Source organism: Ranitomeya imitator, chromosome 1 (genome assembly GCF_032444005.1).
Source record: "Ranitomeya imitator isolate aRanImi1 chromosome 1, aRanImi1.pri, whole genome shotgun sequence".
Lineage (NCBI taxonomy): Eukaryota > Metazoa > Chordata > Amphibia > Anura > Dendrobatidae > Ranitomeya > Ranitomeya imitator.
Window position 1 is genome coordinate 779,915,899 of NC_091282.1, and position 144,179 is coordinate 780,060,077.

Sequence of the window (144,179 nt, forward strand, 5' to 3'; positions counted from 1 at the left end):
GTTGCCATGGCTACAGGTCCATAATCCAGTATTGGATTGGAAATCTATGTCTGTGTCCAGCTGGGGTTGTCAGGGGGTACATGGTGATGTTCCATTTTTGTCTATTTCGTCATCCACCCCTTCTGAAGTCCCAGAGTTTTTGTCGGATTACCGGGATGTATTTGATGAGCCCAAATCCAGTGCCCTACCTCCTCATAGGGATTGCGATTGTGCTATCAATTTGATTCCTGGTAGTAAGTTTCCTAAGGGCCGACTGTTCAATTTATCTGTGCCGGAGCACGCCGCTATGCGGAGTTATGTAAAGGAATCCTTGGGTCATATTCGCCCGTCATCACCATTGGGAGCAGGGTTCTTTTTTGTGGCCAAGAAGGATGGTTCTTTGAGACCTTGTATTGATTACCGCCTTCTTAATAAGATCACAGTCAAATTTCAGTACCCTTTGCCGCTGCTGTCGGATTTATTTGCTCGGATTAAGGGGGCTAGTTGGTTCACCAAGATAGATCTTCGAGGGGCGTATAATCTTGTGCGTATTAAACAGGGCGATGAATGGAAAACAGCATTTAATACGCCCGAGGGCCATTTTGAGTACCTGGTTATGCCATTCGGGCTTTCCAATGCTCCATCAGTATTTCAGTCCTTTATGCATGACATCTTCCGAGAGTACCTGGATAAATTCCTGATTGTATACTTGGATGATATTTTGGTCTTCTCCGATGATTGGGAGTCTCACGTGAAGCAGGTCAGAATGGTGTTACAGGTCCTTCGTGCGAATTCCTTGTTTGTGAAGGGGTCAAAGTGTCTCTTTGGAGTTCAGAAGGTTTCATTTTTGGGTTTCATTTTTTCCCCTTCTACTATCGAGATGGGCCCTGTTAAAGTCCAGGCCATTTATGATTGGACTCAGCCGACATCTGTGAAGAGTCTGCAAAAGTTCCTGGGCTTTGCTAATTTTTATCGTCGCTTCATCTGCAATTTTTCTAGTGTTGCTAAACCGTTGACTGATTTAACCAAGAAGGGTGCTGATGTAGTCAATTGGTCTTCTGCGGCTGAGAAAGCTTTTCAGGAGTTGAAGCGTCGTTCTTCTTCTGCCCCTGTGTTGTGCCAGCCAGATGTTTCGCTTCCGTTTCAGGTCGAGGTTGATGCTTCTGAGATTGGAGCAGGGGCTGTTTTGTCGCAAAGAAGTTCTGATGGCTCGGTGATGAAACCATGTGCCTTCTTTTCTAGAAAGTTTTTGCCTGCTGAGCGCAATTATGATGTTGGCAATCGAGAGTTGTTGGCCATGAAGTGGGCATTCGAGGAGTGGCGTCATTGGCTTGAAGGAGCCAAGCATCGCGTGGTGGTCTTGACGGATCACAAGAATTTGACTTATCTCGAGTCTGCCAAACGGTTGAATCCTAGACAGGCTCGTTGGTCGCTATTTTTCTCCCGTTTTGATTTTGTGGTTTCGTACCTTCCAGGCTCTAAGAATGTGAAGGCTGATGCCCTGTCAAGGAGTTTTGTGCCCGACTCTCCGGGTGTTCCTGAGCCGGCGGGTATTCTCAAAGAGGGGGTAATTTTGTCTGCCATCTCCCCTGATTTGCGGCGGGTGCTGCAAAAATTTCAGGCTGATAGACCTGACCGTTGCCCAGCGGAGAAACTGTTTGTCCCTGATAAATGGACTAGTAGAGTTATCTCTGAGGTTCATTGTTCGGTGTTGGCTGGTCATCCTGGAATCTTTGGTACCAGAGATTTGGTGGCTAGATCCTTTTGGTGGCCGTCTTTGTTGTGGGATGTGCGTTCTTTTGTGCAGTCCTGTGGGACTTGTGCTCGGGCTAAGCCCTGCTGTTCTCGTGCCAGTGGGTTGCTTTTGCCCTTGCTGGTCCCGAAGAGGCCCTGGACGCATATCTCTATGGATTTTATTTCGGATCTCCCTGTCTCTCAAAAGATGTCTGTCATTTGGGTGGTTTGTGATCGCTTCTCTAAGATGGTCCATTTTGGTACCCTTGTCTAAATTGCCTTCCTCCTCTGATTTGGTGCCATTGTTTTTCCAGCATGTGGTTCGTTTACATGGCATTCCGGAGAACATCGTTTCGGACAGAGGTTCCCAGTTTGTTTCGAGGTTTTGGCGAGCCTTTTGTGCTAGGATGGGCATTGATTTGTCTTTTTCCTCGGCTTTCCATCCTCAGACAAATGGCCAAACCGAACAAACTAATCAGACTCATCAGCAGATTTGGACTCATGTGGTGGACAATTTGACGTTGTCCCAGGAGAAGGCTCAACGTTTCGCTAACCGCCGGCGCTGTGTGGGTCCCCGACTTCGTGTTGGGGATTTGGTTTGGTTGTCGTCTCGTTATGTTCCTATGAAGGTTTCCTCTCCTAAGTTTAAGCCTCGTTTCATTGGTCCGTATAAGATTTCGGAGGTTCTCAATCCTGTGTCGTTTCGTTTGACCCTTCCAGCTTCTTTTGCCATCCATAATGTATTCCATAGGTCATTGTTGCAGAGATACGTGGCGCCTGTGTTTCCATCCGTTGATCCTCCTGCCCCGGTGTTGGTTGAGGGGGGAGTTGGAGTATGTGGTGGAGAAGATTTTGGATTCTCGTATTTCGAGACGGAAACTCCAGTACCTGGTCAAGTGGAAGGGTTATGGTCAGGAAGATAATTCCTGGCTCTTTGCCTCCGATGTTCATGCTGCCGATCTGGTTCATGCCTTTCATTTGGCTCGTCCTGGTCGGCCTGGGGGCTCTGGTGAGGGTTCGGTGACCCCTCCTCAAGGGGGGGGTACTGTTGTGAATTCTGTTGTCAAGCTCCCTCCTGTGGTCGTGAATGGTACTTCGGCTGGTTCTGTCCATGGGCTTCCTCTGGTGGTTGTGACTGGAGCTGCGGCTTCTGAGTTTCCTTCCACAGGTGACGAGGTTAATTTGTTAGCTGGCTGCTCTATTTAACTCCACTTGGATCATTGCTCCATGCCACCTGTCAATGTTCCAGTATTGGTCTAGTTCTCTCCTGGATCGTTCTTGTGACCTGTCTTCCCAGCAGAAGCTAAGTTCCTGCTTGTTTTTCTCTGGTTTGCTATTTTTCTGTCCAGCTTGCTATTTTGAATTTTGTCTTGCTTGCTGGAAGCTCTGGGACGCAGAAGGAGCGCCTCCGCACCGTGAGTCGGTGCAGAGGGTCTTTTTGCGCCCTCTGCGTGGTCTTTTTGTAGGTTTTTGTGCTGACCGCAAAGCTACCTTTCCTATCCTCAGTCTGTTCAGTAAGTCGGGCCTCACTTTGCTAAATCTATTTCATCTCTGTGTTTGTAATTTTCATCTTTACTCACAGTCATTATATGTGGGGGGCTGTCTTTTCCTTTCGGGAATTTCTCTGAGGCAAGGTAGGCTTTATTTTTCTATCTCTAGGGCTAGCTAATTTCTTAGGCTGTGTCGAGTTGCATAGGGAGCGTTAGGAGCAATCCACGGCTATTTCTAGTGTGTGTGATAGGATTAGGGATTGCGGTCAGCAGAGTTCCCACGTCTCAGAGCTCGTCCTATATTATTAGTAACTATCAGGTCATTCCGTTGCTCTTAACCACCAGGTCCATTATTGTCCTTACCACCAGGTCATAACACATAAGGTCCTCACAACTGTTGTAGATGTTATGTCTCTCTCTCTGTCCCCAGATGGATAGGACAAACCCGTATGACTGGTGGCTTGAGGCTGTTTGTAGGGACTCTAGCACGCCCCGGCCTCTGAGGGGTGTCACCGTGCCTCCTGGGTGTAGATGCGGACAGGTAACTTGCAATTAGCTGTCCTGCCGGTCTCTAAAGTAAATGCATGTAGAAAAGCCGCGGAGACACCATCATGTGTTTTTCAACGCAGGCAATAAATAGCTAGGTCTTTCACCGGGAAGGAACAACCACGGGAAGGGCAGCATCCATAAAGGAAAACCACCTATGCCAAAACATGGTATCCATCCACAGACAGCTGTTTCGGGGTATTTGCCCCTCATCAGCGTGGAGTAGGAGAAACACGTGATGGTGTCTCCGCGGCTTTTCTACATGCATTTGCATATTTCCCATAAGGGATTGGGCAGTGTTCTGGATCACTGTGTTGAGAAACACGTGATGGTGTCTCCGCGGTGTTGGATGTTTTGATCTCCCCGAGGTCATTCATCCTTCTGTTTGTAGTCTTTTCACTAGGCACTGCCCCTAATAACCAGTTTCCTATTCCACACTGATGAGGGGCAAATGCCCCCGAAACAGCTGTCTGTGGATGGATACCATGTTTTGGCATAGGTGGTTTTCCTTTATTGGATGTTTTCCTTTATTGGATGCTGCCCTTCCCTTGGTTGTTCCTTCCCGGGGAAAGGCCTGGCTATTCACTGCCTGCGTTGAGAAACACGTGATGGTGTCTCCGCAGCTTCTCTACATGCATTTGCATATTTGGGGGCAGTGTTCTGGATCACTGCGTTGAGAAACACGTGATGGTGTCTCCGCAGCTCCTCTATAGGTCTCTGAAATAAGGCATAGAGGTCCTTACTCCCTCGGTGTTCCGGCTACCAGGATGTTGCGCCTCAGAAGGAGACAGCTTGAGCAGGGCTGTTCCCCTTCCGGTATCCTTTCCTTTGCTACGACTTCTTTCACGCTCACTGCAATACAGTTCTGCCTTTCAATGTCTCTTTCTGGGAGCTGCAGCTCTCGGGGCATGCAGCTCCTTTAACCCTCCATCCTCCTCAGACTCTGGTCTGGAACTAACTAACTCTCCCTACCAGGGGTGGATTATACTGGGGTCAATCTGGGCCGTAGCCCAGGTCCCAGTGGTGTGGGGGGCCCTGGGCTACCACTCAGATTGCCTGCCGCTATCAGGGCATTACTGCCCTGACTGGTGTTTGGGCCCGGTTGGCAGAGGGGGCCGCATCAGGCCCAGTCTCATCTGCCCACCGGGCCCCTACCGGCGCTGTGGCAGTTAAACGCTATTGATGTGCGGGCGCGCGACAGGTGAGAACTTTTTTTTAATTTTTATTGCAAACAGCAATCCGGGGGCCCGGGCCAGTATGCTGGACACACTGGGGGCAATATGCTGTGCGCCCCCCCCCCCCCGCTTGCCAGGAAATACTCACCGACACCCAGCTCCAGCGATGTCTCCTCTCAGCACCGGCAGCAGGCCCTGTGTGAGCAGTCACGTGGTCCCGCTCATTACAGTGAGGCATATGTGCATATTCCTCACTGTAATGAGCGGGACCACGTGACTGCTCACACAGCACAGGCTGCAGCCACTGAGAGGAGACATCGCTGGAGCTGGGTGTCAGTGAGTATTTCCTGGCAAGCGGGTGGGCGCACAGGGGATGGGAGGTGGGAGGGGACGCGCAAACTTCATTTTTAAGGGAAAAAAAAAAAAAAAAGCGTTTTCATTCCTTCTTTCCAGCAAACGCTGCTGGGAAGAAGGTATGAATTCCGGCTTCAGCACCACACGCGGGCGGTACGTGCACACGGAGGAGAGTGCACACTGTTCTCCGTGTGCACGTGTGCGGGACGCTTTGCGGACCGTGCTGCCGGAGAAAAACGGACATGTCTCCGTGTTTTCAACACGGACACACGGTCCGTGAAAACATGGAGACATATGCATAGACCCATTCATTTGAATGGGTCTACGTGTGTCAGTGTCTCCGGTACGTGAGAAAACTGTCAGTACACGGAGCGGAGACACTGACGTGTGAAAGAGGCCTTATGCAGTGCATTTTAGCTCTCACCCGAGTCTATTAACCCAAACCACCAACACCAGCGATCCCTAGGTTAGGCTAGATTCACATTGCTTTAGGGCAGTCCGTTTAGCGCATAGCATAGCGCAACGGACTGCGCTAACGCAATGTCCCAAAAGGGATCGCGTTTGCCGATCCCGCTAGCGCAGATGCCCGATCTGCGCTAGTGAAGAACGGACCGCGAACGCTGTAAGCAGCGTTCGAGGTCCGTCACTCAAATGACGGCATATCGCTAGCGCATGCCCAATGTGGGCGTGCGATAGCGATGCGTTCGCCATTACAAGCAATGGCGGCGTTAATGGACTACGTTACACCGTGTTATGCCAGTGTAACGGGTTCACATAACGCAATGCCTTACTGGTAATGAGTCCCATCACTATAACTCCTAGAAGTGGCCGGACATGCACAGCTCTCTCTATTCATTTCTATTAAAGCTCAGAATATTCTGGGACTGCACTAGGCAAGGTTTAGTGCTCCTATAGAAATTAATAGAGAGCTGCAGATCTGCCTCCAGGGATGGAACCTGCATCTGTCGGACATTTATAGCATATCCGATGGATGCAGGAATCATGAAGACTAGACAAGAAGCATTATTGATATGCAAGTTGTTATAATAGAGAATCTGAAGATCCATGTAATCTATATATATAATTGTCTAAGAGGTACTTCCGTCTGACTGTCTGTCTTTCTGTCTGCAACTTCCGTAACGGAAATCCTGAGGCGCTGATTGGTCTCGCCAGCTGCCTGTCATGGCTGCCGCGACCAATCAGCGTTGGGCACAGTCCGATTAGTCCCTCCCTACTCCCCTGCAGTCAGTGCCGGACGCCCACATACTCCCCTCCAGTCACCGCTCACACAGGGTTAATGCCAGCGGTAATGGACCGCACTATGCCGCGGGTAACGCACTCCGTTACCGCTGCTATTAACCCTGTGTGTCCCCAACTTTTTACTATTGATGCTGCCTATGCAGCATCAATTGTAAAAAGATGTAATGTTAAAAATAATAAAAAAAACAAAAAACCTGCTATTCTCACCTTCCGTAGTCCGCCGAGCCTTGCGCGGCCTCCGCCATCTTCCGTTCCCAGAGATGCATTGCGAAATTACCCAGAAGACTTAGCGGTCTCACGAATAGACTTAGCGGTCTCTAGAATACCCGATGCGTTAGAATCGGGCCACCATCTAGTCTACTATATAATTGTCTAAGGGTCACTTCCGTCTGTATGTCTGTCTTTCTGTCTTTCCTTCTGTCTGTCTGTCACGGATATTCATTGGTCGCGGTCTCTGTCTGTCATGGAAATCCAAGTCGCTGATTGGTCGTGGCAAAACGCCCACGACCATTGCCACGACCAATTAGCGACGGCCATATTCTGGCAGCGAAATGGCCACTGCTTTAGTGCCCTGCAATCAGCGCTGAGCGCTCACACAGGGTTAATGCCAGTGTTATCGGACCGCGATGTTACGCACTCCGTTACTGCAGCTATTAACCCTGTGTGACCAACTTTTTACAATTGATACTGCATATGCAGCATCAATAGTAAAAAAGATCTAATGTTACAAATAATAATAATAAAAAAAAAAAGGTTATTCTCACCTTCCGACGTGGCGCGCTGTCCTCGGCAGTGCAAGCGGCAGGTTCCGGTGCTAAGTATGCCATGCGAGAAGGACCTGCCATGACGTCACGGTCATGTGACCGCAACGTCATCACAGGTCCTGCGCTCATACTAACCCTGGGACCGGAAACTGCCGCGTGCAGCGCACACAGGCGCCAGGACTACAAGGGGCCTTCGGAAGGTGAGTATATGTTTATTTTTTAGTTTAAGTCTTTTTTAACCACACATATAGTGCCCACATTGCTATATACTATGTGGGCTCTGTTACATACATACATAGTCTCTGTGCTATAGACTATGTAGCTGGGCAATATACAACGTGACAATATACAATGTAACTGGCCAATATAATACGTGCTCTGTGTTATATACTACTTCGACTGTGCAATATACTACGTGGCTCTGTTATATACTATGTGGCTGTGCAATATACTACGTAGCTATGCAATATACTACGTGCCTCTACAATATACTACGTGGCTATGCTATATACTACATGGCTCTGCTATATACTACGTGGCTGACCAATATACTACATACCTGTGCAATACACTACGTGGCTGTGTTATATACTACATAGCTCTGCTATATACTACTACGCTGTGTTACATACTACGTAGCTCTCTTATATACTACGTAGCTATGTTATATACTACATTGGTTGTGTTATATACTACGTCACTGTGCAATATAGTACGCAGCCTGAGCTATATACTACCTACATATTCTAGAATACCCGATACGTTAGAATCGGGCCACCATCTAGTAGCAGTAATAAATGTAAATACTGTAGCAATAATCTCCATAACAGCAGTTCTGTTTTCTCACCACCAGGTGTCGCTGTGATACAAAGAACTAATAGGTCTCGGGAACCTTGTTTCTCTCTTCTCGTTTCTGCTCGGGAGATATTTGGGCTTCACTGACCCTTCAGTAGTATAAGGTGAGTGCCTTCCTGCTGTTTGTATGTCCTTGTATTAGGAGCCCTTGATTCAGACGTATTGGATCAGAAGAAAATGCTGGGAACCTAAGAGATTCACAATGTTTAAAGAGAAATGAAATGTGTGACCAGTGAAATAAAGGGTAGCATACGTCTCCTGTAGAAAGTATTCCCTGACTGCAGGTTAATATTCAACATGCATTGTTATGTATCGCAAGCCGATGAAAACCCAGGTGTCAGCATTGCAATAGGAGTTATCATTTATGGCTATGTGCACACGTACATTGGTCCACTGCGGATTTTTCCGCAGCGGATTTGATAAATCTTTATAACGACTCCAGAGCACATATTTAAACAAAGAAAAAAAGAGCAATTTTACACTAAATAGTAGAAAAAAGCCACAACGCCTACACAAGAGGCAACCCACTCCATATTAACACTATAAACAGGAGAACCAGGAGTATAATAGGTATATAAATTTATTACAAATACAGGGTATAAATATACATACAGTAAGTGACGTAAGATGATAGTATATAAGCAGAGAACACAATATAAAGTGCAAGAAAGGATGGAAACCAGTATCCACCCAGTGTGCGGGAGCACAAAAAAAAAAAAAAAATCCAAAACAGTCTACAACAGACTGAAAATACACAGCGCTGCAGGAAGCCAGTAGTACATATAATAAAGTGACAAATCGTCACTAATAGTGAAATATTGGGGCTTACCGCAGATAAGAAGGGCTACACCGCACACGGACCGGAACCAGGATAAAAAGACCCCCGACCTACGTTTCGCTTATTCCATATAACCGCTTTATCAAGGGGATAGTGAAGGTTGCCGAGAAGGACCTTAAAAAGGGCCGTCCTAGGACATGTGATGTATCACATGCTAGGAATCAGCCAATAGCAAGCGGCATATACGGCGCATGTGCAGATCGGGCCACAGGTCCTACACCAGAGAGCGGCGTCCTGCATCATACCGTGCGAGCGGGGAAAACCCCCGGTCACACGTAGGAGGCAGTAAGGACGCCGCCCGGGAGCAGGAGTCGGCAGACCGCGTCCGCACATGCGCACTACCGCCAATGCAGTGAGGACATAAAAGTACCAAATCCCAGTAGAAGAAAGGCCAATGGGGAGGAGTCTGGACATATGACCGCGGTAATACATAGATCAAGAGGGGCAAAACGCCACGACATACAACAATAAATAAATAACCAGCAGTCAGTATAATAATTACAAAAGTCCATAATAAGTCACATGGAAAGAGAAGTAATAACATTTTATATATATATATATATATATATATATATATATATATATATATATATATAATTAAGATACGCCGCATCTTCCATGATGACAATAGAGCTGATATTAAATAGCTTCTTATGGACCTAACGCCGGATCCTCCACATGGCGGAAAAGAGAGGGAGGCACATCTCAGCAAAGCAGGAATAGACAAAATAACGACTGTGAAGAAAAAAACCAAAATTAGGACATACAAGTGAAAAAATAACACAACGCTAAAAACAATAAAACCAGGAACCGGCCAATGGAAACCAGTGCCCCATGGATGGGGGAAAGTAGAAATATATTCTTCTGTCGAAAAGACAGAGGAGGGATGCAAGAAAATGGGCGAACCGAGATACAGACAAAAAAAAACCCCCCAAAAATAAATTTATTAAAGAAATGAGGCAAAACTGAGCGACTCGTTCAGGCTGTGCGGCGCAACCATATTCAACCTGACAATCCAGCTTGCTTCATGCTGCGCCAACATCTTTTTGTAATTACCCCCTTGTGCACCCAAATGGACACGGTCGATGCCCCTGATCCGCAGCGACCCCGCGTCGCAGTCATGGTGCAATTTAAAGTGACGGGGTATCGTCTCTAGATCAGAGGCATCAGAGCTGCCCGGATGTCACGCACATGCTCCCTAGTACGTATACGGAGCTCCCTTGACGTTAGACCCACATAAATCAAAGAGCAGCCACACGTAGCGTAATATATAACATTCGCATACCTCCCAACCGTCCCGGATCCAGCGGGACTGTCCTGATTTTGACAGTCAGCCCCGCGATCCCGGGCGGGACATTAATTGTCCCGCACTGGTTGGGAGGTATGTGAATCACCCGGTCGGTCAGCTGAGAGCTCCCTGCACCCGGCCAGCACAGCAGCACATAATGGCTGCTCTGTGCACAGGACCTGTGATGAGGTCACAGGATGGGAGGAGTCAGGGGTCACATGATCGGATTCGGGAGGAGGACCTCCGTGGCGTTAAACTAGAAGAAGAGGGGACGGGAAGAAAAACATTAGACTCGAACAAAGACGACCCAGGAAAACATACTCAGAAGGGAGGTAAGAACATTTCTAAAACAATCCACAGTGAGGAGATTGGAACAAAACAAAATCCTCTAAACTGCATGCTCGCAAACGCCAGAAGCCTGACAAACAAGATGGAAGAACTAGAAGCAGAAATATCTACAGGTAACTTTGACATAGTGGGAATAACCGAGACATGGTTAGATGAAAGCTATGACTGGGCAGTTAACTTACAGGGTTACAGTCTGTTTAGAAAGGATCGTAAAAATCGGAGAGGAGGAGGGGTTTGTCTCTATGTAAAGTCTTGTCTAAAGTCCACTTTAAGGGAGGATATTAGCGAAGGGAATGAGGATGTCGAGTCCATATGGGTTGAAATTCATGGAGGGAAAAATGGTAACAAAATTCTCATTGGGGTCTGTTACAAACCCCCAAATATAACAGAAAGCATGGAAAGTCTACTTCTAAAGCAGATAGATGAAGCTGCAACCCATAATGAGGTCCTGGTTATGGGGGACTTTAACTACCCGGATATTAACTGGGAAACAGAAACCTGTGAAACCCATAAAGGCAACAGGTTTCTGCTAATAACCAAGAAAAATTATCTTTCACAATTGGTGCAGAATCCAACCAGAGGAGCAGCACTTTTAGACCTAATACTATCTAATAGACCTGACAGAATAACAAATCTGCAGGTGGTTGGGCATTTAGGAAATAGCGACCACAATATTGTGCAGTTTCACCTGACTTTCACTAGGGGGACTTGTCAGGGAGTCACAAAAACATTGAACTTTAGGAAGGCAAAGTTTGAACAGCTTAGAGATGCCCTTAATCTGGTAGACTGGGACAATATCCTCAGAAATGAGAATACAGATAATAAATGGGAAATGTTTAAGAACATCCTAAATAGGCAGTGTAAGCGGTTTATACCTTGTGGGAATAAAAGGACTAGAAATAGGAAAAACCCAATGTGGCTAAACAAAGAAGTAAGACAGGCAATTAACAGTAAAAAGAAAGCATTTGCACTACTAAAGCAGGATGGCACCATTGAAGCTCTAAAAAACTATAGGGAGAAAAATACTTTATCTAAAAAACTAATTAAAGCTGCCAAAAAGGAAACAGAGAAGCACATTGCTAAGGAGAGTAAAACTAATCCCAAACTGTTCTTCAACTATATCAATAGTAAAAGAATAAAAACTGAAAATGTAGGCCCCTTAAAAAATAGTGAGGAAAGAATGGTTGTAGATGACGAGGAAAAAGCTAACATATTAAACACCTTCTTCTCCACGGTATTCACGGTGGAAAATGAAATGCTAGGTGAAATCCCAAGAAACAATGAAAACCCTATATTAAGGGTCACCAATCTAACCCAAGAAGAGGTGCGAAACCGGATAAATAAGATTAAAATAGATAAATCTCCGGGTCCAGATGGCATACACCCACGAGTACTAAGAGAACTAAGTAATGTAATAGATAAACCATTATTTCTTATTTTTAGTGACTCTATAGCGACAGGGTCTGTTCCGCAGGACTGGCGCATAGCAAATGTGGTGCCAATATTCAAAAAGGGCTCTAAAAGTGAACCTGGAAATTATAGGCCAGTAAGTCTAACCTCTATTGTTGGTAAAATATTTGAAGGGTTTCTGAGGGATGTTATTCTGGATTATCTCAATGAGAATAACTGTTTAACTCCATATCAGCATGGGTTTATGAGAAATCGCTCCTGTCAAACCAATCTAATCAGTTTTTATGAAGAGGTAAGCTATAGGCTGGACCACGGTGAGTCATTGGACGTGGTATATCTCGATTTTTCCAAAGCGTTTGATACCGTGCCGCACAAGAGGTTGGTACACAAAATGAGAATGCTTGGTCTGGGGGAAAATGTGTGTAAATGGGTTAGTAACTGGCTTAGTGATAGAAAGCAGAGGGTGGTTATAAATGGTATAGTCTCTAACTGGGTCGCTGTGACCAGTGGGGTACCGCAGGGGTCAGTATTGGGACCTGTTCTCTTCAACATATTCATTAATGATCTGGTAGAAGGTTTACACAGTAAAATATCGATATTTGCAGATGATACAAAACTATGTAAAGCAGTTAATACAAGAGAAGATAGTATTCTGCTACAGATGGATCTGGATAAGTTGGAAACTTGGGCTGAAAGGTGGCAGATGAGGTTTAACAATGATAAATGTAAGGTTATACACATGGGAAGAGGGAATCAATATCACCATTACACACTGAACGGGAAACCACTGGGTAAATCTGACAGGGAGAAGGACTTGGGGATCCTAGTTAATGATAAACTTACCTGGAGCAGCCAGTGCCAGGCAGCAGCTGCCAAGGCAAACAGGATCATGGGGTGCATTAAAAGAGGTCTGGATACACATGATGAGAGCATTATACTGCCTCTGTACAAATCCCTAGTTAGACCGCACATGGAGTACTGTGTCCAGTTTTGGGCACCGGTGCTCAGGAAGGATATAATGGAACTAGAGAGAGTACAAAGGAGGGCAACAAAATTAATAAAGGGGATGGGAGAACTACAATACCCAGATAGATTAGCGAAATTAGGATTATTTAGTCTAGAAAAAAGACGACTGAGGGGCGATCTAATAACCATGTATAAGTATATAAGGGGACAATACAAATATCTCGCTGAGGATCTGTTTATACCAAGGAAGGTGACGGGCACAAGGGGGCATTCTTTGCGTCTGGAGGAGAGAAGGTTTTTCCACCAACATAGAAGAGGATTCTTTACTGTTAGGGCAGTGAGAATCTGGAATTGCTTGCCTGAGGAGGTGGTGATGGCGAACTCAGTCGAGGGGTTCAAGAGAGGCCTGGATGTCTTCCTGGAGCAGAACAATATTGTATCATACAATTATTAGGTTCTGTAGAAGGACGTAGATCTGGGTATTTATTATGATGGAATATAGGCTGAACTGGATGGACAAATGTCTTTTTTCGGCCTTACTAACTATGTTACTATGTTACTTTGTTACAGGACTTTGCTGGTTGCCTTTGCGCCGGAGGAGGGTAAGGCAGCGTATGTGTGAGGTCAGGAGGTGTTTACAGGGTGGATGTAGCAGAGCCGTGTGTGTACGAGGTGTATGGAGCTGAGCCGTGTGTGTAAGGGGTGTACGGAGCCGTGTGCATGAGGTGTACGGAGCGCAGCCGCGTGTGTACGAGGTGTACGGAGCCGTGTGCATGAGGTGTACGGAGCGCAGCCGCGTGTGTACGAGGTGTACGGAGCCGTGTGTACGAGGTGTACGGAGCCATGTGCAAGAGGTGTACGGAGCGCAGCCGCGTGTGTACGAGGTGTACAGAGCCGTGTGCATGAGGTGTACGGAGCCGTGTGCATGAGGTGTACGGAGCGCAGCCGCGTGTGTACGAGGTGTACGGAGCCGTGTGCATGAGGTGTACGGAGCGCAGCCGCGTGTGTACGAGGTGTACGGAGCTGTGTGCATGAGGTGTACGGAGCGCAGCCGCGTGTGTACGAGGTGTACGGAGCAGAGCAGCATGTGAAAGGTGTACGGAGCGGAGCCGTGTGTGTAAGGGGTGTACAGAGCAGAGCCGCGTGTGTACGAGGTGTACGGAGCACAGCCGCGTGTGTACAAGGTGTACGGAGCGGAGCAGCATGTGAAAGGTGTACGGAGCGGAGTCGTGTGTAAGAGGTGTATGGAGCACAGCCGCGTGTGTTACGAGGTGTGCGGAGCGGAGCAGCGTGTGAAAGGTGTACGGAGCGGAGTCGTGTGTAAGAGGTGTACGGAGCCATGTGTACGAGGTGTACGGAGCACAGCCGCATGTGTACAAGGTGTACGGAGCGGAGCAGCATGTGAAAGGTGTACGGAGCGGAGTCGTGTGTACGAGGTGTACGGAGCACAACCGCGTGTGTATGAGGTGTACGGAGCGGAGTCGTGTAAGAGGTGTTCGGATGAGAGCAGAGTGTGAAAGGTGTATGGAGTGGAGCCACGTGTGTACGAGGTGTACAGAGCAGAGCCACGTGTGTACGAGGTGTGCGGAGCAGAGCCATGTGTGTGCAAGGTATACGGAGCGGAGCAGTGTGTGCAATGTGTATAGAGCGGAGCCGTGTGTGTACGAGGTGTACGGAGTAGTGCCGTGTGTGTACGAGATATATGGAGAGGAGCCGTATGTGTATGAGGTGTACGCAGCGGAGCCGTGTGTGTGCAAGGTATACGGAGCGGAGTAGCTTCTGCAATGTGTATGGAGCGGAGCGGTGTGTGTATGAGGTGTACGTAGTGCCGTGTGTACGAGATGTATGGAGCGGAGCCGTGTGTGTATGAGGTGTATGGCGCGGAGCTGAATGTGTACGAGGTGAACGGAATGGAGCCGTGTGTGTTTGAGATGTATGGAGTGGAGCCGTGTGTATGGAGCGGAGCCGTGTATGCAAAGTGTACGGAGCACAGCCGCGTGTGTAGGAGTAGCTATGTGTGGTCATTATACGGTACGAAGTATCATGTGCGGCCAATATACAGTATGGAGCATCATGTGCGGCTGTTATACAGTATTGAGCATCATGTGGGGTCATTATACAGTATGGAGCATCATGTGTGGCCATTATACAGTATTGAGCATCATGTGGGGCCATTATACAGTATGGAGCATCATGTGGGGCCATTATACAGTATGGAGCATCATGTGTGGCCGTTATACAGTATGTAGCATCATGTGTGGCCGTTATACAGTATGGAGCATCATGTGTGGCTATTATACAGTATGGAGCATCATGTGTGGCCGTTATACAGTATATAGCATCATGTGTGGCCGTTATACAGTATGGAGCATCATGTGTGGCTATTATACAGTATGGAGCATCATGTGCGGCCGTTATACAGTATGTAGCATCATGTGTGGCCGTTATACAGTATGTAGCATCATGTGTGGCTGTTATACAGTATGGAGCATCATGTGGGGCCGTTATACAGTATTGAGCATCATGTGGGGTCGTTATACAGTATTGAGCATCATGTGCGGCAATTATACAGTATGGAGCATTATGTGTGGCCGTTATACAGTATGGAGCATCATGTGGGGCCGTTATACAGTATTGAGCATCATGTGGGGTCGTTATACAGTATGGAGCATCATGTGCGGCCATTATACAGTATGGAGCACTGTGTGGCCGTTATACAGTATTGAGCATCATGTGTGGCCATTATACAGTATTGAGCATCATGTGTGGCCGTTATACAGTATGGAGCACTGTGTGGCCATTATACAGTATTGAGCATCATGTGTGGCCATTATACAGTATGGGACATCATGTGTGGCCATTAAACAGTGTGGAGCACTGTGTGGCCATATTTTTGTTTATAATTATTGTTTATGAACAGTGTGATCAGCAGTGCTAAATGGGTGTGGTTGAGACGTGGATATGGGTGTGACTAGTGAATGGGTGTGGTCAGAGGCGTGGCCTAAAATTTGCCGCTAACTTTGTCCCTCTTTCCCAGCTTCAAAAGTTGGGAGGTATGCATTCGTGGTGCTGCACGATATGTGGTGTCTATTGGAGAACGTCCTATTTCCATCAGACGACGTGAAAGGAGACTGTCCGTACAATATTGGCACAAGCCACACAGTGGCCGCACTGGAAACATCCCAGGGTTGGTCCTCTAGTGCCAAAAGGGCTACTAACGGGAGGAACGTAGTGACTCCGGATAAGCATATTTTTCAGGTTAGGGGACCTCCTTGCTGTCATAGAGGGATAGTCGCCCAAGGCGGGACCCAGGGATGGCTCAGTACCCAAAATGGGCCAATGCCGGGCCAGAATGTCTCTCATATTGCACCATTCATGATTATAAGTTGTTATGAAACGTATTTTTGAGTCCTCCGGCCCGGCCTTGGTGCGATTACCTATGGTGTAGAGAAGGTCCCTACGATGCGTCCTCCTAGCTCTATCATAGCCACGCCTGATGCACCTTCGGCTATAGCCGCGTGCCTCAAAACGTGCCTTAAGAGCAGCGGCCTGGGTTTGAAACCTATCTTCAGTGGAGCAGATCCGTCTCATCCTAAGGAACTGCCCGACCGGGACAGCCCTTAGGCTATGTGCACACGTACAGGTTTTTTCGCGTTTTTTCACGCTAAAAACGCTATAAAAACTCATTAAAAATGCATACATTATGCATTCTATCCATTCTGCATGTTTTGTGCACATGGATGCGTTTTTTTTCCGCGAAAAAAACGCATCGCGGTAAAAAAATGAGCATGTTCATTATTTTTGCGGATTTTCAGCGTTTTTCCCGCAGTTCTATGCATTTGGGAAAAACGCACCAAAAACGCGTCAAAAACGCATCAAAATCGCGGTAAAAACGCATGCGGATTTCTGGCAGAAATGTCCGGTTTTTGTCAGGAAAATTTCTGCAAGAAATCCTGACGTGTGCACATAGCCTTACTGTAGCTGGATTGTGTGCTGAGTCGGCATGAAGCAACGCGTTAACGGCAGTCGGCTTTCTAAATACATCAGTCTGTACCCTACGGGAAGTATCGTTCTCCAGACTGATATCAAGAAAATCGACCCGCCGAGTATCATACTGATAAGTAAGAAAGATATTAAACGGGTTGTCATTCAGCCGACTCATAAAATCCTCGAGCTGTCGCACCATGCCCCCCCATAGAAATAGAATATCATCTATGTATCTAAGCCAGCACAGCACATGGTCGGCGGCCTGAGTCCCCCCCGTCGCCAAACAAAGATCTCTCCCAGTGACCCAGAAAGAGATTGGCGTACGAGGGCGCACAGGCCGCACCCATGGCTGTGCCACGCTTCTGGAGATAATAAGAATCCTTAAATACAAAGAAGTTGTGTGTGAGGACAAAGCGCAACAGCTCGAGGATAAAATGACACATAGCGCCGCCCAGGTCGAAGGTCCCCAGGAAGAGACGTGTTTCCATCCTTTCTTGCACTTTATATTGTGTTCTCTGCTTATATACTATCATCTTACGTCACTTACTGACTGTATATTTATACCCTGTATTTGTAATAAATTTATATACCTATTATACTCCTGGTTCTCCTGTTTATAGGATTTGATAAATCTGCAGGGCAAAAACGCTGCGTTTTTGCTGCAGATTTATCGCGGATTTACCGCGTTTTTTCTGCGGATTTCACTGCGGTTTTATAACTGCGCTTTTCTATAGGAGCAGGTGTAAAACCGCTGCGGAATCCGCAGAAAGAAGTGACATGCTGCGGAATGTAAACCGCTGCGTTTCCGCGCGTTTTTTTTCGCAGCATGTGCACAGCGTTTTTTGTTTCCCATAGGTTTACATTGTACTGTAAACTCATGGGAAACTGCTGCGGACCCGCAGCGTTTTCCGCATCGTGTGCACATAACCCTATATGTGGTGAAGTGCTGCACCCTGGTTGCTGCTTCCGAATAGCTGCGTGGTGTTTCTTACTGCAGCAGGTGCATGAAATTTGGCAAGCTCTATCAACATGAATGGAAAAAGTCAAATGTTTTTAATAAATTTTCTTTATGTGAACATACGCTAAGTCCATGTTCCCACGTGATCAGTAGCGTAGCTACTGGGGTGGGGGCAGAGAGGGCCATCGCCCTGGGCCCCGTCACCCCGGGAGTCACTGCCACTTCTTTGATAAGGCAAAACACAGCGCAGGAGGAGAGCAGTATAATGCCTGCTCCTGTCTGATAGAGACTGTGCATGCTGGCTAGCACAGTGGACAGTTGCAGAGTCTTCCTGAATTGTACCATGCTGTCTGACCTGATGATGGAGCTTTTCGTTGGCTGCAGTTTTCTTCCCACTGTGGAAGCTCGGATGGGCTCAAAGCAGGCACGCTGGGTCCTAATGTCCACCTTGCATTTCTCCCACACACTTCCTGGTCCTGCCTCACTGCCTGCAAACTTCATCGGTAAGTGGAGAAAAAAATTATTAGATTGATAGAAATGTCATGGTCACTGTGGGGTGAATGTGAGAGGATGAAAAAGAAAAAATAATCTCCAGCATGGATCTTCTAAAAAGTCAATTTATTGGAAACACTTTAAAATGCAAACATTTGCAAAAAAGAGATGGGGGTCCCAGGTGGTCAACACTGACGCGTTTCGACCATCAGGTCTTAGTCATGGCATGAAAATGGAACCACATTGTATGGTATTTTTTGCGGGACAAGTTGTACTTTTGAACAACATCATTGGTTTTAGCATGTCGTGTACTAGAAAACGGGAAAAAAATTCCAAGTGCGGTGAAATTGCAAAAAAAGTGCAATCCCACACTTGTTTTTTGTTTGGCTTTTTTGCTAGGTTCACTAAATGCTAAAACTGACCTGACATTATGATTCTCCAGGTCAGTACGAGTTCATAGACACCTAACATGACTAGGTTATTTTTTACCTAAGTGGTGAAAAAAAATTCCAAACTTTGCTAAAAAAAAATAAAAAAAAATTGTGCCATTTTCCGATACCCGTAGCGTCTCCATTTTTCATGATCTGGGGTCGGTTGAGGGCTTATTTTTTGCGTGCCGAGATGACGTTTTTAATGATAGCATTTTGGTGCAGATACGTTCTTTTGATCGCCCGTTATTGCATTTTAATGCAATGTCGCGGCGACCAAAAAAACGTAATTCTGGCGTTTCGCATTTTTTTCTCGCTACGCCGTTTAGTGATCAGGTTAATGCTTTTTTTTAATTGATAGATCGGGCGATTCTGAGAGCGGCGATACCAAATATGTGTAGATTTGATTTTTTTTTTAATTCATTTATTTTGATTGGGGCGAAAAGGGGGTGATTTAAACTTTTATATTTTTTTTTATTTTTTTCACATTTTTTTTACTTTTGCCATGCTTCGGGAGGCTAGAAGCAGGCATAGCACGATCGGCTCTGCTACATAGCAGCGATCATCAGATCGGCCGGAAATGGTAGTTAAATGCCGCTGTCTGCGATTGACAGCGGCATTTAACTAGTTAATAGGTGCGGGCAGATCGCGATTCTGCCCTCGCCTATTACGGGCACATGTCAGCTGTTCAAAACAGCTGACATGTCCCGGCTTTGATGCGGGCTCACCGCGGAGCCCTGCATCAAAGCAGGGGATCTGACCTCGGACGTACTATCCCGTCCGAGGTCAGAAAGGGGTTAAAGCATCACTCCAGCTTTTTTTTTTTTATTTCACCGTTGGAGTGAAGACCTCTACCGACTGTCTGATACTCACCTTCTGGCGTTTTCATCTGTTTTCACCACCGCACCGCTTAGGTCCGTCTCCTGCAGTTTATGACCTGTCCGAAGCTCCCAGGCTCGAGTTCATATGAGGACAACCAGCAGAGGGCGCCTCTTATGAACTCGAGCCTGGGAGCTTTCTAGGAAAGTTCCCACGATCTAGGGACAACCAGCAGAGGGCGCCTCACCGCAAATGAAGGTAAATATAGGTCATTGACCTACTTTACCTTCATTCTCCGGGGTTTTGCAGGCAGGAGTAGCGCTGCATTACCAGAACTCCTGGCTGCAAAATATTTTAACCCCTTCAGATGGATTTTCATCGTTGGACGTTACAGATCTTCGGAAAGTAAGGATATTGTTGTTTTATTATTTTGACTTTGTTACAGATCGAGGGTCTTCAGTGAGTGGATTGAGCGTAGAATACATTTTTACAACAACCTTTGTGATTTTTTCATTAAAATAATTTTTAATAATGTGTGTGTGTTTTTTTAACCCTTTACTACAATTGGATTAATAATGGATAGGTGTCATAATTGACGCCTCTCCATTATTAATTTGGCTTAATGTCACCTTACAATAGCAAGGTGGCTTTAACCCTTCATTACCCCATATCCCACCGCTACACAGGAATGGGAAGAGAGTGGCCAAGTGCCAGAATAGGCGCATCTTCCAGATGTGCCTTTTCTGGGGTGGCTGGGGGCAGGTGTTTTTAGCCGGGGGGGGGCAGGTGTTTTTAGCCGGGGGGGGGGGGGGGGGGGCAATAACCATGGACCCTCTCCAGGCTATTAATATCTGCCCTCAGTCACTGGCTTTACTACTCTGGCGGAGAAAATTGTGCGGGAGCCCACGCCAATTTTTTCCGCCATTTAACCCTTTAATTTAATAGAACGGCCAAATTTTGCATATACACGCTACTAACATTAGTAGTGTGGGATATGCAAAAAAAAATGGTGATATGAGATGGTTTACTGTATGTAAACCATGTCTCATATCATGTCAGGTTTAGGAAGGAGATGGCAAAAGCCGGCAATTGAATTACCGGCTTTCTGCTATATCGCGCTGGATGAAATATTAATATATACATATATGTGTCTCACTGACATTATATATATATATATACCTATTCTATGTGTACACATTTATTCTACCTATTCTACTGTAAGCTGTCAGTGTGATTTTACTGTACACCGCACTGAATTACCGGCTTTTCTCTCTAACACCGCTGCGTATTCCTCGCAAGTCACACTGCTGGTCCGTGTGTAATCCGTATTTTTGGGGCTTCCATAGACTTTCATTGACGTTTTATTTGCGCAATACGGTGACAAACGCAGCATGCTGCGATTTTGTACAGCCGTAGAAAGCCGTATAATACTGATCAGTAAAATACGGCAGATAGGAGCAGGGGCATAGAGAATAATTGTGCCGTTTGTTTTGCGAGTTTTACGGACGTAGTTTCTGCGCTCTTACGTCCGCAAAACTCGCAAGTGTGACGCCGGCCTAATAGGGACACATACGGCAGCAGCGGCTCAGTATTGGGGTATCAGGTGCAGTAATAGGGACACATACGGCAGCAGCGGCTCAGTATTGGGGTATCAGGTGCAGTAATAGGGACACATACAGCAGCAGCGGCTCAGTATTGGGGTATCAGCAGAATGATTAGTTTGTGCAGGTTGGGAATAGATATGGACGGTGCAGGAAATGTGAGACGTATGGCCAGATGGGAAAAGTAAACGACTCCATAAGGCTACGTTCACACTAGTGTTATGCTAGTTTGCGTCGGGTTTGCGTCGGGCGACGCAGCGGCGACGCATGCGTCATGCGCCCCTATATTTAACATGGGGGACGCATGCGTTTTTGTTTGTTGCGTTGTGCGACGCATGCGTCTTTTTTGCTGCAAGCTTCGGACCAAGAAAACGCAACAAGTTGCATTTTTCTTGCGTCCAAATTTCGGCAAAAAACGACGCATGCGTCGCAAAACGCAGCGTTTTTGCGTGTGTTTTGGTGCGTTTTTATTTGCATTGTGTGTTGCGTCGCCGACGCAGCGGCGCACAACGCAAATGTGAACGTAGCCTAAGAAAGACCATCAGCTGTGAGTCACCATCTAAAACTGTCCAGTGATCTCTTATATGGTCTGCAGGACTGGTATCCACCACTATATGGTCGCCATATAGTAATATCAGTGTGTGTTTTTGTACATAGATTTATTTTCAATCACAGTGTGGTCATCTTCTGAGTTTCCCCTATACTCACAATTAGGGTGCGCCACTGTATCTAGTCAGGGCTACCTGACTAAGGGCCCACTCAGATTTTTTACGCCCCCCCCCCCCCCAAAGCTGAAACCCTAGCTACGCCTCTGCACGTGATGCCTATTCTGTTATGGATTTGCAGCAGGATTCGCAACTATGCATTAAAATCTTCCAAAATGCAGATGCAAAAGCTTCAGCAAATCTGTAACGTGAACAAGACCAACAGGTAAAGGCACACTTCCCTGATGTACAGTACCGGCCTAGTAGGTGTGAAAGATAATAATAATAAATAATGTTTATTTTTATATAGCACTAACATATTCCGCAGCGCTTTACAGTTTGCACACATTATCATCGTTGTCCCTGTTGGGGCTCACAATCTAAATTCCCTATCAGTATGTCTTTGAAATGTGGGAGGAAACCCACGCAACACGGAGAGAACATACAAACTCTTTGCAGATGTTGTCCTTGGTGGGGTTTGAACCCAGGACTCCAGCGCTGCAAGGCTGCTGTGCTAACCACTGCGCCACCGTGCTGCAATCCAATGTACACGTTGCAGATATTCTCCGTGCATATATTGACCTGCAGTGTGGGTGTAAATCTGCAGTTTGTCAATTCTTTGTTAATTTTCTTTGCAGATTGCTCCTTTGCGCAATTTATAGGGTGCAATAAAAGTGGCTTGAAATAAATGCTTACTTTGTTGCAAATCCTACAAGCCTCATTCACATATGAAGAGTTGTTTTTGTTTTTTTTTGCATACATGTAAAATAGATTTATTTTGATCAGCTTTTTTTTCCCATTGTCATCCTCCTTTTTTGTCAGTGTTCAGTTTTGTAATCACAGTTAAATATTGTAGAAAGAAAAAAATTCAAATATATATGTATGTATATATATCAGTATAAACATTAGCTCGCACAAAACAATCACTGATACTGCTCTGTGGATAGAAACATAAAGTTACGGGTTTCAGAGAATGGCAGCACAAATGAAATTAATCATTATTTTATATTTCTGTTTTATTTTCTCTCGCTTCAGTTCTTAAATTAAGAAATATCCAAGTTTGGTATTGTGATAATCGGACTGACCTGGAGAATTGCATTTCCAGGTAACTTTTACCACATTTTTTGCCCTTTTTCTGTATATTATTTGATAAAATGTATGATGTCATTCAAACTTACAATTCACCCTGAAAAAAAAAAAAAACTTCACATGGATTAGCTGGAATATTAAAAATCGATGACCCTTAGAAAGAAAGGAGGAACAAAACAGAAGCGCAAAAATGAAAAAGGGCCACAACGGAAAGGAGATAATTCATCCAGTGTTAGGTCATGTTCTGACATACCATAAATGTTTTAGTTTTTTTTTTTCAGCAAAAAATCTGCTATATTTAACAATTCAAGCAAAGTGGATTTAATGAAAATTCACCTCACTGCGCCTTTAAACACATGGTGCATTTTCCCCTATAGAGTTCTAAAATGAATGCGTGCAAGATGGTCAGTGTGTTTTAAGCATAGAATTTCCGCTTTTCTGTACTACAAAAAAAGCAATAAAAAATCCAATAAATATTATTGAGCGTTTTGGTGTAAACATCTGCAGAAAACATCAGCGAAAAAAAAAGAAGCCTTTCAGTACTGGAAATATGGCCTTCAAGTATCCACACCTATAACTATTTAACCAGTTAGTTAAAAATTGATACTGAGTGTATAAAATGTGGAGAACAGGCTCTAGCTGTATTATCCGGCACTGTTATGGATGTGTCCTCAGCCCCTGAGGTAGGTGACATTCGGAGAGGGCTGCGGTGGGGATCTCCTCTAGGGTTCACACTGCTGAGATCAGTCCGGGATTAATGCTTCTTCTGTGTGTAATTGTATAAGAAAGATATCCTTTTTAGCTATCAGCACACAACAGGTTTTTCAAGCTGGTGAAATTGAGGGAGTATTACAGGAAACTCAGGTGTTTTGTTCCCTTCAGTGTCTTAATCACTTTAATCCATAATAATTGCATTTGCTGCACCATATTATTAATGTGTTGCCGGTCACTATTACTGGCACCATATCCTTGTACGTGCGAGCAGCATTTTTGCACATTTGATGCATTTCCAATAATCATGGCCTATTATTTGCCCACAGAACACTCCGATCTGGATGTGATAACCCCGATGATCGTTTGCTTCTTTCCTTGGCAGGTGCCTGGCATGGTTTGTCTACAGTCGCTCAGGTCTCTCTTCCCAGCCGCTGTCCGTGGTTTAATACGTCAAAATCGAATACATGTCCGGAACACGTCAGGGATGTCTGCAGGTAACCAATGAATGGTGTCATATCTTATCTTCAGCTCCCCCCCACAATAATTTGGCCGGGGAAATCTGCACTCCAGTGACCTAATAATCTGATCAAACTCATTACGGGTGAGTTCACATGTCACGGTTAAAGGGAACTTCTCACCACACCACTTATTTATTTTATATACGTAAGTAGTGTTCTGGTTCTGTAGGCACATAGAAATCCGATGTGCAAGTCCTGAGAAATCTAACGTAGACAGGCTAGAAGTGCACTGGGTGTGTCAATGCACCTGAAATAGCAGTCTGGCAGGTCGCCAGTGCACTTCATGCCTGATTTGCATATGGCTTCTGAACGGAGTTTCTGATGGGGGATCAGGTGCCCTTTGATATGAGGTCTTGCTGTGATTTTGCACGAGTTGAAGCACAATACCAAATGTGTTACTCCCAAAGAACAGATGCGTCAGACAGTTAAATGTTATCCCGATCCTTCTCTCCCCACAACATCTGTCATTGGGGGAGTCACATTAGGTGACTGCACTATCTGTATTGCCTCCAGGGATACATCTTGTGATAATGGCTTTTTACACAGTGCATAAACCACGAGAGCGGCGAGTCCAAAATCCAGGTATCATCACAGTAAATAATTACAAGAAACAGACACAAGACCAAAGTGCGAGGTATAGATAGTCAGCCGCCTCTATCGCTGTATATCATGTATATGCATAATACACCACATGGTGTATATGGCAGCTCCTCCATCGCCCTATTTGTGTATATCATGTATGTACAATATGTGACACTATGGATGGAAACGCTTCCATGATATTTACTGAAATCTGTTACATTATTTTGGCCCTCTTGGTAATTCATAGTGTATAGGTGAAGGCACAGAAAGTTTGCTAACCATTGGTTTCCCAACATATCCATACGTTTTTCTAACCGGTTGTCAATGGTTGCACGGATTTGTTGGCAAAATCCACTCATAAGTGCAAAATTGCATGGGCATTAGTCAGCTTTATTTTTGCACTGTGATTTGCTGCTGTTAAACCTCATTAGAGGCCACGATTTCATCTATTATCTGTTATTAATACCCATTATAGAGTTTGTGGATATTTCCCTAGTGGATTTCCACAGCAGATTTGCCATATGTAAACCTAAGTCTTATTTTTTTCTAATCCTCATATTGGCATTAAAATGGCACGTGAGGGCGCCCCGGTACATCTACACTGGACTGAATCACAATCGGGTTTCAAGGTTTTGTGTGCAGGAAATTTGTTGCATATTATGGTAGCAGTGATATTAAAGGGAACCTGTCAGGTGATATCCAAACGTCAGGCTGCATGAATCAGACATGATTCTGATATGGGCTCAGTCCACTTTATACCTGTATAACAGGTTTAATTAAAATTTTGGGGGCTGACAGACGCCCTTCATGTTTTTATATTTTTCTTTTTACTTTACATTGATATAAATGCAGTGATCCACATTTACCACTAGATGGTGCTGCAGGTGTGATGACAATTGAGTCATTCTGCTCTTTTGCTTTCTCTTGAAGTTATTACTTTGCAAAGTGAACACTGTTGGTCTCATTTCCTAGTAATACTCGCCAGTTCAATACTGGATGTGCTACGTAAGGCACATGCACATCTAAATGCAGTTTGCCGAAATCCCTGCTCCTGCCCCAGCAGTCTGTGTGAATAAATACTAAGGCGGATCCACGAGGGAAAACATTTGCACCTTTTCTGTGTGTTTGTGTTATGTGTTTTCAAAGGGGAGAGAGGAGATGACCCCTGGCAGACATTTCTAACTGTGGCTTATTTTCTGAAGACCAAGAGGATCGGGTGTTAAACTCGCACTGCTCCACCCTGGGAACACTGACTAATGATGTTTAGGGGAAGAGTCTGGACACCCCATTCACATTAGACAGCCCTCTGATCCAGCCAAGTTTAGGCTAATGTGTATGGGGGTCTTCATGGTGCGGCCATATACTGCGGCGAACCTTGCAGTCGCAGTTTCATCCATCCGCTAATGTCCAAAACAGGTCAGGCCTCATTCTGACATTTTATATTAATTTTGTATTCTTATGTACAATAAATTTGCATCCACCATTCAGAAAAATATTATGATTCGAAGATCCAGTTCAGATATCAAGAAATACAGACCCACACTTCCTCCATGCTTGATTGTGTGGTTATTGTGAATGTTTCAGGGTATAACCAGGCCAACGTTGTGATTCTGCACAAGTCTCTAGCCGAAGATTTTGAGAAGTTTTGCAAAGCCAATAGTGGCCCTCTCCCTCTGTTATACCGCAGCGACCCCGGAGAGTGGAAATGTCCTCCCCTGAGCCATGACGCCGATATACGGTATGGAGTCTCATGGCTCATTCATACAATAAAAGTTCCATGTGGCATTAAAGGGATGGTACACATGCAAGCTATCTCATCCATAGCTTCTGTATGTTCCAGGACGGACTGCCTTCTTTATCGGAGATATGAACATGGCGTCTACAGAGAGAGCCTCACCAGCCTGGAGAGTTACACCGAGCAGATGAAGGATATGGTGACTTTCTACCTGGGTTGCAGCTTTTCCTTTGAAAGCACAGTGCAGAAACTGGGGGTCCCTGTGAGGAATGTGGAGCAGGAACGGAACGTCAGCATGTACAAGGTAGGGGGATGGGTTCAATATTTGGCAACTTAATGGCTTCCCCCTGCACGAGGCCTCCTGGTGTCTTAGGGCTCATAAGAGTCATCGCATCAGCACACAGATCTATATGGCTCAGTGGTGCCACTCACACATCACTCTTTTAATATGTGCCAGATCCGAGAAAAACTTAGTGCTTCTCCCATTCTGCTTTGTTTTTGTTTTTTTATAGATTGGAGTCTGCCATTTGTGAGAAAAAATTATGTTGGCTAATTTCTCTTCATGCAGCTTCTTTTTTTGTTTGGGGGGGTGGTGGTTGCAGAATCGGACACAGTTGTGTGCATAGGTTCTGATATTGGAAAAAGACTGAAAAACAACCTCACTCCGAAGGAAGATAGGAGACCATTTTCTTACATTTGACTAAGAACTAATTTGCGGTCCTAATTCTGATTTTAGGATTATAAGAGCTAGTTTTCTATCAGCCGTATTGATGTTATGACCACATTTCATATTTATGGTTGACCATCAGGAATCTCTTATTGGATTGCGTTCACACATTCTGGGTGCTTCTGTATTTTACAGATTTTCAGACCCAGTTGTTTCCGCAACTGCAAATCTATAAAATATCTAACCTTCCTTTTTTTGTGGTTTTACATATTGTTTTTTTACCGTAGTCACATCCAAAGCTGCATTGACAGCTCTGTTGATTGTTTTCAGTGGACAGATCGCATTTTACGGTATTTTATGTATCATGTGACCTATTAGCTTATCGCTAATTGTATCTCTGCGATCTGAGCTCCCATGATGCATTGCACACTAGTAAAAGCAAATCAGCGGATCTGAATTATAGGCGAGTACATCATGCTGTTTAGAAATTAATGCAATTTTTAATGTGAGGCGCCACTGCATGTAGCAGAATGAGTCCTCATGTCTTCTCCCTATTAAGCTGTTCTTTTCCCCTGCAGACAGCGGTCCCTTGTCATGGAATCGGACAGTTTTCCTGTAACCTTGTTGTGACCATGAGACCTATTCCGCAAGACAAGCTAGAGGCTGCAGTGATTGCTACGCACCCCATGAAGAAATACCACGGAGCCCCGGTGCACATCGGCTCCCCAGGTCAGTAGTGCCCAATTTGACGTCCTGCTCTTAGCCCTTATATTATGTGATGCTGCTTTCTGTTCTCTCTGGCAGTGCCACCATTTTTTACTTGAGCTGCTCACACGTGCTACCGCTGCTTCATGTGGTCAAGGGGCCATTCCTGTGATCCCTGTGTTGAGACCTTCATCAGATAATTATCATGTATCCTGTGGGGAGATGTGTGGCTTCGCACAAGGAGTGATTGCACCTTGGACATATTCGGCATATGAATAAATGTCCAATAGAAGTGGGTCCCACTGCTAGTATGCAAATTTGTCTCCAGAACAGGGCCTCCGTGCAAACTGTCAGGATGGAGAGGAGGCGACCCATGCACTTTTCTTTGGCTCCCTCCAATAATTTTTTCTTGACGCTTTGCAAATGAGAGCACTCCTCATTACTGACAGGGTTTTTGGTCTTTTCTGGAGATGGATGAAGGTCCTATCCACCCTATGAATATGCCATGAGTGTGAAAGACCGAACAAGACCTTTAAGGTAGGATTATCACCTAATGCAGCATCATTGGGGGTCTGACTGATAGTACCCCAATCTATTGCTTCTCCAGCTCTTGATTCCCACCAGACACAGGATCACAGTCGTGTGGAGCTGCTGTGGCTGTTTTTTGTCAGTATTCTCCATTTGTTGCCCACAGTTATGCAGCTCAGATAATGGGGGACCAGGGTCTGCCTCTCTGGTGAACATTTAGAACTCCTCCAATCTAAGCTTCAGGCTTAGAATACCCCTTACATTTCTTTAACCTATTAATTTTCTGTACACCTCAGTAATGATCTGGATTATGTATTATTTTACTATAAATGTCCATTTATAGTATGTCTCTTTCCGCATGGTGCAGATTATCTTGGGATTAAAGATCTTCAGAAAACTGATTATGGAGATGCGGTGTGGATGCATCCCGGCGATGTCCCGGTGTTCTGGGCGTGCGGTGTCACGGGCGTTGAAGCTGTCGCTAGTTGCAGTAAGTATCGACAAAGTGTGAATCAGCCATGTCCAATTAACTGATGTATTAATCAAATTCTCCACCAGGGAAAAGTGGGGTCTTATGTTGAATTAACGGATGGAAATGAAGTGGCATAAGTTATGATGGTCAATTTACCATATTTCTTCTGCCATGTTCCTCAACGCAGTCAGCCTGACATGTTTTATGAGGCAGATGATCGTCCTTGGCTCCTTCCTCTATTACAGATTGCAGATGACTCTCATGCCTCATTTAAATGTGTGGACAAGAATTAATATGTTGTCCTGTTCTTGCAGGATCCCCCTTGGCGTTCACCCACTCTCCAGGATGCATGTTTATTACCGATGTTAAAAATGAAGACACTCCAGACCCTTGTGCCACTCAGGAGCCCTTAGTTGTGCAAATCTCCTCTGATCCTTTACATTACAGCCTGGTCTCAAAGCAAACCGCTGAAAAAATCAGGTTGCTGGAAGAAATTGTTGGCATAGATCCAGGTAATTATATGTAATAAATGGATATGGGATCATCCACAAGATAAAAATGCACTTACACACATCTGGTGGCCTAGCTCAGATTTTTGGAATGGTGACAATGTCAATATCTTGCAGGTAACCGAGGGATTAAGAATCTGCTCATTAAGGATGAACTTCTCAAGTCCTGCCTCTCCCTATCTCATGCCAAATCCATCCTCATAACCACTGGATTCCCCACTCACTATCAGAAAGTCCCTCCTGAGGAAACAGACGGTCCTCCTGGGGCCCTGGCTATGGCAACCATATTGCAAGCCCTTGGAAAGAAGGTTGTGATTGTTACAGATGGGCACGCCATCGACATGAATAAGAAAATCGTGGCTGATGCTATAGAACAAGGTGTATTTAATGTATATTATTCTGCATATTATCTTTAAAGGGTTTCTTCAATTACTGCATGTAGAGAAGCTGCTATAACGCAGGAGTGTAAGGTAATCACTTTTCTATATACACTGCATCAAAGATTTTGCTTCTCAGTAGCTCCACCTTCCTCGGTCCATGCTGCCGGATGCTCGTATCTATACAGTAGGAGGTAGAGCGTCCTGGCCAGTGTCATAGGCCTGTAGGAGTAATCGCTGTAAGATCACATCATTTTTTGCAGTGCTGGCTCCTGCACTGGACATCAGGGCTCACTGTTTCCTAGTCTATAGATATAGGTAGCCTGCAGCATAGACTGAGGTCTGCACTGCTATTTAAAAGCAAAACCTTTTATGCAATGTATTTTGATCAAATATGTTTTTTGCACTTACCATAAAATCCCTTTCTCTTTGAATAAATTGTTGGATGCAGGATCATGGGTATTCACTCTGCCACTAGGTAGAAGAAAGGTGTTGGTTCTGCCTGGTGATTATGCCATCTCGTCAGAATCCAGACAGCTCAGCTTAGTGCTAAAAGCATTATGAAAGGCAACCCCAAAAAAACAGTAAAAATACTACAACAAAAACACAAGGAACCAACATGGCCTGAATTCATAGAAGAAATGCACATCATACACAGGCAAGGATAACTTGTCCCTGTGCAGGAAAATCTGGAATAGAGTGGGAGCTGTGTACCCACAATGTATTCAACGAGAAAGGGATTTTTACGGCAAGTCTAACAATCCACAGCATTGGGGGACCCTGGAATGTTCCAGAGCAGTTCCAATGGGTGGGAAAAAAGCACAATCGCTGGCCATTTGGACTGCCGAGCAGACAGCGACCTACAGTATGCAGTACCTTGTGCCCTAAGCTTGCATAAGTCGAAGCCCATGAGACCCTGACTGCTTTTGCGGAGTTAAGTGTAACCCAAAGGGCAGAGATTTGGCTTTGTCCTTGAAGGTTTTTACGATAGCCAACCCGATGCACTCAGATATGGATCACGAAAAGTGAATCAAAACCCTGGAAAGCTTGTATAATTGAAAGATTGGATCTGGTCAGGGTATTAGAGCCTAACAGTGAAGAGAGTCTCTCAGAAATGAACTGGAGATGACAAAAAGGAGGAGAGGATGATGTCCTCATTGATGTGAAAGCAGAGACCTCCTTTGGAGTGAAGCACAATCCAAACTTGTCCTGATGGAGAACAAGGAGGGAACCCTGCAGGAAATAGCAGCAAGCTCAGACACCTGGCATACAGAGGTTATAGCCATCGGAAAATGCCACCTTCCATGAAAAGGGTCTTGGTAAATGCTATGAAGAGGCTCAGAGAGACTTCAATAAGGGAGAAGTCCCAAGGTTCCACCTGATGCCTATAAGGAGGACACAATGTGCCAGCTGAGACTAGTCATAACCTGTTTGAAGGGGGGCAAAGTGTTATACTCGCCCAGTCGACGTTTTCTTTCAGCACAGGGTCACACTTTAGGTGGTCTTTTAAGAATTGTGTGGACGTCAGCACTCCAATGCAGCAGCAGTTATTGGGGAAAGGTGGCCAGTGTCAAATAGCATCCTCAGGGAGCTATACTACTGTGAAGTGCATGGTGTGTCCTCTCTGGGATGATGGCATAAGATGGTGGACATCAGCACCATATGGAGAAACACAGGAAAATAAAAACAAAATAAAAATGTGCAGAAGACCTGATACTGGTTGGGCCTACCTCCTGTTGACACTAGGCTAAAAATGAGCTCTCTTAATATCTGAGGAGAGGGCATAACCAACCAGGAGAAGCCAACAATTATACCGAGGGTCGAGTCTCCTATTGTCAGAGTGCTAACCCACTGTCCGGTGTCCCCCCAATCCTACTGACAAGACATTATTTTTGCACGCACCCCTGGATAACTTTTCTATGCATGCTGATTGCAGGTTCCCTTTAAGATACTGTATCTGTTGCTGTGATTTCTATGGTCAGTACTCACCACTGATGGGACATTTTCTGATCCTTTCCATTGATGTGCCTCTGTAGATAAAAGCTCAAGCACACATCATGGATCTAAGGCTGGTTTCACATTTGCGTTTTTTGCCGCTGCGTTTGTAAATGCATATAAACGCATGCGTCGTGTTTTCCTATATTTAACATTAAAAACGCATGCGTTTTTTTTGTACGCGTTTGGTCGCGTTTGACGACGTATGCATCTTTTCGATGCTTGCGTCTTGGCGCGGAAATGCAACATGTAGTAATTTCTAGAGGCGTTTTTTTGCCGCAAAAAAACACATGCGTTCGATTGCGTCAAAAAAACGTATTGCTGTCTATGTAAACGCATGTGTTTTTAAGTACATGCGTTTGGTTGCGTTTTTGAACGCATGCGTTTGAATAGAGAAAAACAAGTCTAGACACTGATAAGCCACCCCCCACTATCAAGGTGATAAAGGGATCCAAACCCTAAAGGTACCGTCACACTAAGCGACGCTGCAGCGATACCGACAACGATGTCGATCGCTGCAGCGTCGCTGTTTGGTTGCTGGAGAGCTGTCACACAGACAGCTCTCCAGCGACCAACGATCCTAAAGTCCCCGGGTAACCAGGGTAAACATCGGGTTACTAAACGCATGGCCGCGCTTAGTAACCCGATGTTTACCCTGGTTACCGTTGTAAATGTAAAAAAACAAACACTACAAACTTACATTCCCGGTGTCTGGTTAGGTCCCTCGCCTTCAGCTTCCAGCACTGACTGAGCGCCGGCCGTAAAGTACAGCGGTGATGTCACCGCTGTGCTTTGCTTTACGGCTGGCGCTCACCAGTCAGTGCGGGAAGCTGACGGCGGAGGACCTGACCAGACACCGGGAATGTAAGTATGTAGTGTTTGTTTTTTTACATTTACAACGGTAACCAGGGTAAACATCGGGTTACTAAGCGCGGCCCTGCGCTTAGTAACCCGATGTTTACCCTGGTTACCAGTGACGACATCGCTGAATCGGCGTCACACATGCCGATTCAGCAATGTCAGCGGGAGATCCAGCGACAAAATAAAGTGCTGGACTTTCCCCAGCGACCAACGATCTCCCAGCAGGGGCCTGATCGTTGGTCCTTGCCACACAGAAAGATTTAGTTAACGATATCGTTGCTACGTCACAAAAAGCAACGATATCACCATCAAGGTGATAAAGGGATCCTAACCCTAACCCTAGCCCTAACCCTAATGGGAAAATGGAAATAAATACATTTTTTTAATTTTTCCCTAACTAAGGAGTTGATGAAGGGGGTTTGATTTCTATTTATAAGGGGTTTTTCTAGTGGATTTTTATGATTGGCAGCTGTCACACACTGAAAGACGCTTTTTATTCCAAAAAATAGTTTTTGCGTCTCCACATTTTGAGAGCTACAATTTTTCCATATTTTGGTCCACAGAGTCATGTGAGGTCTTGTTTTTTGCGGGACGAGTTGACATTTTTACTGGTAACATTTTCGGGCACGTGACATTTTTGATTGCTTTTTATTCCGATTTTTGTGAAGCAGAATGAACAAAAACCAGCTTGTGAAATTTCTCATCATGCGTACCAAAAGCGCAAACGCAGGAAAAAAACACATGTAAACGCGTACAAACGCGGCGTTTTTTTAAACGCATGCGGCAACGCATGTGTCTAAAAGACGCAGCGTTGGTATGCGTTTACATGTGTTTTTTTCACCACTTGCGGATGCGTTTTAAACGCTGCGGATTTAAACGCAAATATGAAACCAGCCTAAGTAGTATGAGAAAGTTGGTCTGCATTTCATGAGAGTTTGATCAGGGTTTCTTCATTTTTATCTGATGAAAATAGAGAATAAAAAATAAAAAATGTTTCTCCACCTCTCCTATCTATCAGTCTGAACAGACCCATAGATTCTCATTGCTGGGTTTGATTCGACACTCAGATCAACATCGGACTTGTCTCGGTGATTTTGCACTGACCACTTGTTCTGTAAAACATTGCGGCCATGTGAACTTTCCCAAAGACGATCCCAGGGACGAGTGCGATCTGTAAAAAACATGGCTAGCTCTTGTACTTGAAAAAGTGACATGTGAAATCAAATGTCATGAGGCACCCGCTCTGGCCTAAACACTTCGACCCGATACAAGGGCATATGGCAGGTGGATATCTAAGAGGAAAATTACATATTAATTTATCAATGACTTTGTATTCACCAGGAGTCCTGAAGACGTCCGTGCCAGTGTTATCTTACAAGGGGGAAACTCCAGAATGTGCCTTGAAATTTCTGTGTGAGAATGGAGACGCCACTGCACCCAGGTGAGAGAAGGATCAGCAGCGGCCGATGGAAAAGTGTCTTGATGAGCGCCGATTCTCCTCTTATATTGTCACATGGTGGACTCCCCAGCACCACCATACAGGTTCTGTAGGGCAAAACATGACCATAGACAATGAACCATCGAGTCTGTGATTTATATATCTATATGTAATTATTTATTTATTTTTTTGTTAAAGGAAAATCAATCTCCATCTCTTATGTCTATGACCATCTATTCCCAGCATGCTATTTTATTGCTTGCACATAAAGCAAAGGATAAAGCTTTCCCTCATTTTGCATGTCTGCAGTGACGTAGCTATAAGGATTCATCCGGACATGTTGCACAGTATTCTCATAGATTAATTAATTCGTGTTCTGTGTCCTCCCATACTTTTTGCACTTGAGCTCTTTGTTTTCTTTATCGCCTCTCATTGGGGGACACAGGAACCATGGGTGTATGCTGCTGCCACTAGGAGGCTGACACTATGCAAATAACAAAATTAGCTCCTCCTCTGCAGTGTACACCCCACCGACTGGCATTAAACTCTTCAGTTTAGCTTAGTGTCAGTAGGAGGTGGACACGGGTCTTTTATTAGACCCTTATCTACCTCAATGTGCGTCGTTTCTTTTCAGGTTTTTTCCGGAGGGATACAGGGTGAGCAGTCACACCTGTATTCCCACAATGCGGACTATGAGTACGGCGTGTACTGCCACCCCGTATCCTCATAGATCCCTCTCCAGGACCAAGATCCTAGCACAGAAGCGTGCTCAGAAGTCCGGTCCTGGCTCCGTCCCCCACCCACTCGCCTACCAGAGCCTGTCGGTTGGAGGAGACGAGGACGTCCATCACAGCTCCGTGGACGTCTCATTCCCCTCAGGTTAGTAACGGCGTGGGATGTTTAGGTGAGTATTTCCCCTCCATTCCCCCGGGATCTTTTCTCCAGATGTCCCCCTGTCCTCCCTCATGGCGTTTATTTTAGAGGGATCCCAGGGACAGCCATAAGCTCTTCTTCCTTAGCGGCCGCAGTTCTCTCCCTGCAGCCGCACAGCCCCTTACAGAGTCACAGCCTAGCAGGCTGCCGCGCCGCTTCCCCCTGCGGTCTCTCTGCTCGGGGGCCACAATGCGTCCTGTGTCTGCACGGCGTCCTTGGCAGGATGCCGTGCCACTTACTTTCTGCGGCGCTCCGACGCCGCGATTCTCCGGCGGCGCTCCGGCGCCGCGATTCTCCGGCGGCGCTCCGATGCCGCGATTTTCCGGCGGCGCTCCAGCGCCGCGATTCTCCGGCGCCGCGAATTTCCGGCGGCGCCGGCCTCTAATTTAGGTCCCGGCTTCTGTCGGGGCCTACTTCTGGCGCCGCGACCCCGCCAGTTCCGTTTTCCCGGACAGCCTGGGCAGGCTGCCGCTCTTCTCAGCCCCTGCGGCGCACTGCTCCGGCGCCGCGGTTCCCTTCTCCGGCGGCGCCGGTCTCTAATTTAGGTCCCGGCTTAGGCCGGGGCCTACTTCCGGTTTCTCGGCTCCTCACTTCCGGTTCTGCGGGCGGGCTTTTTTCCCGCCCGACATACTGCGCCCTGCCCACCGGCGCCTCTGCGTCTGGCTCCACCCCCTTCCTCGTGGGTCTCTCGGCCGGTGTGCACCGCTTCTCACAGCAGCAGCCGCCCTCGCAGTGCCTCACGCAGCGCGCCACGCTCCTTCACTCGCATCTTCTGTGGCTCAGCATCGCAGAATCAGCACCTCAGGGAAGTTCTCCGCCGAGGACAAGTGGGACATCTTCCAGGACCGGGTCCGTGAGTAGCTGCACTGCAGACTGACACCCCCCTCTGCCCACTGTCCCCTAACCCACTGGCATCTTCAGGGTCCCTAAAAATGTCTACCTCTAAAGGGGGCCGCTCTCGTCCCCCTACCTCTTCATCTTCTGCCTTAGTCACGTACTTTGCATGTTCGTCCTGTAACAGCAAACTTCCCTCAGGTCAGTCCTCCCCGCTGTGTCAGTCCTGCAGCAACCCGATTGTTCCCACCGCCCAGGATCCCCCGGCTGTTCCGCCCGAGAGTGATCCCCCCATCCCAGGCTGGGCCGCCTCTCTGTCACAATCGGTGGCCGATTTAACACGGGTATCTCAAACCCTAGTGTCCGCGCTGGATCGGTTACCCCTGCAGACCCCTGCAGTGGCCAGCGGGTCGCAGGAACCGCCGCCCGAGCCCTCCTTGATAAGCCACAAAAGGTCCAGACAGGAACGTCGGTCTGAGTCCTCTTCGCGCTCCATCTCGCCGCTCGGCCCTCCCCCGCGGTTGGTGTCCCACCGATCCTCCTCCCCTGAGTCAGGCGAGGCATTATCTGATGCGCCTTCGGAGGATACTTCGGAGCTGGATCCTAACCAAATCGCCACCATGAGTGAGACAGTCCAGAACCTCATTGGGGCAATAAACCAAACATGTGGCATCAAGGATCCCTCTACGGAACCCGCAGATCAGGCGGTTTCGTTCAGACGGGCCAAACCGCCTTCAAAATTTTTCGCTCCTCATCCTGAATTCGAGGAAATCGTGTCCAGAGTGAGGGAGAACCCCACTAGGCATTTTCAGAGGGGAAAACGCCTGGGTGTGTTATATCCTTTTCCTCCAGAACTTACCGCCAATTGGACGGCATCTCCCTCGGTGGACCCCCCTGTTTCCTGGCTGTCCACCAACACGTTGCTTCCTCTGTCCGGCGGAGAATCTCTGAAGGATTCTAATGATAGAGTTATAGAATCCTTCGCGAAATCTGCTTTTGAAGCGGCTTCAGCGGCTCTATGTCCAGCTTTTGCGTCCACTTGGGCTTCAAAATCCATCTCAAAATGGGCCAAGGATCTTCGGCGGGGTATCCTGGATGGGGCGCCTCCCGCGCAATTAGCGGAACTTGCCAACCAGATTTCCCATGCTGGTGAATACCTGGTTTCCGCCTCCCTGGATACCGCGTCTTGTGCGGCTCAAGCTTCCAGCAATGCCGTTGCCATCCGCCGGACCGTTTGGCTCAAGGCCTGGCAGGCGGACTTGTCCTCCAAAAAGTCCCTCACTAGTCTGCCCTTCCAGGGCTCTCGCCTCTTTGGTTCCCAGCTGGACCAAATAATTAAGGACGCCACCGGGGGTACAAGTTCTCTTCTCCCCCAGGCTAAGCCTCGTCGCCCTCCTCCTAGATGACAGTTTCGTTCTTTTCGGCCTTTTCGTCGCTTCGCTGCGTCAAACTCCTTTTCCCAGCAGCAACAGAGGCCACAGGCACGTCAAGAGAAGAAGGCGGTGTCCTTTAGGCCCACTCCGTCCTGGCGTCCTCGTTTCTCCCAGGGTAGATCCTCCAGGCCCAGGACTGGAAGATCCACCTCGGCATGACTCTCGGCAAGACTCCAGCCCAACTCCCAGATTGGGCGGCCGTCTTCTCCTTTTCAGGGACATCTGGATTTCCGCAGTAGAGGACGCATGGGTCAGGGAAGTTGTATCCTCGGGATACAAAATAGAGTTCGCTTCCCGACCTCGGGATCGTTTCTTCCAATCCCGTCCTCCAAGAGACCCCGCTCTAGTTCCGGGCTTCTTCTCAGCCATCGCTTCTCTGCTCAAATCCGGGGTAATCGTTCCCGTCCCAGAAAAAGAACGCTTCACGGGTTTCTACTCGAATCTTTTTGTGGTACCGAAAAAAGACGGCAAAGTTCGCCCCATTCTGGACCTCAAATTGCTGAACAGGAGAGTTCGCCTGAGACACTTCAGGATGGAATCCCTTCGTTCAGTAATTGCTTCCATGGAGGCTCAGGAGTTTCTATGCTCAATAGATATCCAGGACGCCTACCTCCATGTCCCGATATTTCCCGGACATCACCGTTTCCTGCGCTTTGCAGTGCAACGAGATCATTTTCAGTTCGTCGCCCTGCCGTTCGGTCTCGCAACCGCGCCAAGAGTGTTCACGAAAATCATGGCGGCGCTGATGGCCATCTTGAGAGTCAGAGGCCTGGTCCTATTTCCATATCTCGACGACATCCTCATCATCCGTCCTTCGCTCAGGCCCACGAAAGCCTGTCCATTGTTCTCGACACCTTAGCCCGTTTCGGGTGGCTGGTAAACCGGAAGAAGTCCTGCCTTATTCCTTCTCAGCGCATCATCTTTCTGGGCATGCTTTTCGATACTCGTCAGAGCAGAGTCTTCCTTCCCACAGACAAGAGATCTCCTCTCTGTCTGGACATACGCTTGCTCCAGGGTCCTCGACCTCCCTCCGTTCGGCCATGAAGGTTCTGGAGAGGATGGTAGCTACATTGGAAGCGATTCCATTCGCCCAATTCCATTCGCGACCCCTTCAGCAAGCCATTCTGTCTCAGTGGGACAGGTCGGTCTTCTCCCTGGATCGACCGATCAAACTCTCCTTTCGGGTCAGGCGGTCTCTCAACTGGTGGCTGACGTCACCTCTCATCTCCCAGGGCAGGTCCTTCCTTCCAGTTCACTGGCAGGTGGTGACAACGGACGCCAGCCTGCTCGGCTGGGGTGCGGTTTTTCGCCACCTGGCGGTCCAGGGCCGCTGGTCGCTGCAGGAGTCATCTCTGCCGATCAACGTCCTCGAAATTCGGGCCATCTTCCTGTCCCTCCGCCACTGGGAAAGGATTCTCAGGGGCCTTCCAGTCCGGATCCAGACGGACAACGCCACGGCTGTGGCATATGTCAACCATCGGAGCTCCTTGGCCCTTGCCGAGGTATCCAAGATCCTCCTTTGGGCAGAGGCAACGGTTCCGGTGATATCCGCGGTGCATATCCCCGGCGTGGAAAACTGGGCCGCCGACTTCCTCAGCCGCGAGGGCCTCGCGGCAGGGGAATGGTCCTTACATCCGGAGGTCTTCCATCAGATTTGTCTTCGATGGGGAACTCCGGATGTGGATCTCACGGCGTCCCGAGTCAACAGGAAGGTTCCGCAGTTCGTCTCCAGGTCCCGCGATCCTCTCGCAGTGGGCGTCGATGCTCTGGCCATTCCTTGGTCACAGTTCGAGCTGCCCTACCTGTTCCCACCCCTTCCATTACTTCCCAAACTGTTGAAGAAGATCAAAGCGGAAGGGGTGCCGGTCATCCTGATCGCCCCGGATTGGCCCAGGAGAGCTTGGTTCGCGGAGCTCGTCAACCTTCTCGCGGACGCTCCCTGGCGCCTTCCAGACAGGCCCGATCTGCTGTCCCAGGGTCCGATCTGCCACCCGAATTCTCGGTCGCTCAGTTTAACGGCGTGGCTGTTGAGACCGCGGTTCTGAGAGCGTCTGGCCTTTCGGACCGGGTGATTCACACCATGATTCAGGCTCGGAAGCCTTCGTCTTCCAGGATCTACTACCGCACCTGGAAGGCCTACTTCCGGTGGTGCGAGTCCAACCGCCTTCCGCCTATGGTTTTTTCCCTGCCTTCTCTTTTGGCCTTCCTTCAGGCAGGACTGGATTCGGGCCTGGCTCTTAGTTCTCTGAAGGGTCAGGTCTCTGCGCTTTCCATCCTCTTTCAGAAGACCTTGGCCTCTCGGCCACAGGTTAAGACCTTCTTTCAGGGGGTAGCCCACGCCGTCCCGCCGTACAGGGCCCCTGTGGAGGCATGGGACCTAAACCTGGTACTGGACGTTCTGAAGGTTTCTCCCTTTGAACCTCTTAGGGAGATTCCTCTATCAGTTTTATCATGGAAGGTAGCCTTTCTTGTGGCCATCACGTCCATTCGCCGCGTTTCCGAGCTGGCGGCCCTGTCTTGCCGTCCTCCGTTTTTGGTCATTCACCAGGACAAGGTGGTCTTCCGGCCCCCACCTTCTTTTCTTCCTAAGGTGGTTTCCACCTTCCACCTCAACGAGGACATCGTTCTACCTTCCTTTTGTCCAGCTCCGACTCATCCTCTGGAGCGAACATTGAACAAGCTGGATCTTGTCAGGGCTGTGAGGATCTATCTGGACAGAACGTCCACTTTCCGGAAGACGGATTCCTTTTTCGTCATTCCTGATGGCACGCGCAGAGGCCAGCCGGCTTCTAAAGCGACTATTGCTCGATGGATCAGAATGGCAATCTTGGAGGCTTACCGGGTCAAGAACAGAGTGCCCCCTCCTGGGATTAAGGCTCACTCTACCCGGGCAGTCGGCGCCTCCTGGGCGGTGCACCACAGGGCTTCCGCCCTACAGCTGTGCAAAGCGGCAACTTGGTCTTCCATCCACACGTTCGCCAAATTTTACAAGGTCCATACCTACGCATCGGCGGACGCCAGCCTAGGCAGAAGGATCCTGCAGGCGGCAGTGGTGAGTCCTCTGACCTGATGGAAGTCTGTTTTTCCCGCCCTTGGGACTGCTTTGGGACGTCCCATGGTTCCTGTGTCCCCCAATGAGAGGCGATAAAGAAAACAGGATTTTTGGTTGCTTACCGTAAAATCTGTTTCTTGAAGCCTCCATTGTGGGACACAGCACCCTCCCAATGTTTTTGTTATATGTTCTCTGACTGTTCTCACGTTTACAGTTCTCAAGTTTGTGGTTATGGTTTTTCAACCTTGTTCTTTCTCCTACTGCTTTCTCACTAACTGAAGAGTTTAATGCCAGTCGGTGGGGTGTACACTGCAGAGGAGGAGCTAATTTTGTTATTTGCATAGTGTCAGCCTCTTAGTGGCAGCAGCATACACCCATGGTTCCTGTGTCCCCCAATGGAGGCTTCAAGAAACAGATTTTACGGTAAGCAACCAAAAATCCTGTTTTTGCAGTCACTAATGGATTAATTTGTTTGGAGACCAAAATAACTCAGAATTGACTGTATAGAATAAATATAGAGGTTAACACATAGTAATATTAACCTCTCTGCGTTAACAAGGCTGTTGGTTTGGTTCCTGTAGCAGAACCTGACTACTTGTATCACGTCTTTGATGGCACTGGTTCTCTGATTCTTTAGACCCAGTACTTATATTGGGCCGAGCTGTGCAAAATAGACTGCAAAATAAAAAGCAAATGCAGCTTTTAATAAGGTGAATATGACCTTTGTGCATCAAGGCCCAAAACTCTCTAGATATAAAAGGGTTAAATAACTTTGTACATACTTTCCTATATCTTCTAATATTCAGAGTAATATTTTTATCTTTTTTTTCTTCTTTTTTCCTTTCTAAGGTTTGATCATTTAGTGGCCATAGAAAGGGCAGGAAGGGCAAATGATGGCAATTATTATAATGCGAGGAAAATAAACATCAAGCACTTAGTGGATCCCATCGATGACTTGTTTGTTGCTGCACAGACTATTCCAGGCATCAACACAACCGGTGTGTCTACAACCCGTGTTTGTAATAACGTGTGCACCCACCAGAGGTGATCTTTCCACAGTTACAAATTATTGTTTTTGCATCTTATAACCTCATAGGGGTTGGAGATGGTGGAAATGAGTTGGGGACAGGAAAAGTAAAGGAGGCTGTGAAGAAGTATATTAGAAATGGAGACACTATCGCATGTGACGTTGCTGCAGACTTCACGGTGATTGCTGGTAAGTCTATAGAGACTTTTCCTGATATCTCCACATCAGCACTGACAGGAAGGTTTCCTGCCTACCAGGCACTGGAAACCATGTGAAAGATGGCAGTTAAAGGGATAGTCCCATGTCATCCATTTATGACATATTCACCTGCCTGTCAGTGCCATTGTGGAGATGAATGAAAAATTCAATTATCCACATGAGGTGGGAATGTGTTTCCATCAAAGCCTTTTGAAAGGGATTATTGGATCTTGTGGAGAGAAAATTTTGGGATGAGACTGGAATCAGAGCCCAGAAGATGTATTGGTCGTTTGGGGGAAAATATAGACATAGACTCTCCAATAGTTTTGAGCATCTCGAAGATTCATTTTCAGGCACGTAAACTGCAAGCATATTATTGGCAAGATCCGAACCCTTGAACAATAAAATTAATATTATTATATTTATGGAGAGAGGAGGGAATCAGAAGAGAAACACTATGTGTAAATATGAGCTACTCTTCCTACATACTAAGAGAGCGATCTTTTCTAGTCTTCGTCCTCTTACACTTAGGCCTTAGAAGAAGGAGAAAGGACGGAATAATCAAAATTAGAGCCTATGACAGAACAGTTAATGAGAATCTGCTCTTGGTTAGATGGATGGATATTGTCTCTACTCAAAGGCTTTTTACTACCAATTCATGTTTCTTTATTGTTGTTTTTGATTAATATACATCGATATAAACAAACACTTTGATTGCTTTGAACTGTATCTACGTCAATATCATATGTTATTGTTTCCTCTTGTTTGAAAAAAGAAAGCTGTATGTGAAGTGGTATTGTTTAATAAAAATGGTCTGATTAAAAGAAAAAGTGTAATTCTAATAGTAAGGATATATATCGTGTGATCCAGTAGTTAAATAATATCTATAAGTTGTATCTAAAAAATATTTGTATTTCACATTAGTTCTTTTCATGCAGATTCTTGCTGACTGCTAGAACTTCACCCAAGAACTGAGCTCTGTAATGTACCATCAGGCTGGAGCGGCAATGACGCATGTGCACCACTGCTCCATTTATTGTTTATGGGATGGCCAGAGATCTCTGAGTACATGTATCCAGTCCCCTTACCGGCATCGGACGTACTATACCGTCCGATGCCGGCTCCCCTGCTTTGATGCAGGGCTCCGCGGTGAGCCCGCACCAAAGCCGGGACATGTCAGCTGTTTTGAACAGCTGACATGTGCCCGTAATAGGCGCGGGCAGAATCGCGATCTGCCCGCACCTATTAACTAGTTAAATGCCGCTGTCAAACGCAGACAGCGGCATTTAACTACTGCTTCCGGCTGGGCGGCCGGAAATGAAGTCATCGCCGACCCCCGTCTCATGATCGGGGGTCGGCGATGCTTGTATATTGTAACCATAGAGGTCCTTGAGACCTCTATGGTTACTGATTGCCCGTCGCTGTGAGCGCCACCCTGTGGTCGGCGCTCACAGCACACGTGCAATTCTGCTACATAGCAGCGATCAGCAGATCGCTGCTATGTAGCAGAGCAGATCGGGTTGTGCCTGCTTCTAGCCTCTCATGGAGGCTATTGAAACGTGGCAAAAGTTAAAAAAAAAAGTTTAAAAAAATGTGAAAAAAATAAAAAAAACATAAAAGTTTAAATCACCCCCCTTTCGCCCCAATCAAAATAAATCAATAAAAAAAAAATCAAATCTACGCATATTTGGTATCGCCGCGCTCAGAATCGCCCGATCTATCAAATAAAAAAAAGTATTAACCTGATCGCTAAACAGCGTAGCGGGAAAAAAACTCGAAACGCCAGAATTACGTTTTTTTGGTCGCCGCGACATTGCATTAAAATGCAATAACGGGCGATCAAAAGAACGTATCTGCACCGAAATGCTATCATTAAAAACGTCATCTCGGCACGCAAAAAATAAGCCCTCAACCGACCCCAGATGATGAAAAATGGAGACGCTACGAGTATCGGAAAATGGCGCAATTTTTTTTTTTTTTTTTAGCAAAGTTTGGAAATTTTTTTCACCACTTAGATAAAAAATAACCTAGTCATGTTAGGTGTCTATGAACTCGTAATGACATGGAGAATCATAATGGCAGGTCATTTTTAGCATTTAGTGAACCTAGCAAAAAAGCCAAACAAAAAACCAATGTGGGATTGCACTTTTTTTGCAATTTCACCACACTTGGAATTTTTTTTCCCGTTTTCTAGTACACGACATGCTAAAACCAATGATGTCGTTCAAAAGTACAACTCGTCCCGCAAAAAATAAGCCCTCACATGGCCAAATTGACGGAAAAATAAAAAAGTTATGGCTCTGGGAAGGAGGGGAGCGAAAAACGAACACGGAAAAATGAAAAATCCCCCGGTCATGAAGGGGTTAATGAGTGGAGTGAGGCCATGAATGCAGCACCGCCAGCCTTTTCTGCTAAGGCATTTCAGAGCTCTGCTCTCGAGCTAGGACAACCCTGTTATTAGCTTTTTTCCTTTGCTGCTCTCTCCTCCATCTGGTCTTACATAGTTGACTCGGTTATACCCTAGGTGTGTCCAACTGGGGAGGTTATGCTGTGTCCTGTGCCTTATACCTCTTGAACACCTGTCAAATTCATGATCGGTACTTAAGAAAGGCAACTGGGTTCCCCAAATTGGCAGAGCGAGCTACCTGGGCTTCCTCCCTCCCCTCCATCCAAAAGGTAATATTCCCCTTAAACTGTACAATATTAAAACCATCTTTGTTTCTTCTTAGCCATGGTGCAGAGTTATACAATATTTTACAGGGCAGAGGAGGGCAGACATGGCTAATCTCCTGGGGCGTACAGAGATAATTTCTTTATATACCTCTCTGTTGTAACTGTAATTTGAGACAAATAGAATCAAATATAAGATTTTTGTTTTATATTTCCTGTTGATTTTCTGTGTTTAGTGTTCCTTTACGATATTTTTCCTTCTTCTGTCCAACTTGTTACTACAGGAAGAAAAGCTTTTGGCGATACTGGTGAATCACGGGATACGCAGTGGGGTTACTGGGAATCTGGCCATGGAGGTTGATGGTCTCCCATTCTACAATGCCCATTCTGACATGATCAAGCGGCTTTTGGAGGTCACACTTTAATGAGGTCAGATTAGATCACACGTAAGAACATAGGACATTTTCACTCATCCCCATGTATTCTCAGCACTGCAGCATTTCTTGTCACATAAAGGCTTCCTCTCAGACGAACGTGATAAAGAGCGGTAGCTTTAAAAAAGAAAAATCACTTTTATTCACACAGGTTGTAAAGAATAAGCACATCTAATAAATGAATGAAAGGCCTATAGTTGTTCCAATGCATCCTATCCTTACCTTTCTAAGGGATCAAAGTTATATAAGAATGTAGCATAGATTCAGGAACAGCAGACGCTTTAAGGAAGGAATTAAAAAAGGGAGTCAGGGGGCATGGCCTGCAAGCAGATGGCAGCAGTCGCGTAACTCCAGGTCTCCTGAGACTGTGGACCTAACACCGGCACACAGCAGCTTCCAGCCAGAATCCTTACCTCCATAACACAGGCTGCAGGTGTCCGAAGGCTCCGGGTGCACGATGACCAAGGGAAGAACCCAGAAACGTGGATCCCCACCAAGATTGGAGGACTTTTCCAGAGGGAAGCGTGCTGGGAGTTCAGGTAAAATAGTGCCTTTATCTCTCTCTGGATCCTCTCACTCCTCACATGGCATGGGGGAGGTGCCGTGGACACTGGGGAGCAGGAGCATAATGTACCTCTCACAAAAGGAGATATGGAGAGTCTCCTCTCTTCCTTAAGAGCCTCATTAAGAGAGGACTTGAAATCCATGGTGGGGGAGATGAAAGGAGAGATCTCCAGCCTGGGAGAATGTACTTCCCATGTGGAAAATAAGATGGCAGAATTCACCACATCATATAATGCCCTGATTGATGAGAAAGAAGCTCTGAAAGAAGAATTAGCCCAGCTTAGTGACAAAGTACAGTGCCTTGCAAAAGTATTCGGCTCCCTGGAACTTTTCAACCTTTTCCCACATATCATGCTTCAAACATAAAGATGCCAAATGTAAATATTTGGTGAAGAATCAGCAACAAGTGGAACACAATTGTGAAGTTGAATGAAATTTATTGGTTATTTTAAATTTTTGTGGAAATTAAAAAACTGAAAAGTGGAGCGTGCAATATTATTCGGCCCCTTTAACTTAATACTTTGTTGCACCACCTTTTGCTGCGATTACAGCTGCAAGTCGCTTGGGGTATGTCTCTATCAGTTTTGTACATCGAGAGACTGAAATTCTTGCCCATTCTTCCTTGGCAAACCGCTCGAGCTCAGTGAGGTTTGATGGAGATCGTTTGTGAACAACAGTTTTCAGCTCTTTCCACTGATTCTCGATTGGATTGAGGTCTGGACTTTGACTTGGCCGTTGTAACACCTGGATACGTTTATTTGTGAACCATTCCATTGTAGTTTTTGCTTTATGTTTGGGATCATTGTCTTGTTGGAAGACAAATCTCCGCCCCAGTCTCAGGTCTTTTGCAGACCCATAGTAACATAGTAACATAGTTAGTAAGGCCGAAAAAAGACATTTGTCCATCCAGTTCAGCCTATATTTCATCATAATAAATCCCCAGATCTACGTCCTTCTACAGAACCTAATAATTGTATGATACAATATTGTTCTGCTCCAGGAAGACATCCAGGCCTCTCTTGAACCCCTCGACTGACTTCGCCATCACCACCTCCTCAGGCAAGCAATTCCAGATTCTCACTGCCCTAACAGTAAAGAATCCTCTTCTATGTTGGTGGAAAAACCTTCTCTCCTCCAGACGCAAAGAATGCCCCCTTGTGCCCGTCACCTTCCTTGGTATAAAAAGATCCTCAGCGAGATATTTGTATTGTCCCCTTATATACTTATACATGGTTATTAGATCGCCCCTCAGTCGTCTTTTTTCTAGACTAAATAATCCTAATTTCGCTAATCTATCTGGGTATTGTAGTTCTCCCATCCCCTTTATTAATTTTGTTGCCCTCCTTTGTACTCTCTCTAGTTCCATTATATCCTTCCTGAGCATCGGTGCCCAAAACTGGACACAGTACTCCATGTGCGGTCTAACTAGGGATTTGTACAGAGGCAGTATAATGCTCTCATCATGTGTATCCAGACCTCTTTTAATGCACCCCATGATCCTGTTTGCCTTGGCAGCTGCTGCCTGGCACTGGCTGCTCCAGGTAAGTTTATCATTAACTAGGATCCCCAAGTCCTTCTCCTTGTCAGATTTACCCAGTGGTTTCCCATTCAGTGTGTAATGGTGATATTGATTCCTTCTTCCCATGTGTATAACCTTACATTTATCATTGTTTATCATTGTTAAACCTCATCTGCCACCTTTCAGCCCAAGTTTCCAACTTATCCAGATCCATCTGTAGCAGAATACTATCTTCTCTTGTATTAACTGCTTTACATAGTTTTGTATCATCTGCAAATATCGATATTTTACTGTGTAAACCTTCTACCAGATCATTAATGAATATGTTGAAGAGAACAGGTCCCAATACTGACCCCTGCGGTACCCCACTGGTCACAGCGACCCAGTTAGAGACTATACCATTTATAACCACCCTCTGCTTTCTATCACTAAGCCAGTTACTAACCCATTTACACACATTTTCCCCCAGACCAAGCATTCTCATTTTGTGTACCAACCTCTTGTGCGGCACGGTATCAAACGCTTTGGAAAAATCGAGATATACCACGTCCAATGACTCACCGTGGTCCAGCCTATAGCTTACCTCTTCATAAAAACTGATTAGATTGGTTTGACAGGAGCGATTTCTCATAAACCCATGCTGATATGGAGTTAAACAGTTATTCTCATTGAGATAATCCAGAATAACATCCCTCAGAAACCCTTCAAATATTTTACCAACAATAGAGGTTAGACTTACTGGCCTATAATTTCCAGGTTCACTTTTAGAGCCCTTTTTGAATATTGGCACCACATTTGCTATGCGCCAGTCCTGCGGAACAGACCCTGTCGCTATAGAGTCCCTAAAAATAAGAAATAATGGTTTATCTATTACATTACTTAGTTCTCTTAGTACTCGTGGGTGTATGCCATCCGGACCCGGAGATTTATCTATTTTAATCTTATTTAGCCGGTTTCGCACCTCTTCTTGGGTTAGATTGGTGACCCTTAATATAGGGTTTTCATTGTTTCTTGGGATTTCACCTAGCATTTCATTTTCCACCGTGAATACCGTGGAGAAGAAGGTGTTTAATATGTTAGCTTTTTCCTCGTCATCTACAACCATTCTTTCCTCACTATTTTTTAAGGGGCCTACATTTTCAGTTTTTATTCTTTTACTATTGATATAGTTGAAGAACAGTTTGGGATTAGTTTTACTCTCCTTAGCAATGTGCTTCTCTGTTTCCTTTTTGGCAGCTTTAATTAGTTTTTTAGATAAAGTATTTTTCTCCCTATAGTTTTTTAGAGCTTCAATGGTGCCATCCTGCTTTAGTAGTGCAAATGCTTTCTTTTTACTGTTAATTGCCTGTCTTACTTCTTTGTTTAGCCACATTGGGTTTTTCCTATTTCTAGTCCTTTTATTCCCACAAGGTATAAACCGCTTACACTGCCTATTTAGGATGTTCTTAAACATTTCCCATTTATTATCTGTATTCTTATTTCTGAGGATATTGTCCCAGTCTACCAGATTAAGGGCATCTCTAAGCTGGTCAAACTTTGCCTTCCTAAAGTTCAGTGTTTTTGTGACTCCCTGACAAGTCACCCTAGTGAAAGACAGGTGAAACTGTACAATATTGTGGTCGCTATTTCCTAGATGCCCGACCACCTGCAGATTTGTTATTCTGTCAGGTCTATTAGATAGTATTAGGTCTAAAAGTGCTGCTCCTCTGGTTGGATTCTGCACCAATTGTGAAAGATAATTTTTCTTGGTTATTAGCAGAAACCTGTTGCCTTTATGGGTTTCACAGGTTTCTGTTTCCCAGTTAATATCCGGGTAGTTAAAGTCCCCCATAACCAGGACCTTATTATGGGTTGCAGCTTCATCTATTTGCTTTAGAAGTAGACTTTCCATGGTTTCTGTTATATTTGGGGGTTTGTAACAGACCCCAATAAGAATTTTGTTACCATTTTTCCCTCCATGAATTTCGACCCATATGGACTCGACATCCTCATTTCCTTCGCTAATATCCTCCCTTAAAGTGGACTTTAGACAAGACTTTACATAGAGACAAACCCCTCCTCCTCTCCGATTTTTACGATCCTTTCTAAACAGACTGTAACCCTGTAAGTTAACTGCCCAGTCATAGCTTTCATCTAACCATGTCTCGGTTATTCCCACTATGTCAAAGTTACCTGTAGATATTTCTGCTTCTAGTTCTTCCATCTTGTTTGTCAGGCTTCTGGCGTTTGCGAGCATGCAGTTTAGAGGATTTTGTTTTGTTCCAATCTCCTCGCTGTGGATTGTTTTAGAAATGTTCTTACCTCCCTTCTGAGTATGTTTTCCTGGGTCTTCTTTGTTCAAGTCTAATGTTTTTCTTCCCGTCCCCTCTTCTTCTAGTTTAACGCCCTCCTGATGAGTGTAGCGAGTCTTCTGGTGAATGTGTGTTTCCCAGGTTTGTTGAGGTGTAGTCCGTCTCTGGCGAGGAGTCCATCGTACAAGTAATTCACACCGTGGTCCAGGAATCCGAATCCTTGTTGTCTGCACCATCGTCTTAGCCAGTTGTTTGCATCAAGGATCCTGTTCCATCTCCTGGTTCCCTGCCCGTCTACTGGAAGGATAGAAGAAAAAACTACCTGTGCATCCAGTTCCTTTACTTTCTTCCCCAACTCTTCAAAGTCATTGCAGATTGTCGGTAGGTCCTTCCTTGCCGTGTCATTGGTGCCAACATGTATCAGAAGAAATGGGTGGACGTCCTTGGAGCTGAAGAGCTTTGGTATCCTATCGGTCACATCCTTGATCATCGCACCTGGAAGGCAGCATACTTCTCTTGCAGTTATGTCCGGTCTGCAGATGGCTGCTTCTGTGCCTCTCAGTAGTGAGTCTCCCACCACCACCACTCTTCTTTGCTTCTTGGCTGTACTTTTTGCTGTCACTTGTTGCTGTGTGCCCTTTTCTTTTTTGCTTGCTGGTATTGCTTCATCCTTAGGTGTGCCATCTTCATCCTCTACAAAGATTTGATATTGGTTCTTCAGTTGTGTGGTTGGTGATTTCTCCATGGTCTTCTTGCTTCTTTTGGTCACATGCTTCCACTCATCTGCTTTTGGAGGTTCTCTGACACTTTTTTCACCTTCTGTGACCAGTAGAGATGCTTCTGTTCTGTCTAGGAAGTCTTCATTCTCTTTGATGAGTTTCAAAGTTGCTATTCTTTCTTCCAGACCCCGCACCTTTTCTTCTAAAAGGGCCACTAGTCTACACTTCTGACAGGTGAAATTTGATTCTTCTTCTGGTCGATCTGTGAACATGTAGCACATGCTGCAGCTCACCATGTAGGTTGTCACATCTGCCATGTTACTCCTAGATCCTGCTGACTTGCTGTGTGCTTTCCTTCTTGTGTAATCTACTCAGCCAAGCTCTCTTGCAATAATGTCCTACAGGCAAAAATTGGTGATGCTGTCCAAGCAGCTGGTCCCGGCTGTACCCAACGATCTTCTAGCTTAGGGAGACTCTTTGCTTTTCCTAGAAGGCACCTGGAATATGCAAATTAGCCTCCTCAAGCTTAAATCCCTGGTTTGACTCCTACAGGTTTTCTTCAAGAATGGTCCTGTATTTGGCTCCATCCATCTTCCCATCAATTTTAACCATCTTCCCTGTCCCTGCTAAAGAAAAGCAGGCCCAAATCATGATGCTGTCACCACCATGTTTGACAGTGGGGATGGTGTGTTCAGGGTGATGAGCTGTGTTGCCTTTACGCCAAACATATTGTCTGGCATTGTTGCCAAAAAGTTCGATTTTGGTTTCATCTGACCAGAGCACCTTCGTCCACATGTTTGGTGTGTCTCTCAAGTGGCTTGTTGCAAACTTTAAACGACACATTTTATGGATATCTTTGAGAAATGGCTTTCTCCTTGCCTCTCTTCCATAAAGGCCAGATTTGTGCAGTGTACGACTGGTTGTTGTCCTATGGACAGACTGTCCCACCTCAGCTGTAGATCGCTGCAGTTCATCCAGAGGGATCATGGGCCTCTTGGCTGCATCTCTGATCAGTCTTCTCCTTATTTAAGATGAAAGTTTAGAGGGACGGCCGGGTCTTGGTAGATTTGCAGTGGTATGATACTCCTTCCATTTCAATATGATCGCTTGCACAGTGCTCCTTGTAATGTTTAATGTTTTGGAAATCATTTTGTATCCAAATCCGACTTTAAACTTCTCCATAACAGTATCACGGACCTGCCTGTTGTGTTCCTTGGTCTTCATGATGCTCTCTGTGCTTCAAACAGAACCCTGAGGGTATGTGCACACGTAGATGGGATGTCTGTGGATTTCTTTATCGCCTCTCATTGGGGGACACAGGAACCATGGGTGTATGCTGCTGCCACTAGGAGGCTGACACTATGCAAATAAAAAAGTTAGCTCCTCCTCTGCAGTGTACACCCCACCGACTGGCATTATACTCTTCAGTTTAGCTTAGTGTCAGTAGGAGGTGGACACGGGTCTTTCATTAGACCCTTATCTACCTCAATGTGCGTCGTTTTCTTTCAGTTTTCCTCGGAGGGATACAGGGTGAACAGTCACACCTGTATTCCCACAAGCGGACTATGAGTACGGTGTGTACTGCCACCCCGTATCCTCATAGATCCCTCACCAGGACCAAGATCCTGGCACACCAGCGTGCTCAGAAGTCCGGTCCTGGCTCCGTCCCCCACCCACTCGCCCACCAGAGCCTGTCGGTTGGAGGAGACGAGGACGTCCATCAGCCCTGGATGTCTCACCCTCTTTTAAGGTTAGTACGGCGTGGGATGTTTTTTAGGTGAGTATTTCCCCTATCCCATCCCAGATCCTTGTTAGGGGGGGGATTCTTGTTAAGGGCTCCCAGACGGTGACCCTCTCTTACCCGGTCATCGCCTGTATCCTTGCGGCGCGGTCGATATTTTATCGGTTCCTGGAGTTCCAGCATTTTCCCCATTCTGCAAGGGCCTTCTGCTCCAGCGCGGGGCCCTTTTCTGGCCGCAGCGCTCTCACCCGTGACCAGCACCTTCTTTCTTGGCAGCTTTTGGCTGCTGTTCGCTCCTTTCCGCGGCGCACTATCAGCGCTGCGGTTTTTCACTGGGCACAGTCCTCAGCGCAGCAGCCCTGCAGTCTATCGCGCTGCTTATCGCTGCAGCGCATTGCTCCGGCGCCGCAGGAGGTGGATCTGCGGCGCCCTTTAGCGGCGCAGCCTGGCAGGCTGCGGCGCCTGTGCCGCCAGCCTCCCGTCGCGGCGCACTGCTCCGGCGCCGCAGGAGGTGGATCTGCGGCGCCCTTCAGCGGCGCAGCCTAGCAGGCTGCGGCGCCTGTGCCGCCAGCCTCCCGTCGCGGCGCATAGCTCCGGCGCTCTATACCGGCGCCGCGGCTCGTTTCCCGGCCGCCGGTTCCTAATTTAGGCCCCGGCTTCGGCCGGGGCCTACTTCCGGTCTTCGGATCTGTCACTTCCGCTTCTGCGGGCGGGCTTTTTCCCGCCCGACATACTATGACCTGCCCACCGGCGCCTCTGCGTCTAGCTCCGCCCCCTTCCTCGTGGGACACTCGTCTTGCGTGAGCATCGCTTCACACCACAGCAGCAGCCCTTGCAGTGCCTCACGCAGCGCGCCACGCTCCTTCGCCCGCATCTTCTGTGAGCTCAGCACCAGGGGATTTCTCCACCAAGGACAAGTGGGACATCTTCCAGGACCGGGTCCGTGAGTAGCTGCACTGCAGTCTGACACCCCCCTCTGCCCACTGTCCCCTAACCAACTGGCATCTTCAGGGTCCCTCAAAATGTCTTCCTCTAAAGGGGGCCGCTCTCGCCCCCCTACTTCTTCTTCATCTACTACCTTAGTCACGTACTTTGCATGTTCGTCCTGTAACAGCAAACTTCCCTCAGGTCAGTCCTCCCCGCTGTGTCAGTCCTGCAGCAACCCGATTGCTCCCACCGCCCAGGATCCCCCGGCTGTTCCGCCCGAGAGTGATCCCCCCATCCCAGGCTGGGCCGCTTCTCTGTCACAATCGGTGGCCGATTTAACACGGGTGTCTCAAACCCTGGTGTCCGCGCTGGATCGGTTACCCCTGCAGACCCCTGCAGTGGCCAGCGGGTCGCAGGAACCGCCGCCCGAGCCCTCCTTGATTAGCCACAAAAGGTCCAGACAGGAACGTCGGTCTGAGTCCTCTTCGCGTTCCATGTCGCCGCACGGCCCTCCCCCGCGGTTGGTGTCGCACCGTTCCTCCTCCCCTGAGTCAGGCGAGGCTTTATCTGATGCGCCCTCAGAGGAGATGTCGGAGCTGGATCCTAGCCAAATCGCCACCATGAGTGAGTCGGTCCAGAACCTCATTCGGGCTATAAACCAAACCTGTGGCATTAAGGATCCCTCTACGGAACCCGCAGATCAGGCGGTTTCGTTTAGACGGGCCAAACCACCTTCAAAATTTTTTGCCCCTCATCCTGAATTCGAGGAAATCCTGGCCAGAGAGAGAGAGAATCCGACCAGACGTTTTCAGAGGGGAAAACGCCTGGGGGTGTTATATCCTTTTTCACCAGATCTTACCGCCAATTGGACGGTCTCTCCCTCGGTGGATCCACCTGTGTCCAGGCTGTCCACCAACACGGTGCTCCCACTGTCCGGCGGAGCGTCTCTGAAGGATTCTAACGACAGAGTTATAGAATCCTTCGCAAAATCTGCCTTCGAAGCGGCTTCAGCAGCGCTATGCCCGGCCTTTGCTTCCACTTGGGCCTCAAAATCCATCTCTAAATGGGCCAAGGATCTGCGGCGAGGTATCCTGGACGGGGCTCCTCCCGCGCAATTAGCGGAACTTGCCAACCAGATTTCCCACGCTGGTGAATACCTGGTTTCCGCCTCCCTGGATGTCGCCTCTTGTGCGGCTCAGGCTTCCAGCAATGCCGTTGCCATCCGCCGGACCGTTTGGCTCAAGGCCTGGCAGGCGGACTTGTCCTCCAAAAAGTCCCTCACTAGTCTGCCCTTCCAGGGCTCTCGTCTCTTTGGTTCCCAGCTGGACCAGATCATTAAGGACGCCACTGAGGGCACAAGTTCCCTTCTCCCCCAGGCTAAACCTCGTCGCCCTCCTCCTAGACGGCAGTTTCGCTCGTTCCGGCCTTTTCGTCCTTCGCTGCATCAAACTCCTTTTCCCAGCAGCAACAGAGGCCACAGGCACGTCAAGAGAAGAAGGCGGTGTCCTTCAGGCCCACTCCGTCCTGGCGTCCTCGCTATTCCCAGGGTAGATCGTCCAGGCCCAGGACTGGAAGATCCACTTCCGCATGACTCTCGGCAAGACTCCAGCCCAACTCCCAGGTTGGGGGGCCGTCTTCTCCGTTTCAGGGACGTCTGGATTTCCGCAGTAGAGGATGCATGGGTCAGGGAAGTTGTGTCTTCGGGATACAAAATAGAGTTCGCCTCCCGACCCAGAGATCGTTTCTTCCAATCTCGTCCTCCAAAAGATCCCGCTTTGGTTCCGGGCTTCTTCGCAGCCATCGCTTCTCTGCTCAAATCCGGGGTAATCGTTCCCGTCCCAGAAAAGGAACGGTACACGGGTTTCTACTCGAACCTCTTTGTGGTACCGAAAAAAGACGGCAAGGTTCGTCCCATTCTGGACCTCAAATTGTTGAACAGGAGGGTTTGCCTGAGACACTTCAGGATGGAATCCCTTCGTTCAGTAATTGCTTCCATGGAGGCTCAGGAATTTCTATGCTCTATAGATATCCAGGACGCCTACCTACATGTTCCAATATTTCCCGGACATCACCGTTTCCTGCGCTTCGCAGTGCAACAAGATCATTTTCAGTTCGTCGCCCTGCCGTTCGGTCTCGCAACCGCGCCAAGGGTGTTCACGAAAATCATGGCGGCGCTGATGGCCATTTTGAGAGTCAGAGGCTTGGTTCTGTTTCCATACCTCGACGACATCCTCATCAAGGCTCCGTCCTTTGCTCAGGCCCACGAAAGCTTGTCCATTGTTCTCGACACCTTATCCCATTTCGGATGGCTGGTCAACCGGAAGAAGTCCTGCCTTATTCCTTCTCAGCGCATCATCTTTCTGGGCATGCTCTTCGACACTCGTCAGTCCAGAGTCTTCCTTCCCAAGGACAAGAGATCCACCCTTTGTCGGGACATTCTCTTGCTCCAGGGTCCTCGGCCTCCCTCCCTCCGATCGGCCATGAAGGTTCTGGGGAGGATGGTAGCTACCTTGGAAGCGATTCCCTTCGCCCAATTCCATTCTCGACCCCTTCAGCAAGCCATTCTGTCTCAGTGGGACAGGTCGGTCTTCTCCCTGGATCGGCCGATCAGACTCTCCTTTCGGGTCAAGCGGTCTCTCAACTGGTGGCTGACGTCTCCTCTCATCTCCCAGGGCAGGTCCTTCCTTCCGGTTCACTGGCAGGTGGTGACAACGGATGCCAGCCTGATCGGCTGGGGTGCGGTTTTTCGCCACCTGACGGTTCAGGGCCATTGGTCGCTGCAGGAGTCCGCGCTGCCGATCAACGTCCTCGAAATTCGGGCCATCTTTCTGTCCCTCCGCCATTGGGAAAGGATCCTCAGGGGCCTTCCAGTCCGGATCCAGACGGACAATGCCACGGCTGTGGCATATGTCAACCATCAGGGGGGGACTCGGAGCTCCTTGGCCCTTGCCGAGGTGTCCAAGATCCTCCTTTGGGCAGAGGCAACGGTTCCGGTGATATCCGCGGTGCATATCCCCGGCGTAGAAAACTGGGCCGACGACTTCCTCAGCCGCGAGGGTCTCGCGGCAGGGGAATGGTCCCTGCATCCGGAGGTCTTCCATCAGATTTGTCTTCGATGGGGAACTCCGGATGTGGATCTCACGGCGTCTCGGATCAACAGGAAGGTTCCACAATTCGTCTCCAGGTCCCGCGATCCTCTCGCAGTGGGCGTCGATGCTCTGGCCATCCCTTGGTCACAGTTCGAGCTGCCCTATCTGTTCCCACCCCTTCCATTACTTCCCAAACTGTTGAAGAAGATCAAAGCGGAAGGGGTGCCGGTCATCCTGATCGCCCCGGATTGGCCCAGGAGAGCTTGGTTCGCGGAGCTCGTCAACCTTCTCGCGGACGCTCCCTGGCGCCTTCCAGACAGGCCCGATCTGCTGTCCCAGGGTCCGATCTGCCACCCGAATTCTCGGTCGCTCAGTTTAACGGCGTGGCTGTTGAGACCGCGGTTCTAAGAGCGTCCGGCCTTTCGGACCGGGTGATTCACACCATGATTCAGGCTCGGAAGCCTTCGTCTTCCAGGATCTACTACCGCACCTGGAAGGCCTACTTCCGTTGGTGCGAGTCCAACCGCGTGCCGCCTATGGTTTTTTCCCTGCCTTCTCTTTTGGCCTTCCTTCAGGCAGGACTGGATTCGGGCCTGGCTCTTAGTTCTCTGAAGGGTCAGGTCTCTGCGCTTTCCATCCTCTTTCAGAAGACCTTGGCCTCTCGGCCACAGATTAAGACCTTCTTTCAGGGGGTAGCCCACGCCGTCCCGCCGTACAGGGCCCCTGTGGAGGCATGGGACCTAAACCTGGTACTGGACGTTTTGAAGGTTTCTCCCTTTGAACCTCTTAGGGAGATTCCTCTATCAGTTTTATCTTGGAAGGTGGCCTTTCTTGTGGCCATCACGTCCATTCGCCGCGTTTCCGAGCTGGCGGCACTGTCTTGCCGCCCTCCGTTTTTGGTCATTCACCAGGACAAGGTGGTCTTCCGACCTCCACCTTCTTTTCTTCCTAAGGTGGTTTCCACCTTCCACCTCAACGAGGACATCGTTCTACCTTCCTTTTGTCCAGCTCCGACTCATCCTCTGGAGCGATCGTTGAACAAGCTGGACCTAGTCAGGGCAGTGAGGATTTATTTGGATAGAACATCCTCTTTCCGGAAGACGGATTCATTTTTCGTCATTCCTGATGGCACGCGCAGAGGCCAGCCGGCTTCTAAAGCGACTATTGCTCGATGGATCAGAATGGCAATCTTGGAGGCTTACCGGGTCAAGAACAGAGTGCCCCCTCCTGGGATTAAGGCTCACTCTACCCGGGCAGTCGGCGCCTCCTGGGCGGTGCACCACAGGGCTTCCGCCCTACAGCTGTGCAAAGCGGCAACTTGGTCTTCCATCCACACGTTCGCCAAATTTTACAAGGTCCATACCTACGCATCGGCGGACGCCAGCCTAGGCAGAAGGATCCTGCAGGCGGCAGTGGTGAGTCCTCTGACCTGATGGAAGTCTGTTTTCCCGCCCTTGGGACTGCTTTGGGACGTCCCATGGTTCCTGTGTCCCCCAATGAGAGGCGATAAAGAAAACAGGATTTTTTGGTTGCTTACCGTAAAATCTGTTTCTTGAAGCCTCCATTGGGGGACACAGCTCCCTCCCAATGTTTTCTGTTATCTGTTCTATGACTGTTCTCACGTTACAGTTCTCAAGTTTGTGGTTATGGTTTTTCAACCTTGTTTCATTATCTCCTACTGCTTTCTCACTAACTGAAGAGTATAATGCCAGTCGGTGGGGTGTACACTGCAGAGGAGGAGCTAACTTTTTTATTTGCATAGTGTCAGCCTCCTAGTGGCAGCAGCATACACCCATGGTTCCTGTGTCCCCCAATGGAGGCTTCAAGAAACAGATTTTACGGTAAGCAACCAAAAAATCCTGTTTTTTCCGCACCTGTTTTTGTAAATCCGCAGGTAAACCGCACTGCGGATTACCTGCGGAATTACTGCGGATTTACCACTGTTTTTGTGCGGATTCCACCTGCGGTTTTACACCTGCGGATTCCTATTATGGAGCAGGTATAAACCGCAGCAGAATACGCACAAAGAATTGACATGCTGCGGAATAAACAATGCAGAATTTCCGCGTGTTTTTTTCCACAGCATGTGCACTGTGGATTTTGTTTCCCATAGGTTTACATGGTACTGTAAACTCATGGAAAACAGCTGCAGATCCGCAGCGTCAAAACCGCTGTGGGTCCGCAGGAAAATCCGCAACGTGTGCACATACCCTGAGACTATCACAGAGCATATGGAGACTTGATTACAGACAGGTGGATTATATTTTTCATCATTAGGCATTTAGGACAACATTGGATCATTCAGAGATCCACAATGAACATTTTTTTCACCACTAAAGAAACATTTCTGCAGAGATTAAGGAAGAACCCAAGTCTGCCAGAGGATTTGCAAAACCTCCAAGTTTTTCCAGACCTTTGTGCAGCAACGTTGGCTAAGAGGAGGGAATATGCAAACGTTTGTAAGTCTCTCAAAGACAATAATATACGATACAGATGGGTTTTCTTACCGGTGAAGTTGTTGGTCTCGTATGAAGGTCGACTGGTTGTATGTCACTCTCCCAAACAAGTGGAAGAAAGACTGAGTGGAAGATTCCTTTCTATCCTAGGAAAATCAATCAGGGGTAGAAATTAACCCAGGAGTGGTCTAACCAATGATCTGGAGTTTTGGAGCAGGTCCATGTCTCTGAGGCCCATTGTGGGGCTAGTGGAAACAGTGCCCTTGCAGCAACTTTATCTGCTGATCCTTGACTTAACAGTTTGCATTCTGTTTTTTTGCAACCTGTTTTTCTATTTTTTATTTTTTTTTCCAGCTTGAACTACTTTTGAATTTTTTTTCGGTTGTTTTCTTCTTTTTGCTTGTTCTGGTAATGTGTGATTTTTTTAATCCCTGACTTGTTTACATTTATTGATGTTTCTGTGCTCTCAAAGTAATACTACGATGCAAGAGTGTTTAGTCATATTGATTACACTGTTGGATTGTACTTGGAGGCATATGGGAAGTCCTAGAGTCCTAGGCGATTGTATGTTCCACCATGAACATCCAAATACTATCACGCAATGTTAAAGGACTGAACTCCTCAGGGAAAAGGTCCATGATGTGGTGGGAGATGCGGAAATCACAGGCTGATCTGGTGTGTTTGCAAGAGACGCATTAGCTTGAGTCCGATAATAGTAGTATTAGCCATCCCCAATTCCCACACACATTCTTTGCAAACAACCTTGGCAAGAAAGCAGGGGTATGTATATTAATTAAAAATACGGTGGCGTTTCAGTGTATAAATTTGTGAGTTTAGTGTCCTCTCTTAACGGTGATGTGCATACTATTGTTGCAGTATATGCTCCAAATAATGCCCAGATTCTATTTCTGCGCAAAGTATTTCAGTAGGTAACCGAATTATCTCAGGGATAGCAAATTATTTGTAGAGATTTCAATATTCCTGTGGATAGACTTTTAGATTGTTCTAATGAAAAGATTTACTTCTGGAAAGAATTAAAACCTTTGATTAGCAAGTTCCATTTACATGATTACAGGAGATATTCTCACGCCATCGAAAGGGACTTTACTTTCTATTCCTTTCAACATCAGACCTACAGTAGACAGGATTATTTTTTAGTCGATAGTAAGGCCTTAGGCAGATGCGTCGCAGCAAAAATTGGATTAATTTCCTGGTTGAATCACGCCCCAGTGACCTTGATACTCGCCTTGCGACACCAAACAAAGCCATCCTCTAGGTGGCTATTAAATACCTCTCTTCTCCTTGACCAGCACGGGATGGAAAAAGTGTCATCAGAACTTTCACATTACTTTAACACTAATGATGTGGGGGAGGTTTCAGATGAGACCTTAAGGTCAGCACATAAGGCGGTCATTAGAGGAATATTCATTCAACAGGCGTCTTATTTGAAACGGTAAAGAGAAAGGAGCAGAAATAAGATGACGCAACTCCATCAATTAGAAGTAATTTAACTCCTAGGTATAGGTAAGCTTAGATTTAAATTACGAGAAAATCTCCTTTCTATTTATGCATATAATCTTAAAAAAATGAAAACGAGATTTTATGCAACTGGGGACAGAGCTGGAACACTACTGGCATGCAGAGTTAAAAAACACGAAATGCAAACCAGAATTGATCACCTTGTAGACCCTCATGGAAATTATGTTCAGAACCCCACGGAGATAGCAGGCCTATTTGCCCAATGCTATACCTAACTTTATAATCTACATAGAGACCCTCAAACTCCTCGACCATTTCAATCGGACATTGATCAATATTTACTAAATATTAATTTACCCCGGCTGTGAGCTCCCGCCGCTGTATATTGTAAAATCCTGCAGAGCCGCTGCTGTTTGGTCCCTGCGGGGGCTTACTGGCTGCGGGGAGACTTGGAGAGGCCGGCGGTGCTGTTCGGTAGCGCTGGAACCGACGAACATGACCAGGAGACGGCAGAAGGACGCGGGAGCCGGGGATGCAGGCGCAATCCAAGATGGCGCCGACTTGAGGGAAAAGGCAGACAAGGAGAACGCCGCATGCAGAAAGCGTATGGAGGTAGCGGCAAAGCTCCAGCAGTTTGCGAGAGCGGAGGCCGCAGAGGAGGGAGCCGGAGCCGATACCGAAGAGGAGGAGGAGGAGGAGAGCCCAGCAGGAGAACATGAGGTACAACAGGGGAGAAAGGAGAGTAAAATGGCGGTGGCAGAAGGGGGACCCGAGGAAATGGCGCCAGAAGCTGAGCCTACCCTAAGAGACGTTTTTGCGCTAGTCTCTTCATGTAAACAATCTCTGACCATACAGATACAGGAGGTTAAGGGGGACACAGCCCAGATAAACGCAGCCATGCAGAAGATTGACAAACGTGTGGGGGAGGTAGAGGAGAGAGTGAGCACTGCAGAAGATCATATAGTGCAGCTGCAAAAAGCAGAGAAAAAGTTCACTCAAGCAATTGCTGAATTGGCTGCGAAAAATGAGGACCTTGAGAACAGGTCCAGAAGAAATAATATTCGCATAGTGGGCATCCCTGAAAAAGCTGAAGGGAGGAATCCAACGGAATATATTGAAAAATGGCTGTTAGAGACATTTGGAGATATGGCGCTAACAAAAGTGTTCGCGGTAGAAAGAGCGCATAGGGTCCCGCCGAAACCACCTGTCCCTGGAGCGAATCCCCGTACCATGCTCGCCAAAATTCTAAACTATAGAGACAGAGACATTATCCTGAGGAAGGCCAGAGACATGACGGATCTGACAGTTGAAGGTCAAAAGATTGCTATATACCCAGACTATTCTACTCTGGTGCAGAAACAACGGATGATGTTCACGGGTATCAAGAGACGGCTGAGGGAATTGGGTGTGCAGTATTCCATGATGTTCCCAGCAAGACTGAGGGTGGTGGCGTTTGATAAAATTCATTTTTTCCAGAAGCCGGAGGACGCTACCCAGTGGATCGATATTAATGCTAAAAAGCTTAAAGGAAAAGGAGACTGAAACTGTGGGAAGAGTCTGAAGTTGTTTACTTATCTGTCAGTTGGAAAAGAGTCATGTGATTGACAAGCCAAGGGGTATGGGGGGGGAAGAAGGGAGCTGGATTATATCCAGTTAAAGTTAAAGGGATGATGTAATGGTTGCTGGGAAAGGGGGAGGAAGGGTTTGAGACATATTTTAAGTGTATGCAGGCTTCTTGCGTGTGCAAATAATTCTAAGTTAAAATGTTTTGAGAACGTTATTTTTCAAAATGTCTGAAATCCTGTTATGTACAGTGGTGGGAGGAGGGTTGGGATGGTAATGCCAAACGGAGTGTTCGCTATGGGCGATGATGCCCCACTCTTGGAAAGAGGTGGAATGGTTAGATGTGAGGGGGGAAGGGTGGGAGGGGGAGTTGGGAGGGGGGAGGGGGGGAGGGTAGTTAGACAGCCTGAGCTCAAAATTGATGATACTTATAGTGAAGATGAGCCAAGTGATGGGGACCCGTTTTAAGATTTTGTGCTGGAATGTGAGAGGCCTAGGGGAGAAATCTAGACGTGCTGCGTGTTTGCAATATGCAAGAGACCAAAGGGCCTCAATGATATGCTTGCTGGAGACGCATTTGGTAAGGGAAAAAGTGGATGTTTTGAATAGACGATGGATCCAGAGGGGATATCATTCTACCTTCTCCGCGTATGCAAGAGGAGTCTCAATCTTGGTTCCAGCGGGAGTTCAGTATGAGGAGGTGAAGGTATATGTGGACGTGGAGGGACAGTATGTACTATTACGGTGTATACTGTATGGAGTGATGCTGTGTGTTGCCGCGATGTATATTCCGCCTCCCTACTCTAGCAGGAAGATTAGAGAAGTAATGGAGCGAGTGGAAAAATGGGGACCGACACCGTTAATAATTATCGGAGATCTAAATAACATCTGTGATGAATATTGGGATAAAAATAAAAATACTCAGAATAGGTCGGAGGGACACATAACAACATTTGGCACCTATATACAGGAGATAGGTTTGATTGATCTGTGGAGGGTTAGACATGTGGGGGAGAGAGGGTACTCATGTTATTCACCGGCACATGCCACACTCTCTAGAATTGATATGGCTCTGGGTAACAGGATTTTGGACACACTGGTTGGGGAGGTGAGATATCTGCCAAGGGCCTTGTCGGACCATAGTCCAATTGAAGTAGAGGTTAGATTGGAGGGGGCTCGCTCGCTAAGTGGGAGAGAATGGAAGATTCATCCTAATTGGTTACAGAGTATTGAGTTGGAAAGTATAGGACGGGAGGTGGCGGAATTCTTTCTCTTAAATGATGGAAGCGCCGACGCTCTTACAATTTGGGATGCAATGAAGGCGTACCTGAGGGGACTACTGTTTAGGGACATTAGTAGGTGTAAGCGGAGGACGAGAGAGGTAGAAAAAGCGGCAGTTGAGGAGTTGAAGGAAGCAGAGGATGGGATGGCCACACTGGGAACCCCTGAGGCAGAGAGAAGAATGAAAAACGCACAAAATCATTTGGAAAAAATTCTGCTAGGCAAAGCTGAGAGGAAACGAGATTTCCAAAGGGTATTGTTCTATCAGGAGGGAGAAACAGTGGGACATATGCTGTCGGTAGTGGCTGCTGCTCAGAGAGGTTCTTCATATATACACTCTTTGGAATCTGCTAGTGGAGGTAAAATAACGGAAACACCTGAAATTTTGAGAGCCTTTGCGGACTTCTATGCAGATTTGTATTCCTCTCGGGTTGGTGAATCGGTCGAGGATGCACTGACTTTCTTGGAAGGTCTGGATTTGCCGAGACTGAGTGAGGCAGATAGGGAGAGCCTTGAGGCCCCTATCACTGAGGAGGAATTGAGTCGGGCATTGATGTCTATGGCCAATGGGAAGGCGCCTGGGGTCGATGGGTTACCCGCTGAGATCTATAAAGGGTTGGCAGAAGTGTTGATTCCTAGATTAAAAATGGTATTGGAGGAAGCTAGGTCTTGTGGGCGCTTGCCAGCCTCTATGAGAGAGGCCATAATAGTGGTCATTCCAAAGGAGGATAAGGACTTGGGGAAACCGGAGTCGTACCGCCCAATTTCTTTACTAACAATTGATGTCAAGCTTCTGGCCAAGGTGTTGGCTCTCCGCCTCTCTAGTGTTATTGCGAGTCTGGTGCATTCGGACCAATCTGGCTTTATGCCGGATAGATCAACGGCGATCAATTTGCGGAGGTTATATGTAAATTTGCAGGTAGAGTCTGATAACTGTGGTCGAAGAGTGATTGTATCGCTAGATGCACACAAGGCGTTTGACAGCGTCGAATGGGGGTACCTCTGGCAGGTGTTGGAATGTATGGGGTTTGGCCCGCAGTTTGTGGCCTGGATACAGCTGTTGTACTCATTACCATCCGCTAGAATTAGAGTAAATGGGGAGCTATCTCGTCCTATAGGGCTGGCTAGGGGTACTAGGCAGGGATGCCCGCTGTCACCCCTCCTGTTCGCGTTGGCTGTAGAACCTCTTGCTGCTAAGATTCGGCAGTCGGATGGGGTCCCTGGGTTTAGGTATGGCAAAGTAGAGGAAAAAATAGCGTTATATGCGGATGATGTTTTGCTGTTCCTGGAGGATCCAGACAATTCACTAAGAGGGGCCGTTGAAATTGTTGAGAGATTTGGTACTGTGTCGGGACTAACAATTAATTGGGATAAGACGGTTCTTTTTAGAGTGGATGACGTAGGAGAGAATGTGAGTGAGGATGTTGGGGATGAGAGGCTGAAGGTGGTTTCCCAATTTAAATATCTTGGAATATGGATCTCGGTGCCGGTGGCGGAGTTTCTGCAAAGAAATTTGACTCCTGTTATGGGGGTACTCAAGGCAAAGGTAGACGCCTGGAATAAGCTACATCTATCGGTCGTCGGTAGGGTAAACCTTATTAAAATGGTCCTTATGCCTAAAATTCTTTATGTTATGCATAACGCACCAATTTGGATCCCTCGGGGGAAGTTCAGGCAGATTAATGCCCTCTTTAGAAGTTTGATATGGGGTAGACAATATCCACGTATTAGCTTGGAGACGCTTCAACGACCCAAGGAAGATGGTGGTTTGGCTTTGCCCAACCCGGAAATATACTTCTTTGCGGCCCAGAGCCAGCATTTGAAGGGCTGGGCGCGAGGGGCGTCATCCAGCGCAGTACAACAGCTATTGGAAGAGGTGACGGACCGACGACCGATGGCCAGGTGTTTGGAGGATGGCTCATTGGGCGCGCTGGGGAAAATATACCCAACCCTGTTCCTGATTCGTAAATTATGGAATAGACTAAGGCAGATTCGTGGGGTTACAGGGTTGACTAAATTCACACCGATATGGTCTAACCACAACTTAAAGGATTTTGAGGCCCTGGGAGGATTGATGGAATGGCAGAATAAGGGAATTTGCTTTGTTCACCAGATAATCCAGCAGCAGGAGCTGAAGTCCTTTTCCCAATTGCAGGAAGAATTTGGTTTGCGATCCACAGGGGAATATCAGTATGCGCAGATGAGACATGCCTTTAGAGCTCAGAATAAGAAGGCTGATATCAGGGTTCAAGATGATATAGTGTTGGAGTATGTGTGTGGTGAGGGTACTACAAGGGGAGTTATTTCCACTCTGTATAAGGACCTTATGCACACATTTCTGCTAGATTTCCCTATAAAGGCGAGAGCTAAGTGGGAGAGAGAAGTGGGGCCGATGGAAAATGAAACCTGGGAATCGGTGATGGAGTGGGTTCCGCGACTATCCTTGAGTGAACCATATAGGCTCTCGCAGCTATACATTCTGCATAGGGTATATAAATCTCCGGAAGTGCTATACAAAGCGGGATTGCGTGCCAATTCTGAGTGTCCGAGGTGTGCGAGTGAGAAGGCAGGAATATATCACATGATGTGGACGTGTCCGAGACTGGCTGCCTTTTGGGTGGTGGTTTTGAGCCGGGTTGAAGCAGCATATAAGTGCAGAGTTGTTAGAGACCCGATAGTATGTGTGCTGGGATATGTGGAAGAAATTGGAGTTGACAATACTTGGAAGATTGCAATCGCTAAGCTACTCTACATGGCCAGGAAAGTAATAGCACGAAACTGGATAAACGCGGAACCACCTGTGAGAAGGGAATTTCTCCAATATGTTCAACATGGTCTAAAATTGGAAAAGGGGGTGTACAGTAAAAGGGGGAAAATAGAACTCTTTAATAAAATATGGTCTCCTTGGCTTGATTTGGATTGAGGAGTATAGGCGTCGTGTTTCCTAAGACCTGGAAGAGGATAAATTACAAGAGGCAGATAATGCCTCGGTGGGGTGGAGATTGAGACTGAGCTGTCTTATGGGGGAGGGGGGTAGTTGGGGTAAGGTTGGGGTTTATTAAAGTAAGAAAATGTGTATCTGATATAATGCAATGTAAATGGCATTCTGTTGTTCTCTTTTTTTTATATTGTTAATAAAAATCTATTTAAATAAAAAAAAAAATATTAATTTACCCCGAGTATCCCAAGACCAGCTAAACTGTCTTAACACTCCCTTCACTGAGGAGGAGATTTAAGACTGCTATTAAATTGACAAAGCGTAATAAAGCCCCCTGACCAGACCAAATGAATATTATCGCCATTTCCAAAAAATATTATCCCTGTTTTTTTTTGAGACTTTATAAGCATTGGCAGGTAAAAGAATCTGTGTCCAGTTCTAATCTGGAGGCTACGATTACTACATTACTACATTACTGAAACCAGGTAAACCGCCTACATGCCCAGGTAACTTCAGGCCTATTTCAATTTTGAATTGTGACGTGAAGATATTTTTAAAAATATTAGCAATGAGACTGCACCACATCATCCCTTCTCTTATCTTCCCTGACCAAGTTGGGTTTGTGGCGGGACACAAGGCAAAGGATGGGACACGTAGAATGATTAATTTGATTGAAGCTGCTGAGCTCTATGGTTCCCCCAGTGCATTCTTGTCACTTGAAGCTGAAAAAGCTTTTGATAGGGTGCATGGGGGTTACCTAAGGAGTGTACTTGGTAAATTTGAACTGACAGGTCTTTATTTTTTATTATATATATATATATTTTTTTATATAGCGCTAACATATTCTGCAGCGCTTTACAGTTTTGCACACATTATCATCGCTGCCCCCGATGGGGCTCACAATCTAAATTCCCTATCAGTATGTTTTTTTGGAATGTGGGAGGAAACCGGAGAACCCAGAGGAAACCCACACAAACACGGGGAGAACATACAAACTCCTTGCAGATGTTGTCCTTAGTGGGATTTGAACCCAGGACCACAGCGCTCCATCTTTTCGGCTGGGGTAGCCATGTACTTTAACCCCGATGCAAGAGTGTTATCCTCGGGGTTCCTATCAGATCCATTTCAAATATCTAATGGTACTTGTCAGGGGTGTCCTCTATCCCCCATTATTTTTGCCCTGTGTATGGAGCCATTGGCTGAAAGGATTTGAACTTCCTGCGGCATCCCGGTTATTAAGGTGGGGTCGGTGGAACATAAAATTCGCCTTTATGCAGATAATATTATTTTTACATGTCCTGAGGTTTTTTGATAGTCACTGTTCCGAATGGTTTGCCATTCCAAATCTTTAGATGTAGACATTCACATTTTTTAGTGCATATATTTTTTACATCTCATATATTTTGTATATTATATTTCACTTCTATTTCATTTATTGTCATATCTTTCTTTAGTTTCTCCCGACGTGAGAGACCGCCTGAAGCATCAATACCCTTTTGACTGGGTGGAAGGTAGAATCCAATACTTGGGTATTATGCACACCCCCTCCAAAAGTCTGCTAGACAGTAATATCCCCAAGTTATTGAAGTCGATAAGAAAGGACCTACAGAATCTTCAAATGGTATCTGTGTCGTGGATAGCCAGAATTAATACTTTTAAGATGATGTTACTTCCAAAAATTTTATATTGCTTTAGATGCCTCCTGATTAAGATCCCCCTGAGATATATATCTTCCCTTCAGAGGATAACCGACCAATTCATATGCGCTAATAAGCCAAGAGAGGCCAGTAAAACAATGTACAATCCCAATGATTTGGGGGGAATGGGAGTTCCGAATATATTAGCATATCATAGAGCAGCCATTCTAGGGGAGATCCGAAGTGGGTGGCTAGCCAACAACCCCAACAAATGGGTGTGGGGAGAAAAGTACATTGGGTCATCTGTGGTGGTTTTGTCCCACAGTCACTAAATTTTGGGAGGAGGTAGCCAATCTAATTAAAAGGGTACTCATGATGCATATATTATTGGACCCCAGCTTAATGATACTTCACATTGGAACAGATAAGGTTCCTTTTCACCTTAGAGGTTCCCTAGCTCTCATTTTAATTGCGGCAAGATTAATTCTCGCAGCTAAATGGAAAGATCAGAATGTACCTGCTATTAGAGAAGTGGTTGAAAGAATTAACGTAAATTGTCAACAAGAATTATCTGTCTCAGTCCTTAGCAAAGAATAGAATATCGTGCATATGAGATCCCTGGATAAACAGTCCTATGTCCAACCCTCTTCATTGAGACAGGACGAGAATTAGAAAAGTAATGGTGGAATCTCCAGCTCCTCTGTGACCATGCACATGTTGAGTTTGGGTGTAATTCTGGAGTAACCGTTTATATTGCCTCCTTGTCCAATACATTATGTTTACTGCTTAATATTCAAAAGTTAATATACAATACATGATTACTTGTTGGAAAAGCTGAGATCACAGTGTTCTTGATATATTGCACAAATATCCTCTGTTAGTTATGTGCTTCCACCAGCATTGTTGGCAGGTGGCTGTTTGTATTGAATTTTGATAACTTAATAAAAATTTATTGGAATAAAAAAGGGGAGTCAAGGTGGCTAGAAGTTCATTTTGGAAGGTTTCATAGTATGACTAAGGTAAACCGTCTGGCCCTGGTGTTTTCCTGTGTGGTACGTGTTGTTCCTCTGTAATATGTGCATTCAGATCCCTGATTGCCTCTATGTTGAGAATGGGGAGGTGGCATGATTTTAAAAAAGTACTAATGAGATTACCATATTTTTCAGACTATAAGATGGACATTTTCCCCCAAAATTTGGGGGGAAAATGGGGGTGCGTCTTATAGTTTGACTGTACTTAACAGAAGTGTTGTGGCAGCAGGAGTCAAGCGATTCTGCCAGCACTGGGCTGGGAAAATGTGTTCAGTAGTCTGACACTTCAGGGCAATGATCTGACTCCCATCCCAGGCTGGTGCGGCAGGTTCGGCAGTGTTTTGGGGGCTCTGGGGGCTCCGCCGACATTTTGTGAAATCCCGGAGCCCCTGCACTTACATTGCTGCAATGCGGTGGCCTCCGGGAAAATGGCTGCCGGAGGCGGTGAATGTGCAGAGTGAGATATGGGCAACAACATTTTCCTGGAGGCCACTGCATTGCAGCAGTGTATGTGCGGGGGCTCCAGGCTTTCACAAAATGTTAATGGAGCCCCAACACCACCAATTACCACTAAACTTGCCGAACAATTTTGGGATGGGAGTCAAATCATCGCCGGACCACCAATCACCTCCTGTGACCCTTCTCCACCAGTACTGCCGATTCCCCTAACAACCCCCCCCCCCCGGTAAGCTGAATTTTTGGACTGTAAGATGAACTCCCATTTGACGCAATAATTTTTTTCCTTATTTTCCTGCTGAAAATTTGGGGTGCGTCTTATAGTCCGAAAAATACGGTATCTCTTGTGGGAAGATTGGGCGACTAACGGGGAGTGAGTAATGTTGTGAGAAATATTCATGGAATATATCTGCTATCTCCTCTGGATAATACATTATTTGATTTCCTGATTTGTTCATAAAGCATAAGGTGAAGATTGTTCCGTATGGTCTCTAAGTTGTTTAGCCAATAATGTGTGGGGTTTATTAGCTTTTTCATAATATTGTATACAGAAGTAGCTTATCCACTCGTTTTAGTGCCATTTTTTAGCTGGGCTATAACATCTATAATCATTTTAAGAATTTGCTTAGAAGATCTGGAGTATTGTAGTTTCTCAGAGTTTTAATTCCACGGTCGGCGTTTCATATTTGATTGTATAATCTTTTTTAAGTCTGGCTCCATTTGTGATACTGACCCTGAAAGACTCCCATAATGTTGCTTCCGAAGAAATTGATCCTTTATTGAGCTCAAAGTAGTTTTGTAGATGAGGGCGTAGTTATTCTTTAACTCCTTAACTCCCAAGGGTGGTTTGCACGTTAATGACCGGGCCAATTTTTACAATTCTGACCACTGTCCCTTTATGAGGTTATAACTCTGGAACGCTTCAACGGATCCTGATGATTCTGACACTGTTTTCTCATGACATATTGTACTTCATGATAGTGGTAAAATTTCTTTGATATTACTTGCGTTTATTTGTGAAAAAAACGGAAATTTGGCGAAAATTTTCCAACTTTGAATTTTTATGCCCTTAAATCACAGAGATATGTCACACAAAATACTTAATAAGTAACATTTCCCACATGTCTACTTTACATAAGCCCAATTTTGGAAGGAGCACTTGTTATAGCAGGATCCATTTTATCTTCCTTGCCTCCATTTTGTGTAAGTGTTACTAAAGGTCAGATAAACAAGTTGTTATTCGCTATTCTTCATACCGCTGATATTGCTGTTATTGAACTAATTGTAGCAGCACATGGAGGATGAAATGTCTTTGTAGATAACGAATAATGTTTTGTATAGAAAAGTATGTTTGCGAAACCATAGGGAGGCAAGGGAGTAAACTCCCCAACGCTTAGCCCATATATGGAGAATCCGCCTCCGACATAAGAATGCATAAAAAGTGTGTGTAAGCTTAATAAACTAGAGATACTTCAGATACATGCCTGGTGTACTGTGTCTTATCTCTCCGGTGCCGTGACGTCATCTCTAAGGTGGACTCATCAGAGAGCAGGTCGAGACCTGCGACAACAATTCTGGTGCCCGAACAGGGACCTGAGTGCTTCATCTGAGACCCGGCCGACTCCAGTAATGGACCAGGGGACTTCCCGGGACTAGTGGCATCACACAGCGCTGGGGTAAGAATACTGATTATATTCTGCCTACGTCATTCCACTTGTGGACGGGTATTCCCCTTCTTCTAGTCGACCAGGATCAGGTAAAATCACGGGTTTTGCCTGACTCAGGTACCCTTGAACCCAGATATTAACCCTCATTGTGTGGTTACTGATGACTCCACTGTTAGACTAAAATGATTGACCCCATGATCTTTGTATGGTGCGCTTGTGGAGTGTTTGTTGTTTGTCTGTTCATATATTTGTGTTATCAATCTTGGAAGCAAGCTAATATAGCAACCTGTGAGCACAGTAAACCTGTACTTTAGGACTAACGCAGGAGGACATGGCCTGCTCTAGGTGAGGAGGAAAGGTTCGTCTGATAGTCCTATACGTGCAGGCTGAAAACTAACGCAGGAGGACATAGCCTACTCTACGTGAGAAGGAAAGGTTCGTCTGATAGTTTTCAGCCTGCACGTATAGTAGCAATAGAATGGGGAACCAAGAGAGTACAGGGTTCCATAGTGCTAGAGAATTAGTCCAGAGAAAAGAAGGGAAGGAATCCCAGAAGCAGGTTAGTGTGCTCTTGAAGGCAGGAGGATTCCACCCCTCAGGGGAATTAGATTCAGGTAAATAACAGGTTGCAACAGCGATGGTTTGATATGGGTTATGGTGAAGATGATAGAACTGCAACACGTTTGTTAAGCCATGCATATATGCAAGGGATTGATAAGTATGTGAGAGAGAAGGTGATGGCAAGTAGACCAGATTGGAGATCCTGCCCCCAAGGCGATCTTGCTAAGATTGCACATGGAGTCAGTTTGGACTCAAAGAAGCAGAGGACTAAGGCTCACTTTCAGAGGAGTGGACCCTCACAGAGAGGTGAAGGACCCACTACGGGCCCTAGCTTGTGTTATGGATATAAGAAACCGGGACATTTTAGGAAAGATTGTCGCACAAACCCATACCCAGATCAGGTTGTCACCCCCCAGACTGACAGATAATTGACAGCCTGCAACTGTGTCCTCTAGTCACTCTACCTCCCACCCCGACTGTAGAGTACAGGTGAGCCTGCCAGGAGGAACTTCAGCAGACTTTAAGGTTGACACAGGAGCTGACAACTCAGTTATCACGCTTTCGGACTGTCCATTACCCTTCCGTGACACCACCGACTTTGTCATGGCCACACCTTTCAATGCACCGACCCAGACCTTGGGACTGACAGAACCCATTCCCCTCTCCATTTGTGGGAAGACCATTCTGACTCAGTTAATGGTAGCCCCCAGGGGACAATGTAATTTGCTAGGTGCTGACGTTTTACGGAAACTACAGGCAGTTATTACTTACCATGATGACGGAACAGTGACAATGACCCCTCAACTTAAACCCAGTACCCTCTGCAAGATTATGGCCCTGGATGCAGCTGCAAGTACTGCAGAAAGTGATCCGCTCACTGCACCTGCCCTGGATCAAGTCCCCTCTGATTTGTGGGCAAAAGGCAAAACTGATGTGGGAAAACGCAAAGTTCCCCCCATAATAGTCAAATTGAAACCAGGGGCAGCACCACCCCTATTGCGTCAGTACCCTTTAGGTGCTGCTCAGGAGGCTGCAATAGACGCACAGTTACAAAAATTGCTGGAATCAGGGGCTGTTGTGCCTACACAGTCCGTTTGCAACACTCCCCTGTATCCAGTAAAGAAGAAGGTTAGGCCTGGGGAGCCGGTGAATTATAGAATGGTCCATGACCGTAGTAGAGCAGTCAATGCCGCAACAGAACTGCTTGCTCCCTTGGTTCCTAACCCACACACCTTGTTGTCACACATACCTGTTAACAGTATTTGTTTTTCAGTGATTGACTTAGCAAATGCCTTTTTCAGTGTTCCATTGTACCCAGATTGTCAGTATCTTTTTGCTTTTACCTTTCGCAACAAGCAGTATACTTGGACTGTCCTACCACAACGAGCCCAGAATTGCTGTGTGCTCCTTCTCATTCTCTTAAAATGGCTACGATCTCTTTACTCTTTTTTTTCTTAATGAACAGGGGTGCAAGGTATCCAAACAAAAATTATAGTTTTGCTTAAGTACTGTTGTGTTTTTAGGACATTGTCTCTCCCTAGGGAAGAAGCACCTCACTCCTGAGCGAAAACAGGCTATCATGGACATGCAGCCCCCACAGAATTTGCAGGGCCTCTGTGTGTTTCTAGGACTAACTTCCTACTGTCGGCCATGGATTCGTTCTGCCTCCATCTTAATGCAACCTCTATATGACTGTATGCAACCTGTCCCCTTCTGTTACACCAGAGGCACTTGACTGTTTTTACTCTCTGAAATTATGCATCGTTTCCTCTCCAGCTTTGGGCATCCCCAATTATGCCCTTCCCTTTAACCTCTTTCTTCATGAAAATGCAGGACATGCTACGGGTGTGCTGACTCAGCTTCATGGAGACAAACAGAGACCTGTTGCTTATTACAGCGGCCGCTTGGATATAGTGGCAAGAGGAAGTCCCTCCTGTGTTCGGGCTGTGTTGTCTGTCCAGCTGTTGCTACCCAAGTCTTCAGAGATTGTTTTGGATCACCCACTGACGGTCCATACCCCACATGGTGTACATAGTATCCTTAACCAAGTACAACCTAGCCACCTGTCCATGGCTAGGCTAGACAGCTGTGACTTCAGTGTGCTATTCTCATGCCTACTAATGTGACTTTGAAAAGGTGCACTGTCCTAAAGCCCGCTACTCTTCTCCCAGTTCCTATGGATCCAAATGGGGGAGGGGGAGGTGACATGGAAAAGGACGCTCTTTTTCTTTCTAGAATGGATCCAGAGGAACAAGACCAGGTTTCTAAACCACTAATTACTTTGTGGGGGCACCACAGAACATGAACAATTGGGATCCAACCCTGACCTCAGAAAACGAATCTGCACAAAAACAAGAAAAAGCAGAGGCCATGCAAAAAGGGGATCACCAAACAGCATGGATTTGTACAAAAAAACAACACAGCTTTATTAAGGTGCAAATACAGGACAGATCATTTTAAAAACATCTAAAAACACTTAGAACAATGCCTATAATATGGCAAGTGCCTGTACACAAGGTGAAAGGGGGAAAACAGGAACACATATAGATATGTATCTCAGTGACCTATATGGACAGCATATTAATAAAGTGCAAAAAGCATGATAACACAAATAAGGCCTAAATGGCTAATAGAGCTGCACATGAAAAAATATACTGTGGAACAAGAAATGTGCTAAAAATATGCAACATATGACAGTACTAAACATGGGATCCTGAGATCACTAATAAGGCCCCATAGATAGATGGCACGTAACGTAGTACACAAATAAACACTATCTGAGTATATAAACTGCTAAGATATACAAAATGCGCTGAAGGCATACAGAGTGCCGACATGGGATCCTGAACTCAGTGTTAAGGCCCTATAGATATATGGCACATAATGCAGTACTCACACACTGGTAACAGTACCTAAGTTCAAACAGGAGAATGAATCCAACTATGCATAAAAGGTGTATAAAGTAGAACAAGCATAGAGGCCCTATGTCCCATGGTACTCAATGCACACCTAAAAATAAGCCAGTAGCAGTATAGTACTATCAGTAAACCATGTACCTAAGTACGCATTATAAGCAACGAACCCCCATAACACCTCCGGGTAAATGGCCCTCAGATAACACCTACAGGCACAAAGAGAAAGCGAATACCCACAATGCCTGTAATATGGCAAGTGCCTGTACACAAGGGGAAAGGGGGAAAACAGGAACACATACAGATATATATCTCAGTGACCTATATGGACAGCATATTAATAAACTGCAAAAAAACATGATAACACAAATAAGGCCTAAATAGCTAATAGAGCTGCACATGAAAAAATATATATATATACTGTGGTACAGGAAATGGGCTAAAATTATGCAACATATGACAGTACTAAACATGGGATCTTGAGATCACTAGTAAGGCCCCATAGATAGATGGCACGTAACGCAGTACACAAATAAACAACACTATCTGAGTATATAAACTGCTAAGATATACAAAATGTGCTGAAGGCATACAGAGTACCGACATGGGATCCTGAACTCAGTGGTAAGGCCCTATAGATATATGGCACATAATACAGTACGCACACACTGGTAACAGTACCTAAGTTCAAACAGTTCAACTCAGTAATGCACACCTAAAAATAAGCCAGAAGCAGTATAGTACTATCAGTAAACCATGTACCTAAATATGCATTATAAGCAAAAAAAAAACATAACACCTCCGGGCAAAAAGCCCTAAGATAACACCTACAGGCACAAAGAGAAAGCGAATACCCTACGCGTGTCGCCACAGCAGTGGCTTCATCAGGGGTGTAGTTTTCGCCACAGGTGCCCGTGTATAAATACCTTAAATCCATCAAATACAAGTAGAGACAGCTGCGTTGTAAGCCTCAGCTGCATGGAGTGAAAACAAGCTCAGAAAATCATGGAGTCTTCGGCGGTGCGGACTGGAACCGGAAGTGTCTGCTGCCTGGCAACGGAGGGATACATTGATGTTTGTGTAGGCTGCGCCTGCCCAGTGGCTAGACGCGCATTAAGTCCCTCATGCGCTCCCATACCATGGGTGCGCAGACCCTGGCATTCAATACCGGAAGTTGCCATCACTAGGCAACGTACGCGTCCAAGGACGCTCAAAGTAAGTGGGCTGCGCTCGTGCATATGCATAGCTGGCACAGGAAGAATAGCACATAACACCGCACATTAGGATGCGCAAGTGCCAACCTCTAAATATAGCTATTAAATATCGGCTGTCAGGCAACAGTGGGATGCACTGGTGTATATAAGTTACGCCTGCCAAGTGACAGGATGCGCATTACGTCCCTCAAGTGCTCCCATACCATGGGTGCACAAGCGCTGGCATCCAAAACCAGAAGTTGCCAACACTTGGCAAAGTGTGCGTCCAACGACGCTTTAAACTCCAATAGCAACCAAATTGTGTGGGCTGCGCCATGCATATGCACAGCCAGCACAGGGAGGGTAACACACATAGCCACACATTCAGAGCGCCAGCGCCAACTTGTAGATGCAGCTATCAGAAATCGGCTGCCTGGCAACAGTGGGCTGCATGAGTGTATAGATACTGCGCCTGCCACATGGCCAGATGCGCATTAAGGCCGGCTTCACGCTCAGCGTATGAAAATACGGTCCGTTTTTTACGGCCGTAATACGCTGAAAAGTCCCCAAAATAGTGGTCTGTAGCTCCTCCGTAGGCAGGGTGTTTCAGCGTTTTTTGCGCATGGCATCCTCCGTATGTAATCCGTATGTCATCCGTACTGCGTGTTTTTATCGCAGGCTTGCAAAACCGACATACGGCTATGCAAGGGATCCATGTGTTAAAAAAAACAAAAAACATACTGTCTATATATATATATATATATCTATATATATAATTGTCTAAGGGTTTTTCCGTCTTTCTGTCTGTCCTGGAAATCACGCGTCTCTGATTGGTCGAGGCCGCCAGGCCTCGACCAATCAGCGACGGCACAGCGACGATGATGTCATAAAGGACGTAGACATTCCGCGTCTCTGATTGGTCGAGGCCGCCAGGCCTCGACCAATCAGCAACGGGCACAGCGATGATGATGTCATAATGGTTGCCATGGCGACGATGCTGTCATAAAGGTTGCCTCGACCAATCAGCGACGGGCACAGTCTGCCGCAAATTCTGGAATCATCATTGTCCATATTCTAGAATACCCGATGCGTTAGAATCGGGCCACAATCTAGTATATATATATAATGTCAGTAGACACATATATGTATATATATTAATATTTCATCCAGCGCGATATAGCAGAAAGCCGGTAATTCAATTACCGGCTTTTGCTTTCTCCTTCCTAAACCCGACATGATATGAAACATGGTTTACATACAGTAAACCATCTCATATCCCCATTTTTTTTGCATATTCCACACTACTAATGTCAGTAGTGTGTCCTTGCAAAATTTGGCTGTTCTAGCTAGTAAATTAAAGGGTTAAATGGCAGAAAAAATTGGCGTGGGCTCCCGCACAATTTTCTCCGCCAGAGTAGTAAAGCCAGTGACTGAGGGCAGATATTAATAGCCTGGAGAGGGTCCACGGTTATTGGCCCCCCCCTGGCTAAAAACATCTGCCCCCAGCCACCCCAGAACAGGCACATCTGGAAGATGCGCCTATTCTGGCACTTGGCCACTCTCTTCCCATTCCCGTGTAGCGGTGGGATATGGGGTAATGAAGGGTTAATGTCACCTTGCTATTGTAAGGTGACATTAAGCCAAATTAATAATGGAGAGGCGTCAATTCTGACACCTATCCATTATTAATCCAATACTAGTAAAGGGTTAAAAAAACACACATTATTAAAAATTAATTTAATGGAAAAATCACAAAGGTTGTTGTATTAATTTATTCTACTCAATGCAACGTTGCTCATGTCTGCAAAACCCCGGAGAATGTAGGTAAAGTAGGTCATTGACCTATATTTACCTGCATTTGCGGTGAGGCGCCCTCTGCTGGTTGTTCCTAGATTGTGGGAACTTTGCTAGAAAGCTCCCAGGCTCAAGATCATAAGAGGGCGCCCTCTGCTGGTTGTCCTCATATGAACTCGAGCCTGGGAGCTTTCTAGGAAAGTTCCCACAATCTAGGAACAACCAGCAGAGGGCGCCTCACCGCAAATGCAGGTAAATATAGGTCATTGACCTACTTTACCTAGATTCTCCGGGGTTTTGCAGACATGAGCAACGTTGCATTAGCAAAGCTCGTGGCTGCAAAATATTTTAACTCCTTCAGATGGATTTACATCGTTGGACGTGACAGATCCTCGGAAGGTATGTATATTGTTGGTTTATTTTTTTTTTTTTATTTACAGATCGAGGGTCTTCAGTGAGTGGATTGAGAGTAGAATAAATTAATACAACAACCTTTGTGATTTTTTTCATTAAATTAATTTTTAATAATGTGTGTGTGTTTTTTTTAACCCTTTACTAGTATTGGATTAATAATGGATAGGTGTCAGAATTTACGCCTCTCCATTATTAATTTGGCTTAATGTCACCTTACAATAGCAAGGTGACATTAACCCTTCATTACCCCATATCCCACCGCTACACGGGAATGGGAAGAGAGTGGCCAAGTGCCAGAATAGGCGCATCTTCCAGATGTGCCTTTTCTGGGGTGGCTGGGGGCAGATGTTTTTTGCCAGGGGGGGGGCCAATAACCGTGGACCCTCTCCAGGCTATTAATATCTGCCCTCGGTCACTGGCTTTTCTACTCTGGCGGAGAAAATTGTGCGGGAGCCCACGCCAATTTTTTCCGCCATTTAACCCTTTAATTTACTAGCTAGAATGGCCAAATTTTGCATAGACACACTACTGACATTAGTAGTGTGGAATATGCAAAAAAAATGGGGATATGAGATGGTTTACTGTATATAAACCATGTCTCATATCATGTCGGGTTTAGGAAGGAGATAGCAAAAGCCGGTAATTGAATTGCCGGCTTTCTGCTATATCGCGCTGGATGAAATATTAATATACAGTGAGGCAAAAAAGTATTTAGTCAGTCAGCAATAGTGCAAGTTCCACCACTTAAAAAGATGAGAGGCGTCTGTAATTTACATCATAGGTAGACCTCAACTATGGGAGACAAACTGAGAAAAAAAAAATCCAGAAAATCACATTGTCTGTTTTTTTAACATTTTATTTGCATATTATGGTGGAAAATAAGTATTTGGTCAGAAACAACATTTCATCTCAATACTTTGTAATATATCCTTTGTTGGCAATGACAGAGGTCAAACGTTTTCTGTAAGTCTTCACAAGGTTGCCACACACTGTTGTTGGTATGTTGGCCCATTCCTCCATGCAGATCTCCTCTAGAGCAGTGATGTTTTTGGCTTTTCGCTTGGCAACACGGACTTTCAACTCCCTCCAAAGGTTTTCTATAGGGTTGAGATCTGGAGACTGGCTAGGCCACTCCAGGACCTTGAAATGCTTCTTACGAAGCCACTCCTTCGTTGCCCTGGTGGTGTGCTTTGGATCATTGTCATGTTGAAAGACCCAGCCACGTTTCATCTTCAATGCCCTTGCTGATGGAAGGAGGTTTGCACTCAAAATCTCACGATACATGGCCCCATTCATTCTTTCATGTACCCGGATCAGTCGTCCTGGCCCTTTTGCAGAGAAACAGCCCCAAAGCATGATGTTTCCACCACCATGCTTTACAGTAGGTATGGTGTTTGATGGATGCAACTCAGTATTCTTTTTCCTCCAAACACGTCAAGTTGTGTTTCTACCAAACAGTTCCAGTTTGGTTTCATCAGACCATAGGACATTCTCCCAAAACTCCTCTGGATCATCCAAATGCTCTCTAGCAAACTTCAGACGGGCCCGGACATGTACTGGCTTAAGCAGTGGGACACGTCTGGCACTGCAGGATCTGAGTCCATGGTGGCGTAGTGTGTTACTTATGGTAGGCCTTGTTACATTGGTCCCAGCTCTCTGCAGTTCATTCACTAGGTCCCCCCGCATGGTTCTGGGATTTTTGCTCACCGTTCTTGTGATCATTCTGACCCCACGGGGTGGGATTTTGCGTGGAGCCCCAGATCGAGGGAGATTATCAGTGGTCTTGTATGTCTTCCATTTTCTAATTATTGCTCCCACTGTTGATTTCTTCACTCCAAGCTGGTTGGCTATTGCAGATTCAGTCTTCCCAGCCTGGTGCAGGGCTACAATTTTGTTTCTGGTGTCCTTTGACAGCTCTTTGGTCTTCACCATAGTGGAGTTTGGAGTCAGACTGTTTGAGGGTGTGCACAGGTGTCTTTTTATACTGATAACAAGTTTAAACAGGTGCAATTACTACAGGTAATAAGTGGAGGAAAGAGGAGACTCTTAAAGAAAAAGTTACAGGTCTGTGAGAGCCAGAAATCTGGATTGTTTGTGTCTGACCAAATACTTATTTTCCACCATAATATGCAAATAAAATGTTAAAAAAACAGACAATGTGATTTTCTGGATTTTTTTTTCTCAGTTTGTCTCCCATAGTTGAGGTCTACCTATGATGTAAATTACAGACGCCTCTCATCTTTTTAAGTGGTGGAACTTGCACTATTGCTGACTGACTAAATACTTTTTTGCCCCACTGTATATACATATATGTGTCTCAATGACATATATATATATATATATATACCTATTCTATGTGTGCACATTTATTCTACCTATTCTATTGTAAGCTGTCAGTGTGATTTTACTGTACACCGCACTGAATTACCGGCTTTTCTCTCTAACACCGCTGCGTATTCCTCGCAAGTCACACTGCTGGTCCGTGTGTAATCCGTATTTTTGGGGCTTCCATAGACTTTCATTGACGTTTTATTTGCGCAATACGGTGACAAACGCAGCATGCTGCGATTTTCTATGGCTGTAGAAAGCCGTATAATACTGATCAGGAAAATACGGCAGATAGGAGCAGGGGCATAGAGAATAATTGTGCCGTATTTTATGCGAGTTTTACGGACGTAGTTTCTGCGCTCTTACGTCCGTAAAACTCGCTAGTGTGAGGCCGGCCTAAGTCCCTCATGCGCTCCCATACCACGGGTGCGTTGGCGCCGGAAACCAATACCAGCAATTGCCATTGCTAAGAGACGTATGCGTCTAAAGACGCTCTAGAGTCCAATGGCAGCCAAAGACTGTAGTCTGGACCCATGCAAATGTGCAGCTAGCACAGCAAATGTAACACACATCACAGCACATAGAGAGCGCAAGCGCCAACATCTCAATATTACAAAAAAACATTAAGTAGCAATGGATGTTACTGCAGAAATATTTGACATAGCGCCTGCATATGGATGAACACCTAATAGCAGAACTGTCCAAATACATAACAGTCCGGACACATGGCCACTCCAGTGGTACAGATGTATCCAGCACTATAATGCATTAATATAAACCCTGCCTGTATTCCAGATGAGTCGCAGGCTAAGGCTCCTTTCACACTAGCGTCGGAATCTCCCCGTCGCAATGCATCGGGGAGAGATTCCGATGCTAGCGTTTGCTGCATTGCACAATGGGTGCAGCGGATGCATTTTTCCGGCGCATCCGCTGCCCCATTGTAAGGTGCGGGGAGGTGAGGGCGGAGTTCCGGCCGCGCATGCGCGGTCGGAAAAAGCGGTCCGTCAGGAGAAAAAACGTTACATGTAGCGTTTTTTTCTCCCGACGGTCCGCAAAAGCACGACGCATCCGTCGCTCGACGGATGCGACATGTGGCAATCCGTCGCAAATGCGTTGTCAATGCAAGTCTATGGGGAAAAAACGCATCCTGCAAGCACTTTTGCAGGATGCGTTTTTTCTGCAAAACGACACATTGTGACGGATTGCAGAAAACGCTAGTGTGAAAGTAGCCTTTAGCCACCACCCAGAAAAGAGGGGTGAAGCCAAAAAACAGGAAACATGTAATGCCAATAACAAGAGAAAGACAAGAACACGGAACATTTATCCATTAATGACCTGTATTGATCGTATAGAGAATATGCAAAAAAAAACAATAAATAATGCAACACCATATATGACGCAGGTTTCTAAACCACATGATTGTCTGGAATTGATGTCTCAGGAAACGGCTGGTCTCGCTACTGTTTCTAGTGTGCCCATACCTAATGCTGATTTTGAGCTTTTTGTAGATAGATCCCCTCACCAAGATGACCAAGGATGCTTCTGTACCGGATATGCTGTGGTCTCAGAACATGAGGTATTCAAGGCAGAGTCAATGCCAGCTCATATGTCTGCACAAGAAGCAGAGCTCAAGGTGCTCACAGAAGAGTGCAATCTAGCAGAAGGTAAGACTGTAAATATCTACACTGATTCCAAGTATGCCTTTGGCATTGCACACGATTATGGGCCTATCTGGAGAGCCAGAGCTTTCCTGACAGCAAATGACCACCCCATTATCCCCTTAGTGACGGAGCCAAATTTTTTAAATCTGATCAGTGTCACTTTATGTGGTAATAACTCTGCAACGCTTCAATAAATCCCAGTGATTTTGAGACTGTTTTTTCGTGACATATTATACTTTATGATAATGGAAAATTTTGGTCAATATGTTTTGTGTTTATTTATAAAAAATATCAAAAATTTGAGAAAAATTTTAAAAAATTAGCAATTTTCAAAATTTGAATGATTATCCCTGTAATCCAGATAGTCATACCACAGCAAAACATTAATAAGTAACATTTCCCACATGTCGGCTTTACATCAGCATCATTTGTAAAATGTTATTTTATTTTTTTAGCATTTTAGGAGGTTTAAAATTATAGCAGCAATTTTTCATTTTTTCAAGGAAATTTACTAAATTTATTATTTTAGGGACTTATCCTTGTTTGAAGTGACTTTAGGGGTCTCATATATTGGGAAACCCCCAAACGTGATACCATTTTAAAAACAGCACCCCCTGACATATCAAAAACTGCTGTCAGGTAGTTTATTAACCCTTCAGGGGCTTTACAGGAATTAAAGCAAAGTGGCATGACAGAAATGAAAATGTGTATTTTTACCACCTAAATGCCTCTAACTTCTGCACAGATTACTGTAGCCGGCAGACTCTAAGGCCGCTATTTGGTCATGAATTGCCATGGCAAACATCAGGACCACACAATCGTGATCTGAGGGCACCAATTTGGATAAAGAGGAAGCCCCCACACTCTGTTAACCATATATAATGATGTAGTCACTATTTACAGCAGCATCTAAGGGGTTAAACAGATTTGGACGGTGCAAACACTGACCTGGCTGATGCAGAAATTTGTCAGCTATAGTGTACAGCCGACAGCTGCTGGAATGTCACCTGTATGGGGAGGCTATTCTCTTATATGTAAGGTCAGTTAAAAGGCGTATTGGCGGTCATTAAGGGGTTAAACATGCTGAGGCAGTCCAGCAACTTATGAATGCACTACAGCTTCCCACCCAAGCAGGCATCATAAAGGTAAAGGCACATACCAAAGGCATTGATGGACAGACAAAGGGTAACCCACTGGCAGACCAGGCTGCCAAGAAAGCAGCAAGCACTCCTGTAGCCTCTAAAGTACGTCACCTGGACACCCTATCATCTCCATTTGTGTCAAAAGACATCTTAGCTCGGTTACAAGAACAGGCAAGTAAGGAGGAGAAAAATAGGTGGCAAAAGATAGGAGCCTGCTCTGATACAGTCACTGGGTTATGGGGGAGGGGTGAAAAGGTCTGCCTACCACAGGTACTGTACCCAATAATGGCACAGGTTCTGCACGGGAATGTGCACCACTCGAAGACGGCTATGTGTGACACCCTACAGAAACAATGGATTGCCCCCGGGTTTTCCACCTGCGCAGAAAGGAAGATACAGAGCTGCATGATATGTGCCACACATAATCAGGGTTAGAACAGTGAAAACTCCATCCAAACACACTCCCCGGCCCCTTTACCCATTCCAGAGACTGCAGATTGATTATATTCAGTTGCGTAGGGTAGGGACTTATGAGTATGTGTTGGTCTGCATTGATTTATTCTCAGGTTGGCCAGAAGCCTACCCAGTTGCCAAAGCTACGGCTAAGACAACAGCGAAGAAACTGATGGCTGAGATCACATGCAGGTATGGAGTTCCTGAGGTCATTGAAAGCGATCGGGGTTCCCATTTTACTGGAGAGATCATGTCAGAGGTAATGGCAGCACTGGGGGTAAGTCAAGCATTGCATACTCCACACCATCCACAGAGTAGTGGAAAAGTGGAGAGACTAAATGGAACTCTTAAGCTTAAAATCCAGAAGGCAATGGCAGAGACTGGTAAACCATTGACAGAATGCCTTCCTTTGGCTTTGTTTTCAGCAAGATATACCCCAAACAGGAAGACAGGACTGTCACCGTATGAGATTCTGTTTGGCAGGGGCCCCAATCTTGGATGTTTCTTTCCACAACAGTTGCAGCTCAAGTACCAGGACTTGACTAGCTACAGTATGTGCAGGCCTTACATGGACACCTTGCTAAAGTGCATTTAACTGTTTTCAGTTCTCTTCCAGACCCAGACAAGGTTCCTGGACACCATCCCTTGGAGCCAGGAGACTGGGTAGTGATAAAGCGGCACGTCTGGAAGAGCCTGGAACCAAGATTTGACGGACCATACGAAATGCTCCTGACCACAGCCACAGCTGTCAAGCTCGAAGGAAAACCTAGTTGGATCCACGCATCACACTGCAAGCGAGTTAAAGAACCCGATAACCGATAAAGGAAACATAATGTTTTGGCTTGTTTCGATTTCCATGATATTATGCGTAATCGCATGGGACAGTCTGAATTCTCCAACATCCTTGAACAATAAGTTTGTGCAACATCACAGAAAATTGATAGATGACTTGTTGAGAAATTCCCAGCCCTTATCAGACTGTTGGATCTGTACGCATTCACCGACTTCAGCCACAAGTATCCCCTTTCTGGCTATCCCTGTGTCACTTGAGGAACTGTTTGCCTAAAGGTACCTTCACACTGAACGATATCGCTAGCGATCCGTGACATTGCAGCGTCCTGGCTAGCGATATCGTTCAGTTTGACAGGCAGCAGCGATCATGATCCTGCTGTGATGTCGTTGGTCGCTGCAGAAAGTCCAGCACTTTATTTCGTCGCTGGACCTCCTGCACACATCGCTGAATCGGCGTGTGTGACGCCGATTCAGTGATGTCTTCACTGGTAGCCAGGGTAAACATCGGGTTACTAAGCGCAGGGCCGCGCTTAGTAACCCGATGTTTACCCTGGTTACCAGTGTAAAAGTTAAAAAAACAAACACTACATACTTACCTTCCGCTGTCTGTCCTCGGCGCTCTGCTTCCTGCACTGACTGTGAGCGTCGGCCAGCCGGAAAGCACAGCGGTGACGTCACCGCTCTGCTTTCCGGCTGCTGTGCGTGTGTGTTTACCCTGGTTACCGGCATCGTTGGTCGCTGGAGAGCTGTCTGTGTGACAGCTCTCCAGCGACCAAACAGCGACGCTGCAGCGATCGACAGCGTTGTCGGTATCGCTGCAGCGTCGCTGAGTGTGAAGGTACCGTAACACAGAGCTACCAGCCAGACACTCTGCAAACCACCCAACAGACAAGAGAAAGGACTGCAGCCAATTCATCATGGCACCATCACGAGGGACACTGATCTATGATTCTATAGGAAACAACCTAGGGGTTTTCAGCTCCGGTTAGAAGACATTCAAAGACTCAGAGACCAATATGACAAAGATTTACTTTTACAGTGGGTTTTTTTAGTGGATTTTTATGATTGGCAGTCGTCACACACTAAAAGACGCTTTTTATTGCAAAAAATAAGTTTTTGTGTCTCCACATTTTGAGAGCTATAATTTTTCCATATTTTGGTCCACAGTCATGTGAGGTATTATTTTTTGTGGGACGAGTTGACGTTTTTTATTGGTACCATTTTCGGGCACGTGACTTTTTTTATCGCTTTTTATTTCGATTTTTGTGAGGCAGAATGACCAAAAACGAGCTATTCATGAATTTCTTTGGGAGGGGGGGCGTTTATATCATTCCACGTATGGTAAAATTAATAAAGCAGTTTTATTCTTCGGGTCAGTACGATTACAGCGATACCACATTCATATTTTTTTTGTTTTCGCGCTTTTATACGATAAAAACTATTTTATATAAAAAAATTATTTTTGCATCGCTTTTAGGGCTCATCTCCACTTGTGAGGAAAACGGACGAGTGCAATCCGATAAAAAATCGGATTGCACTCGGACCAATGTTAATCAATATGTGACACTCCATTTGCGATTTTTTTCCCAGCCGAAATCGGACTGAGAAAAATCTGTGTCGGCTGAGAAAAAAATCGCAGCATGCTGCGTATTGCTGAGATTCTCGGACGAGACTCGCCAATGCAAGTCAATGGGTGCGAGAAAAAAAACGCACAGCACTCGCACCATGCGAGTGCTGTCCGATTTTTACGCACCCGTGTCCTTAGAAAAGCCGGCAATTCAGCGCAGAGTACAGTAAAATCACACTGACAGGTTAGATGAGAGTAGATATATACACATAGAATAGGTATCTATACATATGTATATGTCAGGGAGACACCTATCTATAATATAACGCTGGGAGCGTCACTCTGTCCGAAGCCTCTATAGACCGCAAGCGCCGGCGCAGTCTGGGCCTCACAGAGCGACGCTCCCGGGAGATCGCGGTATGCGTAAGCACTGAACGCATACCGCGATCTCCACCGGAGAGTCAGGGACCGCCAGGAGGGAGGGTAAGAATACTCACCTTTCCCGGTTCCAGCGCTGCTTGCGGCTCCGTCTCCCGGCTCCTCTGCTCCCGGCTCCGGAGGGCGCGGACTGCGCAGGCGCCGATTCCTGCTGCCGGAATCGGCGCCTGCGCAGTCCGCGCTTTCCGGCGCCATTTTCTTGAAGACACACTCCGGCTCCACTGCAGGTGTGTCTTCAAGAAAATGGCGCCGGAAAGCGCGGACTGCGCAGGCGCCGATTCCTGCTGCCGGAATCGGCGCCTGCGCAGTCCCCGCTTTTTGGCGCCATTTTCTTGAAGACATACCTGCAGTGGAGCCGGACGATAGGTGAGTATGGTATTTTTTTTTTTTTTTATATGGCAGCAGCATTCGGGGGCATACACACTGGAGCGGGGGGCATATAATACAATGGTGGCGCAGGATGGGAGCAGCACATGACAGAACGGGCGCAGGATGGCAGCAGCACATGACAGAACGGGCGCAGGATGGCCGCAGCACATGACAGAACGGGCGCAGGATGGCCGCAGCACATGACAGAACGGGCGCAGGATGGCAGCAGCACATGACAGAACGGGCGCAGGATGGCCGCAGCACATGACAGAACGGGCGCAGGATGGCAGCAGCACATGACAGAACGGGCGCAGGATGGGAGCAGCACATGACAGAACGGGCGCAGGATGGCAGCAGCACATGACAGAACGGGCGCAGGATGGCAGCAGCACATGACAGAACGGGCTCAGGATGGCCGCAGCACATGACAGAACGGCCGCAGGATGGCCGCAGCACATGACAGAACGGGCGCAGGATGGCCGCAGCACATGACAGAACGGGTGCAGGATGGCCGCAGCACAAGACAGAACGGGCGCAGGATGGCCGCAGCACATGACAGAACGGGCGCGGGATGGCAGCAGCACATGACAGAACGGGCGCAGGATGGCCGCAGCACATGACAGAACGGGCTCAGGATGGCCGCAGCACATGACAGAACGGCCGCAGGATGGCCGCAGCACATGACAGAACGGGCGCAGGATGGCCGCAGCACATGACAGAACGGGCGCAGGATGGCCGCAGCACAAGACAGAACGGGTGCAGGATGGCCGCAGCACATGACAGAACGGGCGCAGGATGGCAGCAGCACATGACAGAACGGGCGCAGGATGGCAGCAGCACATGACAGAACGGGCGCAGGATGGCCGCAGCACATGACAGAACGGGCGCAGGATGGCAGCAGCACATGACAGAACGGGCGCAGGATGGCAGCAGCACATGTCAGAACGGGCGCAGGATGGCCGCAGCACATGACAGAACGGGCGCAGGATGGCAGCAGCACATGACAGAACGGGCGAAGGATGGCAGCAGCACATGACAGAACGGGCGAAGGATGGCAGCAGCACATGACAGAACGGGCGCAGGATGGCAGCAGCACATGACAGAACGGGCGCAGGATGGCAGCAGCACATGACAGAACGGGCGCAGGATGGGAGCAGCACATGACAGAACGGGCGCAGGATGGCCGCAGCACATGACAGAACGGGCGCAGGATGGCAGCAGCACATGACAGAACGGGCGCAGGATGGCAGCAGCACATGACAGAAAGGGCGCAGGATGGCAGCAGCACATGACAGAACGGGCGCAGGATGGCAGCAGCACATGACAGAACGGGCGCAGGATGGCAGCAGCACATGACAGAACGGGCGCAGGATGGCAGCAGCACATGACAGAACGGGCGCAGGATGGCAGCAGCACATGACAGAACGGGCGCAGGATGGCAGCAGCACATGACAGAACGGGCGCAGGATGGCAGCAGCAAATGACAGAACGGGGACGCAGGATGGGAGCAGCAAATGACAGAACGGGCGCAGGATGGGAGCAGCAAATGACAGGATGGGAGCAGCAAATGACAGAATGGAGGCGCAGGATGGGAGCAGCACATGACAGAACGGGGGCGCAGGATGGGAGCAGCACATGACAGGATGGGGGCGCAGGATGGAGCAGCACATACCAGGATGGAGACCATATACCAATATAAATGCTCGCCACCCGGGCGTAGAACGGGTTCAATAGCTAGTATATATATATTTATATTTAATGCAGCGCGAGATAGCTTTAAAGCTGGTAATTCAATTACCGGCTTTTGCTTTCTCCTTCACAAACCCGACATGATATGAGACCTGGTTTACATACAGTAAACCATCTCATATCACCATTTTTTTTGCATATTCCACACTACTAATGTTAGTAGTGTGTATATGCAAAATTTGGGCGTTCTAGCTATTATATTTAAGGGTTAAATGGCGGAAAAAATTGGCGTGGGCTCCCGCACAATTTTCTCCGCCAGAGTAGTAAAGCCAGTGACTGAGGGCAGATATTAATAGCCTGGAGAGGGTCCACGGTTATTGGCCCCCCCCGGCTAAAAACTCCTGCCCTCAGCCACCCCAGAAAAGGCACATCTGGAAGATGCGTCTATTCTGGCACTTGGCCACTCTCTTCCCATTCCCGTGTAGCGGTGGGATATGGGGTAATGAAGGGTTAATGCCACCTTGCTATTGTAAGGTGACATTAAGCCTAATTAATAATGGAGAGGCGTCAATTATGACACCTATCCATTATTAATCCAATTGAAAGAAAGGGTTAAAAAAATACACACACACATTATTAAAAATTATTTTAATGAAATAAAAACAAAGGTTGTTGTAATTTTTTATTTAACGCCCAATCCACTCAGTGAAGACCCTCGTTCTGTGACAAAAAAAAAATAATAAACCAACAATATACTTACCTTCCACAGATCTATAAAGTCCAACGATGTAAATCCTTCTGAAGGGGTTAAAACATTTTGCAGCCAGGAGCTTTGCTAATGCAATGCTACTCCTCGCTGCAAAACCCCGGGGTATGAGTCTAAATATAGATCAATGAGCTATATTTAGCTTCATTTGCGGTGAGGCGCCCTCTGCTGGCTGTTCATAGATCGTGGGAACTTTCCTTGAAAGCTCCCAGGCTTTCTAGGAAAGTTCTCACGATCTATGAACAGCCAGCAGAGGGCGCCTCACCGCAAATGAAGCTAAATATAGCTCATTGATCTATATTTAGACTCATTCCCCGGGGTTTTGCAGCGAGGAGTAGCGTTGCATTAGCAAAGCTCTTGGCTGCAAAATGTTTTAACCCCTTCAGAAGGATTTACATCGTTGGACTTTACAGATCTGTGGAAGGTAAGTATATTGTTGGTTTATTATTTTTTTTTTGTCACAGAACGAGGGTCTTCACTGAGTGGATTGGGCGTTAAATAAAAAATTACAACAACCTTTGTTTTTATTTCATTAAAATAATTTTTAATAATGTGTGTGTGTATTTTTTTAACCCTTTCTTTCAATTGGATTAATAATGGATAGGTGTCATAATTGACGCCTCTCCATTATTAATTAGGCTTAATGTCACCTTACAATAGCAAGGTGGCATTAACCCTTCATTACCCCATATCCCACTGCTACACGGGAATGGGAAGAGAGTGGCCAAGTGCCAGAATAGGCGCATCTTCCAGATGTGCCTTTTCTGGGGTGGCTGGGGGCAGGTGTTTTTAGCCAGGGGGGGGCCAATAACCATGGACCCTCTCCAGGCTATTAATATCTGCCCTCAGTCACTGGCTTTACTACTCTGGCGGAGAAAATTGCGCGGGAGCCGACGCCAATTTTTTCCGCCATTTAACCCTTAAATATAATAGCTAGAACGCCCAAATTTTGCATATACACACTACTAACATTAGTAGTGTGGAATATGCAAAAAAAAAATGGTGATATGAGATGGTTTACTGTATGTAAACCAGGTCTCATATCATGTCGGGTTTGTGAAGGAGATCGCAAAAGCCGGTAATTGAATTACCAGCTTTAAAGCTATCTAGCGCTGCATTAAATATAAATATATATATATAGGTGTTTCCCTGACATATATATATGTATATATACCTATTCTATGTGTATATATCTACTCTAATCTAACCTGTCACTGTGATTTTACTGTACTCTGCGCTGAATTACCGGCTTTTCAAAGGAGACCCGTGCGTAAAAATCGGACAGCAATACGGATGTCATACGGATGTTGCGATAAAAAAATCGCATGACACTCGCATGACACTCGCATGGCACTCGCAGACGTTACATCAGTTTTTTCGGTCCGTAAATCGGACCGTTTTTTTCTCACACAAGTGGAGATGAGCCCTTATTCTGAGGACTATAACTTTTTTATTTTTTCACTGATGATGCTGTATGGCAGCTCGTTTTTTTGCGGGACAAGATGACGTTTCCGGGGGTACCATGGTTATTTATATCCATCTTTTTGATCATGTGTTATTCCACTTTTTGTTCGGCGGTATGATAATAAAGCATTGTTTTTTGCCTCTTTTTTTTTTTGCGGTGTTCACTGAAGGGGTTAACTAGTGGGATAGTTTTATAGGTTGGGTCGTTACGGACGCGGCGATGCTAAATATGTGTACTTTTATTGTTTTTTATTTAGATAAAGAAATGTATTTATTGGAACAATTTTTTTTTTTTAGGAATTTTTTTTATTTTTTTTAACTTTTTTACATTGCCCCGGGGGGGACCTCACTGTATAGTGACAGATCGCTGATCTGACACTTTGCAGTGCCCTGTGTTAGATCAGCAATCTGACAGGCACTTGAAAGCCACCTCCCTGCAGGACCCGGAAGGCCCCCGCGGCCATTTTGGATCCGGGGCCAGGGAGGAGGAGGTAGGAGACCCTCGGCGCAACGCGATCACATCGCGTTGCTCCGAGGGTCTCCGGGAAGCACGCAGGGAGCCACCTCACTGCACAATGCTTCCCTATGCCGCCGGAACGCTGTGATCATCTTTGATCACAGTGTTCCGGGGGTTAATGTGCTGGGAGCGGTCCGTGACCCCTCCTGGCACATAGTGCCGGATGTCAGCTGTAGTAATCAGCTGACACCCGGCGGCGATCAGCCACGCTCCACCCGTGAGCGCGGCCGATCGACTGTGACATACTATCCCGTCACTGTGAAATAAGTCCCAGGTCACCTCGACGGGATAGTATGTCATATGGGATTAAGGGCTTAAAAGAATATTTTTAATACGTTAAGAAAGTTTAATTGAGCCTCCAATGAAAAGAATGGGTTAAAATGGAGGAATATTTAATTGGAGATCTCTACAGGGGCATGATCAGATTATGTCATGGAGCTTGTCTCTGCTCCTGTTAACATACTTAAGAGAGGAGTATTTCACAAGAAGTAATCTGTGCAAGTACGGGTACCATGAGACGGTGAGAAAAAAGAGAAGGATCTGTCTTCATGATTGTTAATGCTCCATAAATCATAAAGGGAGTATCAACTGATGAATTTGCAGAATTCTCTGGAAATAAGTGTTTGTAATGGGGATGAAGGCCTATTATTTAGTGAAAGTTCGTCTCTGTGTTTGAGAACAGCATTTTAAAGTCTCCCCTGAGAATTATAGCAAACGGCGGGAGACGTGAGATTTTAAGCAGAATTCTCCTAAGAAATTTAATTTGAGCTGTGATGGGGGTATAGATACTGCAGAGTATATAGGGATTTCCTTGAAGTTACTACCAGTATTCTTATATTTGATGGTTGGAACGGAACCCTATGTGTCACACAGAGTGATATCTGTCTCCACAAGTCGCTGTGCTGATCTAGAGCAATAAGGGCTTATTGATGTGACCATAGCAGATATATTTTATGGTTGTATGACTACAAGTCTCCTGACCTGAACCCAATGTCTCATATATACCTACGAAGCTGTGCGTTTAGGCTGAAGACCCACTGCTGGGCCTGGAATTGCATCCATAACATTTACCAAAGAATATGACAACTATAAGTTAAAGCAAGCAGTAAAGACTGACTGCGCTTAGGCTACTTTCACACTGGCGTTTTTTGCCAGACGTCGCAATGCGTCATTTATGGCAAAAAACGCATCCTGCAAAGTTGTTTGCAGGATGCGTTTTTGCCCCATAGATTAACATTAGCGACGCATTGCGACGCTTTGCCACACGTCGCAACCGTCGTGCGACGGTTGCGCCGTGTTGTGGCGGACTGCCGGGAGAAAAAACGTTACATGTAACGTTTTTTGCTCCTGACTAGGGTTGAGCGAAACGGGTCGAACATTTTCAAAAGTCGCCGACTTTTGGCGAAGTCGAGTTTCATGAAACCCGATCCGACCCCTGTGCGTGGTCGGCCATGCGGTACGCGACTTTCGCGCCAAAGTCGCGTTTCAATGACGCGAAAAGCGCCATTCCTCAGCCAGTGAAGGTAAACGCAGAGTGTGGGCAGCGTGATGACATAGGTCATGGTCCCCACCATCTTAGAGAAGGGCATTGCAGTGATTGGCTTGCTGTCTGCGGCGTCACAGGGGCTATAAAGGGGAGTTCCCGCCGACCGCCATGTTACTGCTGCTGATCTGAGCTTAGGGAGAGGTTGCTGCCGCTTCGTCAGAAGCAGGGATAGCGTTAGGCAGGGTCCATTAACCACAAAACCGCTTGTGCTGTAGCGATTTCCACTGCCCAACACCACCTTCGGTGTGCAGGGACAGTGGAAGCTCCTTTTTTTTTTTTTTTCCTCAGCGCTGTAGCTCATTGGGCTGCCCTAGAAGGCTCCCTGATAGCTGCATTGCTGTGTGTACGCCGCTGTGCAAACCAACTGCTTTTTTCAAAGCACAAATCCTCTTGTTCCTTCCTTTCTGCACAGCTATCTTGTTTGTTTGTCCACACTTTTTATTTAATTTGTGCATCAGTCCACTCCTTATTGCTGCCTGCCATACCTGGCTGAGATTACTGCAGGGAGATAGTAATTGAAGGACAGTTCCTTTTTTTTTTTTTTTTTTTTTTTTTGTGGGAGATTAAGATTGACATTTCTGCTAGAGTGCCATCTCTGTCTGTGTCATCTCTCACTCAGTGGGCCATAGAAAGCCTATTTATTTTTTTGCTTGATTTGGGTTCCAAAATCTACCAGAAAAAATCACAACATCAATCAGTGGGAGAAAAATATTGGCCTCAGGGCTTGTGTGCCACTCCTTACTCCTGTGTGTGCCATCTCTCACTCAGTGGGCCATAGAAAGCCTATTAATTTTTTTGCTTGATTTGGGTTCTAAATTCTACCTGAAAAAATCAATAAATCAATCAGTGGGAGATTAATATTGGCCTTTGGGCTTGTGTGCCAGTCCTAAGCGTGCCATCTCTCTCTCTCTCAGATAGTGGGCCATAGAAAGCCTATTTTTTTATTATTTTATTGGGTTTATAAATTTTCCCTGGAAAAAAAAAAAGTGGGAGATTAATATTGGCCTCTGGGCTTGTGTGCCAGTCCTGAGCGTGCCATCTCTCTCACAAATAGTGGGCCATAGAAAGCCTATTTATTTTTTTGGTTGATTTGGGTTCATAATTCTACCTGAAAAAATCAATCAATCAATCAGTGGGAGATTAGTATTGGCCTTTGGGCTTGTGTGCCAGTCCTAAGCGTGCCATCTCTCTCTCTCAGATAGTGGGCCATAGAAAGCCTATTTATTATTTTTTTTTTTATTGGGTTTATAAATTTTCCCTGGAAAAAAAAAAAAATGGGAGATTAATATTGGCCTCTGGGCTTGTGTGCCAGTCCTGAGCGTGCCATCTCTCTCACAAATAGTGGGCCATAGAAAGCCTATTTATTTTTTGGGTTGATTTGGGTTCCTAATTCTACCTGAAAAAAATCAATCAATCAATCAGTGGGAGAAAAATATTGGCCTCAGGGCTTGTGTGCCACTCCTTACTCCTGTGTGTGCCATCTCTCACTCAGTGGGCCATAGAAAGCCTATTAATTTTTTTGCTTGATTTGGGTTCTAAATTCTACCTGAAAAAATCATTAAATCAATCAGTGGGAGATTAATATTGGGCTTTGGGCTTGTGTGCCAGTCCTAAGCATGCCATCTCTCTCTCTCAGATAGTGGGCCATAGAAAGCCTATTTATTATTATTTTTTTTATTGGGTTTATAAATTTTCCCTGGAAAAAAAAAAAATGGGAGATTAATATTGGCCTCTGGGCTTGTGTGCCAGTCCTGAGCGTGCCATCTCTCTCACAAATAGTGGGCCATAGAAAGCCTATTAATTTTTTTGCTTGATTTGGGTTCCAAAATCTACCTGAAAAAAATCACTAAATCAATCAGTGGGAGATTAATATTGGCCTCTGGGCTTGTGTACCACTCCTGACTCCTGTGTGCGTCATCTGTCACTCAGTGGGCCCTAGAAAGCCTATTTTTGGTTTTATTTGTTTTCTAAATTCTCCCTGAAACAATCATTTTATTTTCTTTGGTTTCTAAATTATTCCTGAAAAAAATCATTTTTTTTGTATTTTTTTTTCTCTCAAGTCTCCCTGAAAAAAAAAAAAAAAAATCTGTGGGAGATTCATATTGCCCCTTCTGCTTGTGTGCCAGTCTTGACTCCTGGGTGTGCCATCTCTCTCTCTCCCCAATTGTGGGCCATAGAAAGCCTATTAATTTTTTGGCTTGATTTGGGTTCCAAAATCTACCAAAAAAAAATCACTAAATCAATCAGTGGGAGATTAATATTGGCCTCTGGGCTTGTGTGCCACTCCTGACTCCTGTGTGCGTCATCTGTCACTCAGTGGGCCCTAGAAAGCCTATTTTTTGTTTTATTTGTTTTCTAAATTCTCCCTGAAACAATCATTTTATTTTCTTTGGTTTCTAAATTATTCCTGAAAAAAATCATTTTTTTTGTATTTTTTTTTCTCTCAAGTCTCCCTGAAAAAAAAAAAAAAAAAATCTGTGGGAGATTCATATTGCCCCTTCTGCTTGTGTGCCAGTCTTGACTCCTGGGTGTGCCATCTCTCTCTCTCTCCCCAATTGTGGGCCATAGAAAGCCTATAAATTTTTTTGCTTGATTTGGGTTCCAAAATCTACCAAAAAAAATCACTAAATCAATCAGTGGGAGATTAATATTGGCCTCTGGGCTTGTGTGCCACTCCTGACTCCTGTGTGCGTCATCTGTCACTCAGTGGGCCCTAGAAAGCCTATTTTTTGTTTTATTTGTTTTCTAAATTCTCCCTGAAACAATCATTTTATTTTCTTTGGTTTCTAAATTATTCCTGAAAAAAATCATTTTTTTTGTATTTTTTTTTCTCTCAAGTCTCCCTGAAAAAAAAAAAAAAAAAAAAAAAATCTGTGGGAGATTCATATTGCCCCTTCTGCTTGTGTGCCAGTCTTGACTCCTGGGTGTGCCATCTCTCTCTCTCTCCCCAATTGTGGGCCATAGAAAGCCTATTCATTTTTTTGCTTGATTTGGGTTCCAAAATCTACCAAAAAAAATAACTAAATCAATCGGTGGGAGATTAATATTGGCCTCTGGGCTTGTGTGCCACTCCTGACTCCTGTGTGCGTCCTCTCTCACTCAGTGGGCCCTACAAAGCCTTTTTTTTTTTTTTTCCCTAAATTCTCCCTGAAACAATCATTTCATTTTATTTGTTTTATAAATTCTTCTGTAAAAAATAATTTTTTTTTAATTTTTTTTTTTCTGAAGTCTCCCTTTTAAAAAAAACAAACACAAATCAGTGGGAGATAAATATTTACATTTGCGCTTCAGTGACAGTCCTGCGTGTGTGCCATCTCATTTGTTGCCAACAACAACAGAGTGTGTAACATTGTGGCTGATTTTCGTTGTGGTCTCACCCACCTGTAAAGGGGTAGCTAAATCATACTGAAGTTATAGCTCACCGTGTAAGTTGTGTGACAGCAACAAATACCGTTCGTTTGGTAACGTTTTTAAAACAATGAGGAAGTCTGGTGGAAGAGGTCGTGGCCGGGGGCGTTCATTGTCAGCTGGTAATGAGGGTAGTGGTGGAGCATCAGCTGGTCGTGGGAAAAAAAATATTGCACCTAAGTCTGGAGCTGTGGAGCCAGGTTCGTCGTCTGGCTACACAAGGCCTCGAACGCTCCCTTTTCTGGGAGTAGGAAAACCGCTTTTAAAGCCGGAGCAGCAAGAGCAAGTTTTGGCTTATCTTGCTGACTCAGCCTCTAGCTCTTTTGCCTCCTCTCGTGAAACTGGTAAATGTCAAAGCAGCGCGTCGTTAGTGGATGTTCACGGTCAGGGACAAGTCGCTTCCTTGTCCTCTTCAGCAAAAACAACAACAGAGAAGAATGCAGCAGGCGACACAACGGGTTACTTCATGGAGCTCTTTACACATACCGTCCCTGGCTTAGAAAGTGAAGCAGTTAACAGTCCATGCCCATTACAAGTTGAATCTGACATGGAGTGCACTGATGCACAGCCACAGCCAGACTACTATCCTGGTCCTTTGACTCAGACCACAACATTGCCATCTCAGGGTGCTGATCAAGAATCAGACCCTGATGAGACTATGTTGCCCCATCACGAACGCTATACCACCGACCGACACGGTGACACAGACGAAGTTGCACACGAGCTACAAGAAGAGGTAATAGATGACCCAGTTCTTGACCCCGATTGGCAGCCATTGGGGGAACAGGGTGCAGGCGGCAGCAGTTCTGAAGCGGAGGAGGAGGGGCCGCAGCAGGCATCAACATCGCAACAGGTTCCATCTGCCGGGCCCGTATCTTGCCCAAAACGCGTGGCAAAGCTAAAACCTGTTGGAGGACAGCGTGGCCATCCGGTTAAAGCTCAGTCTGCAATGCCTGAAAAGGTATCCGATGCTAGAAAGAGTGCAGTCTGGCATTTTTTTAAACAACATCCAATTGATCAGCGCAAAGTCATCTGTCAAAAATGTTCAACTACCTTAAGCAGAGGACAGAATCTGAAAAGTCTCAATACAAGTTGCATGCATAGACATTTAACCACCATGCATTTGCAAGCCTGGACTAACTACCAAACGTCCCTTAAGGTTGTAGCACCCTCGGCCAATGAAGCTAGTCAGCAACGCAACATCCCTTCCGGCAGTGTAGGGCCACCATTTTCCGCACCACCTGCAGTATCTGTGCAGGTTTCTTTGCCAGGCCAAAGCCGTCAGGGTCAGGGAATCACCAGTTTCGTAGTAGGAAACACTGCATCTAGGGCACCGGTGGCAACAATACCATCTCCCACCGTCTCTCAGTCTGCCATGTCCACCGGCACCCCCGCTAGTTCCACGATCTCCAGCTCTCCAGTCCAGCTCACCCTACATGAGACTATGGTTAGAAAAAGGAAGTACTTAGCCTCGCATCCGCGTACACAGGGTTTGAACGCACACATAGCTAGACTAATCTCGTTAGAGATGATGCCCTACCGGTTAGTTGAAAGCGAAGCTTTCAAAGCCCTGATGGACTACGCTGTACCACGCTACGAGCTACCCAGTCGACACTTTTTTTCCAGAAAAGCCATCCCAGCCCTCCACCAGCATGTTAAAGAGCGCATCGTCCATGCACTCAGGCAATCTGTGAGCACAAAGGTGCACCTGACAACAGATGCATGGACCAGTAGGCATGGCCAGGGACGTTACGTGTCCATCACGGCACACTGGGTAAATGTGGTGGATGCAGGGTCCACAGGGGACAGCAAGTTTGGGACAGTTCTGCCTAGCCCACGGTCTAGGAAACAATTGGCTGTAGCCGTTCGCACCCCTTCCTCCTCCTCTTCGTCCTCCTGCAGAAGCGAGAGCTCGTCCACAGACCGCAGTCGCACAACCACTCCATCCGCAGCTGCCACTGTTGCACACCAGGTCTCCCATTATGGGGCAGCTACTGGCAAACGTCAGCAGGCTGTATTGGCTATGAAGTGTTTGGGCGACAACAGACACACCGCGGAAGTTCTGTCCGAGTTCTTGCAGAAAGAAACGCAGTCGTGGCTGGGCACTGTAGATCTTGAGGCAGGCAAGGTAGTGAGTGATAACGGAAGGAATTTCATGGCTGCCATCTCCCTTTCCCAACTGAAACACATTCCTTGCCTGGCTCACACCTTAAACCTGGTGGTGCAGTGCTTCCTGAAAAGTTATCCGGGGTTATCCGACCTGCTCCTCAAAGTGCGTGGACTTTGCTCACATATCCGCCGTTCGCCCGTACACTCCAGCCGTATGCAGACCTATCAGCGTTCTTTGAACCTTCCCCAGCATCGCCTAATCATAGACGTTGCAACAAGGTGGAACTCAACACTGCACATGCTTCAGAGACTGTGTGAACAGAGGCGGGCTGTTATGTTTTTGTGGGAGGATACACATACACGGGCAGGCAGTAGGATGGCAGACATGGAGTTGTCAGGTGTGCAGTGGTCGAAGATTCAAGACATGTGTCAAGTCCTTCAGTGTTTTGAGGAATGCACACGGCTGGTTAGTGCAGACAACGCCATAATAAGCATGAGCATCCCCCTAATGCGTCTGCTGATGCAAAGTTTGACGCACATAAAGGATCAGGCGTCTGCAGCTGAGGAAGAGGAAAGCCTTGATGACAGTCAGCCATTGTCTGGCCAGGGCAGTGTACAGGACGAGGTAGCGGGCGAAGAGGAGGAGGAGGATGATGGGGATGATTATATTTTTAATGAGGAAGCTTTTCCGGGGCCACTGGAAATTGGTGGCGCGGCAAGGCCGGGTTCTGGTTTTTTGAGGGACACAAGTGACGTGGATTTGCCTGAAACTGCCCCTCAACCAAGCACAACCGCAGATTTGAGAACTGGAACTTTGGCCCACATGGCGGATTATGCCTTACGTATCCTCAAAAGGGACACACGCATAACTAAAATGATGAATGATGACGATTACTGGTTGGCCTGCCTCCTTGATCCTCGCTATAAAGGCAAATTGCAAAATATAATGCCACATGAGAACTTGGAACTAATATTAGCAACCAAACAATCAACTCTTGTTGACCGTTTGCTTCTGGCATTCCCTGCACACAGCGCCTGTGATCGTTCTCACACGAGCTGCAGGGGCCAGCAGACCAGAGGAGTTAGAGGGGCAGAAATCAGAAGTGGCGTTGGCCAGAGGGGTTTTCTGACCAGGTTGTGGAGTGATTTTGCTATGACCGCAGACAGGACAGGTACTGCAGCATCAATTCAAAGTGACAGGAGACAACATTTGTCCAGTATGGTTACAAACTATTTTTCATCCCTTATCGATGTTCTCCCTCAACCGTCATTCCCATTTGATTACTGGGCATCAAAATTAGACACCTGGCCAGAATTGGCAGAATATGCATTGCAGGAGCTTGCTTGCCCGGCAGCTAGTGTCCTATCAGAAAGAGTATTCAGTGCTGCAGGTTCAATACTAACAGAAAAAAGGACTCGTCTGGCTACCCAAAATGTAGATGATCTAACCTTCATTAAAATGAACCACAACTGGATTTCGAAATCTTTTGCCCCACCTTGCCCGGCTGACACCTAGCTTTCCTATGAAAAGGTCTTGCCTGTGGACTATTCTGAATGCCTTTTCCAATCTCGTAATTTTCAGCACCTGATTGTCCAGCATACGACATGTTTACACCTCACTAAATGGCCAAACTCCCCACACGGGGCCGTGGTATCGACACTTGGCGACAGCACCCGTGAGAGTGCAGTTTGTCTGAAGAGGTGGGTGAGCCCGCTTTTGGTCGACGGCACTGCCACTGGGCCCCTCCTAGTACAATAAAGTGTCTCTGGCGGTGGTGGTGCGCACCCAACGTCAGACACACCGTTGTAATATGAGGGGCCCTGGGCCTGTACCGCCGGCCACAAGACAGTTTCCCCCCACCCCAGCTCAAACAGTGCTCTACCACTTGCAAAATTATCTCACAGCTCCACCAATGTTTAGTCTATGCGCTGACATCCTTCAATGCCTGCCACTGACAATACCATTGTATTGACATTTTTGTTATGTTAGGCCTTCGATGCCTGTCTGTGGTCACTCCTTCCACTAGGCCTCCACTGACCACACCACTGCTGCCCGTGTACCCCTGGAACCAATTTAAAATTGCCTACAGCCATGTGTTATTATTTTAGGCCTTCGATGCCTGTCTGCGGTCACTCCTTCCACTAGGCCTCTACTGACCACACCACTGCTGCCAGTGTACCCCTGGAACCAATTTAAAATTGCCTACAGCCAGCCAAATTTTTTTATTTTAGGCCTTCGATGCCTGTCTGCGGTCCATTCTTTCAACTACTACTACACTGACCAGGTCACTGCTGCCCGTGTACCCCTGGAACCAATTTAAAATTGCCTACAGCCATGTGTTATTATTTTAGGCCTTCGATGCCTGTCTGCGGTCACTCCTTCCACTAGGCCTCCACTGACCACACCACTGCTGCCCGTGTACCCCTGGAACCAATTTAAAATTGCCTACAGCCATGTGTTATTATTTTAGGCCTTCGATGCCTGTCTGCGGTCACTCCTTCCACTAGGCCTCCACTGACCACACCACTGCTGTCCGTGTACCCCTGGAACCAATTTAAAATTGCCTACAGCCATGTGTTATTATTTTAGGCCTTCGATGCCTGTCTGCGGTCCATTCTTTCAACTACTACTACACTGACCAGGTCACTGCTGCCCGTGTACCCCTGGAACCAATTTAAAATTGCCTACAGCCATGTGTTATTATTTTAGGCCTTCGATGCCTGTCTGCGGTCACTCCTTCCACTAGGCCTCCACTGACCACACCACTGCTGCCCGTGTACCCCTGGAACCAATTTAAAATTGCCTACAGCCATGTGTTATTATTTTAGGCCTTCGATGCCTGTTTGCGGTCACTCCTTCCACTAGGCCTCCACTGACCACACCACTGCTGTCCGTGTACCCCTGGAACCAATTTAAAATTGCCTACAGCCATGTGTTATTATTTTAGGCCTTCGATGCCTGTCTGCGGTCCATTCTTTCAACTACTACTACACTGACCAGGGCACTGCTGCCCGTGTACCCCTGGAACCAATTTAAAATTGCCTACAGCCATGTGTTATTATTTTAGGCCTTCGATGCCTGTCTGCGGTCACTCCTTCCACTAGGCCTCCACTGACCACACCACTGTTGCCAGTGTACCCCTGGAACCAATTTAAAATTGCCTACAGCCATGTGTTATTATTTTAGGCCTTCGATGCCTGTCTGCGGTCACTCCTTCCACTAGGCCTCCACTGACCACACCACTGCTGCCCATGTACCCCTGGAACCAATTTAAAATTACCTACAGCCATGTGTTATTATTTTAGGCCTTCGATGCCTGTCTGCGGTCACTCCTTCCACTAGGCCTCCACTGACCACACCACTGCTGCCCGTGTACCCCTGGAACCAATTTAAAATTGCCTACAGCCATGTGTTATTATTTTAGGCCTTCGATGCCTGTCTGCGGTCACTCCTTCCACTAGGCCTCCACTGACCACACCACTGCTGTCCGTGTACCCCTGGAACCAATTTAAAATTGCCTACAGCCATGTGTTATTATTTTAGGCCTTCGATGCCTGTCTGCGGTCACTCCTTCCACTAGGCCTCCACTGACCACACCACTGCTGCCCGTGTACCCCTGGAACCAATTTAAAATTGCCTACAGCCATGTGTTATTATTTTAGGCCTTCGATGCCTGTCTGCGGTCACTCCTTCCACTAGGCCTCCACTGACCACACCACTGCTGCCCGTGTACCCCTGGAACCAATTTAAAATTGCCTACAGCCATGTGTTATTATTTTAGGCCTTCGATGCCTGTCTGCGGTCACTCCTTCCACTAGGCCTCCACTGACCACACCACTGCTGCCCGTGTACCCCTGGAACCAATTTAAAATTGCCTACAGCCAGCCCAATTTTTTTATTTTAGGCCTTCGATGCCTGTCTGCGGTCCATTCTTTCAACTACTACTACACTGACCAGGGCACTGCTGCCCTTGTACCCCTGGAACCAACATCAGAAAATATAAAAATAAGTATTTTGCTTACAAAAAAGAAAATACTGGAGAGATATCAAATGCAGACATTTTAACATTAAAAACAAACACACAACTAAAATCTGGTACAGTACTAAAAATGGCCACCAGCTACAATTACTTTCTCCTGCAAGTAGTTAACTGAAAGGTTTTTTTAAATTGAAAACACAGATATGGCATCCACCGAGTGTTGTCCTGTCGCGTCTTCTTTATATTATTGCCGAGAAGATGCAAAACAATGAAAATAATAAAATCATTAATTACCAAAATAATAGAGAAAGTCAACACCACATTGCAAATAAACATTCATTCCAAATAAAGAAGCAGGGCGCGTCCGAGGGTGAGTATATACCTAATAAGAATATAATCACCCTCGGACGCGCAATGCTTATTTCCAACAGCATTCCTTCCTAAGAATCAGCCCTTCCGTGGTGTAGAGAGACGTTGTGTTACACTCCAAGGTGTTCCCCAGGTTGCCTTTCCTGAGCTTCGATCTTCCGGCTCTCGTTTAGTAGTTGTTGGAAACTACGCTGCATTAGGCCTTCAAATTGGGTATGGGGTGTAGAGAGATGGTGTGTTCCACTCCAAGGTGTTCCCCAGGTTGCCTTTCCTGAGCTTCGATCTTCCGGCTCTCGTTTAGTAGTTCTTGGAAACTACACTGCATTAGGCCTTCAAATTGGGTATGGGGTGTAGAGAGAGGGTGTGTTACACTCCAAGGTGTTCCCCAGGTTGCCTTTCCTGAGCTTCGATCTTCATGCTCTCGTTTAGTAGTTGTCGGAAACTACGCTGCATTAGGCCTACAAATTGGGTATGGGGTGTAGAGAGAGGGTTTGTTACACTCCAAGGTGTTCCCCAGGTTGCCTTGCCATTGCTTCGGTCTTCCGACTCTCGTTTAGTAGTTGTAGAAAAGTACACTGCATTAGGCCTACAAAATGGGTATGGGGTGGAGAGAGATGGTGTGTTACACTCCAAGGTGTTCCCCAGGTTGCCTTTCCTGAGCTTCTATCTTCAGGCTCTCATTAAATTGTGGTTAAATGGAACAACTGCATTTGGCGTACTAGTTGGTTTGGGGCCTACTATCGGTGTCTGCCACTCCTTGCTGTTCTCCTGGTTTCCTGTCCTGAAATTCCATTTTCAGGCTCTCGTTAAGTAGTTGTTAATGTTAGACTGCATTTGGCCTACTAGTTGGGTTGGGGCCTACTATCGGTGTCTGCCACTCCTTGCTGTTCTCCTCCACTGAACAAAGCTGTGCCGCCTGTTTACTACGGTTGCCAATTTTGAACTGCATTTCGACTACTTACTGATTTGGCCCTACTCTCTGTGTCAGCCTCTCATTCCAGTTGTCCTCCACTGCAATGCCCCCTGGTTATTCCTGTGTTACCAATTTTGAACTGCATTTAGCCCACTTTATTCTTTGGGCCTATATCTGTGTTTCCACTTCATCATGCCCATTGCCCAGCCAGTGATAGATGAGTCTGCTGGTACATTGACCCATAACGCAACATTCCCCGTGCATGCTACACAACAACATTGTGACCCTGCTGAAAGTCAGGTTGCTCTTCCCGCATACCATACCACCTTACACGGGGACAAAGAGGAAGGTGCAGATGAAAGTGCAGGTTCCTTCATCAGGTGGGGGGAGGAATACTAGTTGGCGACGTCACTGGCACAGGGCCTCTCATAGTACGCAAAAGTGTTGCTGCCGGTGGGAGGCGCCCCCGCCGTGCAAACACACCGCTGTACTTTGAGGGGCCCTGTGCCAGTGCCAATGCCAACAAGTGGGCCCCCCCTGCTTGCTCAGGATCACAGCACTTGCAAAGTTGAAATACTTACCTCTCCCTGCTCCACTGCCGTGACGTGGTCCAGATTTCCTGGGCCCACTAATTACTTGAACCAGCCCTACCCCACACAACTTTAGCCAAATGACCCCCAATTTCAAATGCCTTCCAATTATTATAAGGTAAATTACGCTTGACAAGCTTCATTAAGAAGAATGGATGGTTTTGACATTAAAATGGGCACTCTAGGTGTTTTCCTGGCCCCCACTCACTGCCGACTATGCTGCCCCATTGACTTGCATTGGGTTTCGTGTTTCGGTCGATCCCGACTTTACGTCATAATCGGCCGATTTCACTCGACCCGACTTTTGAGATAGTCGGGTTTCGCGAAACCCGGCTCGACTCTAAAAAGGTCAAGGTCGCTCAACTCTACTCCTGACAGACCGCTTTTTCCGACCGCGCATGTGCGGCCGGAACTCCGCCCCCACCTCCCCGCACCTTACAATGGGGCAGCGGATGCGCCGGAGAAATGCATCCGCTGCACCCGTTGTGCAGTGCGTCAAACGCTAGCGTCGGAATCTCTGCCCGACGCATTGCGACGGGGAGATTCCGACGCTAGTGTGAAAGTAGCCTTAGGTGTTACTGAAGAAGGGGAACATCACACCAAACCAGGATTAATGGAGTTAAAAATAGGTGCATTGACTTTAGATGTGTAGTAATGCACAGGATCAGAGTTTCTATTAATTGACAGTAAGCAAAGATTTTACTAAAGATAAGGATTAGTGATGAGTGAATAGTGAAATACTTGGAATCAGGAAAATCGGCACGAATAATTTCTAATATTCGTGTATTCGTACCGAATAACGAATCCAATGCAAGTCGCTGGGAAAGCTGAATATTTTTCTGCTGGACCCAACAAACAGGTCTGGAGGCATGGGAAAAATCTGAAATGGAAGGGAAAGAGCTAAAACTAAATGGGAACATCATGGAGAAGATGCCTGCATGCCTTTTGGACTCGTATGGCATCTGGGAATACTATTGTCAGACTATTGCCCCGGTTTTGCGGTTTTATAAGAAGACCTGCCAAACCAAACCTAAATTTTGTTCTTTTTTTTAAAGGGAAAAATGCTAAGAAGCATTTTTCCTTCATAGTTACATGTATAAATGGAAAATGAAATTTTGGCAAATGTTCACACAAAGCGTTTTGGCTTTAGTTTTTCCTTTTACATTTGTGAGGGCTCTCACTCCTACATTCGGGAGGTCCCTCCCTCATTCCACATTCCAGCTAGATTGTGGTATACATATTCCCCAGCACTTTACAATTCCAGCTAAAACATGCCCATTTTAATTTTTTAGGTTTTGCCTGCCATCACCACCATGCCCACCACCATGCAGGTGCCGTGAAACTTGAGTTTTGTGAGCTCCACAGTTCATTTTTTTGGCCACCGGATCCCAATGGAGCCACCGTCATAGCAGGGAAAGCCGCTGTAAGGTGAATATAATACAGGAGTTGGGGGAGCTGTATGATCAATGTCAGGAAATTGGATTCTACCAGACACCAGAAGCATTAGAATTAAATTCTGAATACAGTGTAACAAACGAGGGCCTCTATTATGGTCAGTCTGTCAGGCCTGAAACCCATGTCAGGAACATGTACAAGCCTCATTTTACTTTGAAGGAGCCTCTCCAAGGGAAAGAGCAAGGAGTGCCATTGACCAATCTGCACAAGACCAAGCACTTCTTCTGGAAACTACCCAACCAGGCAGAATGTATCTTTTGCATGGTTTTGAGCAACAATTGAGTAATTACAGGATATGTCACATTGAGTGACGATGTCTGTGAAGTGTATTACTCAGGTGATAGACCGTGCTACAGAGTTCAGGCAAAGGCCTTAGCGTGGCAATGACTATGTTCCAATATGTGTAAGGCTGCGGCCTGAATAGGTCTGGAGCGTTTTAACCTTGTCCTTTAGACCTTCTTAAAATGCACAGAAACTGGCCAAGACCCCACAACCATTTTTTTACCAAAGTTTTTAAAGTTTAAGGGAAGCAACAGGACATGCGCATGTCGTGTCTCCCCCTTTGATGTGGGCTCCGGCGGTGAGCCCACATCAAAGTCGTGACATGTCAGCTGTTTTGTACAGCTGACATGTGCGCGCAATAGCGGCAGGTGAAATCGCGATTCACCTGCCGCTTTTAACCTGTTAAATGCCGCTGTCAAAAGCTGACAGCGGCATTTAACTACCACTTGCGACTGGAAATGAGCGCATCACCGACCCCGTCACATGATCGGGGGACAGCGATGCATCAGAATGGTAACCATAGAGGTCCTTGAGACATCTATGGTTACTGATGCAGGCCTGGTGTGAGCGTCACCCTGTGGTCGGCGCTCATAGCAAGCCTGCAATTCAGCTACATGATCGCTGAATGATCGCTGCTATGTAGCAGAGCCGATCAGGCTATGCCAGCTTCTAGCCTCCCATGGAGGCTATTGAAGCATGGCAAAAGTTTAAAAAAAATAAAAAAAAAAAAATATGAAAAAAAAAATATATAAAAGTTTAAATCACCCCCCTTTCGCCCCATCCAAAATAAAACAATAAAAAAAAAATCAAACCTACACATATTTGGTATTGCCGCCTTCAGAATCACCCGATCGATCAATAAAAAAAACAAAATGTGAAACGCCAGAATTACGTTTCTTTCGTCGCCACGACATTGCATTAAAATGCAATAACGGGCGATCAAAAGAACGTATCTGCATAAAAGTGGTATCATTAAAAACGTCAGCTCAGCTTGCAAAAAATAAGCCCTCACCCGACCCCAGATCACGAAAAATAGAAACGCTACGGGTATCAGAAAATGGCACATTTTTTTTTAACAAAGTTTTGAATTTTTTTCACCACCTAGATAAAAAATAACCTAGACATGTTTGGTATCTATGAACTAGAAATTACCTGGAGAATCATAATATCAGGTCAGTTTTAGCATTTAGTGAAGCTAGCAAAAAAGCCAAAGAAAAAACAAGTGTGGAATTGCACTTTTTTTGCACTTTCACCACACTTGGAATTTTTTTCCCGCTTTCTAGTACAAGACATGGTAAAACCAATGTTGTCATTAAAAAGTACAACTCGTCCCGCAAAAAAATAAGCCATCACGTGACCATATTGATGGAAAAATAAAAAGGTTATGGCTCTGGGAAGGAGGGGAGCGAAAAACGAAAACACAAAAACGAAAAAGGGCTGCGGCGGGAAGGGGTTAATAAAGAGACAAGTCTCATTTTTGCACCTGGAAAAGCTAGGAATGGTCTTTGTCTTGCACCAGACAATTTAAAGTGCTAACCAATATCCATCAGTCGTCTAATCCTACTAAGGTGTAAGAAGGAGAAATTCAGGAAATCGTTTGGACCTACTGCTATGGGGATGTATAATAATTTCCTAAGGGCAGAGGCGTAGCTAGAGCTTTTGCCGCCCGGGGCTGTTCCCGAGTTTGGCGCCCCCCCCCTCCCCCGGCTCAATACACACAAAGGTTACCAAAAATGGTTTTCCTGTTTTGTAGAACTTAAACTGGGCCTAATGGTGTCACCCCCACATGCCAAACCTGTGACTTAATACCACCACACCATGACCAGACCACATAGTGACCGAATAATACTACATACAAGGGAAAAATACCACCGCACCATTTCCAGACCACATATTACCACCACATAGTGACTGAATACTACAATACTGATCAGTAATAAAAAAAAAAAAAAAAAACACAATACTATCACCATAAGCAGGGCTGCCACTAGAAATTTTGGGGCCCCATACTGGCAAAATTTTCGGGGCCCCCTTGAAACTCCGCCCAGGCTCCACCCAGCCCCGCCTCCAGGCTCCACCCCACGAACTGTCCACAGTCCCACCGCGCTCTCTTGGAAAATCTCCACTTCTCACCTATCACACATTAACAGTTCCCATCACCAGATCACACATATAGCCGGCAGCTTTTGTTTTGGCCAAAAGATTTTTTAAGCCGCCACCATAACACGGTAGACACTTTTGGCCGGGCCCTACTCTACTGTAACCTACTAAATATTTGTTAAAATATGCAATACAATTTAGGTATATTTTTATTTATTTTTCAATTTTTAAAATGACCTATAATACTACATACAAGGAACAAATACCACAGCACTATGACCAGATGACATATTACCACCACAGTGATCGAATAATATAAAATACAAGGAACAAATACCGCTACACCAGACCGCATATTACCACCAATGACTGAATACTACAATACTGATCAGTAATAAAAAAAACCAAAACACAATACTATCACCATCAGTGCCATTATGCACAGGAGATCTGTAATTAGTAAGCAGTGTCTGTGTACAGTGTTGTGAATTCTGTGGTCAAGCTCCCTCCTGTGGTCATGAGTGGTACTTCGGCTGGTTCTGTCTATGAGCTTCCTCTGGTGGATGTGAGTGGGGCTGCGGCTTCTGACTTTCCTCAGGTGACGAGGTTAAGTCGTTAGGTGCTGCTCTATTTAACTCCACCTAGTTCTTTGTTCCTGGCCTCCAGTCAATGTTCCAGTATTGGTCTTGCTTTCTCCTGGATCGTTCTTGTGGCCTGTCTGCCCTGCATAAGCTAAGTTTTGCTTGTGTTACTTTTGTTTGCTATATTTTCTGTCCAGCTTGCTATATTGGTTTTTCTTGCTTGCTGGAAGCTCTGAGACGCAGAGGGAGCACCTCCGTACCGTTAGTCGGTGCGGAGGGTCTTTTTGCCCCTCTGCGTGGTTGTTTGTAGGTTTTTGTGCTGACCGCAAAGCTATCTTTCCTATCCTCGGTCTATTCAGTAAGTCGGGCCTCACTTTGCTAAAATCTATTTCATCTCTGTGTTTGTATTTTCATCTTAACTCACAGTCATTATATGTGGGGGGCTGCCTTTTCCTTTGGGGAATTTCTCTGAGGCAAGGTAGGCTTATTTTTCTATCTTCAGGGCTAGTTAGTTTCTCAGGCTGTGCCGAGTTGCATAGGGAGCGTTAGGCGCAATCCACGGCTACCTCTAGTGTGGTATGATAGGATTAGGGATTGCGGTCAGCAGAGTTCCCATGTCTCAGAGCTCGTCCTATGTTAGTAACTATCAGGTCACTTTGTGTGCTCTTAACCACTAGGTCCATTGTGGTTCTGAATCACCTGTTCATAACAGTACAGGTAATACAGTGATCACCGGTGAAATTACACACAGGAGCTCTGTATATGATGTATAGGTAATACAGTGATCACTGGTGACATTGTACACAGGACCTCTGTATATAGTATACAGTGCATAGTGTCAGTGTATAGGTAACACTGACTCACCAGTGACGTCTCTAGGTGAAGTCCTTCATCTTTCATCCAGCACAGACCGCCATCACTTCATCCAGCCAGGACTCGTCTCTGCAGGAAATAAAACAGTTATCTCAAGTTCCGCTTGTAGAACACATTACTTAATTTTCCCAACTTCTACATTACACCACATGAAGAAGGCAACATAGTATCACTCTACACAGTAACAGGACCGCCCCCCATTTAAAACAGTATACTCACAAAATAAAATAAATACATCACTGCAATAATAATATCCCTTAATTAGCCCCTATGGTAATATTCGCCATCCTAGCCCCCGTGTGTCTCATTCCAGGCTCCAGCCATATGTTCTCCCATCCTGCCCTCATGAGTATCCATTCTGCCCCATATGATCTCCCCATCCTGCCCCATCTGTCTCCAATCTTGCCCCATCTGTCTCCATTCTGCCCCATCTGTTTCCAATCCTGCCCCATCTGTGTCCAGCACTCTGCCCCATCTGTGTCCAGCACTCTGCCCCATCTGTGTCCAGCACTCTGCCCCATCTGTGTCCAATCCTGCCCCATCTGTGTCCAGCACTCTGCCCCATTTGTGTCCAATCCTGCCCCATCTGTGTCCAGCACTCTGCCCCATCTGTGTCCAATCCTGCCCCATCTGTGTCCGGCACTCTGCCCCATCTGTGTCCAGCACTCTGCCCCATCTGTCTCCAATCTTGCCCCATTTGTCTCCATTCTGCCCCATCTGTGTCCAGCACTCTGCCCCATCTGTGTCCAGCACTCTGCCCCATCTGTGTCCAGCACTCTGCCCCATCTGTGTCCAGCACTCTGCTCCATCGGTGTCCAATCCTGCCCCATCTGTGTCCAGCACTCTGCCCCATCTGTATCCAATCCTGCCCCATCTGTGTCCAGCACTCTGCCCCATCTGTGTCCAATCCTGCCCCATCTGTGTCCAGCACTCTGCCCCATCTGTGTCCAATCCTGCCCCATCTGTGTCCAGCACTCTGCCCCATCTGTGTCCAATCCTGCCCCATCTGTGTCTAGCACTCTGCCCCATCTGTGTCCAGCACTCTGCCCCATCTGTGTCCAGCACTCTGCCCCATCTGTGTCCAGCACTCTGCCCCATCTGTGTCCAGTACTCTGCCCCATCTGTGTCCAATCCTGCCCCATCTGTGTCCAATCCTGCCCCATCTGTGTCCAGCACTCGGCCCCATCTGTTTCCAATCCTGCCTCATCTCTGTCCAGCACTCTGCCCCATCTCTGTCCAGCACTCTGCCCCATCTCTGTCCAGCACTCTGCCCCATCTCTGTCCAGCACTCTGCCCCATCTCTGTCCAGCACTCTGCCCCATCTCTGTCCAGCACTCTGCCCCATCTCTGTCCAATCCTGCCCCATCTGTGTCCAGCACTCTACCCCATCTGTGTCCAATCCTGCCCCATCTGTGTCCAGCACTCTGCCCCATCTGTGTCCAGCACTCTGCCCCATCTGTGTCCAGCACTCTGCCCCATCTGTGTCCAGCACTCTGCTCCATCTGTATCCAATCCTGCCCCATCTGTGTCCAGCACTCTGCCCCATCTGTGTCCAATCCTGCCCCATCTGTGTCCAGCACTCTGCCCCATCTGTGTCCAATCCTGCCCCATCTGTGTCCAGCACTCTGCCCCATCTGTGTCCAATCCTGCCCCATCTGTGTCCAGCACTCTGCCCCATCTGTGTCCAATCCTGCCCCATCTGTGTCCAGCACTCTGCCCCATCTGTGTCCAGCACTCTGCCCCATCTGTGTCCAGCACTCTGCCCCATCTGTGTCCAATCCTGCCCCATCTGTGTCCAGTACTCTGCCCCGTCTGTGTCCAATCCTGCCCCATCTGTGTCCAATCCTGCCCCATCTGTGTCCAGCACTCTGCCCCATCTGTTTCAATCCTGCCTCATCTCTGTCCAGCACTCTGCCCCATCTCTGTCCAGCACTCTGCCCCATCTCTGTCCAGCACTCTGCCCCATCTCTGTCCAATCCTGCCCCATCTGTGTCCAGCACTCTGCCCCATCTCTGTCCAATCCTGCCCCATCTCTGTCCAGCACTCTGCCCCATCTCTGTCCAGCACTCTGCCCCATCTCTGTCTAGCACTGTGCCCCATCTGTGTCCAATCCTGCCCCATCTGTGCCCAGCATTCTGCCCCATCTGTGTCCAGCATTCTGCCCCATCAGTGTCCAGCACTCTGCCCCATCTGTGTCCAGCACTCTGCCCCATCTGTGTCCAGCACTCTGCCCCATCTGTGTCCAGCACTCTGCCCCATCTGTGTCCAGCACTCTGCCCCATCTGTGTCCAGCACTCTGCCCCATCTGTGTCCAGCACTCTGCCCCATCTGTGTCCAGCACTCTGCCCCATCTGTGTCCAGCACTCTGCCCCATCTGTGTCCAGCACTCTGCCCCATCGGTGTCCAATCCTGCCCCATCTGTGTCCAGCACTCTGCCCCATCTGTATCCAATCCTGCCCCATCTGTGTCCAGCACTCTGCCCCATCTGTGTCCAATCCTGCCCCATCTGTGTCCAGCACTCTGCCCCATCTGTGTCCAATCCTGCCCCATCTGTGTCCAGCACTCTGCCCCATCTGTGTCCAATCCTGCCCCATCTGTGTCTAGCACTCTGCCCCATCTGTGTCCAGCACTCTGCCCCATCTGTGTCCAGCACTCTGCCCCATCTGTGTCCAGCACTCTGCCCCATCTGTGTCCAGCACTCTGCCCCATCTGTGTCCAGTACTCTGCCCCATCTGTGTCCAATCCTGCCCCATCTGTGTCCAATCCTGCCCCATCTGTGTCCAGCACTCGGCCCCATCTGTTTCCAATCCTGCCTCATCTCTGTCCAGCACTCTGCCCCATCTCTGTCCAGCACTCTGCCCCATCTCTGTCCAGCACTCTGCCCCATCTCTGTCCAGCACTCTGCCCCATCTCTGTCCAGCACTCTGCCCCATCTCTGTCCAGCACTCTGCCCCATCTCTGTCCAGCACTCTGCCCCATCTCTGTCCAATCCTGCCCCATCTGTGTCCAGCACTCTACCCCATCTGTGTCCAATCCTGCCCCATCTGTGTCCAGCACTCTGCCCCATCTGTGTCCAGCACTCTGCCCCATCTGTGTCCAGCACTCTGCCCTATCTGTGTCCAGCACTCTGCTCCATCTGTGTCCAATCCTGCCCCATCTGTGTCCAGCACTCTGCCCCATCTGTGTCCAATCCTGCCCCATCTGTGTCCAGCACTCTGCCCCATCTGTGTCCAATCCTGCCCCATCTGTGTCCAGCACTCTGCCCCATCTGTGTCCAATCCTGCCCCATCTGTGTCCAGCACTCTGCCCCATCTGTGTCCAATCCTGCCCCATCTGTGTCCAGCACTCTGCCCCATCTGTGTCCAGCACTCTGCCCCATCTGTGTCCAATCCTGCCCCATCTGTGTCCAGTACTCTGCCCCGTCTGTGTCCAATCCTGCCCCATCTGTGTCCAATCCTGCCCCATCTGTGTCCAGCACTCTGCCCCATCTGTTTCAATCCTGCCTCATCTCTGTCCAGCACTCTGCCCCATCTCTGTCCAGCACTCTGCCCCATCTCTGTCCAGCACTCTGCCCCATCTCTGTCCAATCCTGCCCCATCTGTGTCCAGCACTCTGCCCCATCTCTGTCCAATCCTGCCCCATCTCTGTCCAGCACTCTGCCCCATCTCTGTCCAGCACTCTGCCCCATCTCTGTCTAGCACTGTGCCCCATCTGTGTCCAATCCTGCCCCATCTGTGCCCAGCATTCTGCCCCATCTGTGTCCAGCATTCTGCCCCATCAGTGTCCAGCACTCTGCCCCATCAGTGTCCAGCACTCTGCCCCATCAGTGTCCAGCACTCTGCCCCATCTGTGTCCAGCACTCTGCCCCATCTGTGTCCAGCACTCTGCCCCATCTGTGTCCAGCACTCTGCCCCATCTGTGTCCAGCACTCTGCCCCATCTGTGTCCAGCACTCTGCCCCATCTGTGTCCAGCACTCTGCCCCATCTGTGTCCAGCACTCTGCCCCATCTGTGTCCAGCACTCTGCCCCATCTGTGTCCAGCACTCTGCCCCATCGGTGTCCAATCCTGCCCCATCTGTGTCCAGCACTCTGCCCCATCTGTATCCAATCCTGCCCCATCTGTGTCCAGCACTCTGCCCCATCTGTGTCCAATCCTGCCCCATCTGTGTCCAGCACTCTGCCCCATCTGTGTCCAATCCTGCCCCATCTGTGTCCAGCACTCTGCCCCATCTGTGTCCAATCCTGCCCCATCTGTGTCTAGCACTCTGCCCCATCTGTGTCCAGCACTCTGCCCCATCTGTGTCCAGCACTCTGCCCCATCTGTGTCCAGCACTCTGCCCCATCTGTGTCCAGTACTCTGCCCCATCTGTGTCCAATCCTGCCCCATCTGTGTCCAATCCTGCCCCATCTGTGTCCAATCCTGCCCCATCTGTGTCCAGCACTCGGCCCCATCTGTTTCCAATCCTGCCTCATCTCTGTCCAGCACTCTGCCCCATCTCTGTCCAGCACTCTGCCCCATCTCTGTCCAGCACTCTGCCCCATCTCTGTCCAGCACTCTGCCCCATCTCTGTCCAGCACTCTGCCCCATCTCTGTCCAGCACTCTGCCCCATCTCTGTCCAGCACTCTGCCCCATCTCTGTCCAATCCTGCCCCATCTGTGTCCAGCACTCTACCCCATCTGTGTCCAATCCTGCCCCATCTGTGTCCAGCACTCTGCCCCATCTGTGTCCAGCACTCTGCCCCATCTGTGTCCAGCACTCTGCCCTATCTGTGTCCAGCACTCTGCTCCATCTGTGTCCAATCCTGCCCCATCTGTGTCCAGCACTCTGCCCCATCTGTGTCCAATCCTGCCCCATCTGTGTCCAGCACTCTGCCCCATCTGTGTCCAATCCTGCCCCATCTGTGTCCAGCACTCTGCCCCATCTGTGTCCAATCCTGCCCCATCTGTGTCCAGCACTCTGCCCCATCTGTGTCCAATCCTGCCCCATCTGTGTCCAGCACTCTGCCCCATCTGTGTCCAGCACTCTGCCCCATCTGTGTCCAATCCTGCCCCATCTGTGTCCAGTACTCTGCCCCGTCTGTGTCCAATCCTGCCCCATCTGTGTCCAATCCTGCCCCATCTGTGTCCAGCACTCTGCCCCATCTGTTTCAATCCTGCCTCATCTCTGTCCAGCACTCTGCCCCATCTCTGTCCAGCACTCTGCCCCATCTCTGTCCAGCACTCTGCCCCATCTCTGTCCAATCCTGCCCCATCTGTGTCCAGCACTCTGCCCCATCTGTGTCCAATCCTGCCCCATCTCTGTCCAGCACTCTGCCCCATCTCTGTCCAGCACTCTGCCCCATCTCTGTCTAGCACTCTGCCCCATCTGTGTCCAATCCTGCCCCATCTGTGTCCAGCACTCTGCCCCATCAGTGTCCAGCACTCTGCCCCATCTCTGTCCAGCACTCTGCCCCATCTCTGTCCAGCACTCTGCCCCATCTCTGTCCAGCACTCTGCCCCATCTCTGTCCAGCACTCTGCCCCATCTCTGTCCAGCACTCTGCCCCATCTCTGTCCAGCACTCTGCCCCATCTCTGTCCAGTACTCTGCCCCATCTCTGTCCAGCACTCTGCCCCCTCTCTGTCCAGCACTCTGCCCCCTCTCTGTCCAGCACTCTGCCCCCTTTGTGTCCAGCTTTCTGCCCCCCCTGTGTCCAGCTTTATTGCCCTGCTTCCCCCCCCCCCCCCCCCCCAGATCGCCGCTCGCAATAAAAAAAAAAAAGAAGTTCTGCTTACCTGCCGCGCTTCTGCTCTCTCCACGCAGCTGCAGCTTGCACTCGCCGGCGACTGACAATGACGTCAGACGCCGGCGACCTGCACCCTGCGGCTGGCGGTTGGTGTTAACTATTGACATGCGGGCGTGGGCCCGCACGTCAATAGCGTTAAACAGCCGTAGCGCCGGCCGCCGCTAAGGGCCCGGTTCAGCCTGCGGCTGCCGGTAGGGGCCCGGTGAGCAGGTAAGAGGGGGCCCGATGCGGGCCCCCTCTGCTCACCGGGCCCCATACGCCAGTCACGGCTGTAATGCTCTGATGGCGGCCCTGACCATAAGTGCCAGTATTCACAGGAGATCTGTACTTAGTATGCAGTGTCTGTGTAGAGGTAATACAGAGATCACTGGTGGTATTATACACAGGAACTCTGTATATAATGTATAGATAATACAGTGATCACTGGTGACATTGTACACAGGACCACTGTATATAGTATACAGTGTATAGTGTCAGTGTATAGGTAACACTGACTCACCAGTGACGTCTCTAGGTGAAGTCCTTCATCTTTCATCCAGCACAGACCGCCATCATTCCTTCCAGGCAGGACTCGTTTCTGCAGGAAATAACACAGTTATCTCGAGCTCCGCTTGCAGAACACATTACTTAATTTTTCACAACTTCTACATTACACCACATGAAGAAAAAAAGGTAACATAGTGTCACTCTGCACAGTAACAGGACCGCCCCCTCATTTAAAACAGTATACTCAAAAAATAAAATAAATACATCACTGCAGTAATAATATCCCTTAATTACCCCCTATGGTAATAATATTCCCCACCCTGGCCCCGTTTATCTCATTCCTGGCTCCAGCCATATGTTCTCGCATCCTGCCCTCATGAGTATCCATTCTACCCCATATGATCTCCCCATCCTGCCCCACCAGCCTCCATCGTATCCGTCCTGCCCCATGATCCAATCCTGCCCCATGATCCAATCCTGCCCCGTGTCTCCAATCGTGCCCCGTATCTACATTCTGCCCATGCCTCAAGTCCTGCCCCCAGTGTGTCCAGCATATTACCCCCATGTTGTCCAGCATTGCCCCAGTGTGTCCAGCATATTACCCCCAGTGTGTCCAGCAATCTGCCCCAGGGTCTCCAGCATTGCCCCAGTGTGCACAGCAATCTGCCCCAGTGTGCACAGCAATCTGCCCCAGTGTGCACAGCAATCTGCCACAGTGTGCACAGCAATCTGCCACAGTGTGCACAGCAATCTGCCACAGTGTCCAGCATAGCCCCAGCGTGTCCAGCAATCTGCCCCAGTGTCCAGTATTGCCCCAGTGTCCAGAAATCTGCCCCAGGGTCTCCAGCATTGCCCCAGTATATCCAGAAATCTGCCCCAGTGTGTCCAGAAATCTGCCCCAGGGTCTCCAGCATTGCCTCAATGTGTCCAGAAATCTGCCCCAGGGTCTCCAGTATTGCCCCAGTGTGTCCAGCATTGCCCCCAGTGTGTCCAGCAATCTGCCCCAGTGTCCAGCAATCTGCCCCAGTGTCCAGCATTGCCCCAGTGTGTCCAGAAATCTGCCCCAGGGTCTCCAGCATTGCCCCCAGTGTGTCCAGAAATCTGCCCCAGGGTCTCCAGCATTGCCCCCAGTGTGTCCAGCATTGCCCCCAGTGTGCACAGCAATCTGCCCCAGAGTGCACAGCAATCTGCCCCAGCGTGCACAGCAATCTGCCCCAGCGTGCACAGCAATCTGCCCCAGCGTACACAGCAATCTGCCCCAGCGTGCACAGCATTGCCCCAGCGTGTCCAGCAATCTGCCCCAGTGTCCAGAAATCTGCCCCAGGGTCTCCAGCATTGCCCCAGTATGTCCAGAAATCTGCCCCAGTGTGTCCAGAAGTCTGCCCCAGGGTCTCCAGCATTGCCTCAATGTGTCCAGAAATCTGCCCCATGGTCTCCTGTATTGCCCCAGTGTGTCCAGCATTCTGCCCCATGGTCTCCAGTATTGCCCCAGTGTGTCCAGCATTCTGCCCCATGGTCTTCAGTATTGCCCCAGTGTGTCCAGCATTCTGCCCCATGGTCTCCAGTATTGCCCCGGTGTGTCCAGCAATCTGCCCCATGGTCTCCAGTATTGCCCCAGTGTCTCCAGCATTGCCCCCAGAGTGAGACATAAAAAAAAAAAATCCTCACCTCTCCCGTTCCTAGCGCAGGTCCGGTGCAGCCAGTCAGCGTCTCTCCGGCTCTGCAACGCTCAGGACAGAGAGGCTGAGCGGCGCGCACAGTGATGACGTCATCGCGCCCTCTGCCCTGAGACGTCGCAGAGTCAGAGGGCGCTGAAGACGCTGCAGCTGCCGCAAGAACCAGGAGAGGTGAGTATTAGAGCGGAGGCCGGGGGTGGGGGGAGCCTGGTCTTGGCGGCGGACGGCGCCGCCCGAAGATTGAAAGTGCCCGCGTCTTTTTTTTTTTTTTTTCTTCCTCCTCCTGCAGCGCCGGCCGCCCCCCGCATTGTGCCGCCCGGGGCGGCCCGCCCCCCCCCCCCGCACCCCACTTCCTACGCCACTGCCTAAGGGTATGTGCAGACGCAGAATGGTCCACTGCGGATTTTTCCGTAGCGGGTTTGATAAATCTGCAGGGCAAAAACTCTGCGTGTTTGCTGCAGATTTATCGGGGATTTACCGTGTTTTTTTGCGGTTTTACACCTGCGGATTTCTATTGAAGCAGGTGTAAAACCGCACGTTTTTTTCCGCAGCATGTGCACAGCATTTTCTGTTTCACATAGGTTTACATTGTAATGTAAACTCATGGGAAACTGCTGCGGACCCGCAGCAAAATCCGCATCATGTGCACATAGCCTAAGGCCGGGTCACACTAGCGAGTTTTATGGACGTATGAGATGGAACAAAAAATACACATTGCACACGGAACAATGATTCTCTATGGCCCAGCTCCTATCTGCAGTATTTTACGCATCCGTATTATAAGGTATTGTACGGCTGTAGAAAATCGCGGCATGCTGCGTTTGTCAGCGTATTGCGCAAAAAATACGCCAATGAAAGTCAATGGGGGTGAGAAAAATACGGATTACACACGGACCAACAGTGTGACTTGCGAGAAATACACCAGACATCTCCAGGTGCCAGGAAATGTGCCAAGCCCTCAATCAGGAAATCAGACATGCTAATTAGCTGAAAAAAACAGACAGAGATCCTGGAAGTCTGGCGCTCCCCTCCACGGAGTTCCAAGCAGCATGGCAAACATCATAAATGTTGATATGCTCCTGGTCCTAGTCCAGGAAAGGCCCGAAATTTGGGACCAATGGGATGCCAATTATGCCAACAGGGCTAGGAAAGAGGCTGCTTGGAGGAGCTTTTGTGGGATCCTTTTCCCAGAATATGACCAGCGGCCACGTGAGGTCCAGAATCAAATGATTAAGTACACTCATGTTTATCTATTAATTAATATTTGAAAATGCATTACCTACATGATTTCCTACCTATTGGTTTTTACATTAAAATTCTTATCATTTATTTATCTAGCACCATTAATTAAATGGTGCTGGACATGAGAAAGGGGTTACATTCAGATTTTTGAAAATGTCGGTTACATTATAAAAATTTACAATTACATACTGCTACAGAGAAATCGATGTGAATGCTTTTCTGCCCAATGATGACAGAAGTATTCTCGGAGTGATACCTTTATTGGCTAATCAGAAAATATTATGTTTGCAAGCTTTCAGAGCACAGTGGCTCCTTCTTCAGGCAGGATGACAAATAGATTAATAAGAAACAAGCACAACATTTAAAGAATACTACAGGAGGACATTTGTTAGGGGGTGGGAAGTGTGATGAGTCCATAGATAAGCCAAGGTAATAAAATTAGGCATTTTCTTACAAATGGAGAGGCGGCAGTGGGAATAATATTCTTAGTTATCTGGAGTATGTCAGGTGGAGGTGTGAATTGTATCCATGTAGTGACTCATAAATCCAGGTGTTAAATTGAGTCCTAGTGTCAACAAATTAAACATCTTCATTAGTTTGTATTCCCAAATTTTGTGACCCTGTCCTTATGTCCAGAAATTCTTGTTCTTTTGCATTACATCATATTGTGCTGTTTGTGTTGACAATATTTATATCAATGATCTTTTTTTTGAAATGCAGGTTACTAGGCCACATTAAAATCTGATTCTAAATAGCAAGAGCACAAAAAGAGGATTCACAGATCCTCTAAAAATTAGAAAAAAACAGCAAAATAAGGCAGAGATGCTTACCTGCCTAGGCCTCAAACAAATGCACTATGCACTATCAGGATGCAGTGGACCCATGTGGTTAAGATAGAAAAAATACAGGTGCAGCATAACCGATGAGGCAGCCACTCTCAACCTACCAAACTAATGGAGGGGGTGGCTGCTTGGCACATTGCTGAACATAAAAGACTTGTATGCGGCGCTGTTCACACAATAGAGATGCACAGCATCCAGGCAAGCCTAGTAGTGACATCTGTTATGAATAGGTAATTCAGAACCACAATGGACCTTGAATTTCAGAGCACACAAGTGACCTGACAAAAACCACAAAACATAGGACGAGCTCTGAGACGTGGGAACTCTGCTGACCGCAATCCCTAAACCTATCAAACCACACTAGAGGTAGCCGTGGATTGCGCCTAACGCTCCCTATGCAACTCGGCACAGCCTGAGAAACTAGCTAGTCCTGAAGATAGAAAAATAAGCCTACCTTGCCTCAGAGAAATTCCCCAAAGGAAAAGGCAGCCCCCCACATATAATGACTGTGAGATAAGATGAAAAATACAAACACAGAGATGAAATAGATTTAGCAGAGTGAGGTCCGACTTACTGAATAGACCGAGGATAGGAAAGATAGCTTTGCGGTCAACACAAAAACCTACAAACAACCACGCAGAGGGGCAAAAAGACCCTCCGCACCGACTAACGGTACGGAGGTGCTCCCACTGCGTCTCAGAGCTTCCAGCAAGCAAGCAAAAACAAAAAAACAAGCTGGACAGAAAATATACAGTAGCAACAAAAGTAACACAAGCAGACTTAGCTTATGCTGAGCAGACAGGCCACAGGAACGATCCAGGAGGAAGCAAGACCAATACTAGAACATTGACTGGAGGCCAGGATCAAAGCACTAGGTGGAGTTAAATAGAGCAGCACCTAACGACTTAACCTCATCACCTGAGGAAGGAAACTCAGAAGCCGCAGTACCACTCGTGACCACAGGAGGGAGCTTGATCACAGAATTCACAACAGACATCCTTCTATTAGATCAGGCGGGCCTGCCCAGCGCTAAACAAATGCACCCCATGTGAACAGACACCACAGTTTACAAGACAAAAACGGGCCCAACTGCACCCCGGAAAAAAGTGCAAAAAACACAAACATTTTTTTATGTGAGGTATTAGTTGATATTTTGGCCAAAATACGGAAGGTCATGACCTGCGACAAGGGTCCCCATGCTCATGAGTCCTAATTCTAAATAGCAAGAGCACAAAAAGAGGATTCAGAGATCCTCCAGATTTACCAAAAAAATATCATCTACAGTATGTGAGGATGTTGAATACATACTGTAAGGTAAGGAGAAGACGCTCTTCTGCGGATATGCATTTCCGCATTCTGGTATCCTGATACGTGATTCCTGGACGTACGATCTCCAACAACATATCAAAGGTGGATATTGTCATCCGACAGTAGTTGTAGAATTTCCCAGGATGTGTCCGCAGAGCTGAATAGAGCCTGTGAAAATGCCCTTTAGTGGTGCGTTGCTGCAAAAGTGGATGCACTCACATTCTTCATCTCCTCCTTCGCGGATCAACTATCACAGGGTATGGCTGGCCAAAGCGGCGTGACAAGACCCAATTAAATAACACCCGCTGAGTTGGTGTGAATTGCAGGAGGTCCGACATGTTGCACAAGTAACACCACAACACCTACCCAAGCACAGCAACAAAATGGCCATATGGGAGGGTTTCATCTGTTGTTGAGGCCTTAAAGGGAACCTGTCACCTGAATTTGGCGGGACTGGTTTTGGGTCATATGGGCGGAGTTTTCTGGTGTTTGATTCACCCTTTCCTTACCCACTGGCTGCATGCTGGCTGCAATATTGGATTGAAGTTCATTCTCTGTCCTCCGTAGTACACGCCTGCACAAGGCAAGATTGTTTTGCGCAGGCGTGTACTATGGAGGACAGAGAATGAACTTCAATCCAATATTGCAGCCAGCATGCAGCCAGCGGATAAGGAAAGGGTGAATCAAACACCAGAAAACTCCGCCCATATGACCCAAAACCAGTCCAGCCAAATTCAGGTGACAGAGTCCCTTTAAATAGGATTAAGCTGATGATTTAAATTATTTTCAGGCCTCAAAACCGTTAACATGTCCAATTTGTGAGTTTGCGTAAAAAAAAACGCATTACGGATGGCATACGGATTACATACGGAGGTAAACATGCGTAAAATACGCTGCCCACACCCTGCCTAAGGAATGACATATGGATCACTATTTTGGAAACATTTCTGCGTATTACGCATGTAAAATACGGACCGTATTTCCCTACGCCGAGTGTGACCCCGGCCTAAGGGTGGCAGACAACAATGACTGACTGCAGGTGTACTAATGTCAATTAACAGTGACTTATATGCCTGAACTACCCACATTTATTTGTTATGTAATGTTGGTATAGCTGTGCAAGATTTGTGTCTTAATATTTTATGTACTGCTGTTTGCATTGCTGCTGTAATACCGTAATTTCCCCCTGGGATCAATAATGTGTATCGTATCGTACATGTATGCCCTATCTAAGTAATAATTTGGGAAGAGACAATGTGGATACATGGAACCACTAGCTGGGACTGCGTGGACCAGGGATTGTCATGCCGAATGTCCACCCTCCCTTTAACGTGGGCGTAACACTACTCAGACAACACAGGGTGAGGGGAAAAGTCTGGCAATACTTTTTTAACTCCTTAGTGACGGAGCCAAATTTTTTAAATCTGACCAGTATCATAACTGGTCAGATTTAACTCAAACGCTTCAACAAATCCCAGTGATTTTGAAATGGTTTTTTGATGACATGTCGTACTTTATGATATTAATAAATTTAGGTCGATATGTTTTGTGCTTATTTATAAAAAAAAATATCAGAAATTTTAGAAAAATGTTAAAAAATTAGAATTTCAAACTTTGATTATCCTTTTAATCCAGATAGTCACACCACAGCAAAACATTAATAAATAACATTTCCCACATGTTTGCTTTACATCAGCACCATTTGTAAAATGTTATTTCAATTTGTTAGCATTTTAGGAGGTTTAAAAATGTAGCCGTAATTTTTAAATTTATTCAAGGAAATTTACAAAATGTATTTTTTTAGGGACCTATCCATGTTTGCCTTTAGGGGTCCCATATATTGGGAAACCCATAAAAGTGATACCATTTTAAAAACAGCACCCCCTCATTGAAAACTGCAGTTAGGTAATTTATTAACCCTTCAGGCGATTTTCAGGAATTAATGCAAAGTGGCATGACAGAAATGAAAATGTGTATTTTTACTACCTAAATGCCGCTAACTTCTGAACAGAGTACTACAGCTATCAGACTCTAAGGCTGCGTGTCCACCTTCAGGATGGCCGGCGGTATCGTCGGAGCGGCAAACCCGCTCTGCTGTAAGCCCCGCCCCCTTTCTGGGACGCGATGATGCCGGATGTGTTCATAGCACACATCCGGGATCATCGCTCCCCACCATAGGGCCCTGTGCTATACCTTGCGGCGCCGCAGCGGCGCCGCAAGATATACGGACATGCTGCGATCTGAAAAGACGTGCAGCATGTCCGGAGTCGCAGGGCCGCCGCGTGCGTGTTACCACGCATAGTGGAGACGGGATTTCATTAAATCCCCTCCACTATGCTGTAACATCTGGACGCTGCATGTTTGACGCTGCGTCCCTATGCAGCGTCAAACACGCAGCGTTTACTGCACGTGGACACATACCCTAAGGCCGCTATTTGGTCATGAACTGCCATGGCAAACATCAGGACCACACAATCATGATCTGAGGGCACCAATTGGGATAAAGAGGAAGCCCCCACACTCTGTTAACCATTTATATGATGTACTCACTATTGACATCAGCATCTAAGGGGTTAACACAGATTTGGATGGTGCAAACACTGATAGTGGCTGATGCAGCACGTTGTCAGCTATAGTGGACAGCTGACAGCTGCTGGATTGTGACCTGTATTGGGATGCTATTCTCTTATCAGTTAAAATACGTATTGGCGGTCATTAAGGGTATGTGCACACGTCAGGTTTTTTTCCTGACAAAATCCGGAGAAAGCTGCCAGAAAATCGCGTTTTTTTTCTCGCGTTTTTTTCTCGCGTTTTTCTCGCGTTTTTTGCGCTGATTTTTTGCGGATTTTTTGCGTTTTTTTTTTTTTTTCCTGAATGCATGAAATCCGCAGAAAATCCGCAAAAAGAATGAGCATGGCCATTCTTTTTGCGGATTGCGTTTTTTTTGCGGAAAAAAAACGCATACATCTGCACAAAAAATGCGGAATGCATTCTAAATGATAGGATGCATAATTTGAGCGTTTTTTATGCGGATTTATAGCGTTTTTATCGGGAAAATCCGCAAAAAAAACGCGAAAAATCCGGACGTGTGCACATACCCTAAGGGGTTAAACCACAAAACATGCAGATAGCATGTAGAACAGTCCCAGCGAAATACTCCAAGACGGTGCATGTTCTGTCTTCCTCCACGTAGGATGCTGTGTGGATTCCAACATACGGCTAAACCTTCATCCACATCCCAGTAAACAGACTGTGTTGATGCTTAAGTCTTATTTATTAGGGTGATGATAACCAAAACTATAACGTTGAACAACAATGGTGGACAGTATTCATAGTAGATGATCGAATAGTGAATGATGTTGATGTACAAGTAGATGCTCAGTGAATAATCATAGTGGATGACTGATTATAGTGGATGACTGATCATAGTGGATGACTGATCATAGTGGATGACTGATCATAGTGGATGACTGGTGAAAAACTGTAAAGAATAACAGCATTTCAGTATATGCACATACAGGGTGCAATCACATAAATAACTGGGACATTACAGCAGAAATTATACAGAGTGCATTACACAGTAATTCTGCAGCACTGCCCTATTCTATACAAAGATGCATCTATTTAAATGCAGAGTACACATTAACCTAACTGCAAGCTGCAAAGCACAATCTGCCTAACTATATTTGACTATAGGAGCTGCATAAGGCTTAAATACTAACACAAACATAAGATGCATTAAACCTTTATAAACGTACCGAGATCCGTTAGGACAGGGGTAAGAAAGTAAGCGAGACAGGAGCACGTGTGCCTCTCTTCAGACCAGAGGAAAATGGCTACTGAAGTTGTCTTCCACAAAAAGAATGAGGGCGGAACTTACCCAGAAGACATTGCTGTTCTGAGTGAAAGGTTGGTAAACAACATTAAAAGTAGGCAACTGATGACCTCCAGTGGCCACAACTTGAATTACAAGATAATTAACTTTCTGCACATTAAGATGGGCAGAACACTCCCCGCTTGGCGTCAATAGATGCCACAATTAGGTTCTTTTGGGGAAAATAATAATACAAGCTCGGTAACGGGCCTGAGGAACAGTTTGTTCTCCCCAAGCTTGCACACTCTGACCTCTACTTTCCGTACTTTCCCATCTTTACTGGGAAGGGTCTTAATGACTAGGCCGAGTGGCCACTCGTACCGATGTGACTGACTGTCTTTGACGAGTACAACATCGCCAGATTGAATGTTTGGGCGTTCTTTCTGCCACTTTGTCCTGGTTTGCAGAGTGGAGAGATACTGTTTCCTCCATCTATTCCAGAAGACGTTGGACACGCTTTGTACTTGCCTCCATTGTCGTCTGTAGAGGTCTTTGTCATTGAATTCTCCGAGTGGAGCTTTCGGGACACAGGTTTTCTGTGTGAGTAACATTGCAGGAGTAAGGATGGATGGATCTCCAGAATCACTAGAAAGTGCTGTCTTGTAGGACTGGGTTACATGAAATAGGCAAGCTATAGCTCGAACGAGTGACTTCCAGGTGGAGAACCTGCTGAATCGGTGAGATTCGAGGTGGCAGCTTGAAATCTCTGTATGTAGAGCAGACACTTGAGGTCGGATCTCTTCGTCTGTGTCTGGACCCACTAGTTCGAAAGTTTCAGGCCTGCTGATGTGGGACATCGAACTGTAAAAAGAGGTAGGACCTGTGAACCATGAAGTGTCCTTCAGATAACTGGGTGCAACGGATCTAGTCGCGTGGTCCGCAGGATTGTGGTGAGTAGGTACGTAGTGCCACTGATTAGGGTCAGTGGATCTTCTTTCCCGAAGTACCCGGTTGCTGACGTAGACGTAGAAGCGTCGTGTCTCGTTACAGATGTACCCCAGTACCACCTTGCTATCGGTGTAGAACTCTGCATCCTTGATCTTCAGGCTCATCGCATCCGAGATCAGTTCTGTCAACTCAACTGAGAGGACAGCAGCACAGAGTTTTAGAATGGGTATCGTGTGTTCATGAAGTGGCGCCAATTTCGTCCGGCTCATAACGAACCCGATATGGCATTGTCCGCTTACATCTGTGGATTTGAGGTACGCTACTGCTGCAATCGCTTTGACTGCTGCATCACAGAAAATACAAAGTGTTTGCGTTTTGACCTCTGTGGATGGCACAGGAGCATACGGTCGTTTCACATGAAGGTTGGTCAGGGCTTCAAGAGACTTCCTCCACTCTGCCCACAGGTCAGCCTTTTCTGTTGGAAGTGGATCATCCCAATCAGTAGTGTCTTGGGTGAAGTCCCTGAGCATCAGCTTCCCTTGGATGGTTACTGGAGCTACGAACCCCAAGGGGTCGTATAAACTATTCACGAAGGAAAGAACTCCTCTGCGCATGAAGGGTTTCTCATCCTTGCTGATCTGAAAGGTGAAGGTATCTGTCTTCAGGTCCCACAGCAATCCAAGGCTCCGCTGCATGGGAAGGGGGTCGATGCTGAGGTCTAAATCCTTTAGATCGCTGGAATAGTCTTCAGAGGGAAAGGCTGCCATCAACTCTCGGCTGTTGGAAGAAATCTTGTGTAACCTTAGGTTAGACTGAGCGAGCATGTCACGAGTCCTCTTTAGTAGACTGATTGCGGCCTCACTTGTCGGTGTGGACTTCAAACAGTCATCCACGTAAAAATCCTTTTCCACAAAGGATCTGACGTCCGAGCCATACTCTTCTTCACCCTTTTTGGCAGAATGTCGGAGGCCGTAGATTGCGACCGCTGGGGAAGGACTGTTCCCAAAGATGTGTACCCGCATCCGGTACTCTGCGATGTCTTCGTCCGGGTCGTTGTCACGGTACCAGAAGAACCTCAGGTAGTTTCTGTGTTCCTCTTTGACGAGAAAACAGTGGAACATCTATTGTATGTCAGCCATAAATGCCACTGAATCTCTACGGAAACAGAGTAATACTTCCAGAAGTCTGTTGTTGAGGTCTGGGCCAGACAGTAAGACATCATTCAATGACACGTCTTCGCATTTGGCACTTGAGTCGAATACCACTCTAATTTGACCTGGCTTCTTAGGATGGTACACTCCGAAGATGGGCAGGTACCAACACTCCTCTCTGTGTCGAAGTGCAGGTGCAATCTCTGCGTGGTTGTTCTGGAATATCTTTCCCATGAAGGTAAAGAAATGTTCCTTCGTCTCAGGTGACTTCTGAAGCTTGTGTCTTAGGGAGATGAATCTGCTGTAGACCAATTCCTTGTTGTTGGGTAGGCGTCTCCTCTGAGGTCGAAATGGTAGAGGTGCGACCCAACTATTCGACGTATCCTTGACTATTTGTTCGTCCATGATGTCCAGGAATATCTTGTCTTCTATAGACATCGCTACCTTGTTGTCTTCCTTCGTCCTGTCGAAGACTGTACATCCTATGTGGTCTTGTTCACCTTCACAGGCGTGGTCTTCGTTGATAGGAACTGAGAAAGGGCAAGGTAGGGGAGTGCTGCTCGGTAGTTCCTTTACCAGCAGACTATTGTGACACGGCTGGAAGAGAGATGGACGTCCATTTTCTAGTGTGCTGGTAAGCATACTGTTGACTGAGACCGGCTTGTCTGCTCCTCCTAGACAGACATCGCCTACAATGACCCATCCAAGGTTTTGCCTCTGCGCGTATGGAGCATTCCATGAGCCGTTGATATATTCTCTAGTCTTGTGGACTCGTAGTATATCTCTTCCCAGAATTAAAGCTATTGGGGCTTCTGGTTCCAACTCAGGTATCAGGTGGGCTATACGCTTCAGGTGGGGGTGATACGTTGCCACCTCTGGTGAAGGTATCTCAGACCTGTTGTCAGGAATCTGGTTGCACTCCAGGATGGTTGGTAGTGACAGACAGGTCTGGCCATCCTTGGACTCCACTTTGTATCCGGTTGCTTTCCTCCCCGCCTGTTATGACCTGGTGGTTAGGACAATAATGGACCGGGTGGTAAAGAGCACACGGAAAGACCTGATAGTTAATAATAATAATACAGGACAAGCTCTGGGACGTGGGAACTCTGCTGACCGCAATCCCTAATCCTATCACACACACTAGAAATAGCTGTGGATTGCTCCTAACGCTCCCTATGCAACTCGTCACAGCCTAAGGAACTAGCTAGCCCTAAAGATAGAAAAATAAAGCCTACCTTGCCTCAGAGAAATTCCCCAAAGGAAAAGGCAGCCCCCCACATCTAATGACTGTGTTAAGATGAAAATCACAAACACAGAGATGAAATAGATTTAGCAAAGAGAGGCCCGACTTACTGAACAGACAGAGGATAGGAAAGGTGACTTTGCGGTCAGCACAAAAACTACAAAAAACCCACGCAGAGGGCGCAAAAGACTCACGGTGCGGAGGCGCTCCCTCTGCGTCCGAGAGCTTCCAGCAAGCAAGACAAAAAACAAAATAGCAAGCTGGACAGAAAAATAGCAAACAAGAGAAAAACAAGCAGGAACTTAGCTTCTGTTGGAGAAGACAGGTCACAAGAACGATCCAGGAGCGAACAAACCAATACTGGAACATTGACAGGTGGCATGGAGCAAAGATCTAAGTGGAGTTAAATAGAGCAGCCAGCTAACGAATTAACCTCGTCACCTGTGGAAGGAAACTCAGAAGCCGCAGCCCCACTCACAACCACCAGAGGAAGCCCATGGACAGAACCAGCCGAAGTACCATTCATGACCACAGGAGGGAGCTTGACAACAGAATTCACAACAGTACCCCCCCCTTGAGGAGGGGTCACCGAACCCTCACCAGAGCCCCCAGGCCGACCAGGACGAGCCAAATGAAAGGCACGAACCAGATCGGCAGCATGAACATCAGAGGCAAAGACCCAGGAATTATCTTCCTGACCATAACCCTTCCACTTGACCAGGTACTTTAGTTTCCGTCTCGAAATACGAGAATCCAAAATCTTCTCCACCACATACTCCAACTCCCCCTCAACCAACACCGGGGCAGGAGGATCAACGGATGGAACCACAGGCGCCACGTATCTCCGCAACAACGACCTATGGAATACATTATGGATGGCAAAAGAAGCTGGAAGGGTCAAACGAAATGACACAGGATTGAGAACCTCAGAAATCTTATACGGACCAATGAAACGAGGCTTAAACTTAGGAGAGGAAACCTTCATAGGAACATAACGAGACGACAACCAAACCAAATCCCCAACACGAAGTCGGGGACCCACACAGCGCCGGCGGTTAGCGAAACGATGAGCCTTCTCCTGGGACAATGTCAAATTGTCCACCACATGAGTCCAAATCTGCTGCAACCTATCCACCACAGTATCTACACCAGGACAGTCTGAAGACTCAACCTGCCCTGAAGAGAAACGAGCATGGAAACCAGAATTGCAGAAAAACGGTGAAACCAAAGTAGCCGAGCTGGCCCGATTATTAAGGGCGAACTCAGCCAAAGGCAAAAAGGACACCCAATCATCCTGATCAGCAGAAACAAAGCATCTCAGATATGTTTCCAAAGTCTGATTAGTTCGTTCGGTTTGGCCATTTGTCTGAGGATGGAAAGCCGAGGAAAAAGACAAATCAATGCCCATCCTAGCACAAAAGGATCGCCAAAACCTCGAAACAAACTGGGAACCTCTGTCCGAAACGATGTTCTCCGGAATGCCATGTAAACGAACCACATGCTGGAAAAACAACGGCACCAAATCAGAGGAGGAAGGCAATTTAGACAAGGGTACCAAATGGACCATCTTAGAGAAGCGATCACAAACCACCCAAATGACCGACATCTTTTGAGAGACAGGGAGATCCGAAATAAAATCCATAGAAATATGCGTCCAGGGCCTCTTCGGGACCGGCAAGGGCAAAAGCAACCCACTGGCACGAGAACAGCAGGGCTTAGCCCTAGCACAAGTCCCACAGGACTGCACAAAAGAACGCACATCCCGTGACAAAGACGGCCACCAAAAGGATCTAGCCACTAACTCTCTGGTACCAAAGATTCCAGGATGACCAGCCAACACCGAACAATGAACCTCAGAGATAACTCTACTAGTCCATTTATCAGGGACAAACAGTTTCTCCGCTGGGCAACGGTCAGGTCTATCAGCCTGAAATTTTTGCAGCACCCGCCGCAAATCAGGGGAGATGGCAGACAAAATTACCCCTTCTCTGAGAATACCCGCCGGCTCAGGAACACCCGGAGAGTCGGGCACAAAACTCCTTGACAGGGCATCAGCCTTCACATTCTTAGAGCCCGGAAGGTACGAAACCACAAAATCAAAACGGGAGAAAAATAGCGACCAACGAGCCTGTCTAGGATTCAACCGTTTGGCAGACTCGAGATAAGTCAAATTCTTGTGATCCGTCAAGACCACCACGCGATGCTTGGCTCCTTCAAGCCAATGACGCCACTCCTCGAATGCCCACTTCATGGCCAACAACTCTCGATTGCCAACATCATAATTGCGCTCAGCAGGCGAAAACTTTCTAGAAAAGAAGGCACATGGTTTCATCACCAAGCCATCAGAACTTCTTTGCGACAAAACAGCCCCTGCTCCAATCTCAGAAGCATCAACCTCGACCTGAAACGGGAGCGAAACATCTGGCTGGCACAACACAGGGGCAGAGGAAAAACGACGCTTCAACTCCTGAAAAGCTTCCACAGCCGCAGAAGACCAATTGACCACATCAGCACCCTTCTTGGTCAAATCAGTCAACGGTTTAGCAACACTAGAAAAATTACTGATGAAGCGACGATAAAAATTAGCAAAGCCCAGGAACTTTTGCAGACTCTTCACAGATGTCGGCTGAGTCCAATCATAAATGGCCTGGACTTTAACAGGGTCCATCTCGATAGTAGAAGGGGAAAAAATTAAACCCAAAAATGAAACCTTCTGAACTCCAAAGAGACACTTTGACCCCTTCACAAACAAAGAATTAGCACGAAGGACCTGGAACACCATTCTGACCTGCTTCACGTGAGACTCCCAATCATCCGAGCAGACCAAAATATCATCCAACTATACAATCAGGAATTTATCCAGGTACTCTCGGAAGATGTCATGCATAAAGGACTGAAATACTGATGGAGCATTGGAAAGCCCGAATGGCATAACCAGGTACTCAAAATGGCCCTCGGGCGTATTAAATGCTGTTTTCCATTCATCGCCCTGTTTAATACGCACAAGATTATACGCCCCTCGAAGATCTATCTTGGTGAACCAACTAGCCCCTTTAATACGAGCAAACAAATCAGACAGCAGCAGCAAAGGATACTGAAACCTGACTGTAATTTTATTAAGAAGGCGGTAATCAATACAAGGTCTCAAAGAGCCATCCTTCTTGGCCACAAAAAAGAACCCTGCTCCTAACGGTGATGACGACGGGCGAATATGACCTTTCTCCAAGGATTCCTTTATATAACTCCGCATAGCGGCGTGTTGTGAATTCTGTGGCAGAGTGGTCACAAGTGGTACTTCGGCTGATTCTCTCTGTGAGCTTCCGTTGGTGGAGGAAAGTGGTACTGCGGCTTCTGAGTTTCCTTCCTCAGGTGATGTGGTGAAGTCGTTAGGTGCTGCTCTATTTAACTCCACCTAGTGCTTTGATCCTGGCCTCCAGTCAATGTTCTAGTATTGGACCTGTTTCCTCCTGGATCGTTCCTGTGGCCTGCTGCTCTGCATAGCTAAGTTCTGCTTTGCTATTTTGTTTGCTGTTTTTTTCTGTCCAGCTTGTCCATTTGTTTTTCTCTGCTTGCTGGAAGCTTTGAGACGCAGAGGGTGTACCTCCGTGCCGTTAGTTCGGTACGGAGGGTCTTTTTGCCCCCTTTGCGTGGTTTTTGTAGGGTTTTGTGTTGACCGCAGAGTTGCCTTTCCTATCCTCGCTCTGTTCAGAAAGTCGGGCCTCACTTTGCTAAATCTATTTCATCTCTACGTTTGTGTTTTCATCTTAACTCACAGTCATTATATGTGGGGGCTGCCTTTTCCTTTGGGGTATTTCTCTGAGGCAAGGTAGGCTTATTTTCTATCTTCAGGCTAGCTAGTTTCTCAGGCTGTGCCGAGTTGCATAGGGAGCGTTAGGCGCAATCCACGGCTGCCTCTAGTGTGGTTGGAGAGGATTAGGGATTGCGGTCAGCAGAGTTCCCACGTCTCAGAGCTCGTTCTATGTTTTTGGGTTATTGTCAGGTCACTGTATGTGCTCTGACCTCTATGTCCATTGTGGTACTGAATTACCTTATCATAACAGTACCGGAGGCCAAAAGTACTAATGATTCCCAATAGAGGGAAAAAAGAAGTTCTGAGACCATTTTTTTTTCTTTGCACTGTGTTTTGCCTTTTTTTCCCCCAGACATTTGGGTGGTTCAGGACACAGGTGTGGACATGGATATTCAGGGTCTGTGCTCTTCAATGGATAATCTCGTTATAAATGTACAAAAGATTCAAGATTTGGTGGTTCAGAAGCCTATGTTAGAACCAAGAATTCCTATTCCTGATTTGTTTTATGGTGATAGAGCCAAGTTTGTGAATTTCAAAAATAATTGCAAACTGTTTCTGGCCTTGAAACCTCGCTCCTCTGGTGACCCAGTTCAACAAGTGAGAATTGTTATTTCTTTTTTGCGTGGCGACCCTCAAGACTGGGCATTTTCCCTTGCGCCAGGAGATCCTGCATTAAGTAATATTGATGCGTTTTTCCTGGCGCTCGGATTGCTGTACGATGAGCCTAATTCAGTGGATCAGGCAGAGAAAAATTTGCTGGCTCTGTGTCAGGGTCAGGATGAGATAGAGGTATATTGTCAGAAATTTAGAAAGTGGTCCGTACTCACTCAATGGAATGAAGGTGCGCTCGCAGATATTTTCAGAAAGGGTCTCTCTGAAGCCCTTAAAGATGTCATGGTGGGATTTCCTATGCCTGCTGGTCTGAATGAGTCTATGTCTTTGGCCATTCAGATCGGTCGACGTTTGCGTGAGCGTAAATCTGTGCACCATTTGGCGGTATTACCTGAGCTTAAACCTGAGCCTATGCAGTGCGATAGGGCTTTGACCAGAGTTGAACGGCAAGAACACATACGTCTGAATGGGCTGTGTTTCTACTGTGGTGATTCCACTCATGCTATCTCTGATTGTCCTAAGCGCACTAAGCGGTTCGCTAGGTCTGCCACCATTGGTACGGTACAGTCAAAATTTCTTCTGTCCGTTACCTTGATCTGCTCTTTGTCATCGTATTCTGTCATGGCATTTGTGGATTCAGGCGCTGCCCTGAATTTGATGGACTTGGAGTATGCTAGGCGTTGTGGGTTTTTCTTGGAGCCCTTGCAGTGTCCTATTCCATTGAGAGGAATTGATGCTACGCCTTTGGCCAAGAATAAGCCTCAGTACTGGACCCAGCTGACCATGTGCATGGCTCCTGCACATCAGAAGGTTATTCGCTTTCTGGTGTTGCATAATCTGCATGATGTGGTCGTGTTGGGGTTGCCATGGCTACAGGTCCATAATCCAGTATTAGATTGGAAATCCATGTCTGTGTCCAGCTGGGGTTGTCAGGGGGTACATGGTGATGTCCCATTTCTGACTATTTCGTCATCCACCCCTTCTGAGGTTCCAGAGTTCTTGTCTGATTACCGGGATGTATTTGATGAGCCCAAGTCCGATACCCTACCTCCACATAGGGATTGTGATTGTGCTATCGATTTGATTCCTGGTAGTAAATTCCCAAAAGGTCGACTGTTTAATTTATCTGTGCCTGAGCACGCCGCTATGCGGAGTTATGTGAAGGAGTCCTTGGAGAAGGGGCATATTCGCCCGTCATCGTCGCCATTAGGAGCAGGGTTCTTTTTTGTAGCCAAGAAGGATGGTTCGCTGAGACCTTGTATAGATTACCGCCTTCTAAATAAGATCACGGTTAAATTTCAGTCCCCCTTGCCGTTGTTATCTGATTTGTTTGCTCGGATTAAGGGGGCTAGTTGGTTCACCAAGATAGATCTTCGTGGTGCGTATAATCTTGTGCGTATTAAGCGAGGCGATGAATGGAAAACTGCATTTAATACGCCCGAGGGCCATTTTGAGTATCTAGTAATGCCATTCGGACTTGCCAATGCTCCATCAGTGTTTCAGTCCTTTATGCATGACATCTTCCGAGAGTACCTGGATAAATTCCTGATTGTGTACTTGGATGACATTTTGATCTTCTCGGATGATTGGGAGTCTCATGTGAAGCAGGTCAGAACGGTTTTTCAGGTCCTGCGTGCTAATTCTTTGTTTGTGAAGGGGTCAAAGTGTCTCTTTGGTGTTCAGAAGGTTTCATTTTTGGGGTTCATCTTTTCCCCTTCTACTATCGAGATGGACCCTGTTAAGGTCCAAGCCATCCATGATTGGACTCAGCCGACATCTCTGAAAAGTCTGCAAAAGTTCCTGGGCTTTGCTAATTTTTATCGTCGCTTCATCTGCAATTTTTCTAGTATTGCTAAACCATTGACCGATTTGACCAAGAAGGGTGCTGATGTGGTCAATTGGTCTTCTGCTGCTGTGGAAGCTTTTCAAGAGTTGAAGCGTCGTTTTTCTTCTGCCCCTGTGTTGTGTCAACCAGATGTTTCGCTTCCATTCCAGGTCGAGGTTGATGCTTCTGAGATTGGAGCAGGGGCTGTTTTGTCGCAGAGAAGTTCTGATTGCTCGGTAATGAAACCATGCGCCTTCTTTTCCAGGAAGTTTTCGCCTGCTGAGCGAAATTATGATGTGGGTAATCGAGAGTTGCTGGCCATGAAGTGGGCATTCGAGGAGTGGCGTCATTGGCTGGAAGGAGCTAAGCATCGCGTGGTGGTCTTGACTGATCATAAGAACTTGACTTATCTCGAGTCTGCCAAGCGGTTGAATCCTAGACAGGCTCGTTGGTCGCTTTTTTTTGCCCGTTTTGACTTTGTGATTTCGTACCTTCCGGGCTCTAAAAATGTGAAGGCGGATGCTCTGTCTAGGAGTTTTGTGCCCGACTCTCCGGGTTTATCTGAGCCGGCGGGTATCCTCAAAGAGGGAGTAATTGTGTCTGCCATCTCCCCTGATTTGCGGCGGGTGCTGCAAAAATTTCAGGCTAATAAACCTGATCGTTGCCCAGCGGAGAAACTGTATGTCCCTGATAGGTGGACGAATAAAGTTATCTCTGAGGTTCATTGTTCGGTGTTGGCTGGTCATCCTGGAATCTTTGGTACCAGAGAGTTAGTGGCTAGATCCTTTTGGTGGCCATCTCTGTCGCGGGATGTGCGTTCTTTTGTGCAGTCCTGTGGGATTTGTGCTCGGGCTAAGCCCTGCTGTTCTCGTGCCAGTGGGTTGCTTTTGCCCTTGCCGGTCCCGAAGAGGCCTTGGACACATATCTCTATGGATTTTATTTCAGATCTTCCCGTCTCTCAAAAGATATCAGTCATTTGGGTGGTCTGTGATCGCTTCTCTAAGATGGTCCATTTGGTACCCTTGTCTAAATTACCTTCCTCCTCTGATTTGGTGCCATTGTTCTTCCAGCATGTGGTTCGTTTACATGGCATTCCAGAGAATATTGTTTCTGACAGAGGTTCCCAGTTTGTTTCGAGGTTTTGGCGAGCCTTTTGTGGTAGGATGGGCATTGACTTGTCTTTTTCCTCGGCTTTCCATCCTCAGACTAATGGCCAGACCGAACGAACCAATCAGACCTTGGAAACATATCTGAGATGCTTTGTTTCTGCTGATCAGGATGACTGGGTGTCCTTTTTGCCTTTGGCTGAGTTCGCCCTTAATAATCGGGCCAGCTCGGCTACCTTGGTTTCGCCGTTTTTCTGCAACTCTGGGTTCCATCCTCGTTTCTCTTCAGGGCAGGTTGAGTCTTCGGACTGTCCTGGTGTGGATACTGTGGTGGACAGGTTGCAGCAGATTTGGACTCATGTAGTGGACAATTTGACCTTGTCCCAGGAGAAGGCTCAACGTTTCGCTAATCGCAGACGCTGTGTGGGTCCCCGACTTCGTGTTGGGGATTTGGTTTGGTTATCTTCTCGTCATATTCCTATGAAGGTTTCCTCTCCTAAGTTTAAACCTCGTTTCATTGGTCCGTATAGGATTTCTGAGGTTCTTAATCCTGTGTCTTTTCGTCTGACCCTTCCAGATTCTTTTTCCATACATAACGTATTCCATAGGTCATTGTTGCGGAGATACGTGGCACCTATGGTTCCATCTGTTGATCCTCCTGCCCCGGTTTTGGTGGAGGGGGAGTTGGAGTATATTGTGGAGAAGATTTTGGATTCTCGTGTTTCAAGACGGAAACTCCAGTATCTGGTTAAGTGGAAGGGTTATGCTCAGGAAGATAATTCCTGCGTCTTTGCCTCTGATGTCCATGCTCCCGATCTTGTTCGTGCCTTTCATTTGGCTCATCCTGGTCGTCCTGGGGGCTCTGGTGAGGGTTCGGTGACCCCTCCTCGGGGGGGGGGGGGGGTACTGTTGTGAATTCTGTGGCAGAGCTCCCTCCTGTGGTCACAAGTGGTACTTCGGCTGATTCTCTCTGTGAGCTTCCGTTGGTGGAGGAAAGTGGTACTGCGGCTTCTGAGTTTCCTTCCTCAGGTGATGTGGTGAAGTCGTTAGGTGCTGCTCTATTTAACTCCACCTAGTGCTTTGATCCTGGCCTCCAGTCAATGTTCTAGTATTGGACCTGTTTCCTCCTGGATCGTTCCTGTGGCCTGCTGCTCTGCATATAGCTAAGTTCTGCTTTGCTATTTTGTTTGCTGTTTTTTTCTGTCCAGCTTGTCCATTTGTTTTTCTCTGCTTGCTGGAAGCTTTGAGACGCAGAGGGTGTACCTCCATGCCGTTAGTTCGGTACGGAGGGTCTTTTTGCCCCCTTTGCGTGGTTTTTGTAGGGTTTTGTGTTGACCGCAGAGTTGCCTTTCCTATCCTCGCTCTGTTCAGAAAGTCGGGCCTCACTTTGCTAAATCTATTTCATCTCTACGTTTGTCTTTTCATCTTAACTCACAGTCGTTATATGTGGGGGCTGCCTTTTCCTTTGGGGTATTTCTCTGAGGCAAGGTAGGCTTATTTTCTATCTTCAGTCTAGCTAGTTTCTCAGGTTGTGCCGAGTTGCATAGAGAGCGTTAGGCGCAATCCACGGCTGCCTCTAGTGTGGTTGTAGAGGATTAGGGATTGCGGTCAGCAGAGTTCCCACGTCTCAGAGCTCGTTCTATGTTTTTGGGTTATTGTCAGGTCACTGTATGTGCTCTGACCTCTATGTCCATTGTGGTACTGAATTACTTTATCATAACAGCGGCGTGTTCTGGCACAGATAAATTGAACAGTCGGCCCTTAGGAAACTTACTACCAGGAATCAAATTAATAGCACAATCACAATCCCTATGAGGAGGTAGGGCACTGGATTTGGGCTCATCAAATACATCCCGGTAATCCGACAAAAACTCCGGGACTTCAGAAGGGGTGGATGACGAAATAGACAAAAATGGAACATCACCATGTACCCCCTGACAACCCCAGCTGGACACAGACATAGATTTCCAATCCAATACTGGATTATGGACCTGTAGCCATGGCAACCCCAAAACGACCACATCATGCAGATTATGCAACACCAAAAAGCGAATAATAATAATAATAATAATAATCTTTATTTATATAGCGCCAACATATTCCGCAGCGCTTTACAGTTTAACAGAATATCCTCCTGATGTGCAGGAGCCATGCACATGGTCAATTGGGTCCAGTACTGAGGCTTATTCTTGACCAAAGGCGTAGCATCAATTCCTCTCAATGGAATAGGATACTGCAAGGGCTCCAAGAAAAAACCACAGTGCCTAGCAAACTCCAAGTCCATCAAATTCAGGGCAGCGCCTGAATCCACAAATGCCATAACAGAATAGGATGACAAAGAGCAAATCAGAGTAACGGACAAAAGAAATTTTGACTGTACCGTACCAATGGTGGCAGACCTAGCGAACCGCTTAGTGCGCTTAGGACAATCGGAGATAGCATGAGTGGAATCACCACAGTAAAAACACAGCCCATTCCGACGTCTGTGTTCTTGCCGTTCAGCTTTGGTCAAAGTCCTATCACATTGCATAGGCTCAGGTCTATGCTCAGATAATACCGCCAAATGGTGCACAGCTTTACGCTCATGCAAGCGTCGATCGATCTGAATGGCCAAAGACATAGACTCATTCAGACCAGCAATAAGTATAAAAGTCTCGCACTCAACTTTAGTCTTATTGATTAGTGGATTTTATTGGTGCAAGGTAGCACTGGAAACGTTTCAGCTCATATAGAGCTTTCATTAGTCACGTGCTGTGCCTTAAGAGTGTATATCGGACATGTCATAAGTTGGTGTACAGATCATGCCTGTTACAGCCAAATAACTGTTGAAGGATAAGATAGTGGTCCTGTGTTCTATACCTAAACTTATAGTAATTAGTATCTCTGGAAAGGGCCAAGGGCCTCAAAGGTAGCCAGCATGAGAGTGGGGGCTTATATATGTAGTGTCCGCGGTATGAGGTAGTAGCCTCAAAATTGTCCAGAAAGGAGCAGGGGCTGCTGGGAGAAGCCGCCTGTGTGTGGATAACGTCCCCTGACGCGGTGGACTCCGTTGAGTGCGAGACTTTTATACTTATTGCTGATGGTTTGGGAACCTAGTCTCTGCACCACGTATATAGCAGTGCACACGGTATTTATTTGTGTTCATTCAGACCAGCAGGCATGGGAAATCCCACCATGACATCCTTAAGGGCTTCAGAGAGACCCTTTCTGAAAATTGCTGCCAGGGCACATTCATTCCACTGAGTGAGCACAGACCACTTCCTAAACTTATGACAATATATCTCTACCTCATCCTGACCCTGACACAGAGCCAGCAAGATTTTCTCTGCCTGATCCACTGAATTTGGTTCATCATAAAGCAATCCAAGCGCCAGAAAAAACGCATCAACATCACGCAATGCCGGGTCTCCTGGCGCAAGGGAAAATGCCCTTGAGGGTCGCCACGTAACAAAGAAATAATGATTTTCACCTGTTGAACAGGGTCACCTGAGGAGCGAGGTTTCAAAGCAAGAAACAATTTACAATTATTTTTGAAATTCAGAAACTTAAATCTATCCCCAAAAAAACAAATCAGGAATTGGAATCCTAGGCTCTGACATCGGATTCTGAACCACAAAATCTTGAATGTTTTGTACCCTTGCAGTGAGATTATCCATCCAAGAGGACAGACCTTGAATGTCCATATCCACACCTGTATCCTGAACCACCCAGAGGTCTAGGGGAAAAGAAAGGCAAAACACAGTGCAAAGAAAAAAAAAATGGTCTCAGAACTTCTCTTATCCCTCTATTGAGATGCATTAATACTTAGGGCCACCTGTACTGTTATGACCTGGTGGTTAGGACAATAATGGACCAGGTGGTAAAAAGCACACGGAAAGACCTGATAGTTAATAATAATAATACAGGACAAGCTCTGGGACGTGGGAACTCTGCTGACCGCAATCCCTAATCCTATCACACACACTAGAAATAGCCGTGGATTGCTCCTAACGCTCCCTATGCAACTCGTTACAGCCTAAGGAACTAGCTAGCCCTAAAGATAGAAAAATAAAGCCTACCTTGCCTCAGAGAAATTCCCCAAAGGAAAAGGCAGCCCCCCACATATAATGACTGTGAGTTAAGATGAAAATCACAAACACAGAGATGAAATAGATTTAGCAAAGAGAGGCCCGACTTACTGAACAGACAGAGGATAGGAAAGGTGACTTTGCGGGCAGCACAAAAACTAGAAAAAAAAAAACACGCAGAGGGCGCAAAAGACCCTCCGCACCGACTCACGGTGCGGAGGCGCTCCCTCTGCGTCCCAGAGCTTCCAGCAAGCAAGACAAAAAACAAAATAGCAAGCTGGACAGAAAAATAGCAAACAAGAGAAAAACAAGCAGGAACTTAGCTTCTGTTGGAGAAGACAGGTCACAAGAACGATCCAGGAGCGAACAGACCAATACTGGAACATTGACAGGTGGCATGGAGCAAAGATCTAAGTGGAGTTAAATAGAGCAGCCAGCTAACGAATTAACCTCGTCACCTGTGGAAGGAAACTCAGAAGCCGCAGCCCCACTCACAACCACCAGAGGAAGCCCATGGACAGAACCAGCCGAAGTACCATTCATGACCACAGGAGGGAGCTTGACAACAGAATTCACAACACCCGCCGTCTCGACGGTACCTGAACATGTCCTAAGGGAGTAGGGAGAACCTGGGCCTACAATGTTGAAGTTGTCAAAGAAGATGGACCTGGCTAAAGACCTATTACTTTGGTCATCCAGGATTGCATATATCTTGAGCGCTTTGTCTCTGTGGCCTGTTGGATAGACTCGGACAAGGCAGATTTTTGAGCAGGATCTTCCTCCCTTGAGTCCCTTACAGATCTCCGTACATTGAGAGGTGACCGCAGGGGTGTCTTCGTCGGTGTTCTTCTGTTTCTCATCATGCTCCTCTGCTTGTGACAACACTCCTGGAGGTGGTCCAGGATGCAAGGCTGTATTGTGATCCATGCTGCTGCATTCTGCACATTTCACGCTAGCTCCACAGTTCCTGGCGAAGTGAGAGGTTGTAGCACAGCATTTGAAGCAGATGTTGTTTTCCTTGAGGAAACCTTTGCGATCCTCTAAAGTCTTCTCCCTGAAGGCTCTGCACTTTAGTAGAGGATGTGGTTTCCTGTGTAGAGGACACTGCTTACTGACATCCTGAGGTTTGCTCTCTTCCGTAGGGGGATTAGTTGTCTTGTGTGGAGGACCTGTGGAATCAATATCAGTTTTATAGACTACTGGGTTTGACACCAGGGGTAGTGGAACATGATAGAGTGAAATCAAAACTAGGGTCATTTCTGATCTTGGCTTGCTGGGTGACAAACTCAACAAATACAGTAAAAGGAGGGAAACGGGAAACCACTGGGTAAATCTGACAGGGAGAAGGACTTGGGGATCCTAGTTAATGATAAACTTACCTGGAGCAGCAAGTGCCAGGCAGCAGCTGCCAAGGCAAACAGGATCATGGGGTGCATTAAAAGAGGTCTGGATACACATGATGAGAGCATTATACTGCCTCTGTACAAATCCCTAGTTAGACCGCACATGGAGTACTGTGTCCAGTTTTGGGCACCGGTGCTCAGGAAGGATATAATGGAACTAGAGAGAGTACAAAGGAGGGCAACAAAATTAATAAAGGGGATGGGAGATCTACAATACCCAGATAGATTAGCGAAATTAGGATTATTTAGTCTAGAAAAAAGACGACTGAGGGGCGATCTAATAACCATGTATAAGTATATAAGGGGACAATACAAATATCTCACTGAGGATCTGTTTATACCAAGGAAGGTGACGGGCACAAGGGGGCATTCTTTGCGTCTGGAGGAGAGAAGGTTTTTCCACCAACATAGAAGAGGATTCTTTACTGTTAGGGCAGTGAGAATCTGGAATTGCTTGCCTGAGGAGTTGGTGATGGCGAACTCAGTCGAGGGGTTCAAGAGAGGCCTGGATGTCTTCCTGGAGCAGAACAATATTGTATCATACAATTATTAGGTTCTGTAGAAGGACGTAGATCTGGGGATTTATTATGATGGAATATAGGCTGAACTGGACGGACAAATGTCTTTTTTCGGCCTTACTATGTTACTATGTTACTATGAATGGTACGTTGTGAATTTGTTTATACCGTGAACCATGTATAATCCACATTCTTGAAGATTGTAAGGAAGTTTTTGTGCTATTGGATTGACACCCCTAGCGGTGTCTAAGAATGCCAATCCAGCCAAGTGACCTTCCTTCTGGGCGACCTGTAACTCTATCAATAAATCACTCAATTCTCTAAGCCTTTGATAACCTTTGGGCCCTATCTTAGGGAAATCATCAATTCTTTTGAATAAAGCATTCTCTATTACTTCTACGGACCCATAGCATTCGTCAAGTCTTTCCCACACTTTACGTAAACCTATGTGTGGGTATTCTATGTTAATGTCTCTTAGTCTTTTAGCATGCTCGACCGATTCAGTTCCAAGCCACTTTACCAGGAGATCTAACTCCTCACTACTAGAGAGGTCCAGTCCCTGAATGGCGTTCTGGAACGAAGCTCGCCACGACCTATAGTTTTCGGCTTTGTCGGTGAACTTTACAAGTCCTTTTGTTACCAGTTCTCGGTGGGCAAAGAACTTTGCCAAGTCTATGGTGGCTTGATCAGTGTTGGTACGAGCCGGTATGTTATAGCAATGTCTAGTGTGTGGTGCATCACCATACCTGTGAGACGCTCTTGGCTTCGGACAGTCTGCATAGTACCTTTCTGGTGAAGATGTCTCTTTAAGGTGAGCTGGGAGCTGTACCTTCTTCTCAGTGGAACGGTAGCTGTGGTCGACTCCTCTGTGTTGGACGTCTTCTTGTTTGTAGTAGCGAAATTCGGGGTTGGATCGATGATAATCGATGTAGGCTGAACGTTGTAGTCTATCTAGGGTGCTGTCCATGCTGGAGTGTCGATGAACGTACTCTGCGACGCGCTGAGCTGGATCTTGCTGTTCTAGATCTGTTCCAAGAACGTTGCTGCGTCCCTCATAATCAGGATCCTTCATGGCTTCCAAGTACTCTGCCTTAGCTATTGCAGCTGCTGCCTCTTTGTCTACCATAAATCTTTCTAGAGACACTTACAGGCGCGCACCTTCTGCTTCTTGCTCTGCCCGCAAACGTGCATTTTCTGCTTCATGCTCTGCTTGTCTCAGCTTTAGATGCATTTCTTTCTCGGCGAAGGAAGACCTCGCTTTGGCTGCTTCAGCTTCAGCACGAGCGACAGCAGCCAGCTCTGCTAATGATGACCTGCTAGAGCTTGCTCGTGACCTCGTCTTGAGTGAGGATGTGCTGTTTCGAGACATTGTGCGCTTAGCTGCGTACTGCTGAGTGTTTTGGCGGGAAACTAAGTCTATGTGAGGTGAGCTTCGCGTGGCGGGAATGATGTAGCTCCTCTTGGCGGGCTGCAGTATAGTCCTGCGGCTGTATGGCGGCTGCTGTGATACCCGAATGCGGAGCAGTGTGGGTGTTAGCGGTTCCGTACAGTCTGATCAACTACAGCCTGCGACCGGCTATCAGTTTCACTGAAGGCAGCTAATCTGTTCTTACTTTACAATCACCGCCTGCGACTGGCGGTCTCGTTTTTTCACTGTTTTGTCTTCCTCCACGTAGGATGCTGTGTGGATTCCAACATACGGCTAAACCTTCATCCACATCCCAGTAAACAGACTGTGTTGATGTTTAAGTCTTATTTATTAGGGTGATGATAACCAAAACTATAACGTTGAACAACAATGGTGGACAGTATTCATAGTAGATGATCGAATAGTGAATGATGTTGATGTACAAGTAGATGCTCAGTGAATAATCATAGTGGATGACTGATCATAGTGGATGACTGATCATAGTGGATGACTGATCATAGTGGATGACTGGTGAAAAACTGTAAAGAATAACAGCATTTCAGTATATGCACATACAGGGTGCAATCACATAAATAACTGGGACATTACAGCAGAAATTATACAGAGTGCATTACACAGTAATTCTGCAGCACTGCCCTATTCTATACAAAGATGCATCTATCTAAATGCAGAGTACACATTAACCTAACTGCAAGCTGCAAAGCACAATCTGCCTAACTATATTTGACTATAGGAGCTGCATAAGGCTTAAATACTAACACAAACATAAGATGCATTAAACCTTTATAAACGTACCGAGATCCGTTAGGACAGGGGTAAGAAAGTAAGCGAGACAGGAGCACGTGTGCCTCTCTTCAGACCAGAGGAAAATGGCTACTGAAGCATGTCTTCCACAAAAAGAATGAGGGCGGAACTTACCCAGAAGACATTGCTGTTCTGAGTGAAAGGTTGGTAAATAATATGAAAAGTAGGCAACTGATGACCTCCAGTGGCCACAACTTGAATTACAAGATAATTAACTTTCAGCACAATAAGATGGGCAGAACAGTGCACATTAGAGTCTCGCCCTTCCACTCTCTCGCCGGGATAATGGTAGCTGTTACTTCAGATCTCCCAGGGTCGTCCACCCCACCTGTGGCACACACACACACACAGAGAGGAGGTAACGTCAATCTTAGTAAGATGACAGTCCATTTAGGTACAAGGCCAGTTGACCCGAGGGTCACAACCTAGTTTCTCCAAATATATCCATGGTTGAGCAATGGTCAATGGAGCAGATCTGTATTCTTCTAACCGGGGCCGAGGTCCCCCAGGTTGTTTCCTGAAGAATGATAGATCTGTGTCTCTCGTGATGGAGCCATGCAGTGTTGGCGGCAATCCTGTAGAGTCCCCTGGATGTGTGAACACCTTGGCTGAATCTCTGTCTCTATCTATAGAGGCATGTTACCTCTTTTTATAATTACCAAGTTCCTCCATTCAGTATTGACATAAAGAGTAAGAATGGAGATGAGATCAAGTAGCATTATTTGATAATTTAATCTATTTTTATAGTTTTTCCTCCTCTGTTTTTGAAGCTACCAAACTATCTGGTCTAAGCAATGCATAATTAGCATATCAGTAAACATCACTAGTCATCAAGCATAAGAGCACAATATGTTATATGAAATGTCAATATTACAGGCTTACACAAGCAAAAGTCTGTTTACTTGACCAACACATAAATTCAAAAGTCAACATACAGATAACAGTCTATTCTTCTAGGAATGTAAAAAAAAAAGTCTTCTGGTTATTTAAGATACAATGCTGTGTCTACACAGACCTATATGCAGGGCCGTATTTAGAGTTTCTGCTGCCCTAGGCACTCTTAGTGCTGCCTCCCCCTTTGGTGAGTACGGTATGACACTATCCACAGTGACTTTGGCAAGAATCGCTGTTGTGAAAGTCGCCTTTTGCAGCAGATCGGGCAGTTTTTCTGCATCTGCCACGTAACGGATCACTTACGGCAACATTGCGTTTGGTTTCATTCATTCCCTATGGGATTTGCGGTACTTGCTGTGATCTGGGAAATGCGGTACCATACCTCCCAACTTTTGAAGAAGGGAGGTATGGGAAAAAGGTGTAAAGGCCATTTTAGGCCACGCCTCTGACCACACCCATTTCACAACTAATCACACCCATATCCAAGTCCCAACCACACCCATTTAGCACTGCTGATCGCACTGTTTCATATGCAATAAAACCAAAAAAATATGGCCACGCAGTGCTCCATACTGTATAATGGCTACGCAGTGCTCCACATACTGTATAATGGCCCTACATGATGCTCCATAGTGTATAACGGCCACACATGATGCTCCATACTGTATAATGGCCGCACATGATGCTCAATACTGTATAATGGCCATACATGATGCTCAATACTGTATAATGACCGCACATGATGCTCCATACTGTATAATGACCTCACATGATGCTCAATACTGTATAATGACCGCTCATGATGCTCCATACTGTATAATGAC

General features: G+C 46.8%; 1 protein-coding gene across 5 annotated transcripts; it reads left to right on the top strand.

The window, feature by feature from the left end:
* The first annotated feature begins 8,178 nt into the window (after positions 1-8,178).
* On the top strand, positions 8,179-81,239 carry DGLUCY (D-glutamate cyclase). 5 transcript variants are annotated; one of them, XM_069736790.1, is made up of 16 exons: positions 8,219-8,261; positions 13,578-13,609; positions 23,032-23,101; positions 24,182-24,293; positions 26,484-26,637; positions 26,740-26,938; positions 27,880-28,030; positions 28,902-29,024; positions 29,321-29,518; positions 29,633-29,893; positions 34,090-34,189; positions 41,288-41,436; positions 41,535-41,654; positions 44,188-44,339; positions 44,618-44,762; positions 66,789-67,936. In XM_069736790.1, the coding sequence occupies exons 4-15, from the start codon at positions 24,191-24,193 to the stop codon at positions 44,756-44,758; spliced, it is 1,851 nt and encodes a 616-aa protein (XP_069592891.1). In that variant the 5' UTR covers positions 8,219-8,261; positions 13,578-13,609; positions 23,032-23,101; positions 24,182-24,190; the 3' UTR covers positions 44,759-44,762; positions 66,789-67,936. The 5 variants fall into 5 exon arrangements, with proteins under 5 accessions (XP_069592882.1, XP_069592891.1, XP_069592864.1 ...); XM_069736781.1 differs by lacking the exon at positions 13,578-13,609 and having other exon boundaries at positions 8,179-8,261; XM_069736763.1 differs by lacking the exons at positions 8,219-8,261; positions 13,578-13,609; positions 23,032-23,101; positions 66,789-67,936 and adding exons at positions 23,745-23,768; positions 80,836-81,239.
* The last annotated feature ends 62,940 nt before the right edge of the window (positions 81,240-144,179 follow it).

Bases quoted from the DNA above. Each gene is read 5' to 3' on its own strand.
- DGLUCY (XM_069736763.1), top strand. From the start codon at position 23,745: ATGGATGTGTCCTCAGCCCCTGAG. The intron at 29,025-29,320 runs GTAAGTATCGAC...CTGTTCTTGCAG, and splicing joins TGAAGCTGTCGCTAGTTGCA to GATCCCCCTTGGCGTTCACC. The intron at 29,894-34,089 runs GTGTATTTAATG...TGTATTCACCAG, and splicing joins GGCTGATGCTATAGAACAAG to GAGTCCTGAAGACGTCCGTG.